Source organism: Nymphalis io, chromosome 25 (assembly GCF_905147045.1).
Source record: "Nymphalis io chromosome 25, ilAglIoxx1.1, whole genome shotgun sequence".
NCBI lineage: Eukaryota > Metazoa > Arthropoda > Insecta > Lepidoptera > Nymphalidae > Nymphalis > Nymphalis io.
The window spans coordinates 6,675,568-6,819,746 of NC_065912.1; the positions used below are offsets into that span (position 1 = coordinate 6,675,568).

At 32.4% G+C, this 144,179-nt stretch overlaps 5 protein-coding genes and 1 long non-coding RNA gene across 9 annotated transcripts in view; 4 read left to right on the forward strand and 2 right to left on the reverse strand.

The window, feature by feature from the left end:
* The first annotated feature begins 33,203 nt into the window (after window positions 1-33,203).
* On the forward strand, window positions 33,204-100,908 carry LOC126778166 (uncharacterized). The gene is made up of 9 exons (XM_050501610.1): window positions 33,204-33,454; window positions 88,563-89,268; window positions 89,759-89,878; window positions 90,326-90,524; window positions 93,386-93,476; window positions 94,509-94,608; window positions 95,449-95,614; window positions 96,965-97,176; window positions 100,848-100,908. The coding sequence occupies exons 2-8, from the start codon at window positions 88,647-88,649 to the stop codon at window positions 97,173-97,175; spliced, it is 1,509 nt and encodes a 502-aa protein (XP_050357567.1). The 5' UTR covers window positions 33,204-33,454; window positions 88,563-88,646; the 3' UTR covers window position 97,176; window positions 100,848-100,908.
* A 9,701-nt stretch (window positions 100,909-110,609) lies between these two features.
* Window positions 110,610-121,874, forward strand: LOC126778226 (uncharacterized). Of its 3 annotated transcripts, none has more exons than XM_050501705.1 (8): window positions 110,610-110,657; window positions 116,864-117,038; window positions 117,142-117,308; window positions 117,880-118,023; window positions 119,492-119,625; window positions 119,823-119,966; window positions 120,302-120,459; window positions 121,447-121,874. In XM_050501705.1, the coding sequence occupies exons 2-8, from the start codon at window positions 116,883-116,885 to the stop codon at window positions 121,582-121,584; spliced, it is 1,041 nt and encodes a 346-aa protein (XP_050357662.1). In that variant the 5' UTR covers window positions 110,610-110,657; window positions 116,864-116,882; the 3' UTR covers window positions 121,585-121,874. The 3 variants fall into 3 exon arrangements, with proteins under 3 accessions (XP_050357662.1, XP_050357663.1, XP_050357661.1); XM_050501706.1 differs by having other exon boundaries at window positions 110,619-110,641; XM_050501704.1 differs by lacking the exon at window positions 110,610-110,657 and adding an exon at window positions 116,282-116,396.
* A 110-nt stretch (window positions 121,875-121,984) lies between these two features.
* Window positions 121,985-124,342, reverse strand: LOC126778293 (uncharacterized). 2 transcript variants are annotated; one of them, XM_050501790.1, is made up of 3 exons: window positions 124,203-124,342; window positions 123,221-123,301; window positions 121,985-122,630 (listed from the first exon to the last, which is right to left on the reverse strand). In XM_050501790.1, the coding sequence occupies exons 1-3, from the start codon at window positions 124,254-124,256 to the stop codon at window positions 122,160-122,162; spliced, it is 606 nt and encodes a 201-aa protein (XP_050357747.1). In that variant the 5' UTR covers window positions 124,257-124,342; the 3' UTR covers window positions 121,985-122,159. The 2 variants fall into 2 exon arrangements, with proteins under 2 accessions (XP_050357747.1, XP_050357746.1); XM_050501789.1 differs by lacking the exon at window positions 124,203-124,342 and adding an exon at window positions 123,846-123,994 and having other exon boundaries at window positions 121,988-122,630.
* Window positions 124,343-126,217: 1,875 nt separating this feature from the next.
* On the forward strand, window positions 126,218-139,519 carry LOC126778125 (uncharacterized). Its single transcript, XM_050501524.1, has 11 exons — window positions 126,218-126,320; window positions 126,770-126,922; window positions 127,832-127,920; window positions 128,856-128,937; window positions 129,267-129,348; window positions 130,079-130,277; window positions 134,313-134,439; window positions 135,095-135,254; window positions 137,340-137,439; window positions 137,793-137,862; window positions 137,938-139,519. Exons 1-11 carry the CDS (start codon window positions 126,300-126,302, stop codon window positions 138,829-138,831), a joined length of 1,977 nt encoding a protein of 658 aa, XP_050357481.1. The 5' UTR covers window positions 126,218-126,299; the 3' UTR covers window positions 138,832-139,519.
* Window positions 139,520-140,448: 929 nt separating this feature from the next.
* Window positions 140,449-142,690, forward strand: LOC126778313 (uncharacterized). Its single transcript, XM_050501816.1, has 3 exons — window positions 140,449-140,523; window positions 140,887-140,958; window positions 141,408-142,690. Exons 1-3 carry the CDS (start codon window positions 140,455-140,457, stop codon window positions 141,702-141,704), a joined length of 438 nt encoding a protein of 145 aa, XP_050357773.1. The 5' UTR covers window positions 140,449-140,454; the 3' UTR covers window positions 141,705-142,690.
* Window positions 142,691-143,990: 1,300 nt separating this feature from the next.
* LOC126778342 (uncharacterized) overlaps window positions 143,991-144,179 on the reverse strand; it is a 2,491-nt gene continuing 2,302 nt past the window's right edge. Inside the window, exon 3 of the long non-coding RNA XR_007670135.1 lies at window positions 143,991-144,179. This exon is cut by the window's right edge and continues 182 nt beyond it. This is a non-coding gene — a long non-coding RNA (uncharacterized LOC126778342).

A 144,179-nucleotide genomic window follows, 5' to 3' on the forward strand; every position in this document is an offset into this window, starting at 1 on the left:
TGCTGTCTCTGGCAAATGCTGCGCCTGCGCCGGAACCTAAGTGGAAGTTTTGGAAGAAAATTGTAAGTTTTTTTAAGGTTCAATGTTTCCGTATATTTTTGTGGAACTTGTACTCATTTGAGAGATTTTTTTTTCTAGTTATAATTGTATATAGATTTTTACTATTTTTGTATAAGGATATGTTTACCGGAAGATTGCGGGTTCAAACACAAGTGAATTTTCATATGCAATAACTCACGAGGTCTATAATTATAAACTTGATGTAGCACGCGACGAAAATGCATGACGTGTCGGATAAAAATTTGTCTTACGTAGGGGAGATGGCTGGTCCATTAATCCTCGCTCCTCAATTTGTCGTCGTTCAAACTAACCCAATTTAAAAAAAAATAACTTGTTAGTAAAGTCTCTCTATGACATGCAGTAAGTATAAAATAAAATATAAAAATGAAGGAAACATATTTTCTCATTACAGGAACATGTCGGGCAAAATATCAGAGATGGTATCATCAAGGCTGGACCAGCGGTCGCGGTGGTGGGGTCTGCAGCGAATATTGGAAAATAATTAAAAATATAACTATAGTTCAAATAACTGTTTACATCAATAGCCGTAACTTTACAGTAAAATAAATATTTATTAAGCAATAAATTGTTTTCTCAATTTTCCACATTTCATTAAAGTAAGTTTGTTTGTTTGTAATTGTTTTATTTTCTCGTGAACATGAATACACTTATTGGTATGTCGTTATTTAATTTAAACGGTATAAATCCTTTGATTGTATATATTAAACGTAATTCAATAATTTTCATTATTTATATATACATATATTAAGCACATTGCGCGCAGGGACTTGAGTAAAGAGTGAGATTTGGCATGTTTAAAGTTTATATGGAGAAGTAGTGGAGAAAATGTATATATATTTGTGTTATAAATACATTATATTAAAAAAAATAAAACGTTCATACTGTCAATGTCAAAAGACATACCTATCGTACAGCCCATCGTTCGTTGTCAAACGTTTCTTTGACATTTCATTGGATTTTTAGTAATTTTTTTATTGCCATACTGAGCACTTTTCGAATATATATATATAAATATATATATATATATGAATATATATATATATATATATATATATATATATATATATATATATATATATATATATATATATATATATATAAATTCTCATCTAATTTTTATGAGAAATGAATTACTGTCGAATCGTAATCACTGCGGGACCTCTAGTACACTATATTAGAAAACTTTAAATATTATAATATTATATATGTTTGGATATAACTTCTTTCTTTATAAGTTGATAATGATCCTTATATTTGAGTTGCTTATCTTTAATTTATATTATATTAGTCGTTGTAAAGTTATTTTCGTTCTATTTATAAATACGTATTTTTATTTATTTTTAGGACAAAACAAATGTGGGATCACTTGTCGCACAATGATATTTGTACCATATTTGTATTGTCATTTTATTAATTTCCAACGAATTGATAAAGCAATATATTATATAAACATAACCGTATGTTTCAAAGCATTCATATATTCATTTATTTTATTAAGCAATTTCTTTTGTTTATTTTTAGATCTAGATAAAACATAAACGTAAACAAAATAATAAACTGTATGTGATACAAATAATTTAAATAACATTACATATCACATACCTCATATTTCAATAGGTGTGTTCATTTCAGATAAACGGCTTAAATATAATCATAGCTTAAGAAACTCGATTCCATTAAATGCTGAAGTTATACATACTTTTATATGAATCGCATCCACGTGACATTTTTAACCATCATCCTGATATTTCTTTAGGTTTTTAATGTGACATCTTGGCGATCGGTAAACGGTAGAGGCTAACGAGTAAGCGTAAGATTTCGAGCGTTAGGTGCTGTTAGCGTAAAACTTCGAGCGTCAGAAGACATCAGCGTAAGATTTGTTATTGTAAGTGAATTAATGTGTGCGTAAGACCGGTACACTGTAGGGGTTAACTGAGACTCCAAGCGTCAGATGACTTCAGAGTAAGATATTTTATTGGAAGTGCGTTAATGTGTGCATGAGTTCGGTACACGGTAGGAGTTAGTGCTAACTGAGACTGAGGGCTCACATGTTTACACAACAAATCTCATGAGTACCTTGGCCCTCTCATCATTTTTTTATTTACATATATAGATTGAGGTAACTTACTATCAAGATTACCAATTTACATTACAAATGTAAATTAACATGAGCTTAGTAAAAATAAACGAATTCTTCAACCAAAGCCGCAGACAGACGTTATTTAAATTCATAATAAACATTCATTTACATATTATAATTTCGTTGTCAGAATATTTACTGTAGCGAAAGTAATATCAGTGAGAGCTCAGCTTTAAGTTTTAAGGATTAATATTGGGATCGCTTATCTGAATTAGGCTTTACAATTTAATTAAGTTTTAAATGTATTGCTTTGTCTTATAAATGTTACGTTTTATTTCATCTTATGTTTAAAGTATGAAACATTATTTATACATAATTTCAGGAGTAGTGGCGTATTTAGCGTATGGTTAACGGGGTACTTGGCGACAGGTTGTGTAGTTTGGTGACCTAAGCGGTAGGCTACTTTTTGATTTGACTTTTCTGAAGTAACTACACGGACTTACTACCGGACGGATGGATACTCTTACTCTTTATTAACCAATAATTATTGAATAATTAACAATATAATACGTGTTTTCCTTAAATTCAAGTAGCGGACATTTTTTGTAGCCGGGTCGCCAAAGCTCGCCAAAGCCGAGGCAAGTACCACTGAATTTTCATGTACTTATTTTGTGTTTATCTTAATTCATCTCGTGCTTGACGGTGAAGAAAAACATCGCGAGGAAAACTGCATATGTCGAATTTCATTCGAATTCTGTATTTAGTGTATTCTACCAACCCGCATTGGAGCAGCGTGGTGGAATAAGCTCCAAACCTTCTCCTCAAAAAGGAGAGGAGGCCTTTACCCAGCAGTGGGACATTAACATGCTGTTACTGTACTGTACTGTACTGGATCGCCAAATCCAGTATCAGAAGTCAATCCAAGTCGAAGCTCAAGAACTTTAAAATCGACTTATTGTATTGTGTATCCTTTAAAACCACTTAGATTTAAATGAGTTAATATGGCTACTGTACATAAACAACAACAAAACTGCGTGGAACAATAGCAAGATGAATGAGTCCTCCTGATACCAGTGGGAGTAATATGATAAACTTTAATCCTTAAAACACTACTAGTGTTCGACCATAATCATTATTGAAATTTCTATGAAAACAGATATCACATCATATTTCAGTCATTTTTTTTCACTAAAGCTTATTAAAAGTTACCGAACAAAAAACTCAAAATCACTTCACAAACAGAGTAGAAAAATGCACTGAGCTGTTTTGTCTTTGTCTATTTATATACAGATAAAATTTTCGTATTCAATGTTGCATATTACCTTCTGACATTTCCCTATTGAATACAAAGCCGAGTTTCGAATTTGTTTCCAAAGAATAGCTCCGCAGACCATCATTTTAACGGGGAGAGAAAAAAGCCGACTAAATTCAGAAGAATCCAACTGATATTTATCTAAACAAACTTTGCATGTATACTTCACTGTCGAGATTATATAAGAAAAAAAGTAATGATACCGTTTCAATGTTTTAATTGATTGCGTGCGAAGATATCGTGAAGCTTATGAAAGCGATTGTTATCAATAACCACAAGGTTGAACGTTGAGGACTTAAATTTACGTAACGAATACGTGTTTTTTGTAGAAAATAATTGGTCAAAATGAAAGGGTTACGTTCGCGTGTGTTGATACGATTGACTTGAGTGCGATTAGCGGCTTAATCAGTGTATAATAGAGAACATATTCCTACTTAACAAGTAACCTTAGCAAATTATTTTTATTACATTTTCATTTTTCTAATGTCTGGTTGTTAAAGGTGGTAATAAAAGACTTAATCGTTTTTAGTAATTGTTACTTTAGTTAACGTTTTAATTTGGTGACGATCGGCGATGCTTCGTAGGTTTACGAGACGTGATGAGCCTTGCGTGTCCTATCTCAGTCAATGGCAACAATACTAGTGAAGTGTGTTAACCACTGAGGGTACAAGGTATGGAAGCAACTGGTGCATGTAATAAAACGACCTGTCAGCTTTTCCGATATCAAAGTCATCGCATGATTAGGGACGATTCAGGGATATGATGCCTAGATATAAAAAAATACTATATAAAAATCAAAGCAAATCTCACAAATTTTAATATTTTTCTTAGTTCTACTGAGTAGTAGGAGAGTAAATAAGTGATTTTTTTGTTGAAATCGGAATGTCAGCAAAATATTTCAAATACAGTCACCATGCTGCTCAAATGCGGAGTGGATGTCACACATGAGGCAGATTTTCATCCAACACATGATATTCAGGATGTTTTCTTTCACCGCCGTACACGATATGAATAAAATTATAACACATAAAAAATCAATGGTGACGGTTTGAACCCACCAGCTTCGGTTAAGAATCAGATATTCTAACCACTGGGATATATCGGCTAACATATAACATACGTTATACAAAATGAACTAGGTGAAAGCCGGCTACACTACAACTTACTATAATTTCATTATTTACATTAGAAAGCTGAATCACACATGTATGAACCTATCAATACGCCATAATTACAGCATCATAGGCAGCCTACCTTGACTGTATTAGACTGTCTATTTTCACGATAACATTAGCAGATGTTGCATCAAATATTTGTTTCGGTTTGTGAAAATACTTTTTTCCGTCAAACTCGCGGTTTTGCGTGCGAGGGAGGGGATGTGTTAGATGCCCAGAGTACTTTTCTGTCCCAATGACAATGTGTATACAAAATTTCATAATGATCGGTTGAGTAGTTAAGACTTAAAGCGTAACAAACATATAAACAAACGCACTTTCGTATTTATAATATTAATACAAGTATAATTTAGTTCATTCAATTATGATTATGACTTATTAAATCGAAGAGTTAGGGTAAAATGTATTTATTAGGCAAGTCCCATGATAAATTATAAGATCAGAATGACAGAATGTACTTTAATTCTATTGTTATAAATTATTTGGTGAATTATTATTATAAATTATTTGGTAACTTATTTATAGCATTCCAAGTAATAAGCAAAAGGAAAGTATTTTTATTTTTAATATTGTTATTTTATTCTAAGGTTTTTTTTAAAGATTTAAATTTTTTTTTAAATTAAGACAGCCCGTCTTATGGTAAGTGGTCACCACTGCCTATAAACATTGGCGCTATAAGAAATATTAACCATTTCTTATATCGTCAATGCGCCACCAACCATGGAAACTAAGACTTTGTCACCTGTGCCTGTAGTCACACTAGCTAACTCACCCTTTAAACCGGAACACAACAATACTAGGAATTGTTGTTTGAATATCTAATAAGTGGTACCCAGACGGATTGCCAATTTGTATGATGTATGGAGTATGACGTTAGTCCAATCGGTATTTAGCCTATTTTCTCATCGCTAAGCGTATACCATAATTTTAAAACTATTGAGAATTCAATGTATACCGGTCGTTATTTAAAAATACCTCATTATTCAACATTTTTTCTGATAAAGTATTAAAATAAAATAATTTTCTTAATTACAAGCAATTCTGCAGTTCAATTATTATCAGTACTCTCACGATCACAAAAAAGTTGTTCAAATTAAAAGGAATTTTAAAGTTGCAGTCGCGCTTGAATTGAAATCGATCAAAAAGGACAATCATGCGAGAAGACAGGATTAATTAAATTGTGTGCAAATAACTGAATGTAAAGGGATTTAACTATAGCGTTTTATAATTAAGACTTGACTACGCACACTTTCGATAAAATTTACACACACATATAATAAAATTTATTTAAAGAAGACTGTTTCTTTGTGTGAGTAAACGGTAAATATGTATAAAGTTGTAGGCACGCGGGAAATGAAATAATAACAAACTATAAGGATAAAAAATAAAAGGGTCGTAAATACGTGGGTTGAATTAAGTTACGGGTTTACTTGGCGCAAAGGTTATCTATTGGCGTACAGCGTGGAAACATGGCCTGTGCTATGGGCAGCTTTGCGTCGGCTAGTGGTCATGGGGGACTTTTTTAAATTTGACTATATTTGTTCTAAATTATTGAATAAAATTAAGGATGTTATACGTCACTGCTATATACCATTACTGACTGCCTCGTTGGTCTAGTGGCGTGATGTAAGGCCGCAGACCCGGAGGTCCTGGTTTCAATTCCTAGGTCGGGCCATTAAAGTTATTGGGTTTTTCTGTCCGGTGTCTGGAAGTTAGAAGTGTGTGCACTCCCGTACCTCGGAAAGCACGTAAAGCCGTTGGTCCTGCACCTGAACTCTTTCCGGTCGTGTCAGATAGCCGTCCCATCGGATTATGAAAGTTAGGGAATAGAGAGTGCACCTGTGTTTGAGCACACACTTGTGCACTATAATATCTTCTGCGTAGTTGGCTAATCTCTCTTCAGATTGGCCGTCATGGCCGAAATCGGTCTGGAGGACATTATACCATTACTATGATAAAATGTATTAAATAAAAATAATAAACAGCGCTTATTATTAAAATAATATATATCATCTATATATTACGACACGTACATACAATACAACAGAGAGCGGTAGCGGAGAGAGCGCATGCTTGCTGTCACGGCATACGAGTCGGTGCTTACCGAAAGCGAACATGAAAAACGTATTATTTCAAATATCAAAAACATTTTCATTTCGAAATTCGTTTGAAGTATAAAGAAAAGCTCGATTTCACCCTAGAAGCTGAATCAGTTGTATAATTCTTACTACAATAGATAAGCCGTTTGTATTCACTTATAAAATCCAAGATTGTTAGCATATTAGCGTTAATCTTTCGCACACCGTCAACGTCTGTGAGCAGTAGGGGCGACTTACCATTAGGTAGAAGATTTTTCAGGACGCCTACCAAATTAATATAAATATATATTATTCCTTTACGGTGAAGGAAAACATCGTGAGGAAACCTGCATGTGTCTAATTTCACTGAAATTCTGCCACATGTGAATTCTACCAACCCGCATTGGAGCAGCGTGGTGGAATAAGCTCCAAACCTTCTCCTCAAAAAGAGGAGAGGAGGCCTTTAGCCCAGCAGTGGGACATTCACAGGCTGTTACGGATATATTATAAAACGATAAATTTAAAAAAAAATGAAATTCTGCCACATGTGTATTCCACCAACCCGCATTGGAGCAGCGTGGTGGAATAAGCTCCAAACCTTCTCCTCAAAAAGGGAGAGGAGGCCTTAGCCCAGCAGTGGGAAATTCACAGGCTGTTACTGTAAATAAAAATTAATTATATATATAAACCGTTAACCGTTATAAACCGTTAAGAAGCCGAGATGGCCCTGTGGTAAGAACGCGTGAATCTTAACCGATGATCGTGAGTTCAAACCCGGGCAAGCACCACTGAATTTTCATGTGCTTAATTTGTGTTTATAATTCATCTCGTGCTTTACGGTGAAGGAAAACATCGTGAGGAAACCTGCATGTGTCTAATTTCACTGAAATTCTGCCACATGTGAAGTCTACCAACCCGCATTGGAGCAGCGTGGTGGAATAAGCTCCAAACCTTCTCCTCAAAAAGAGGAGAGGAGGCCTTTAGCCCAGCAGTGGGACATTCACAGGCTGTTACGGAATAAACCGTTAAACCTTTGCTGGATTTTAACCTTGTCTGAGTACCAAATATCCCACTCACCACAATTATGTATTTTTCACTACACAATCTTTATCCAGCGTTTAGAATCGTGTAATTTCGTTTTCTTTTTTAAAAAACGAAATAAATGTTCTTGAAAATAAAACGGTTTAAATCTTGATTTTAATAAAATTTTGCGTGACTTTAAAATAAGTTAATTTTTAAAAGCTTACATTAATTATTTTTTTTCGCTTTTGATAAAGCTGGTCGCCATTTTGCTTAACGGCTCGACGGTTTATCACACGTCACGCAATGTTTCGTAGTAAGGCTTTAAAGTCGTATCAGAAAATATTTATGTAATTTCATACGTTTAGTGTGAATTTTATACCAATTATTTTTCTTAGTCATTTTCTACTAACGATAAATAAAAAAAAATATTTATTATAGCCGAGACGGACCAGTGGATACAATACCTGGATCTTAGCCGAAGGTTTTGAATTGTCTTGTTCTCAAGTTCTGTTCATATTTCATCTCGTACTTGGTGGTGAAGGATTGTGAGAAAACCTACATATGTTAGGTGAAAATCTGCCACATGGGTATCCACCATCCGCATTAAAGCAGTGTGGTAGTATTAGCTTCTAATCTTCTTAAACGGGGAAGCCTTAGCCCAGCAGTAGGACCGTTACAGGACGTTACTTTACGTTTCATTATAGTTATTGCTTCTCTAGGAATACAATACGTTACAAACAAAGATTGTTGTACCGAATGATATATTGAATATAAAATTTATTTGATAGATATTAAAATGACTTTTTAACTGGTTAGAAAATGGCGTAAGATTATTTTTCAATATGTCGTTGCATGATTTCAAAATAACCTTTGACACTTTGTGTACCGCATGTATACCGCACTATCGCTATTTATGTTTCATACTACGAAAATATTACAGTACAGTAACAGTAACAGCCTGTAAATGTCCCACTGCTGGGCTAAGGCCTCCTCTCCCTTTTTGAGGAGAAGGTTTGGAGCTTATTCCACCACGCTGCTCCAGTGCGGGTTGGTGGAATACACATGTGGCAGGATTTCGATGAAATTAGACACATGCAGGTTTCCTCACGATGTTTTCCTTCACCGAAAAGCACGAGATGCATTATAAACAGAAATTAAGCACATGTAAATTCAGAGGTGCTTGCCAGGGTTTGAACCCACGTTCATCGGTTAAGATTCACGCGTTCTAGCCACTGGGCCATCTCGACTTTATCGACGAAATATTGCATAAATTAAATTGGAACGGAAATGGTTTTATTGAAAATCATAAAATAAAACCGATATCATAATCAAAATGAAACAGTTTTGGTAGTAAGTACCTATAACGTTTATTATTCGATAATTAAATAGAGATAGACAGATAAACATATTTGATGGTATAGCACATATTCTACCGCCAAACAGCAATAGTTATTACTGTTTTTGTTTGAAGGGCAAGTGAGACAGCAAGCTTGTGGTCTCTCGTAAACGCAATTGGCCACTTACAATGTCACCGCGTTAACCGCGTCACGATTAAACTATTGAAATGTACTGTTGTGGTCTCTTTAAGACCCTGATGTCGGTATATTGACGTCTTAGTTAGCTATAAACGTTTTGGGTCGCGTCTCTAGTAATTACGAAATGTCACAGTGTAAGTCGTATCTACCGTCAGTACAAAATGTAAAAATTAACGCTACACGCAACTGTTTAGCGACTATCGATCGAAAATTTGCGCTGTTAGCCATAGCCTAAAACAACAGGCACAAGGGACATAACACCATAGTTCCTAAGTTTGGTGTCGCATTGACGATGAAAGAGATAGTAAATATTGCAATGCCAATGAGCAGTGGTGATCATCATGTGTACTTTAAGTTGATCACCTACCAATTTTAAAATTTAAAAAAAATAATAGTGATCATTTCCAGTTAATTCCACTGTCAGTCATTAAAATTAAAAAAAAAATGTTCAATATACCATACCTTTGATTCAACTTTGATTATTTTTTAAATTACGAAAACAACGTTCTTGCTTCCTTGACTATGTGTGTGTTTGTCATAATAGAGTAATATAGTAATTGTTATAAATACGATTAATTAATAATGAGCTTATAATTAATGTCCTAAAAACAACTAAAACAAACAGAAGGTCCTCTAAGCTATGGCAATATTACAATTAATAAGAAAACTAATTACTGTTGATGTAATTATTGATGTTGATGTAATTATAAATAACAGTCGCTTCCCTGTTTAAATGTTTTGTGAAACAACTCACACAAGCAAAAGATCACTAACACAGAGGAATTTTAGCTAATATCTGTAATATATACATACTGTATATTATTTTATATCGCCAAAAAAAAATTCTTACTAGTGTCAGCCTGCAGCTTCACTTGCATCTGAGGTAGGTGTTATATACTCTATGTCCTTTTATTAACTTACATGTATGCAAAATTTTATAATGATCGTTTGAATAGTTAAGCCGTGAAACATTAACAAACAAACTCACTTTCGCGTTTATAATATGAGTAAGGATGACAAAATGAGATTCCTATGAGTGACAGGATCATTAATTCGATTAAGGTTCCAGGCAAAACATTAGCGAACGTGCGTGTCATGTTCCAGATTATTCTCTAATCACTACAATGACTATTATTTTTGCTTAACAAATCTCCTCTCTAAGAGTTTGCCCAGCAATAGCAGTATTACCTTACTTTTTTCGACATCTTCTTGTAGAATTAATATAATCATTATTAAAAAGTGGTGCGGTTTGATTTGTCATTTACTTATTTGTCGTTAGATCTTCCATTACTAATTTTTATTCCTCACACGATCATGCCATCGTTGTCAGTTTTCCCACAATCACATTTGTTCTTAGGACACTTGTACCGACGTCCTCCTAACCCAGTTAACTCCTTACCATGCTGAGTGTCCTCAACGGAAACTTATTATTTAAAAAAAATAATGTAGCTTTCACGGGATGCCCCATAGATGTGAAATATGATGTTTATTCAAATGAGTTATATACATAAATATTAACAGAATTTCAGAATTTAGGTACCGAGATGGCCTAGTGGTTAAAGCGCGTGAATCTTAACCGATGATCGTGAGTTCAAACCCAGACAAGCACCACTGAATTTTCATGGGCTTATTTGTGTTTATAATTCATCTCGTGCTTGACGATGAAGGAAAACATCGTGAGGAAACCTGCATGTGTCTAATTTCATTGAAATTCTGCCACATGTGTATTCCACCAACCCGCATTGGAGCAGCGTGGTGGAATAAGCTCCAAACTTTCACCTCAAAAGGGAGAACAGGCCTTAGCCCAGCAGTGGGACATTTACAGGCTGTTACTGGAAACAAAATTTCGTTAATAAATTTAATATATATTTCTCATTATTATAATAAAATATAGCAACAAAGGACATAGTATACGCACCACGCACACACAAGAGAGAAGAGAGTGGCATGAGTCCACAAAAGAGTGTCATGCCGTTTGTCGTCATGTCACAAACGATTCATGCCAACAGATGTTTCAAATCAAAAATATATATTTAATCTGTATAACTTTGATTTTATCATAGAATATTCTATTGTTCTAGAAATATCCAATATATTTTCACATCAATGTTTACCTCGTACATATGTACATATTATATATACTTCCTGCGCGGAAGAGCTAAGAGCATCGGAACTGTTTATTTGTTAGAAAATTAAGCTTATTTTCCTATTCTCTTTACTATTTTATATTTATTTAAAAACCAAGGGACTTTTAAATATGTGTAGCTGATGGCAAGTCGTAGCTACCCAGACTTGGTAATGCAATAAGCCATTCTACACACTTAATGGTCAACCATTGGCGCTAAAATTTTATGCCACCTGTGTTTATAATACTAGGTCACTATCCCTTCAAACTGAAACACATTAATACAAGATGTTGTTACACATTTGACTGGGCGGTACCAACCCAGACGGGCCACAACCTACCACCAAGCTCAGCTATTCTACCCTCAAATATAAGTACACTGTATTGCTGTAGCTCAATTGTACTTAGCTGGATTGGGACTTATTTTGTGTCCTCTAATACACCGTCAGTGCTATACAATAATTGTACAAATTGAATGTTAGGCTCTAATAATTTTGTAATGATAATGACAGACAAATAACATAGAAAGTAAATCCATCATATCATTTTGTCGATTTGACAACCATCATGTACGTTTCTATAGGAATGTGGAAGTCATTTGGTACATAAAATATTGTTGACAAGAACTAGTGATGTCAATAATTATTGTAACGATAATCGATATAATTAATCTAGATATAAAATTTATTAAATAAAAATATTTTTACAATTTAGTTTTTAATTAAATTAATATAATACAAGTTCACAATAATCTTAGGGATCTATATAAGCTGTCACTCCGGTTTGTTTTAACAAAGTATACCAGTCGATATTCCTTAAAAAATTATTCTAATTCTGATACAATCTGAATTTATTTAATAAAATCAAATGTTTTTTTTAAATATCCTGCTCCACTGAATTAACATTTTTTTGTTATTTTGAATGCATTTGAAGTTTTACATATTACAACACTAAAGATGAACACAACAATACTCAGTGGCATTATATTAGTATTTTCTTCCTTTATTTATAATCTGTATATAATATATAAAATGACGTAAGGTAAATATTTTATCAAATTTTAATTAATTAAGCGGTTATGCCATGAAAACAGAACATTGAGTTAATTTATATGAATTTTATCGAATATCGATAATTATTATCCCAGCTATAGAGCCTCGCTCTAACTAATGATTAGTGTGACAGTTACCGCAATTCCATAAAAGATTCGTCGGACCATATCGATTTCATATTTATATTACTATTTCAAAAATAGAACGACTACGTTGAGTGTATGGTTTACAAAAAAAGTGTTTTTTTTTCACAACATAACAACACATATATACATATTTATATATATATATTTGAGATATAGATTATTATTTCTATATATTCGATCATCATTGTGTAAATAACAGTTATACATACAGTACAGTAACAGCCTGTGAATGTCCCACTGCTTGGCTAAGGCCTCCTCTCCCTTTTTGAGAAGGTTTGGAGCTTATTCAACCACGCTACTTCAATGCGGGTTGATGACATACACATGTGACAGAATTTCAGTGAAATTAGACACATGCAGGTTTACTCACGATGTTTTTCTTCACCATCAAACACGAGATGAATTATAATCAAATTAACATGAAAATTCAATGGCGCTTGCCCGGGTTTGAACCCATGATCGGTTAAGATTCTCGCGTTCTAACCACTAGGCCATCTCGGCTTCTTATATTCGGCAGTTATACATAAAATCATAAATCGAATTTGTTGTTATTGCATGTTTTACACACAAACTTACCTTCAAATAGTCTAATAAATAGAGTTAAGTTTTATTTGTTTTCTGTATATTGCAATATCATATCTTACGCGGGGTGAACGACTTATTGAATATGATGCTGTTGCAACATTGAATCCTTTTCACTGAATATGAAACTCTGAAGTGATATTGCAATTTGAGTTACTCTGATATACGTATAAAAATATTGAGATTTGTATTAAAATTTTATGTAAAAAGTGAGACATTTTAAAATGAAATTATAGTCTACTAGCTAGTCCTACCGACTTATCATAGACATACAATAAGAAAAACGTATTTTGGATAAGATTTGCGTAAAATTTGTTCTCAGTGAGCGTCAACATCGGGGAAACAGTGACTGACAAATTTCAAATCAATCGGGCGTATACTTTAGGAATCTCGCGGCGAGTGATATTTCGCTTATATATAAAAATAAATAAAAATATCATTCTTGTTTACTATCGTATGGAAATTCTTATGAAGGTATATAAGTAGTATGTAATAAGTTTAACTAGGATAAAAACGTTATAGGCGCGCGTAACCAATCGTTTTCCGATTTTTTGTAACAAAGTGTAATCTTAATAAAGACGAAAGAGGAATCAACTATGTAAACGAAACGTTCGTGTAATGTCAGAATGCGATATGCGACATTGGCCATAATAATTATAACAATTCAAGAATATAAACATCAAAATGGCATATCACTGTAAGTCGACATATTTCACGGGTTAGTAATGTGTGAGTATATGTGAGTATCTATGATATCGGTTAGTTCATGTGCAATTTTAAACTTAAAAAATGATTAAGCCACTTTCAACCACACACACAGCATCTTACAAAAGTGCTTGTGTGAGCCTAATTAAATTATTTTAGCCTTGTTAAGTAATTTTGACTTACACTTTGTAAAGTTATGTCTATTTGATCATAATCTCATCGTATTTCTACAAGACTACCCAATAAGAAATTTGTGGGATATAAATACGGACTCTTTCCTTTAGTTTTTAATACATAATACATACATATATATATATATATATATATATATATATATATATATATATATATATATATATATATAAAGACCTACATAGGCACTTAATCTTACTTGACATACTAGGTATTCTTCCAAAATTACGGAAAAAGGTACCTCAATAAAATAGCAATAAAACTTGATAGGTCAACCATTTCTGTCCTTAATAAATAATTTTAATTACGTTTTGAACAAGGGCGCAGAATATTTCACTTTTAGACTGGTGTTCCGTGTATTCTATAAATGAGCTTCCCGCTTCAATTGGGTCAATTAAAACTCCCTAAAATAGCCCATGGGCCAGTCTTCAGAACTCGAAAAAATGTTTGCTAATTTAGCACCTCTGAATTTACATATGCTTTATTAGAATTTTAATTGCAATTCATTTCGTGCTCGGCGATGTAGTAAAGCACCGTGAGGAAATCTGCAAATGATGAAATTCTGCTATTTATTTGAGAAGAAGATTTCTGCTGCTGCTCAAACGTGAGTTGTTGGGAATAATTCTCACAGACTATATACAGGCAAATGTTATTTTATTAGTGTTTTAATCTTATGTTATATAAATTGGTAATCTCACTAAATATACAAATAAACTACAAACAAATATACAAATAAAAAGGAAAACATACTGAGTCGAAGCCAAATAATTGGAGTAAGGGCACACTAATGATGATAAATTTAATAGTAAGTTTTTTAAGAAAGATTCAGAAGACTATCAGATCCAGAGATACATTAAAAAGGTATGGAATAAATAAAGACTTAGTTTTACCTAAAATCTTAAATTAAATAAAACAAAAATTCAAAATTTTCAACACCTTGCTTATTCTACCAAAAAATTCAACTGTTATAAAACTAGCCACTTCACACGGTTTCACTCGTAAACGTCACTGCTTCACACCTGTTGGCTGAAGTGTGATATTAAATTGTTTACGATTTTCCTCAAGGAATGGGCTATAAAATGAAAAAGAAAAATCTAACCCGACTGTAATTCCCAGAGATTAGCACATAAAAACAAAAAACACAAAACCTTCCGCTTTATTATATAAGTGTATTATAAAAAAATGAATAGATTTGAAGTTTTATTACAATAGAGCGTGGATGAAGTTTTAAATGCAAAACATTCTCAACTTTTAATAGCTGCAGGCAATTGAAAAACCTGACGCCAATTTCTGTGGTTTCATTCTACTCTGTTTCATTTATACGGATATGATCTCAGTGACCTGAATTGACCTTCGCTGTGGAATTAACTTTGGTATAGTCCTTCAAATTAATTTAGCAAATAATAAGTAAAACTAGTCTTTTTTCAAATAGTATAGGATCTAAATTCTAGGATCCAATAAAGGAAATGTAGAAATTTTACACAAATATAATCATAACTTTTTTTTTTAAACTTGCAGCGTTTTTGATATACCTTATCAATTAGTTATTGGTAGTATTTTTTTTCTACAGTTAAAATGTAAATGTTTTTTTAAAATCTAAGGTATGACAACAGTTTACAATACACACAGATATATTTTTAATTAGTCTTTTGTGTGTACGTTATTCCGTTATTCTTAATTTCTCCATATTACTGTAACTTATGTTTGTTGTGGAGTTAAGGATTTAGGATTATTCATCAGCACTTTACAAATATATAATCAATCAAAATTAACATTTTAAATAAGAAAGTAACTGTTGGGATACACAACCATTTGTAAGTTTGACAATGTACTTAAAACCTAGAAAGAAAACCAAAGTAACAATACGACCTAGATTAAAATACATTTAGATTCCTTGATAACATTTATAACTTTTCCAGATATTATAGGCCAAGGTATCAAATGCAAATCTGTGTGGTTAAGATTCAAACATGAACCAAACAAAATTGTAGTCATCTTTGTTGGGAAACTTAATGAAGTAGAAACGATTCATGGACATGACATGACATTGTATGTCAATATGTTGTTGTTCTAACATGAAACGACGTGATGGAATAAATATATTATCTATAAATAAATAGTTGTAGCACGTGAATCTAAATAAAACATTGCGAGTTATAAATAAGGCAAGCACTTCATTATCAAATGATTAATTTGTATTTCGTGCCCTGGGGGATCTGAGTCTTACAATGGGACTATTGACTGTTACTTTTCTTTTTTTTACTTATCCCTATCAGAGAAAGCCTTTTCTCAACTTCTCATATTCAATTTTTATAATTCCGGTCAACAAAACTAATAAAGTATGAAAATAATAGGAAAAATATTATTATCATGATGTCTGTTTCAATTTGAATAGTCGCATATTTGGTTTAAGAATGCGGTAATATAGTATGCATAATTTTATAAGGAAACCGTTGATGAACGCTTGGCCTAACTCGTGACAGGAATATTGAGTGAAATATTTTCAGCTTGTGCTATACACGTTTTTTCCGTTCTCGAAGCAATATTTAATAGAAATGTGCTTATTTATTCATCTTATTATTTTTTTATATTATTTATTAAATACAAAGTTTCTACAGCTAAGTAATCCAAAGAAATGCCTGTCACCACAACCAATAACTAATATATACATTAAAAGAAGAATAAATAGCGAAGGTGTCGCATAAACTTTAAAACGCAAAAAGGTTACTGGTGGTAGAGCTTTGTGCAAGCTCGTCTGGGTAGGTACCGCCCACTCATCAGATATTCTACCGTAAAAAAGCAGTACTTGGTATTGTTGTGTTCCGGTTTGAAGGGTGAGTGAGCCAGTGTAATTATAGGCACAAGGGACATAACATCTTAGTTCCCAAGGTTGTTGGCGTATTGGTGATGTAAGCGATGGTTAACATTTCTTACAATTCCAATGTCTAAGGGCGTTTGGTGACCACTTACCATCAGGTGGCCCATATGCTCGTCCGCCTTCCTATTCTATAAAAAAAATAAAAAATAAAATTGGTAACATAACAAGAAATTATATCAATCGTTCAATATCTATTAACGAATGCTCATCAGGAATTTTAGACAACATTATAGTAATTTCAATTTTATTGCACTCGCATTTATAACTATCATTACATATTTAAGAATGAAATAAAATAAACATATTTTAATTGTTTGAATCTTTCCAATTCGGTATCGTTTTTGGTTAGTTGGACTAATATTATAAATGCGAAAGAAACCTGTCGGTTATCTCATCATGACTAAGCCACTGAACCAATCGTAAATATTCTGACGTAAATTATTCTGTTACCTGGGTAAATATCTCCTGTAATTCATAAGATATATAAATATCGGGACTTATGACAAAATAAATGTGAATCAGATGTGGCGAGGAATATCTAGTGTGAAATGTTTGTGCAAGCCGTTTTATATAATTCTCTTGTCAGTAGTTTTACTAGACATTTTTTCGAAATTAATTTCTTGTATTGATATGAGGTAGATAGGTATATATTTGAATATATTCCTAATTTCACTATATTACACAAAATAACTGGTTCAGAAAGGCTTTATAGCATACTACATAAACATTATACGAGAAATAAAAATGGACTTAATATTCCTGTCGAGTCCACAGTTGAGCCGACCGCAAACATAATTTATGTTGGCGCATTTACAAAATCCTTATTAAATATAAAATTCATCTTTGTAAGGTTTGGTCTAACCCAGTTACGGCTTAGGTTCAGTGCTTCCACTTAAGAACCCTGATCGGTAAATAAATTGGATCCTTTAAAATTAAGTTAGAAATCGAAAAAAACTTATACGTTTACATGGTATTTTGCTTTTAAAATTGAGATAAGAACTTCTATATACAAAATAATTAAATGTTTTCGTCTTTCTCCTCCCTGTCTATTATTTTTCTTCTTTAAAACATTAAATGTTATAACATTCGTTGCCCAATGATATAGTCAATATATAATGGTATAGCTCAAGGACGAATAGTTTAATAATAAATCCTAAGTTCCCCGTTTGAGCCATAAAAAGCATTAAAATAATATACATTGTTTTTCTACAAATAATATGTTTAAATTTGAAACTAGGGCACATTTTTCATATTGTTATTCTAGACCGGATAATTTACTGTTCGTATTATAATGAACTTTACCTTTAATTAACAAGATTCTTACATATGTATATGTTAGAGGAAATTACTCTGAGGGTCAGTATTATAATTTTGTTCTAAAATAATATGAGGTGAAATTCTCGGTAGGTAGAATCTAAAATGAGAAACTTGTTAAAATGTACACTATTTCTTATTTAACAAGTGCTACAGTAAGTTCAAAAGGTCGTATATAAATATTAGTTTCCAATTTAAATATGCAAAAGGTCTTATGTGACTATATTTTATATTAATGAGATGTTATTTCCAGTTGAAACCCTTGGACAAACGAGTAATAGTGCAAAAGCATTTATAAAATATAATACAACAGCCCTTATTATTCCCATTAGTGACAGAATGGCTGGTATTTCTCTACTTGGTGGTGCTTTGTGTCGGCCCGTCAAGGTATGTACCATCCACTTATCACATATTCTACCTTCAAATTTAAATGAATTAATGCTTAGTATTGTGTGTTCCGATTGAGAGGCGAGTGAGCCAGTGTAACTACATGCATAACATCTGAGTTCCTAAGGTTGGTAGCGCATTAGAATGGTTAATATTTCTCACAGTGCCAATTTTATGAGACGATGGTGACATTTTCTTTACCAAATGGCCCAAATGGACCAAAATAGGCAGCTGGGCGCGGCCCGTTTGCATATTTTATAAAAAATAACAATAATATATAAATACTTTATCTGCATATTGTACTTTTTACAATTTCTTTTTCAATTCAATCAATCAATCAACAGCCAATCGTTGTCCACTGCTGAACATAGGCCTCTCCCAAGGTGCGCCAAAGCTCCCTGTCCTCCGCCTTCCGCATCCAGTTGATGCCCGCCACCTTCTTAAGGTCGTCTGTCCACCTGGCTGGATTCGCGGTCTCCACTCTAGGACTCGTCTGCTCCAACGGCCATCGGTCCTACGACATACGTGACCAGCCCACTGCCACTTCAGCCTGCTAATTTTGCAAGCTATGTCGGTGACTCCGGTTCTTTTCCGGATAATTTCATTTTCATTGCTTATATGTGATACAGTCTTACACACCTCGTTTTTGGACAGTTCCTAGAAAAAGACATCGATTCTACTCTTTAGGGCTATTGACAAGAACTTCTCTTCTTTTATCACGGCGGTCTTGATCTTCCAGATTGACCTTTAACATTTTTTACTCTACTTTTCGTACGATTGCAAATTTAATTTTCCTTGTGACCTTGTTTTCGAGTAAAAGTAAAATTATCAGGCTGGAAATATCTTACAACTGGCCTAGGACCTCTATCCCTTCTGAGGCATATTCCACCATACTGTTACAATTTACATGTCATACATGTCATACATGCAGGTTTCCATTAAAATTCAGTGGTTCTGTGGCCACACTCGCTTTCTTCTGTTAAGATTCATGTGTTCTAGTCACTGGGTTATCTCCGCTCAACCGTAACTAATCGGTGAAAATATGACACGATGTGACATTGTGGCGTGCACATCGTAGGCACCAACGACACGATACCGCATCGCGATACAACGATGCAAGTCATATCCTGTGTTTTGACCTTTGAAAATAAAAAAGTTAATTTTTTTTTATGCAATCCACTTTCACATTATACATTATTAAAGTTCAAAACAAATTCAATACATCATAAAACTTAATTTTATTACGAAAGCGAACATAAACATTTATTTTCATTACACATAACACTATGCGTGATGCGTTTACTAATAAAACTGCCTTTGTTAAATCATTTTACTTTCTAGTAAAAATCGAATATATTAACAATAATTGTTGTGTTAAGCAAAATCGATCTTTACTACGATGTATATAAGGTCTATTTTATCGAATAATGTTATATAAAATTCAAAATGTTATCATACTCTTCGTTACCATTCTATTTGTTAAACTGGATCATAGACCATCAAAACAAACCCTTTTATTTACTACTAGCGTTATCCATCACAGCCCCCGCCCCCCTTGGAAAGTAAAAATATTTATATATTTTTAGTAGTATATATACTAAAACATTAATAGGTATATTGTGTGTATCGGTGGATAAGAAGTTGCATTGATATAGAAATATATCCTTTTAATTTATAGAATAAAAATAAATTTTATTTCAAAAGAACGATTAGTCTTTGTGTGTTACATACATCTCCATAAATAAGAAAATGATGTTCCTTTGTTTGTGTCGTATCTAAATCAAAATAGTAAAAATGAATGGTAGGCTACCATTAGTTCGGTATGTAGATTCTACGAGAATAATCGGCAAATAACTTTTTCTCAATTAACATACTTAAAGGTATAACTAGTTTATGCCCCCGGCTTCGCCCGCGTGATAAGGTAAGGGAAGCTATGCCCTTGGGATTCATACATAGTTATTTTCACATTTTTAATATCAATATCGATAACAATCAATTTTCACGGTGGTTTTTCAGATTATAACAATGATCTGAAAATCCACTATCCATAATATCCACTAATTAATGTTTTTCTTTAACATATTTTAAAAGTAATAAAGTTCGGTTTAAATTTAATAAAATGCCAAGATGCGAATATCAATAATGGCTTTTTTATATAGTACAAGTGATCACCAACGCCCATAGACATTGACATTGTAAGAAATGTTAACCATTGCTTATATCGCCAATACCCCACCAGCCTTGAAAACTAAGATGTTATGTCCCTTATGCCTGTAACTACACTGGCTCACTCACCCTTTAAACCGGAATACTAGAAGACCAAGTACTGCTGTTTTTCTGTATAATATCCGATAAGCGGGTGGTACCTACCCAGACGGGCTTGCACAAAGCCCTACCACCAATGGCTAAGACTTAATGTATGTTTTAGTTGCCTATTCCTTATAAGGAAAACCCTAATTATCACCTAATTGTGAATCTTGCAACAAAACGAAAAACTATTTAACATCCTAACGAGAACCAAATAGAGAAAGTGGCCTCAATTTTCAAATGAAATGTTAATTTATTAGGTAAACATTTTTTTTAAATTATTTATCTTTGTGTTTTTAATAAACGACATCATTGTTTAAAAAGTTTTCATATTAATATCCTCTAAATATAGATACCTAAGTAATGTGCACATTTATTCTTGTATAATTTTATTGTAGATATTCTAATATAAATAAATTGTATGAGAAAAGGATTATCACTGGAATTGACATATATATATATATATATATATATATATATATATATATATATATATATATATATATATATATTTTCTCAATTAAAAAAAATCTCTTAATCAAATCCTAAACTAAACTAATATTATAAAAGCGAAAAAGAGGTTGTTTGTTACGCTTTCACGGCATAATTATTCAACCGATCATCATGAAATGCAAAATTTCTAATATACTTGTCCTCGACGAAAAAGGACATAGGACCTATACCAGGACAGAGCCGTGGCTTAAAGTAGTATGTAAATTAACTAAAACTGTTTTGGTTACATTTTTATTAACACGTATTTTTAAATTAAGAACACGATTTTAAAAATACATAATACGTAGAGACGGAATATATGCATTAATATTATTATAATTTATATGCTTTGTGTATATTTTAAAAACTTCTTCATTAAACAGAAGCATTTCTACCTGACCTTAACACCAAAACATCTGGTGAAAGTCGTTTGGTCGCTAATTTACAATATCACCGGCTCTATACTCACGTGAAAGTGAAATGACAGTTTAAGCATTTTTCAATAACGAGGTATGTCATTGTTTTGTTTTAGAGAATGTCTTGAATTTTTTTGTCTGTGTGTAATTGAATATTTTTTCTTGTTATATTTTCATCAAACATGATGATGATTATAAACTAACCAACTATGCAGAACATATTATAGAAGGTGAACTCTCTATTCTTTCACTAAACAAACAAATAAAGCGTTTACACTACTGTGTGTTATATAAAGATCGATGAGGTAATATTGATTAGTCAGAGGAATTCAGTATGCTTAATCTGTATGTGTAGTATTATTTTATATTCTGTGGAACTTCACTAACGACAAAGACCGGTTGAGTTTCAACCCTCTGTTCTTGTCTTTAACAGAAGTTCTCCTAACAACCTCCACCTAAAAGCAATGAATAGAATAATTGATACATACACAAAAGGTTCCTTTTTTATTTCTACGTACAAAAATAATTACTTCTCAATAGCCTCAAGTACAATTATGGCGACCTTATTGCTACATAGCGATCTCCTCCAGGCAACCAACGGTGCAAGTCATAACTGATAGGATATGAGGTAGGTGGTGGTATAAATAAAATTAAAACAAACCAATAAAAATGTAAATATAAAATACATATATTATATATCAATAAATAAATTATATTATCAGTACATACAAAATTACAAGTATATAATATAAATACATACTATATACAGCAACTACGAATAAAACGATAAGTCTTCAAAGTTACCAGGAAAAAAAAAGAAAAAAAGGGTAGTACACAAAATATAGTGATCTTTTACAAGTTTTTAAAAAATATCTATGGATTTGGCCTCCCAAATATTTAAAGAAAGGTCGTTCCAGAGTTTAATAGCCTGAATTGTAAAAGAATTATCATAAAAAGATGACTTATGTTCGGACACCCTTAAAATCCATCTCTTCACAAAACGAAGTACTTCTCCAGGATTCCCTAAAAATAAAAATTTCTCCTTCAAGTAAGACTCCCCCTTAACAGGGTGAAACAACATGCAGTACAGAATAGATAGGATGTGCATATTCCGGCGAAGTCGAATAGGTACCAATTAAGACGAGAACGAAATTGTGAAATGTGGTCATATTTGCGTTATGCAAATCTCAAGCTTATTTAATTGGTCTTCGGTTAAGTCAACAAAGCTTACGTCAGCATAATCAAGAATAGGAAGGAGTAGAGTCTGTGTGAGTATAATTTTTGCAAGCAAAGAAAATGTCGAAGACGACGCAAAGACCTCAGCGCAACAAACACCTTCCTGTTGATTTCATTTACGTGGCAAGTCCAGCTAAGAGTATCATCAAGAAAAACTCCCAAATTTTTTAACACAATCGCAATAAGAGATGACAATATTGTCAAACAGCAAGGAAGACCAGTCGACTTTTGATTGAATTGTTTCCGGCTGCCAATAATTATGGCTTGAGATTTGCTAGGGTTAAGGTTAAATATTGCAATTTCACTGACGGCAACTTTAAAAATATTTTCGTACTTTTGACCTTGTTTTACTTCAATGCAAATAATTTACACTATAAGGAAGTGTAGACAATAGACAAGGCGTTAAATAAAACAGTAATTATATAAAATAACTTAATAACATAACTTCGAGTTAGTTTTTTGATCTATGATATAAATAGGTTAGTTGAATAGTAAACTTCAAATGAGAATATCGCATTAATAATATAAAGAAAAAAAATACATGTTACTAAAAAGGATAGTTGTAAATATGAATGAGCGAATGTACGCCATCATTATACACCATCGAATATGTCTTACTGCTATTTTGTCCATCGTACTGAATAGTATGAAATCTGTCAAAACGCTTCCAACAATTCGAAACGTTTATTGGACGCGTTTTCAAACGACCAGTCATAACTGATTCGTCACACGTGATAACATTGCGAGTGGTTTCTCTATCTTCAAGGAATGTTCAATAAAACATGTGACCGATATTATCGATAACACGATAATATTTTTTATTTAGACTTATAACATTAATTTTGGCAGATGCGAATCATAGAAATTGTTATTGAAAGAATTTAACGAAGGAAACCAATTAACAAATATGAAGTGTAATAAATAGAAGTAGTATTTCGTTAGTAAAATAGCTTACTACTGTAATAATATATAGTAACGAAGTATATAATATACGAGCCAGGCACACAAGAGAGATACTGACGGCATAAGAGAACGTCACGTTGTACGACCGACTCTTATTACGACACGCCAATAGACTTTTCACATAAAAAATTTACCTCCTAAGTTTCAGCTTCAGTTTTTTTTATTCTCTTCGCTAGAATTTACATTCCTTCTTCTTAAAATCTTGTAAAATGAATCATGACAAGAAGAATAATGTTGTTGTTTGAAATTGTTATTATTGAGTAATATTCGAATGTGTGACCGCCTCATTGGTCTAGTAGCTTGATGTAAGGCCGCAGACCCGTAAGTCCCGGGTTCAATTTACAGGTCGGGCCAATAAAAAGTTATTGAGTTTTTCTGTCAGCAAATTCTCAGTAGCAGTCCGGAGTCTGGAAGTTGGAAGTGTGTATACTCTCGTGCCTCGGAAAGCACGTAAAGTCGTTGGTCCTGCGACTGAACTCCAGTCGTGAAGGATTGCCGTCCCATAATATTATGAGAGTTAGGGAATAGAGAGTGCAGCTGTGTTTGCGCACACACTTGTGCACTATAATATCACCTGTATGGTTGGCTAATCTCTCTTGAGATTGACCGCCGTGGCCGAAATCGGTATGGAGGACATTATTATATTCGAATGTCTGATCTAAAGTCTATAATAATATACATAAAGAACTTACTTATTGATGAAAATTCTCTCGGAACTTTCAACTCTAACAGGTACTTAAAGTTTCCTTTAAAGCGTGAATTTTACCGTGCAATTACTCTAATAGTGAGTGTATTAAGTATAATTAGAACACAAAAAGTTTTTAATAACTTTTAGAAAGAAAATAATTACGAAACGTATACATTAGAACCTGTACAAAAACATTTGGGAAGAATAATATACTTTTTGAGGGAGTTCAGTGTATATCTTATGCAATAATCATCATCTATATGTTAAAAATTAATTGTAATATCTATGGTTGTACTGATTTTTAAATTGAGCTTGTGTATTGTACTGATGGTAGAGCTTTGTGCAAGCTCATCTGGGTAGGTACCACCCACTCATCAGATTATTCTACCGCTAATCAGCAGTACTTGGTATTGTTGTGTTCAGGTTTGAAAGATGAGTGAGCCAGTGTAATTATAGGCACAAGGGACATAACATCCCAGTTCCCAAGTGGCGCATTGGCGATGTAAGCGATGGTTAACATTTCTTACAATGGCAATGTCTATACCATGTCTTAACATATGCTCTTCCGCCTACATAGACTATAAAAAAAACTAATGTCATATAACTACATATTTTTTGTTGCTAGGGATGCACGCTTTTAAATCTTCATTAACATTTACATTTGCAGGTTTCCTTACGATGATGACATCGTTTATTATTCATGTCATTGATAGCTAAGGTCATCCTTATGAATAATAAACGCCAAGAAATGAAATACCAGTCAAGATTTGACCCTAAAGATTCACATGTTCTAACCACTGAGTTATAGAAACATGTAATTAATATATCTTTGTGGCTTTATGTAAACATGTAATTAATATATCTATACCTATTTATCAAGAGATAATATTAGGTCCTTATATATGAAATTAGCATTTTGTCGTACTGACCACTTTGATCTGATATATCTTGTCTTTGGTTAAGAATTCCAAATTTAAATTTATAAATTCATTTAGCTGGTACATTTGAGTTTTGGAAACAGTCATTCATTTGTTTTTTCCTTATTATTTTTTTCTTTGGCGTCGCTTATTACCGCACAATGGAAAACATGAAATATCGGTATATTTACGAGTACGAGTTCTACCGTGGCACCAGTGTTGCAGAAACAGCTCGAAGGATTAATGATGTGTACGGCGAGTGATGTCGCAAAAGAAAGCACGGTATGTTTTTGGTTTCAACGTTTTCGTTCTGGAAATTTCGACCTTCAGAACCAACCCCGTGGACGGCCGGAGACCAAAGTGGGAAATGAAGAATTAAAGGCTATTGTGGAAGTGGATCCATCACAAAGCACTTCAGAGATAGCTGCAGGCTTCGGGGTAAGTGATAAAACTGTATTAATCCACTTGAAGCAAATCGGGAAAGTAAAAAAATTGAACGATGGGTACCTCATGAATTGAGTGAATCGAACTTGCAAACACCCGTCGACTGCTGTATTACTTTGCTCAACCAACACAATAATGAAGGGATTTTAAATTGAATCATTACTTGTGATGAAAAGTGGATACTGTACGATAATCGGAAGTGCTCGTCGAAATGGCTGAACCCTGGAAACCCAGCCAAATCCTGCTCTAAACAAAAAATTGACTCAGAAAAAGTTACTTTTGAGTGTTTGGTGGACCAGCGCCAAACTACAAAAAAAAAATTCAACTCCGATGCGGCAGTCCAAACCGCCTTCAAAGAGTTTATTGATTCTCGCCTCTATGGTTTTTTTTAGCAAAGGGATCAATGAACTACCTATGAGATGGCCAAAGTGCATAGATAACAACGGTGTATACTATGATTAATTAAATATATTTTACAAAAAAAAAATGACTTTATATTCCTCCCATAAAAAACGCCAATTTCATATGTAAGGACCTAATATTTGATTTTTTGTATGTTTGTTTCTAATGGATAAACTTAAAACTACTAAACCGATTTTAAAAATTATTTCACCTACTGAAAGCTTTATTATCAGCAAGTAATATAGGCTATAGGTATTTTATATTCAAAATTGCGATGTAACCCAAGGTATGAAATTTTTCCTATAAAATATCTATTGAGATAGATAATTGTTTAATCCGGATGAAGTCGGGGCGTCCGCTCATCTATAATATATTAATAAGTGATTAGAGATCCTATTACGAATAATCGAAAGCCATGCGATTAGATGACGTGATGAATCATTAGGGGAATAATTTACTTGATAACCTGTAATAAATGAAAATTACTTTCGCTGTTATTTCTTATTAAATCAATCTATATTAAGTCATATTTTCAAAAAGTTACTTGAAAACAAAAGTAGTTTTATTTGGGTTAGGTTCCACTCATCATATACTTTACCGCCAAGAAGCAACCCTTACTGTTATCGTGGAAGGGTTTGTAGGGTGAGTGAGCCAATGTAACTACAGGCAGAAGGAACATAGTATCTTAGTTCCCAACGTCGGTGTCGCATTGAACTGGCACGTGTATCCAGCAACCCGTATTGGAGCAGCGTGAAGGAGTCAGCTTCAAAACTTCTCTTTAAAATATAAGAGGGGGCCTAAGCACAGCAATGGGATGTTTATAGGCTTATTACGTCTTGTGTTAAACAATTTTTTAATTCTAATATACTTCCGAGAGAGATCCCTAGAGAGATAAGACAACTGACAAGGCATATTATAATATATATATATATATATATATATATATATATATATATATATATATATATATATATCATACAAGTGTGCAAACACAGATAGCTCTGTCTATTCTCTTACTCATATAATCCGATGTGACAGCAATCCGACTCGACACGAAAGAGATCCGCGCAGGACCAACAGATTCACGTGCTCTCCGGGCACGGAATTCCAAACACTTCCAACTTCCAGACTCTCTCAAAATTAAATTAAGCAAATAAAATATTAGGATATGTAATATTAGGCTTGTTTTAAAATACTGATCCTTTTCACACAAACACTTTGCTCACAACGGTTTTTACCCTCGAAAAGACCTTTGGAGTTACGCTATTGCGGATTCCGTCCTTCAATTCTATATAATAATATAAGTAATACCATATATAAATATTACCTACAATTTAAGCTACCAATTTAATTATAATATCCATCGTTATATAAATATTGATATAGTTAATCTCTATTCGGAATAAATAGACTATTTACTATACTATTTATCTTAGATTCAGTTACATAAAGGCACTATAAAGCATAAAAATAAATACCTATTTTGATAACTCAAATGGATGGATTATTCATTTTGACTCTTTTAAAACTGAATTCTCAAAACCCGTTTAGTTTCCGAAACATTTGCACGACTTGACGCATTCGTTATTGTTTTGATAAACAGCGCTACAGGTGGCAGATAATAGAACTATTTATTACAATTTGCCGCGGCGTTTCGGCGGCGACGTTTGAATCGTCTTCTGGATTAAATGGATTTAAGATACGTGTCACGTTGTTATCAAAATAATAATAAGTCGTGAAAATATTTTGGAAAATAAAGTTGTACACAAACGCTTAACTTTTTATTTTATAGAATAGGAAGGCGGACGAGCATATGGGCCACCTGATGGTAAGTGGTCACCAACGCCCATAGACAATAACATTGTAAGAAATGTTAACCATCGCTTACATCACCAATGCGCCACCAACCTTGGGAACTAAGATGTTATGTCCCTTGTGCCTGTAATTACACTGGCTCACTCACCCATCAAACCAGAACACAACAATTACTGCTGTTTTGCGGTAGAACATCTGATGAGTGGGTGGTACCTGCCCAGATGAGCATGCACAAAGGTCTAAAACCAGTAAAAAACTTATTCTAAACATAAACTAAAATCTTTAGATTAGAATACAAGAATATACAATACAAATTAATTGTATATATGTAGTATAATAGTACTACTCGTTATTCCGCACCGGTAGTAACTTTACATTCAATTTGATCCTGTAATATGACAATTTCATGCTCATAGGAGTCGACTCAAAAATATATTTAAAAAATCAATTTTAATAAAGACTTAAGAGAATCACATGTTTGAGCTGTCTTCTCTATTTATGTTTTGTGATAATCAGAATCATTTCAAACCAAAAACATATAAAATATAAAAAGCAATGCACTTGCTAATTGATTATTAAAAAATATTTACTAATGGTTCGAATGAATTACCTCATACCTGTTTGGAAATTAAGTAAGAATATATATTTTATATTATTGTGTACATGAATATTTTATTGTTTGAAACGGCTAGTTAACGGTTAGGAAACGTTTCATTTTCAAAGTCAATTATATATGAAGTCGTTAGCCTTCTTAACTCATAATTTATTTTAAAGTTTATTGCTTGAGTAATAAAAATGGCTTCCCACGGTGCGTCATATTACGGATGGTCGCTGACCGGGCTGTACCGAAGAGTCTATCGTCTGTGGAATCGCAGAGATGTTATCTTCATAGCTATCGGTATCTTCAAAGGTGCGGTGCGAGAACCGTAGCGGCCGCGATACGTTCTCTTTCAGTTTGCATTACGTTATGACAAAATGGCTTCAAATCTTAAGATCGACACAGACTGACGCGTACCATTGCAAGATTCTCGAAACGGTGCGTGGCTGTCCGTGACCATTGGCCGTGTGTCAATAATCGGCAGACAACGCACCGTGGGAAGTCACCTTTATACTTTTGACAATGTTTGTATTTTTAAAATTATCGTCAAAACATATTATATAACAATTTTCCGCGTGCAAAATATATTTTATTACAGATGACGGATTGCAAGCGCTGATATAATAATATGTATGTGTACCTATGCTGATATTGGATTTTTAAAGTACTATCAAGTTTTCCTCTACCTATTTTTTTTGTAATCAGCGATGCAGTTAACGTTTCCCTTCAAGTCAATGAACAATGCTTAAATTATATGCATATGAACGCTTTGTAATGACTGCTTCATATAAGCAGTTTGTTTTTAAACACACTACAGATGCATTTTAATTTTTTAAAAGCGTCTTTGCGTGCGACATTATTTAATTTGTAATGTTACACTGATTGCAACGAATCTATGTGTAACGATTATGATGTATGCAAATTTAATTAAGTCTGTGTTGTCTGTGCATCATTTTCTGTTGGCTAATTCAGCCATGTATTACGTAAAGTCAACACAAAATGATGCATTATCATCATCATATATATCTGAACAAATCAAATCAGGATTATTTAAATATCTTTCTGTTGTGATAAAAAAGGTAATAAGCTATATAAATAATGTCCTTTCAAATCACCTTTTGTGATTTGAAAGGACATTATTTATATACGCAAAAAGGTCGCAAATTATTCGACTTATTACATCCTTCCACTCAAATAAACCGGCTGAATAAAAAGGAACTTGTCAAATTGATAAAGGACCACCGAGAAGTTCTTTTTTATATGTCATGATAATAATCTTTTCAGTGATTTCCATTGCCTTTTTGTCTCAATGGATTTGAGCATACGGTCATTTATAAACCATTCTTTTCTTATAAAATTCGGTGATTTCTTTTGTTTATTCTTAATATGTTGAAATTAATAAGTGTTAGCAGGCGCGGTACAATCTGAAAGTCTAAAGTGAAATGTAGTAAGTACTGTGTTACAGTCCTGCCCGGCCGCGGGAAACTCACAGAATGAATATTCAATGAATACAAATGAAGTTATTCGTTATATGAGTTTAAATATTTTTTGGTTTTTAAATTTTTTTTAAAGAAGCAATTTCCACATTACTTGAGGCCTTGGACCGGTTGCAGCGACGTGCCGTACGCATTATTGGCGACGTAAAGGTCACAAACACCCTTGAACCTTTACAATTGCGTCGTGAGATAGCAGCACTGAGCGCTTTCTATCGACTGTATCACGGCGAGTGCTCTGAGGAATTATTCTCACTAATTCTTCCTTCCCCCTTCCTTCTTATGTCCACGCGAGCTGGTTCTCGTTGTCACCGCCTAACTGTGACATCAATTCCATCGCGAACAAAGAAATTTGGCAACTCCTTTCTTTGTCGCACTTCCAAAAAATGGAATTCCTTACCAGCTCACGTGTTTCCCTCCTCTTACAACCCGGGTTCCTTCAAACGAGGCGTGAAGAGGCATCTTGCGGGCCGGCAAGGCGAAGGCGGCTAGTGCAGAAAGTTTTTCCCGTCTGTACTGGCCGTCGTCGCGTTTGGACTCTACTACCACTTACCATCAGGTGGAGTAGTCATTTGCCCTTCCGGCTAATATAAAAAAAAAAAAATTACACCGTGTCCACTATTTCTTCCAAGTTTAATATCTTGAACAACAAAACTACTCTCTACTCTAGTGACTCTTTTTCATCATTTTTATTACAAAGTCAATTAAATGCTTGGAAAATAACAAATATTAGCTCCATTCTTTTTTCCACTTGTAACATTATTATTATTAATTTTAAACTTGATTTTACGTAATCAATTACTACAAAATTAAACAAAAATAAAAGTGAAAATATAAAATGTACATAAATTGCTCACTCGTGTTTTTATCCTGATAATTGTTTATTTTAATTAATTATGTTTTCGCAGAAGATTTTCGTTACCATATTTTTAATTTTCGTTTACAAAATTAAACATATTCGATTAAAAATTAATTAATTACTTGTTAAAATAATTAATCGTTTACAACACAACATTTATTGTTACTGAGTACTTTTTTATAACGCTTATTAATTTCTTTTGAAAAATAATTATCACATGGAAAATATGTTTGCAGTGTTGCCACCCACACGGTATTTATATACCGTTAAACAGCAATCTTAGTATAATTTGTTTTTCGATTTAAAGGGTGTATAATCCAGTGTAATTAAGGTATAAACAAATACAAACAAACAGTAAATAGTTTGTCTACTCTCCAATAGTCTCGTTAATGCACAATTTTCTTCGCGCGTGGCAAAACTACGGTCAAGTGCATTCACCTTGAACTCGACATCGAGAGAACTCGTTACCATTGAAACTCGATACGTTTACGCTTTTGTGGTATGAAAAATGCACTGAACTTGAAAATATTACGTGAATAAAATTTCGGGAATTAAAAGACTAAACAAAAGAATCTTTGATATTTTTTTTTGTTTTTAAACATATTTATCATGATAAAACTTATTAGTAACTTTGAGCAACTTGTTAGAGGCATTATATTTTTAGAGTATACTGCAAGAGTTTTACTGATATCCTTATAAAAGTGAACATAGTAGGTTTACCCATCCAATTTTCCATTATAGAGCGAGCGATGAATTCCGAGACACAAACATACAAACGAGATAAAAACATGTAATAACTTAGTCGCTAGCCTTAGTTGGAGGTGAATGACCTCTGGTTAATATCCATGTGTTTTATATTCTAGGCTAATTTGGTTCTTAAGAAGCATTTTACTACTTAATAAAAATGCCAAGATCAATTCATATTTTACATTCGACTTCTAAAAGATCATATAGTTTAATGTAAAATTTATTATTGTATGATTTCGACAGTATGGCTTCGTGCAAGTGTATGTGGGCTTTCACATACCAGTTATTGTTCAGCTACACAATAATACTTTGAATCGCTGTGATTCGGTTTAAATAGTAAGCCAATAACAACAACAACAAAAAGATATATATATTTGAGTAAGTAGTAACTTATATATGTTACTAGATTTTATTAGGAGGGGGAAAGATATTAGGTACAAAAATGTATACTATAGTACCATACGTTCTTCTTGGGGTTCAAGCTTGCTTCATACCAAATGTCATCAAAATCGGTTCTGTGATTCAGCCGCGAAATCTTAACATACAGAAAGACAGACATCGTTACTTTCTCATTTATAATATTAGTATGGTTGGCGTATATGAACAAAGGGGAATTCGACGCCCTTCAAAAAGTGCATCCGTTTATCAGGTTCCTTAAAATAAGGAATTAGTAGTTCGTAAGAACGTGAACCGGTATTTTTTTTTATTTAACACAAAATTACCAGTTTGGAGGTAAAAATTTCTCTGCCTACCAAAATTCTAATAGCATAGTTTGTCGCCATAAATAACTATTAGAAAGTGAATGAAGTAGGACAAATGACTCTTCGATATATTCGTCGCTTATTATTGCGTCAAATGTGTCGCAACCGAATAAGTAACTTTCACTCTTATTAAATCATTCAATTCCACGACAATGGTAGCGCACGCGCATGATACAACGAAATAGATGAAATTTATTAAATTATAAAAATTGTTTCATTATCGAAGTTGGAACATTATAACACTTGAATTTTTAGTATATAATATGTATATATATATATGTGTGTTATCGTCATGAAATTTCGCACCGATGTGACCTAGACGCACGACTTTTACAAGGTGAACATTGGTGGGAGAAACGAGAAACACCAACGGCTGTGACAGTGGCCAAGCAACTTCTGCACAGTGTGATCCTCTTAACATTCGCGGACGAAAATCTTTCACATTTGACGTTTTATATTTGTTATTTTTTGTTTTGTTTTTGTTTTCATTGCATTGTTAAGTGGTTGTCATTTTTGTATGAAAGTAAGTGTTAACTACGTCACGTGTTGGGTGCGTTGACCTGTGTTAAAATCTAGGTTTGCAGTTTTCTCTTCCTCAATTGGATTTTTGGTGAGAGTGCCCGATATGGATTCGATGGGTGTCATATTCGTGTAAGTATTATCATTTATAACAAATATAATTTTTTTTCTACCCTTAAGCAATTTTAATCGCTTATTTTATTTTTAAAAATAGAACAATAATATGCGTGACACATTTTAATTAGTTTTTTTAATATATTGTATATCCCTATATATTCCTAATGAGGTTATTAATGTCACAGTATTTTTTTTTGGGTTAATATTTTTCTGACTTTCACCTTTTTATTTCGAATAAGCACTGGATCACATACATTGAATGGTTAAACCGGTAATGATTTGCAAATGTTAAATGTCAACAAAATTTCTCCTTAACACACTTTTCGTGTTTGTTTTCTCTTCCGCATAGTATGCATATGTAATTATTATTGTGTTAATTAAACTGCATTATCTATTAAATGTATTTCGAAGTAGTTCTTAGGTAAAATACTTTGTCTAATATCCACGATCACATGTTCAAATATGCGTTAGCAAACCTAAATTATTTATAAGATAACTTCATTCAATTAATCTCTTTTGATGAACAATAACAGAAAAAATTACGTACGGTAAAGTAAACTTATAGTAAAAAAGTCGAGATGTTTCAGTGGTAAGAATTCAAGAATCTTAACCGATGAATGTGGGTTCAAACCCGGACAAAGCACCTCTGAATACGCTTAATTTTTTTTTATAATTCATCTCATGTTTTCGATGAAGGAAAACATCGTGTGAAAACTTGCATGTGTCTAATTTCATCGAAATTCTGCCACATGTGTATTCCACCAACCCGCATTGGAGCAGCGTGGTGGAATAAGCTCCAAACCTTTTCCTCAAAAAGGGAGAGGAGGCCTACTTAGCCTAGCAGTGGGACATTTACAAGCTGTTACTGTAAAGTAACCTTAAAATGTCGCACTGCTGGACTAAGACACAGCGACTAAAGGTTCTTATGTTTTAGAAGGCTTACAAATGACGAGCTGTTTGGTGTGGTTGATAGATACTCGCCTTTCACGCCGAAGGTTCGATTGTGTTGTGGGTTCGATTACCACCCAGGACAGACATATGTGTGCATGAACATGTCTGTTTGTCCTGAGTCTGGGTATATAAGTATATATTTACAAAAGAAAAGTAGTGTATTAGTATATCAGTTGTCTGGTTCCATAGCACAAGCTTAATTTAGGATCAGATGGCCATGTGTGGGAAATTTCCTAGGATATTATTATAATTAACTTATTCTACCCAGCTGCTCCAATGCGGGCTGGAATTCATTGAGAATGTTTCAAACCTTTACTGGTGGTAGGGCTTTGTTCAAACTTGTCTGGGTAGGTACCACCCACTCATCAGATATTCTACCGCAAAACAGCAGTACTTGGTATTATAGTGTTCCTGTTTGAAGGGTGAGCGAGCCAGTGTAATGACAGGTACAAGGGACATAACACCTTAGTACCGAAGGTTGGTAGCGCATTGGCGATGTAAGCGATGGTTAATATTTCTTATAATGCCAATGTCTATGGGCGTGACTATCATCATATCAATATCAGGTATGGTGGTCCATATGCTCGTCCATCTACCTATCATATAAAAAAAACCTTCGATTAAAAGTATGTTATTGTAGATATGTTTGTAGTTTTTTTTAAAGAAGTATCCCACCATGTATTCAATAGACCCGTCTGGTTTCGATACCAGGCATCAATTAATTGTTAGTCCCTTTTATATATAATATGTAGATATTTGCTGTACAATTTCTAGAATCACACACAATTTATATTATAAACAAAATAATCATACATATAAATCATTGTTTGTGAATTCCTATTGGCATAATAACATACCGTTATTTGTAAAATCAAAGTAGAACTGTGATACGCGATAATGACTATAATAATTATAATATTTAAAGGGTACATGTATCAAAATAGCGTATACCCGTCAGCCGACTATCTATATTTTACGAGTAATATACGAAGTGAGTTATTATACAATAGTAGTAAGTAAGTAGTGTAAGATTTCACTAGTGAAATATTGACAACCGACTTAGAATGGTATACTATTTTGATGCTGTTTGATATGTTATAATTATTATGGCCAATATCGTATATCACTTTCTGACTTTTACGGACGTTTTCTGCACTAAATTTATTAGTTTATTCTTAAAGAAAAGCCCTAAAGCAGGTCCCTGTTTTTATAACATTGCGTTCTTGCTGACTATGGAGATAAAATCCACGATACATGAAAACATTTTGCAAGATATCAGCTGTAAACAGATAGAAGGTACCACTTGCAGTTTATATCTTATGTTATATGAAATCATTTTAAAATTATATATTCACAATAAACAAGTCAAGTTAACGGGCTGTAAATGTCCCACTGCTGGGTTAAGATCTAATCTTCTTGCCGAGCATCATCGGAGTTCGGAAGCGAGGAGTGCTGGTCGGAAACGGTTTTCTTCTGTGAAAGTGTGATGTCTCAGAAGGAGGCTACGGAGTGGGAGCGGGAAGAGGACGCCGCTGCAAACCTGCTCCACCGAAGAAGACCGGGGAGAAGAATGAGGCGCTATGCGCACCTTCTCCCTCCGCCGCAATAGGCGTCGCCGGGACTAGGGGGGTTCTCAGTACCCTGGTAATCCCTCCTAGTGAATGGAGGCCTAAATAGGCACCCCGTCCGTCAGAGCGTCACGGTAGCATGCGCAAGCGATCACGTAGCTCTCTTCGTTAAGACGGAAAGGGTACCGCTGGTTTTTTAGTGGGTATTCCGAGGTTCGGGGCGCACTCGGCTCCTCGGACACCGGCGAGCACCACATAACCCCGCCCCCACTGTTCCGTGGGGGAAATGCGTAATACGTTTTTCCAGCGTGAAAAACAAGGATTCTATTCCACCACACAACCCCAACGCGTATTGATACGCATAAGCCAGATTCTATCACAAAATTGTTATATATAAACGCAAATTAGACCATAAAATATAGTTGTGGTTATCATGGTTTGAACCTCCTATATATATTAAAGATTCACTTTTTCTAACGCGGCTATCTCTTCATAAAATACATATGTATGTATAATTCACGTAGATATTTACTTTATTTTCGTTAAAAATTGTTACCCGACCGACTTATCCACATTAGCGTACTCAAGTTAAAGTGTGCACAGTCTGTGAAGACTTTACCGTAAATGTTAGAAACAAAATAGTTTTAGCCTTACTTAAAAACTTTGCTTAGCGGCTATATAGTAAAACACTGATTTTGCTCCCTCTGTCATTATTGATTTGACATTCGAAAGAAGAAGACAGCGTCACAGTAACAGTGTTGTTTGTGTTGTGACATCTGGTCACAATGTTTATAAGGCATTAAATTTTTAATCTCTCATTTGAAGCTACGAATTAATTAAAACAACAAAAATTCAATGTTAAAATGTTGGAAAGAAGAAAAACAATAAACTACAAAGCATGCAAACTCCGTCTTCACTTACATTGACTTCTAAAAGGCAACCTCAATTAAAAAAATAAATCATTATAATTATTTATAATATGTGAATTAATATAAAACATATGTACCTCATAAGATATTTTACATTAATTCGTCATAAATATTCAGACATTCTGGTCCATAAATTTGTAATGTCAAAGAATAATGTTACGAATAGATTATATTTTAAAATTTTAATATTATTTATTAAATTCAAACTTTGATTATTAGCAAAAGTCATTTTCAGTCATAGTACAGAAGACAAAACTTTCGCGGTAGCATTCTAACATACATTACCCTTATTATATACATTCAAATATACGATAGACATATTAGGGATTTAACCGCAAGCATATATTTCATCTATCGTGGTCGAGCTCGAGCTGACAGACCCTTTTTTTCAGGCAGTGGAAACCTTCAGAAAGGTACCCGGCTCCTTTAGGTGAGAACCGGGTCATGTGGGATTCTTATCCACTAAAACCACTGCGGGTGCCATCATCGGCACGGACACACGAGGCTTTTTAAGCCCCGGGCGTCGGGGCTGACACGGCCCAACGTAACTCAAACCCTGAATACAGTATATAAGAGAATAAACATATACTTAATTATACATCATTTAATAGAAAAAACACATTAAGACCCATTGGAATATCAATTTCTGACATATTTCATTCGACTGTATAATATATTGAAAATGAAAAGTTACTTACTTAATACTCAAGAAAATTATAAATATGAAAGTGTTAGAAACAAATTAATAAGGCGTCTTTATACAATAAAGGATTATATAGATAAAAAGTGTTGAGTTAGTATTCGTTGATTTCTATGCACGACAAATAATATTTCAATTTTGTTTATTTTTTCTATGTAACGATTGTTGAAAAAGAGTTATTGCTGAGTTTATTGCTCTCCGAACTATTGTAACTTCAATAATTTAATTTAATCTTGTACAAATACTATTTAGAAGTGCTCGCAAGAGCCTACTTGAAATAAGTAGTATATTTTGAATTTATTTGATTTGATAAGTGTATGTGTGTGTGTAAAAATCCGAGATGGCCCAGTGGTAAGAACGCGTGAATCTTAACCGATGATCGTGGGTTCAAACCCGGGCAAGCACCACTGAATTTTCATGTGCTTAATTTGTGATTAAATTCATTTCGTACTTTACGGTGAAGGAAAACATCGTGAGGAAACCTGCATGTGTCTAATTTCACTGAAATTCTGCCACATGTGTATTCCACCAATCCGCGTTGGAGCAGCTGGAATAAGCTCCAAACCTTCTGCTCAAAAAGGGAGAGGAGGCCTTTAGCCCAGCAGTGGGACATTCACAGGCTGTTACGGTTACGGTTACATGAAATATTACATATAGGTTATCAGAGGTACATAACGAGACAGAATTACTTACTTCCCAACACCGAGACGAATCCGGTGGCCAAAATTTGTTAAATATAAAAGTCATGGATTTTATATGAGTTCTAACGTCCTATCAAGTTCAATGAAAAGATCTCCTCAATTTCCTATGCTTTTCGCTCGGGAAAAAGTAGCATTTCACCTCGTGCACTTTTAACGAATTAATATTAATATGAAATATGAAAGTGACTCTGTATGTCCGTCACGCTCTCATGGCTAAAACAATGAAACAATTTTGATGAAATTTCTTATAAAGCAATGTCCTTCCCTCCTCCTTGAACTGCAACGCAGGCCACTTTTTTATACCTAGCATCTGTAGACACACCCCACCCTAACGTGCGGGCGAATCCGCGAGCGAAATCTAGTTTAATATACTCTTTAACCGCACGCTATATCGGTATTCGAAATGGCTTTTATTCAAATATCTTATAACATCCATATTTTCTTTATAAGAGGAACATAAATTCCAAAGCGGACTTTCCTAAAGACATTTATAATACATTCGATTCAGTATTATATAAATTTGATCGAAAAGTAATGAGTTAAAGGTTTCTTTTAAGAAATCGAATACAATTCATATAATTTATTCTAAATATTAAATAATAACGAATAATTTTTTACTAAGATATTTCTGGAAATTTGAGATAAAAATAGTAAAAATAAAATCGCATTTGAATTCTATAGATAATTTAGACGATTATAGCGAACAGATGTGAGCAAAAACTGACTTGGTTTCATACTATTTATTTATGATTATCATGTAAAATATAATTATATAATCAAATATTATATGTATATATATAAGTAACACGAATCTATTGTGTAAGTGCATTTTGGCAGTGTACCAAAACGGTATTATGTGCAAGACGACGATAAAATGATGTCGCCGCGCCAAGTACAACCATTATCCTGTCTTAGGGGATATTTCACAGGAGATTACTTCCTGGTAATATTTATTTTGTATAATTTATATAAATTTTATGTTCCGATAAAAATATGTTATTTATAAGCTGATTTTCTAAGCAATATCATAAATTATCGTGGAATTCTGTGTAGGTAAGTAAGTCTAATCTATTTTTCCTGTGAAGCAGGATTTATTAATAACAAGTTTTCGCCCACGTAATTCCCCCGTTTAAATCCCTTGAAAACGTGTACGCAAAATTTTATGAAGATTGAGTAGTTAAAACGTGGAAACGTAACAAACAATCAAACTCACCTTTTCATTTATAACATTATTCAGGATTTCAAGAGATAAAAATAACTCAAATCATTATCCGACTTGCTGAAGTAATAACTCAAAAATAAACTTCATATAAGAAATAGGATGAATTCAAAACAAAAAATATATCAGAGTTTTAGACACTTTAACAAATTCCAAGCTTTATAAATAGCTATGTAATTTATTTAGAGAGAAACTCGAAACGAAATGAAATTAAGGTAAAGTAATTTAATAACGAAAGACACCATAAAATACGTATTTAAATTAAATTATATAATTTTATTGATACTTCAAAGCGGTTTAAAAGAAACAGGAGTAGGTAAGTTTAATAAATAACAATAATTAACCTACATAAGTATCCCGTTAATCGAGCCAAATAATTGTTTCTCTATTTTGATTTATTATCATTTCCACAGATCAGTCCAATTGGATACATCAAATAATACCGTCGTCGACAACTTTAAATTAAAACGAACAATATGAACACAATGAAATAGTGTTTTTAAATCTAATCGTATCATCTTAATAACTAATAAACTACTACTACATAAAAATAGTAAGATAAATGCTTAGAAGCATTATTTAGTAGAACGGGCTGGTTTTATAGCTGACTAAGTTTTCTTCCGCGGCTTCGGTCGCGTGTTAGTGCCTCATGTGCTTAGTATAAAAATATCCTATATACTTCCTTTGAGTTTAAATTTCATCGAAATCGATTCATTGGTTTAGCAGCGGAAGCGAAACAGACAGAATTACTTTCGCATTTATAATATTACTTAGTATGAGCCATATAGATGAGCCATTTCTACCAGATAATTCAAACAAATCAGAGACCTTAAGGGAGAGGTAGGTGGTGTAGTAATACACATACATACAAATATTTACAAACGAATATAATGTAAAACACAAAAGAACTATAATTCTTTACTTTTTAATTTATTTTCATATTATATAAAAAACTTTTTAAGTTAAGTCTCTGCCTAAAACTTTTTGTTAATCCGTACTTGTTAACTACACTACTTAAATGTGGCGATAAGTCTATCTTACTCAGCTTAATGCCTAAACCATAATAAAATTTTATACGGAATAAGCGAAACAAGGTTTGTCTATCATAACAGATAAACAATAAGAACGAAACTTATGTTAATACTAGCCGTCCGTTCCAACTTCATAAAATTGAAATAATATTGCTATTATTATTATTTAAAAAAAAACAACGCCGAATCTATTGCCGTGTCACCTATTCATACATCCACGGTTCCTAAACACAAAAACAGCAAAATCGTTTCAGCCGTTTCGAATAAGTTCAATGAAATATTAACGCGCAGAAGGATTATATAATAATTATATATTATTATGATAAGATTTTAGCGTCAGATAGCTTATTTGGTAGAAAATATAACGGCTGTAAATTTATGTTAAATTAATCACTATTAATATACGTCAACCTACCCATCGAATTTTTACTTAGTTAATTAAAAACCAACCGCTCCGGTAGAATAAACATGCCGAATCGGTCGTAACTTTAAAATAAAATTTTATTGAATCTTGGGAATCGATTCAAAAGTGCTAAGTGCTTGTTTGTTTGTGTTTGAATATAATTGATTTAATTGAGACGTGATAGGTTTTAATTTGCAAATTAAAGCCAAATAGCTGAACTGAGTAGTTATGTGTTTCGCTTTGTTAAGTCTGTTTAACACGAGCACAAGGAACATAACATCTTCGTTACCAAGGTTGGTGGGACGCTGTGATGAGAGGAATCGTAAATACTTCTTACCGTGCCAATGTCTACTGGGCGGTGGTGACAAATTATCGTTAGATCCATTTGCCAAAATGGCATAACAGTAACAGCCTGTTAATGTCCCACTGCTGGGCTAAGGCCTCCTCTCCCTTTTGAGGAGAAGGTTTGGAGCTTATTCTACCACGCTGCTCCAATGCGGGTTGGTAGAATACACATGTGGCAGGATTTCAATGAAATTAGACACATGCAGGTTTCCTCACGATGTTTTCCTTCACCGTCAAGCACGAGATGAATTATAAACACAAATTAAGCACATGAAAATTCAGTGGTGCTTGCCCGGGTTTGAACCCACGATCATCGGTTAAGATTCACGCGTTCGAACCACTGGGCCATCTCGGCTTTTTAAAAAAATGGCATACTATATAAAAAAAAGAAAATGTAAGAAAATTATCTTTTTAGTATAATCTAACGTAACAATTTTTTTTTTCAGGAGAGTCTAAACTATTATTAAATTGTATGTCATACTTTGGTATACTAATGAATGTTATTATTAAATTTTTTTTTTGTCAAATGATATTTCACGATAACATTGTTATATTTAATTATATAGTTTGTCTGTTAATTATTATTATTAACAGAATTAATTGTTTTATAAAGATAAAAATAAGATTTATAATATTTCCAAGTTGTTTCTCAGATGAAAACTTTTAATATTATTTTATTAATTACTAGCTGACCCGTGCCCACTACGTTGGGCGGTAAACATTTTTACTTGTGATTAAATTATGATTTTGGATCGGTTGGTACTGAGTGCTATGATTTATTTCCTGATTCCGAAACTCGCGTTGGCCGAACGTTAATAAAATTGTCTCACGTATTTGATATTTTAAATTATATCTTAATCTATGCTACCAAAAAACATACTGTAAAAAATAATTTTTTTTCTAAATAAAATTTTCTTATTGATAAAGAAATTTCTTTTTAAATAGATTGACGTGTTGTAAAAACCGTGTGTTTCAACGTGTGTTGAAAAAAACCGTCTAATAGAAATATCATTCAATAGATTACGACACGGTCGCGGTTCCATGCCTATGTCGTATTATCTTTTTAACCATTCGTCCTAATTATATGCAGTAAAGTCTTATATTTTAAAAAGTTGAGACGATATGCTTACTTATTTTGAAAAAAAAAAAAATTAAATTATCTGTTTGTTCTAAATAACCTGTAAAACTTAATTGTGATTAAAATTTATTTTCCTCAAGTATTCAATGTTTTTTTGGAATAAATGTTTGTTCTCAACCGCAATCCAAGCTGTTATATCAATATATCTCTCATGGAATCAACAAATTTATGAAACGCTGATGTGCTTGAAAATTATTAGAAAATATATATTAAATCTCACCTTAGAAAAGCTATAAGAAAGATGACATATATTGAACATATAATAATGACGTCACTGTAGATCGTGACAGCTCATATATAAAAGGGATTATATCTCGGTATATCGCATAACCTAAACATTAATCAAAAATAAAATAAATGAACGAAGTCGAGCTGCCTTACCCCCATAGGGGAAGATTAATGACACGTTATATTTCGTAAAAAATACATTAATCCAGAAAAATATTCGATAATCTTAAACCGACAGACTCAATAAACAACATAAACCATATATACTATACGGGGGAAGTCCCCGTTTTTTGTTAATAAAACAATTATTATGATAATTATTTATATTGTAACAAAGTGTCAATTTTCGTTTGATTCAATCTGATCCAATGGTGAATAAAATATATAAACATTCGAATACTAAATCCAAAAATTTGATATAAGTTAGATCTATAAAACAAAATTAATCATGAAAAAAGTAAGTTATTCTGTAGGTTCATGAAAACATATTTAGGAATTTAAAGTTGATTTACTATTTCATTCAAGAAAATGATTAACCATTAAGTTTGTTACCTGTTTCTCGGTAGAGTTTACCTTTAGAACCGGTGATAACTTTACATTCCACCTACACTGTAACATGACAATTCAAAAGATTATAAGAACCTACTTGAACCAAGGATATTTTGATTTTAATAGTGCAATTAATAACACGTAAAATAAATATCCAGCTGCTGGGCTAAAGCCTCAGGTATACAATATGTAGACGTGGGCTGACCACTCGGTCACCTGTTCAAACAAAGACAGACAGTAAACAGAGGAGTTGCTTTTACGATATTAAATTTCTGGTAGTGTCGTGCACTTCAAAACACTTAGCATAATTCTTTAAAACATATAAACGTACATTTGTAAAACTATAAAACATGTGTCATAATGGCTTGAAAAGCTCAGACTCTAGAATGTATTTGGAAAAAAAATCAGTAAATATATAATCATTTGTATGTAATTAAAAAAACAAATAATATTAAAAAATTTAATGTTCAAATAGAATAGGAAGAATAAATATAAATTAATATTTAGAAAGCAGCTTAGTTTCTCAACGAGTTTTGTTCAAACATAACGTTTCTAATTCTCATAAGCTTTAATAGCATTGTTGTATTCAAGTTCTATCACTTTTGCAGATCTTCAAATCTTAGCAACAAACATCAGAATTCTAGCCTAATTTTGTAATCCATTTGACCCAAGTATTAGAAATCTAAGAGGTAATGCTTTGTGTAAGTCCATCTGATTAGGTACCACCCACTCATCAGATATTCTACATAAGCAATACTTAATATTATTGCGTTCTAGCTTGAAGGGCAAGTGAGCCAGTAACTACAATCACAAGGAACATAACATCTTAGTTTCCAAGGTGGGTAGCACATTGGCGATATAAGGAGTTGTTATTTACATCGCTAATCTATGCGCAGTGGTGACAAACTGATATCGTTCAATTCCACCACGCAAATCTAATGCGTGTTGGTGGAATACTACATGTGGCAGAATTTCAGTGAAATTAAACATATGCAGGTTTCCTCACGACGTGTTCCTTCACCGTCAAGCACGAGATGAATTATAATCACAAAATAAGCATATGATCTTACTGGTGGTAGGGCTTTGTGCAAGCTCGTCTGGGTAGGTACCACCCACTCATCAGATATTCTACCGCAAAACAGCAATACTTGATATTGTTGTGTTCCGGTTTGAAGGGTGAGTGAGCCAGTGTAATTACAGGCACAAGGGACATAAAATCTTAGTTCCCAAGGTTGGTGGCGCATTGGATATGTAAGCGATGGTTGACATTTCTTACAATGCTAATGTCTAAGAGCGTTGGTGACCACTTACCATCAGGTGGCCCATATGCTCGTCCGCCTTCCTATTCTATAAAAAAAAAAAAAAAATGAAAATTCAGTGGTGCTTGCACGGGTTTGAACCCACGATCATCGCTTAAGATTCACGCATTCTTATTATATTCAATTTGAAAGTAATACTAATGTCCTCCAGACTGATTTCGGCCACGGTGGCCAATCTCAAGAGAGATTAGCCAACTACGCAGGATATATTATAGTGCACAAGTGTGTGCGCAAACACAGGTGCACTCTGTATTCCCTAACTCTTATAATCCGATAAGACGGCAATCCGACACGACCGGAACGAGGCAGAGGAGTCTGGAAGTTGGAAGTGTATACACTCCCGGTGTATACACTTCCAACTTCCAGACTCCAGGCTGCTACTGAGAATTTTCTGACAGAAAAACCCAATAACTTTTTATTGGCCTGACCTGGGAATTGAACCCAGGATCTCTGGGTCTGCGGCCTTACATCAAGCCATTAGACCAACGAGGCAGTCAAGTTAGAAGTATATATATTTTTAAATTATGATATAAGCGCGAGTTTCCAGTATTTCAGCAACATGAATAAAAAAAAAAACGTTTCATTTCACATACCAAGGTCAACGCTGTCGTCCCACTTGACACCGGTTTCCATAGAATTAACATTTTTTCCTCATTTCGAACGACAGCACGTAACTGTGTGTTCCTCGAAACTTTCTACGAATATCGTGGGATATGAAAATTTTATCCTAATTATGCCGACAGATGTTCACAGCTTTACACTTTAAAAAAAGATTTATTTTCCTATACCAAATTCGCAAAGTGGAATTAATGATTCGTAAAATTGCAACTTAATTTATTTGGATGATTCCAGAAGAAGAAACTTTAAATTAATTACTAATCGTTTTATTAAAACTTTTTATTTAATCGTTTTATTAATTCCTTTTTTTAACGAAAAAAAATTATAACTTGTTTTAAATAAAAAATCATTAGTATCGTTATAATACCAGTTGCAATGTACATTTTTTTAATTGTTCGATTAATACCCATATTTATTTATTACCATATAATATATTTTTATTTATTAAAATATTTTTTTAAATAAAAAACAAATAAGAATACAATTACGCGTAATTATTTTTTTCTAATTTAATTATAAATAAATAAATTTTCTTATGTTTTGTAAAAATTAAAGGGAATTCTATATTAAATCTTCAATTAATCTAAACATCAATTTGAATTCGTTTTAAGAATTCCAACAATCGTAGCGGTAAAAGCCCTTCTTAAGTTTTCACTAATTTAGATCTCTTATAGAACTATACGACACTAATTTAGCAATAGACAATCGTGTTTATCGAGAATATAAGCTATTATTTATAATTATCGTGATGTCTTTTCTCGGAGCACGCTAATATTGATACTACATTAGATTATGACATTAATTAAATAAAAAAAAATGTTTGAAAATCGAGATGGTAAATGTGACCCTGGGAACTGAGATGTTATGTGTCTTGTGACTCTATTTACACTGGATTACTCACTCTTCAAATATGGACAGGATGGCCGAACACTAAACAGACTCTCACTCTTTGACCCGAAACGCCTTTGTGCTCATTGCTTTATCACAGGTTATCTCTAGAAATTGTTGTTGTACGAAAATACCAACTTCTAAGGAGTGAAACTATTTCTATAGGACAAATACAATTTTATAACTTTGGATACATATATTGTAAAAAAACTAAAAAAAGATTATTTATATTTACGTCATCACAACAGAGCATTTTGCTTGCAACGATATCAGCTTCTTTCAATTAATCTGAAATCAACGTGCGATTGTTTCTCTTTTGGTTCGGACACACTTTTAAGCCCGGAACTATATTTGTTACGAGGTCAGTGAAACCTCAATGCGACGTCAATCTGCTCTCTCCAGTTATATCCTTTGTATCTGTTGCACTAATATTATATCTTAATCTATTAATAGGAAGTTTAATATAAACAATCAATATGTCGCCACTGAAGGTCAAAGGCCTCTACTCTTGAGGAGAACTTTTAGATATTCCACAAGGCTGTTATGCAGGTTGTTGGATCGATAAATATTATATATATACTGGAATGAAGTGTTTAGTTCTAAGTAATAGAATGATTCAGTCAGATTGTTCTATGCATTTTTACTGCAAATAAAATATCGATACCAACCATTATAAAATATGATGTCTATAGATTTGGAGTAGTGATTTCAATGGTTTTAAAAAAATTTAATTTTTTGAGACATAAAGAGACCGCAGAGAATTTTTAAAGACGACATATTGATCGTCATCGCTCGTATTTTGTTTACTTTACTTCAAAACGTTTGACAAAATATATCGTTAGATTTGAAGAATCATCCCAAGAATCTTCAGCTTTAATGTATTTTAAGATTGTAAGAAGCCTAGAGAAGCAAAAAGGCCAGTGGGCAGACCACCCGCCCGATGGTCAGACGATTTTAGGAAAATGGCGGGTGCTCAATGGATGCGACTAGCACAGGACCGGGAGAACTGGCGCGCCTGTGAAGAGGCCTATGTCCAGCAGTGGATTAATGTGAGCTGAATATGATGATGATGAAGATTGTAAGAAACGGCATACGATATATATATTTGCATCATTGTTACGTTTTCAAAAACGAATGTTAATCAGATTTTTATGAAAAAAGAAATATCAGTCACAAGACATTTTTAAACGTCAGTTATATTTTCATCTAACAAGTATATCGTATCTATTAAACCTGTTCGGACAGGAATGTGGAACAAGAAGAACTGCATCTGTTGCACTAAATACAACAAGTCACGTTTTTATATTGAATTCATTGAACTCAAATATAAATACAAATAAATTAAACTAAGTGTATGCTTGTTTTGTCAAAATAACTGCTTTAAAAGTTAATATGACTGTTTACGAGTTAGAAAAACCAGAAACAAACATACATATTATTATTTTTGTCAGTCTGATTGTCAGGAGTTATCTTTACGACGAACTGGTTGGCGTGGTTGGTGGATGCTTGCCTTTCACGCCGAAGGTTGTGGGTTCGATTCCCACCCAGGACAGATATTTGTGTGCATGAACATGTCTGTTTGTCCTGAGTCTGGGTGTATAAGTATGTATTTACAAAAGAAAAGTAGTATATGTAGATATCAGTTGCCTGGTTTCCATAGTACAAACTCTGTACAAGCTTAATTTAGGATCAGATGGCCGTGTGTGAAAAATGTCCCAGGATATTATTATTATTATTAAAACGTACAATATCAATGATAACAAACGAATGTACACAGTAAAATACGATAGTAAACAAATGTTTTAATATTAGGGAATATTCTAGTCTTTATTACATTACAATCGGCTTAGTCTATCGAATTTTATAACAACTTAAATTATAGGTACATATTTATTGCATGTGCAATACAAATTCAACACAGATAAAATCACAAATGCTAGTTAGTAATGATAAAAATTTTATTGTATACCACAAACATATAACACATACAATGCTTAGGAATAAAAAAAACTCTAAAGCTATTATAATCAATAACTACTTACCTGGAAATATAGAAAAATAAATTGTATGTTTCATCATCAAATGACTTCAGCCATCGTGTTCATCATTGTCCCCCGTTTCAGTGATAGGAAATATAATTATACATCATTATTAGTTTAAAAGATGACATGGGATTAAGTGGATCTCAACAAAATATTAACGAGTGAGTGACCATTGGGGCTTGAGAAACGAAATAAACACTGAGCGTTTTGTTAGTAAACATTGTATAAACAATTTGCTCGTCTTAAAAGTCATAATTTCAAGACAAATAAATTAGCCGAAAGTGAAAGACACGTGGACAATCAATAAACTAGTCAAGTGCTTAAGTACTTAGAGTTTATTTTGCAAAATTCGTGAGGAAATCCACACAAATCATATTGGGTGATTTTATGAATTTTGAATAATTCTCTTCAAGAGATAATGAGGCATCTTTACAGCAGTGATATTCTGTAAGAACCCATTTTTTAAAGAACTTTCTGTCATTTTACGACTGCTTTCATAAGTGAGATTCGACTTTGTTCTTGCAGAATAGCCATATAGTTATATATGTATAGTATAGCATAGCTGAGATTTATTTAAAATTTATCCTATTAACATGGAAGTGGTAATAAGTTCTATTCACTTGGCCGATTAGTACCGATACACTCCTGAAATGAACGTATTATAATAAAAACTCAAATAAAACTTTGCTTACTCTACGCGACATCTGGTAATGGAAACTTGAAAAAGCGCTTAATTAAAATTAAAATTCATTATTACATCTCACGTACTTTCATTATTAGTCTTGTCTGTCTTAAGTGCTAGTTTTATTTTAACTAGAACTAAACCTGTCGAGTTGTTATTTCTACTTTTTTAAATTTAAAACACTGAATGTCTTGGCGTGTATAGATTGTAACTTTTGAGGCCCAAATTAGGAAATTATTATATGTATATATTGTTATATATTATTATTGTAATATAGTACGTGGCATACCAAATGAAAGAGGTCGCTGTAATAAATTCTAATTTAAGTATTTTTTTCATTTGTCAATTTAAAATTATCATCTTAGTTTTCCGACATACTCAATTTTCGACGTATTAAATTTTCATAGAATTGAAACTTTATAGATTTGATTTTGTGCTTTCATTTACTTGAGTATGTTTGTCATTTACTTGTAATGCCAACGCACTTACTCCGAAAACAAATTATTTCAAAGTTATGCTGCCATCCTCGTAGACTTAACCATTGCCAACTGGTATCGATCACTAAATTCTTTTTCTAATCTAATCCCCGATTACAATAATTTTATATCGTAATAGAAACCTCTCTTCATGCTACTCTTGGTATTTTTATCAATTATAAAAAGTGGCAATTTAAATAAAGAACAAATTTCTTAAATAACTATTCTAGACAAAATGCGGTATAGTAATGTTTACTAGATGAATGACTCGGTATAATAGCCCGCTCTAGGGAACAGAAATTGAAGTCCCAGGTGGTAGAGAATCAGCAACGTGGGCACGTTTTATGAAATTGCCATTTGTAATTTTTACGGCAAGAGGTGACAATTTATTAGGTTACATTTATCTATAATAAAAAGAAATAGAAAGTCGATATACCATCAAAAATCAAAGTGTATGTGGTATTAAAATACTTCAAAAGTACTTTCAAAGAACGTAGCACACACGTTCTTTTTATTCTTTTATTTTTAATTATTAACATGTGGTTAATATGAAACTAATGAATTTATAGATGAAACAACTTGGGAGGGAAACGATATCGTTCCTGTCCTTTAAGAAAATATATCATTATTATTATTGTAAACATTATTCTGTCAATTCGATAAAAACAACCCGCTGAGTTTCTTTCGTCAATTGTTTTCAGATCTGAGGTATTTCTTTCCGAACAGATTCCTTTAAAGAAAAATATCACGAAGTAATGTAATGTAAAAGTATGTGTTCGAAAAAAATATGACCTAACTGCATTGGATCAGTATGGTGTAATTCTTAAAATGTAAGAAGAAAGGATTTCCTTGAAAATTTACGTTGCTCAGACAAGTCCATATGATATTCAAACTTATAATTCCTATCATGACTAACTACAGATTTTTATAATACACCTTACACGTGTATTAACCGAGACCTTACATTTACATGGGGTGTAATTATTGACCCGTGACTAAAGGAGATGAATCTTTGTCGGGGAAAATAATATCAATGTAAAAAAATAATTATCTTTAACTAAACATTCATACATAGTAAATAAAATATATCCTCGACTGCACCTCAGTCGGAAAGTTCCGTTTTAATAAATTAAAGCTGTGCGCGACTGGAAATGACGTTACGTAGCCAAGTTAATGGAGCGTAAAAAGGCCTATGGGTCTAACAACATTGGTTATACAAATAATGGTGGATATTAAGCAAAATGAAGGTTGTGGTAACATTACTATTTATAGTTACCGCCCTGTTAGCTTGTTGGTGAACCGCATTTATTTTATTTATATATTTTATTTTTTCAAATAGGAAGCCAACATTATATATTAAAAAAAAATATTATTTTATTGCATGTATAAAAATATTGTAACAATATAAATAACTGAATTTTGATATAAATATAAACTAGTGAATAATATTATAATGTAAATTTGAATCTATAGATTTAAAGTTAAAAAATATATATATTAACCTTGTGATCATTTTAGTTTTTGCTCCAAAAATATTTTTAAAAGCGTCGATTTGTTATTAATATATATTAATATAATTGCAGCATGCGGTAGATCAAGTTCAATTATCGAAGTGGATGCAATATAATTTGTTTTGGCCATATTATCCATTTCATATCTATTGATACTTAAGCGAAAACCCAAAGAGATTTGATAAATAAATTAACTTAATTAAAGGTTCGTGATAAAATTATAAGCTTGAGAAATCTACGCTTTTAATATAGTCTATGATAATTCTCCTTAAAAATATCTGATGCGAGAGACTTTCACTAAAACACACCCAAAAAACAAATCCTTTTTTTGGCTCTTCGTCCAATATTCATTCTATGTGTCATTTGAGTAATAATTTGTAAGTAAAAGTAATTATGAAACCAATGCACAAGACAAGCCTGAAAGATATTTTAGCTTAACCAAACGTATATATACACTATATATAAATAAACGTATATAAAATCAACCAAGTAGAGTTGCATCATCAAAATCATAATATTATTTACTCAGGTTGACTCATAAAGGCACTATTCAATCGTAATTGGCAATTCGGAATGTAGTTCGTCAACAGCCACTCTTTTCTATCTATTAGCAATTTATTCTGGATTAAAATCAACCAATAGAGCACTTACTCCAATTATATAATCTTCGGTAATCTTTTACTGAGTAATAAGCTTTATTTATTAATGGTTTTTCTGCAATCTGTTAATGTTATATTGGATACAGTGTATTTTATCGATAATTTTACAAGTTATTGATTGAAAAGTAATAAGTAAGTAGCTATCACGAGTACAGCATACAAATTTTAAACGAAGAATATAGTGAAAAAAACTCAACAGATACCCTTTTTATATTCCATTATTTATAATTGCACTTGATTGCTTCCTCCTGACCGCTTTTGAACATGGCGGCCATTATCAAGGGAGACTAATTAACTGCGTTGGTTAATATTATAGGGCACAATTGGACTGTGTTGGGCAGAAATCATCCACTAGAAACACAGTGTCAGTATATATATATATTATATATAATAGGTACCCGTAACACAACGATACCAAGTACTGCTGTTTTGCGGTAGAATAACTGATGGATGGGTGTACCTACCCAGCCGAGCTTGCTCAAAGTGTATCTTTGACATAATGTTATGAAATGTCTATAAAATGAAACACATTTAATTATATAACAGGATAACTATCACCATAAAAATGCACTCTCTTATTCTTATCTTAAAATGGCCCAATCTGCGATAGATAGGGCCTATTACCTCGGTATTGTCAACCGTTTAAGCCATTCACTACACCAACAAGTGTAGTCGAATGAAGAATGTTAAAACACTATTCATGTTCTGAAAAATATTTGAAATAGCTATGTGAGAATATGTTGGGTCTAACAACTTCGACTTCTCTCCTCGTTCAGTCAGTATAAAATATAGTAAAACTGAAACTGTGAACTAGTTTTATGGACGCTGCCAATCAGATGGATGGCTGTAAAATTTCAATTTTATTGCTTGGTCTCTTTGACGTGTCCCATCTTTATATCGAAAGCATCAATGCCGCGTGTTTTCAGTTCATTAACTATTTCAAACAGGATTCATTGGTTTATGTTATTTTTTATATGTTAGTTTACTTACTGCATTTATACGACGGGACGGTTGGCGTGGTCGGTAGATACTTGCCTTCCACGCCGAAGCTTGTGGGTTCCATTCCCACCCAGGACAGACATTTATGTGCATGAACATGTCTATTTGTCCTGAGTCTGGGTGTAATTATCTATACATAAAGTATGTATTTACAAAAGGAAAATAGTATATGTAGTATATCAGTTGTATTGTTTCCATAGTACAAGCACTGTACAAGATTAATTTGGGATCAGATGGACGTGTGTGAAAAATGTCCCCGGATATTATTATTATTATAATACATGAAAATATTTCCTTAAATAAACCATTAATAAATATTTCGACAGTGACAACGACGTGATTGCGATACTGGATGAAGACAAAAACTGGTCTCCCTTAATCAATATATATAAGCGGACATAGTTTGTATTTTTATATATTTTATTAAAGCAGCCTTTGACCATCAGCCTATCTGCCTAGAAATATACAGCACATATTACGTCATCAATGCGCAGCAAGCCACTGGATCTAAAATGTGATATCGCTTGTGCCTGTAAATCGCTCAATCGCTCACAATTAAAATCTATTTTATATCTAATTATGTAGTATATCAGTTGTCTGGTTTCCATAGTACAAGCTGTGTTAGTTAGTTAGTTTAGAAACAGATGGCCATGTGTGAATATCCCAGGATATTATTATATATTTATTTGATTTCATTGTCCACAAATATCTTCTTAGTTTGTATTTTTCATATGGTGGACTTAATGTCTACGAACAGGGTCTGCATTACAACTACAGGCCAGCTGCAAAATTCAGTCAGGTCTGCGTCGGGTTCTAACGACTGCACACCGACTAAAACTGCTTTAAAATTGCAATTTTGCAGCTGGCGTGCAGTTGTGATGCAAGTCGCTTGTGTGGGTACTTAGTGCTATCTAAACAGTTACTTTAAGCTAAGCAGCATTTTTTATAACAGTAAATTCTTAAAAATAAATTAACAAGAACTTAACCATAATATTAACAAAATTATTGAAGAATAAAAAATTACAAGTTTTAAAAAATAGGATTACACATTCTCTTTTTTTCTTTCAATATCGGCACCACCTTTTTCATCAAATCGAAACTATGGAAATTCAAGTTCGAACACTTCGTTTGTTGTCGTAGTCCACGTACAACTCAAATAAAAGATTATAACAAATTACAAATATTAAAAACCTCATTTCCATTTTTTTCTTCTATCGGTACCTCTTTTTTGTCCCGCAAAAGGGCAGGTAATTAAGACCAATATTGTTTACTTCATTATCAATTTTTATTATTACGTCACGACACAATTTAATTAACGATGCAAAAGTGCTTGTCAACAATAAATTGAATGTGGCATATTTTGAATTTAGTGGACATAATAAATTTTAACGTAACATAATAAAAACAATTTCATTTTATATATAATTTAATTTATGAAAACAGATAACGAAAAGGACTGTACATATATATAAAACATATGAATACTAAAACGCTGTTTTAAACATTAAAATCTTTTAAATTAAATGAATTAAAAATTCATAAAAACCATAAAAAATGCAGTTTGTGATACAAAAGCTGGCAATGTAACTAGGTCGGAACGATTTAACAAGACAAATTTCTATCTCTTTAGCAATACTAGTAATATTTATTGTGTCCAATATACCGAGATAGTTTCAAAGTTTACGGGAAAATTTTCTTTCTTAAACGCAGAGTTTATTGAACGCTTTTATGAAAATACTATGTAGTGTTAGGACGTAAAAAAGAAATTGACAATTAGAAATTACCTTTTATTTCCATCTGACAGCAGACAAGAAAAAATAATGAGCCAAAGAAGGTTTACTTAATGTAATACATCATATAATGATATTTATAATATCGGTTTATCATTTATAACGTCAGTCGCAGTGCAAATGTCGCCACTAGAGTCACTCAACTATTTTAAGGAAAGTAAATTACAATACAAAAATATCGGTGAGTTTACGACCTATCTGCAAGATTATGGTTACCCACGCGGCTGTAAAAAATAATTGCATTTAGTGTCAAGCAAAGCGAGTCAGTGCGATTTTTTTTATAGAATAGGAAGAGCATCAGCACTTACCATCAGGTACATACCTGATGGTAAGTGGTCACCAATGCCCATAGACATTGGCATTGTAAGAAAAGTTACCCATCGCTTACATCACCAATGCGCCACCAACCTTGGGAACTAAGATGTTATATTCCTGGTGCCTGTAATTACACTGGCTCACTCACCCTTTAAACCGGAACACAGCAATACCAAGTACTGCTGTTTCGCGGTAAAGTATCTGATGAGTGGGTGGTACCTACCCAGCCGAGCTTGCACAAAGTTCTACCACCAGAGTACCAACACGAACAACAAAGGTAATCCTACCAAAAATTAGTAGTAGTATTACTTACTGAATGTAAAAGCGAATATTGAGTCGTGTATTCTTACAGAAAAATCTCTATTGTGAAAATGTCATTTTCTCGACATACTTTTAGCTCATAATATATCGGTATTGACAGTTCTTACAAACGGTTCTGGACAATATTTATAAAATACCTTTTTAAATTACTATGCCATCTGCAATATTACTTTATATTGATGAGTGTTTGGAATAATTTATTATCACAACATTCATGACATACAGATTTTATTATTTTTAGAGTTGTTCGATGGAAACAGATAAACATAATAAAATGTGAGTCAATAGTGTCGTAGTAATATCACCAACATTGGTTCTCAAGAGCATGAGAGAATGATCCGGCGAAAACTGGTTTGTCTTTGTCACTATCGGATCCATTACCTAGTAATCAAATATATATAGCCGAGTCAACTTGACTCGATGATCTAGTGGCTAGATCATGAGTCGCTTTCAAACCCCTGGTGGACTAATAAAAATTTAGTGAGTTTTTCTGACGATAAATTTTCAGTATCAGCCCGGAGTCTGGAAGTTGGGAGTGTTTGCACTTCCTTGCCTTGAAAAGCACGTAAAGCCATTGATCTTGCACCTGTACTCATATTTATGTCGCCACGACAAATGAGGATTTCTTAAAAAGTTTTACTAAATATAAAAACATGAAGGACGAATTTAAACACTTTTTATGGTAAAAATTAAATTATTTTTATGCTTAATAAGAATAGCAAAGTTCATTTTAAGATAAGTGTGTTTTTTCTTTCTTAAATAACTCTAATAAATTTTAATGTCGTGTAACATAAAAATATCTTGCGCGTTTATCATGTTTTGCAAATTTCAGGTCTTATGTAACTTTATACAAATTTTACGATATGTAGGCAAACGAAGTTGTACCCAATTGAACTTTTGAACGTCTTCATTTTAATTGTGACGTACAAGCAATGTTCTATTTTTTAAACACTGAGATTTTAAAGAATTCTCGGTGTTTGTCGAAAATGTATATTCCATTCAAAATCTGTTTGAATCTTATAGTTACAAACTCACTTATGGCTTTAGTAGACAAATACGAGCTGAGCTATTTTCTTTAAAAATAAGGTGTGTAACTATTTGTAACTTTTGAGCTAAAGTGCTTAAGAGCATACTCTTTGTGCTTCTTAATAAAGTTTACATTAAATTTACCATTGTAAAGTTACGATTCAAAAGTACATAATTATAATAGTCTACTTGAATAAAGTAGATGCGGTAGTGGGACTGATGGGGTTCCTGCCCCATGAAATAATTGAATACTGAACGCTTTTACGAAAAGGTCACCCGGGCGCTTCAAGATGGGCAAAAATAAAATAAGGTGAAGAGAAAACAGCGCATCCGGCTTAGTATAGCGATATAAGAAGTAAGTCGCGATAAAAAAGTAAAAGTCATGGCACCCTTAGCACTTAAAATTTATACATAAGAAATATAGATACAAGGATGTTATAAATATGATCTAGTTTCAAAGGAAAGTGTATCGGTCTAGTATAAAGTATAATTAGAAATATTATAAATATTTCAATGTTTCTATAATGGACTCTATAATAAAGGGCTAGGACTCGAATTTGTCCGTCAACAAAGCAGCCGTGAGGAAAGAAGATATTATAAGCCGTGATCACGACTTCGTTCGTGGAAATCCGATATGGAGTTGTAAGTGTGTGCGCGTTTACGTTCAAATGTGTTTTATGTGTGTGAATATATGTAGGTGTTTGTACGAATGTATGTGGATGCTTGTGGGTCGTTCAAAAGTCAATTAATAAACTGTTAGAATTAATAACAAAGTACAATATGTAATGAACATCTTTTTAAAGATCCTTAAAACAAATAATTAAATAATAAATCAAGGATTGTTTATTCATTAATTCTTGTATTTATTTATTGCAATTGCTATATTGCTTGATATTCATTCTCTCATTGGAAAGAGTTACCCGTTTGTATCACTGTTTCAACAATAAACTCCAATCACAAACTACGAAACTCAATTTCGAATTCGAACAAAAAATACAATCGTTGCGATTCGGTTTGGACTGTCAACTTCCTATTTAACTATTTGAACAGATTATCCAATTACAATTATTCGCGCTTTTTAAAAAATAAAACAAAATATATTGCAAAATGATGAACATTTTATATATAATATTAATGATGACGAATTAAGAGAAATGCAGACGTTTCATTTTTTTATTTATTATCAATATAATACATGAAACTCATGTAAAAAAATATATTGAAAATTATTTTAGGGAACTGATATGAGAGACAATTGAAGATCGTAAAATAATCGTATTGTCTAGCTAAATAAAAATCGTATTAAATATCGGGGGTTGCGGTAAATATTATTAAATTTTCTGATATCGACGCCACAAAAATAATGTCCTTGTAAAGTAAAGATGATATTATTTATAACTTATGTATCAAACAAATAACTTTAGACGAAGCTCTCTTTGTTCATGATAGTTTCTAATAAAACTAATATTATATATTTATTTATTTATATAGGTACACAAACATAATACAATCAGGACATACATTAAAATTACAAACTTGTGTACACTTGTGTGTCAGTTTTTAATATTAATATATTTTTTTTAAATATTCGCATGCAAAGATTTACTAGTATTATTCTCATTTTCTTTATTTAACTCATAGTTTCTTTGGATTAGTATGTAAATGTAGTTTTATAATTTGTTTTCTCTTCTATGTTATTGTATTGTATTTTAATGTAGTGTTGTCTTTTTATTTTATAGAACACTGTTAAACAAATTGTGGTTTTTGTTGCACTCATTATTTATCTACTCTTATAACAATATTGCCAGTACAGTACAGTAACAGCCTGTTAATGTCCCACTGTTGGGCTAAGGCCTCCTCTCCCTTTTGAGGAGAAGGTTTGGAGCTTATTCCACCACGCTGCTCCAATGCGGGTTGGTAGAATACACATGTGGCATAATTTCAATGAAATTAGACACATGCAGGTTTCCTCACGGTGTTTTCCTTCACCGTCAAGCACGAGATGAATTATAATGACAATTTAAGCACATGAAAATTCAGTGGTGCTTGCCCGGGTTTGAACCCACGATCGTCAGTTAAGATTCACGCGTTCTAACCACTAGGCCATCTCGGTTTTTTTACAATATTGCCAATGAGAAAATAAATATTATATGTTTTTTTTTTGTAATATAACTGTTTTTTTTTCAAGGAAATGTCATATTCTATTCTTATAATTTCAAGAAAGAGTTCTTGGTAAGCTTACATTTTAATTCTACAATTCTCGTAACTGAAAATCTGAAAATGTTCTGTTTATTATTCTTAAACGTTAAGCTTTATTTCTTAAGCGTAATACTTGTTCAATGGACATGGTATACTTGCTCGATCCCCCCTCTCATCGCTAATGAGTACGGCACCGTGAAGCTATTCGAGCTGCCATCCTTCTCAAGGCAATAGCTGGCATATCTCAACTCGCTCGAAGTTATAAAAACAAAGATTTTTTTTGTGTTCAGCTCATCGTTCAATACTATCGGTACTTAGACGTTTCAAGTGTGCAGCAGCTCCAGCACACATGTGCAGCATACAACTGCAAAAATGTGTCAAATGATTTTCTTTACCGATCTCTAATAAGTCGAATAAGGGCAAGCGAAGATTGCAAATATGATAATATTCACAGTTTTATACGTATATGTGTATATATAATATAACTAGAATACATACACATTTTATTCCCATTGATAGCGATCGTCATTTATTTTTAACAATGATTTACTAATGTTTTCTTATTTTGGTAATTAATTCATATTTAACTTCTTTCTTAATAATTTTAGCCGGTTGGCGTGGTTGTTCGGTGGCCTTTCACGCCGAAGGTTGTGGGTTTGATTCCCACCCAGGACAGATATTTGTGTGCATGAACACGTCAGGATGTGTTGTCCTGAGTCTGGGTGTAATTATCTATATAAGTATGTATTTACAAAAGAAAATTAGTATTTGTAGTATATCAGCTGTCTGGTTTCTATAGTACAAGCTCTGTACAAGCTTAATTTGGGATCAGATGGCTGGATCAGATGGGATGTGTGTAAAATGTCCTAGGACATTATTATTGTGTTAGTAATAATATTATTAATGTGAAAGTGAGTTTGTTTGTTTGTTACGCTTTAATATCCTAACTACTCAACCTATCATTATGAAATAACGCATACATGTTTTCAGGAATACAAAAACGACAAAGGCTAATAAGACTTCTTCCCACACGTGGGCGAAGTCGTAAGGCGGAAACTAGCATTATAAAAAAACATTTATCAAAAATGTACTTAATTCCTTTTAAATTGTTTAAACGTTTAGAATATTTTCCCACAGTCAAGCCCACGCTGTCATAAAGAACAATAAACCTCTTTTACTTCGTGTAATCTCCTTAAAGTCTTTAGATTTAATCGTAACACTTTAATATAACAAAACCTTTCATGTAAAACAATGTAACTTGATGAAAAATCGCGATAATCTTTTGTTTTCTGGCATCCGTTACTAAAATCAGGGCTGCCGAACATCTAAATTCATGTATTACAATTAATGTTTATTCAAATGAATTGTTGTTTTAAGATAAAGTATATTGTGTCGTACAAAATTAATATAAATAAAAGCTCATTAAGGGCCGAAATTTCTCATTAGAGAAGAAAAACCAGTACTAAACTGGAGTACACAGGTTAAAAATAAAAGCGAATAAAACGTGGCTTATATTATGAAGAAAAATGCATTTGTTGAATGGAATTCTGTCATCCATTAGCCCGTAATGGAACAGTGTTGTGAATTAATATCTCTTATCATTAACAGTCTCTCTCTCTGCTCGTAGTGGAATATTTTGTAGCTTGAACCGAAAATTAATATAATATATTAAGTAGCTTTTGCTTACAACACAATACTACTATAATACACTTGCTTATTGATTGAACTGATGATAAAAATAGTAGAATGGTACTCATAATTAAATCTACTGGTGGTAGAGCTTTGTGCAAGCTCGTCTGGGTAGTTACCACCCACTCATCAGATATTTTACCGCAAAATAGCAGTACTTGGTATTGTTGTGTTCCAATTTAAAGGGTGAGTGAACCAGTGTAATTACAGGCACAAGGGACATAACATCTTAGTTCCCAAGGAGGAAGGCGCATTGGTGATGTAAGCGATGGTTAACATTTCTTACATTGTCAATGTCTATGGGCGTTGGTGACCATTTACTATCAGCTGACCCATATGCTCGTCCGCCTTCCTATTCTATAAATAAAAATATTTATCATGCACCTGAATCATTTGGTTTTTTTTTTTCGTTGATTATATATTGCTTTTTATGACTAAAAATCATAAGCGTGCCGTACTATTTGTTTTCTTTAGACATAATTACACCTGCGTGTTATTTCTGCCTTGGACGGTGGAATATAAAAAAACAGCGAATAATTCAGTAGGAAAATCTAGTTGTAGGAGTTATATTTTTATTTATTTTTTAGATGTAATATCGTAATTATGTCTGTGAATGTAATATATAACTATACCTTCAATAATATAAGTCATAATTATTTAAAAATCACTGATTCATAGATATAGGTAATAAACAATAGGGCAAATTTTGTCAAGAAAATGAGTTTCTAACTTTGATCACATGCGTATCTAGAACTAAAGCGCTCGGCTTCATGATGTCATTGCATCCATAATGGTAGTCCGAAATATTTTTGAAACATCGAGTACAGAGAGAACAGACAATCTCTGAGTTTTTTTGTCGAGGCAAAAAAAGAGGTAAAAAAAGAGAAAATGAAATGAAATCCTGAAATATATCGAGTACTTCTCGACAAAATCTTGAAGGTAGATTGTAATCTTCCTTCTCTTAAATATATCGAGTAATCAACAAAAGAATCTTTAAAGATATTTTATACGAAATGGCTCATAAAGTAATTCAAACTTTTACATAAGCCCTAATATTACAACCCTATGTAAAACTCGAGTTCCTTAAAATGGCTTTGTAAGCAGTTTAAATTACTCAAGCACCAATTTAACAATCCTCTTAACCTCTTAAATAATCATCAAATTCTTAAATATTTCCATTCGTATAACTTTACCTAAGTTTATGGTCTGGAGTTATATAACAATTTGCTATATTGGAAGTTTTTGCACCGTTTTTTATTTTTTTATTTTAATTTATGCAGATTGGCAAAAGTCTCACTTGATGGTAAGTGGCCATCACCGCCACTAGATATTGGCACTGTAAGAAATATTAACCGTTCTTTACATCGCCAGTTCACTGCCGACTAATAACTACATAACCTTGTCCCTTCAATTAATACTAACTAAAACAAACTATATTCAAACTAAAACACAAAAATACTAAGCGTTGTTGCTTACCGGTATAATATGTTATAAATAGTTGGTACCTACCCAGTAGGGCTTGAACAAAGCCCTATCACTAAGTAAGTAGAACATTTGAGTTACTTTAATAGACAACATTGAACTTCAACATTTAAAACTTTTTTGACACTTACAAAAATCTCAGGCAATGATCAAAATAAAGTAAACATATTATTTATATAAATGTCATAATACCCATTTGTAAGTTTAAAAGGAAGTGATCCTTAATAACCTATAGCTTTCGTTCCATTTTTAATTGTACCGTTTTAATCCTCATCAGAAAAGCGACTCGTTTTAGTAAAGTTACCATTTATCAGTCAACAGACATACCTTAAATTTAAATTGCTTGTTCAGCTTATATTAACAAGTTTGAGAGAAACCAAAATAAAAAGGCGTGACTGATATGGCGATGTTGGCATTGTACTGTTATTTACTCATAGCATGGAATGAACCGCTAATAATAATCTCTAATAAGGCTCTCCTCAAATTTCAATTCACCAATCCAAATTGGTACTTGAAACTGCAATGCCTGATGTGCCTGCTCAAAGTGTGACCACAAAAGTAATAGACTTTTGTTATGACCTTATAATGTTAAAAAAATCTGCGATTACTTTAATTTTGCTCATGGGAATCAGGTGACCAATAATATAAATACGCGAACGAGTCTTTAAAATATAATTTATACAAACGGAACCGCTTCAGTCATAACGTATTCAGTGAAAGGTGATTCCGTCGAATGAACACACAATATTGGAATGTAGATGAAAGTGGAAAGAGAAAAAATATCTCATTGACTATAGACGAAATATCGTGATGGAATGAACACTTATCATTTCTCAGCGCAATTTGATATGAGAGCGTAATTTTGATTTAAGTGACGGTTCATATTCGGAAGTCAGAATCTACTTTTATATATAAGCTTTCATTCGCTTGAGATTATTATTACTACAGTCTTGGATTGGGAATAAAAAGTCTCTAAGTAAGAGTATACGGCCTTATTTATAAACGTTGTTTAGCTAGTAATTAGCTAGATAATGCTGTCTTCTTCTTTCTAATGTCAATCCAATATTGTCAGAAAGAGCAAAATCAGTGTTTACCTAGATCTGTGGAGTTAAGAAACCATTCAATGATTTTAAAGTGAATATAAAATGTTGTATGTAGGTTGTTTGTATACATGCCGTTGAGCTTGCATTTGTGTGGGTATGTGTGTTTATTTATTTATTTATTTATTTGGATCTCCATCAGTTGTACATAATACACATTCAAAACACTTTTTTATTAACTTAAAACTAACTATGCACAACCAATTACTTTTAATTATTAAAAATATAATAAAACCATAAACAAAAGGTATTAACTAATTAAATTTTATACTAAAGTTTATACTAAAAGAAACATCACATTTTTTCATAAACGATGAGAGCCCGTCACAACCAATGTCCAGTGTTACTGTGTTTTTTACACAATAATTACATCGCGTGTTGGTGTGGGAGTGTGACAAAGATTAGTCCGTGATTATTGTGCTTGAAAATATCACATTTTTGTGGTACAGTAATCGAATAAAATTAAATATATACGCTTTACAGGCATTTTGGAATCATCATTTATATATATCCGGCCTGATTGTCAACAAGTACTAGCACCACGCTTATTTATATACATATGCCCAATCTTGTGTTGAGTACAGTACTGTAACAGCCTGTGAATGTCCCACTACTGGGCTACGACCTCATCTCCCTTTTTGAGGAGAAAGTTTTGGAGCTTATTCCACCACGCTGCTCCAATGCGGGTCGGTGGAATACACATGTGGCAGAATTTTAGTCAAATTTGATGCATGCATGCAGGTTTCCTCACGATATTTTCCTTTACCGTCAAGCACGAGATGAATTATAATCACAAATGAAGAACATGAAAATTCAGTGGTGCTTGCCCGGGCTTGAACCCACGATCATCGGTTAAAATTCATGCGTTCTTACCACTGGGCCATCTCGCACTTGTGGTGAGTAATATGCCTTATTTATTAAAGTTTTTTAATAAGCAATATATATTAGCAAAGTAAAAATATATATCTGGGTAATTCTGACCCATGGAAGGATTTATTGATTTCACGGAGTCGGAAACATGACTTACTAATATTAATGTATGACCCATAATCAAAAGTTACACAAAATTGAATTCACATACAAAAAGCGATTGTATAAATTATACAATTGTGCGTTGTGTGTGTATAAATTCTAACTTCTAAAGAGGCTATTTGCCTTATAGGTTACTACATCAAAAGTCGTATAAAGTCTTATTATATTTCTTTTTAACAAATTCAACTTTATACCAATGTCATAAAGTTTATATTGGATCATAGATTATACGTGAACTTGGCACACATAATGCTTCTAAGTAAGCCTAAAAGCGTTGCACTAAAATGTACCGTGAAGTTTTGTATATTATAGCGTCATAATTAACAAAGTGTACATTCGGGGCTTAATCGCTACTAATTATAAAACAAAGTGCCCCCGCCGCGTCTTTCTACCAGTTTGTCTAAGCCCGATAAACTCAAAACTTGTTTTAATAAAAAAAAGAGTATATAAGAGCAATCTCTATCACCAGTCAGGCCAAAATTAAAACATTTAAAGGACATACATTTTATTTATTTTATATATATATATATATATAAATAAAATATATATATATATATATATATATATATATATATGATAACAATTACTAAGTACTCTTTGTAAACAATAAATGTCTATTCAATGATTTTAATTGTGTATGAGGCTCACTCTCATTTTCTGATGGAACGGCAATCCGACATCACCGGTAAGAGTTCGGGTTAAGGCCTTATGCAATTTCCTGACAAAGACAAAATTCTCCAAACGTGCAAGTTATGAGTTAGTAACGACTAAAGAGGCACTCAAATATTGTAAATATGAGCCGGGTCACTGCATCCGCTTTGAGACCGTAGTCGGCAAAAAGTGATAAATATGAGAGCTTCGCATTGGAAAGTAGAAGTCAACAGGTTGTTAAGTCCTTTATTAAATGTCATTGAACTCGATATCGAATTATTATCAACAGGCGCGTGTTTGTACGCAATTGCGTTGAGATACAATTAGTTTGAGAAGCAAACTCCCAATACTAGAATGTATATAACCTTGAAAATCTCTCAGCATTAAACTAAATATTTCTAACACGTAAATACAAAATGTAAGTTAATATTAGTGTTATTTCATTTTTTATGATTGTTATTCAATAAAACAAAAACCGTGTCAACAGTCCGTAACAAAACATAATATTATTTAATATTTTATTAACAGCCAGTCTTGTAATAACAGTTAAAAAATCAACGAATCAAGTTATTACATTCTTTGCATAAATTTCCAACAAATAATTATTCTATATTGGCAATTTGAAATACATCATTCTTATAGTAGTGCGGATAAAATTTGAATAAATATTGCAGGGCTTTAATATTTACAATTTAAGCATTATTGTTATATCAGGTTTTATATAGTATATATAGTATTCCTAATGGGCTCCGGAACGATTTCGGTCACGTTCTGAACAAAAAGTTGCCGCAGGAGATATAATAGTGTTCAAGTGTGATTTGGGTCAAAAGAGATCGCGAGAGAAATCACGGACTTTGCAAACTTCCAAACTTTAAGCTAGCAACTAAAAAAAGAAGTAAATAGTACTAGCTTAATCTACAAACATTATTTAGTAATGCTAGATTGTGTCATAAAATAAAAGATTTTTAAATGACAGCTGTTCTCATGCCATCTCACTCACACAATTTGTAACTCCGTTACACACTGTACGGTTATAAAAAAAATACGAACATAAACCCTTTTTAATTTTTTTATGTGATAAACATGACATTAAATTATTATTAATTGATTTTATTTACATGAATACTGTAATTAAACAAACGCCAAACAAGCAGAAACTAATCTCATTACTAACATAATAAATACATATGTATGTATGTAGTTTAATTTTATTCAACATAATTTTAATATTGAGTTCATATGTACTTAATTTAGCAATTTTTTTTTCATTCATTCAAGAAATTTATAAAAAAATTTGATCATTCTTAAATAACAACTTAAGATGAAGTTTGGATCTAATGAAATAATTAATTTAATGAAAAAGTACAAGGCACTCAGATACATTTTCCTTAGAGTAAATACTATATACTATAAATACGGAATACTGTATTACAAAAATGTTATTAAGATAATTATGAAATAATTCTAGCCATGCAATTTTATATATTTATTAATAATAAAATTGTAATTTGGCCAAAAAAGACCAATATTTAATACTAAAAGGAAACTTAATAAAGGGACGTCAAAATCTGTGTAAAATGAAATATATTCATAAAAAAAATGTAACCGCCAGGAGATGGAAAAGATCGAAAATTATGATAATAATATGAATAATCCTGGAACATTTTTCACACACGGCCATTTGATTCCAAATTAAGCTTGTACAAAGCTTGTGCTATGGAAACCAGACAACTGATATACATTCATACATGATATACTACATATATTACTTTTCTTTTGTAAATACATACTTATATAGATAATTACACCCAGACTCAGGACAAACAGACATGTTCATGCACACAAATGTCTGTCATGGGTGGGAATCGAACCCACAACCTTCGGCGTGAAAAGGCAAGCATCTACCAACCACGCCAACCGGCTCGTCAAAATATGAAACTTAAACAAAGTATTAAGAGGATGGTTATCATTTGAAGAGATATCTTGAAGTGGTTAACTTTGACGAGCTTTAAATTTTTAAGAAGTTGCAATCGATCGATACCAAAGACGATTCCAAGCATTATGTCATCGAGTACAAACATCACACTTGGCTGGTTTATTTTGCTCTTAACATAGTCTTTTTTTTGTTGGAGAAAATATGTTAGTTTTCTCGTCACCATTTCACGTGGTCGTGAACTAGATGTATCTAGAAACGAATTAAGTATTTTAATTAAATAGTACTATTTTTAAATATTAATAAAAAGGTTATATTAGTAAATAGGTTGCAGCTTATAAGAATTATTTCTTTACTGGTACGATAAAGGTTTCAAGAATTCCACATTATTATGATATTCCCAAACTCTCAACTGAGAATAGGATATACTTTATTGTGGGTTTGTGAATATAAATTGTATAATAAGCACTATTCTTATCTTCCCCATACAGATAATCGAAGTCATTGTATTGAAATCTATCGTCTATTGAAATCCTTGGTCCATCTTCACTTTTTAAGAATTCGTAAAAAAAGGTTGAGTAACAATCCGTCAATGTCATTCTGGTGAATAAAAGAGCTTCTTTCGTTAAGAAAAAAGACTGATGGAATAAGTTCAAAGAGTTCCACTGTTCGTAAGTGAATTTGTTTACACATGGCTGAATCAAGTATTCCCACGATGTAGAAAAATAATATTGATAAAAGAATTATTTTTGGATTATATTGATAAAAGAATCATTATTGTTGGTGCAAAATAAAGCAATAATTTGAGCAAAACGTTATTTGCGAGTGTTTAAATTTAAACTGAATCAGCATTCAGGACACGACTAAACTAAATCGTTTTTTTTAAATCGAAAGTGGAAGTTACATGGCAGTATTACTAATTTATTGAGGGTCCCGAATAAAACATATATTATGTTAGACATCGATTCCCTCTTTCTCCGCATCGAGTATTGTTCCGCAGCCATTGAATTTTATTTCCACTACAAAACCGCACTGACCTGAAAACATTACCTCTTATTATTCCTTCTTTTTATAAATAAAAACAGGAACGATATTACATTATTAAGGCATTTTATACAATATCTTGTATCACAGTAACTTTACATTATAATATAATTAAAAAAATGTTTTTGATCTTAGATTATATTCTAAATTTTAATATATTTTTTATTTTATTGGTTAGGTCTAGTTACCCGTCCTGTCTAAGCACGAGTAGATTAAAAATCTACATTTAACATATATATATCGTAATACATATAATTGTATTTATTTACGAGGCGCATACCAGTCAGCATGTCTTTTTTCAAAAGATATTTTAAGGAATTCGCACAAACCCTTAATGATTATACACCTAAAACTTCATCATGAATCACTTTGTTAATTGGTGAAAACCGTATGAAAAACCGTTCGATAATTTTTGCGTTTATCACGTTCAGACAGACAGACGCGGCAGGGGACTTTTTTATAATACGTAGAAACAGAGGTACCATATTATTATGTTATATATATATATATATATAATATTTGACTTAAAAAAAGGTTTTAATATTATAATCCTGAACAAAACGCATGTCTATTCAAATTAGTCATATTGTGTTTACATGTATAAAGTAAAGCATGTTGAATGTATAAAAAAGATAATGGACTTAGGCCTCTTGGATAAAACCACAAAGTTTAGTAAGTGTTATAAGTATAGCTTATAAAAATATATTTTTTTTACTATTTTAAACAAAATAAAATATAAAGTTTAGGAAACGTAAATTTTTTGATGGAATTTTGGTAGAAAATCAAAGAAATTATCTAAAGCAAAACTGTTGTATATTTCTTGTATCCTATAATTAAAAACGGCAAGACATTTTACAAAGTTCAAAATATTTGAAAATTGAGCAATCGTCCAAGTACTAAAGTATTTATCGCCTTGGATTCTGCATTTTTCCACATCGTAAGAGAATTTGTGGGAAGATGGTCGTAGACACGAAATAGTTTTGACACGATATAGGTCACAGAATTAAAAATTACAATTAATAATATAACCTATAATGATGATACTTATGGAGGAGAATTCCTGCCACATGGAATTTAAAAAAAAAAAATACAGTTTGAGCAATAGACCAGATTATGCGCTCGTGTCGAATGAATAGGATTGGCTATCCAATCCATGCGAAAAAACAATAATATTACTACATACAATCAAGGATATGGATGGCACCCTAAGCTAGAAAGTCTTAAAAAATCTTAAAGCCAGTGCCATCCCATACAGTGGTTACATTGTACATAAAGTTACTGTGTATACGTGTAGAATTATTAATTTTGCTACCAAACAGATATATAAAAATTGAAAAGAATAAAAAAGAAAAATAAAGAAAGAACAAATGAAATATTATATAATAGTAAGTTGCTTATTAACTCGATTGAACAATAAAGTTCTCTGGGGTGTACTCCCTGCGTCTATATTAAAATACTTTGCTTCATTAATGACGAAATTTTAACAGTTGTGAACTTTTACTGTTTTTGTCTTTCTTCTGTCTCATCTGAAAATAAAATATTAGAATCAACTTAAGAAAACGTTCAAGTATTCTTTTTAGTCGCTCAGAATCAGAGCATGAAATATGATATATATAGAGTTAAAATAGAAACAATTTGTATGGAGTCAAGTGTGAAGTGATTACCCATTTATTAAAATTCACGGTCACTGCTGACTATCTAGGTGACTTGGCTGACCGTTTCAGTGATTAAACTTGCAACCCGTAGTATGTGCCAACGTGCCGTGAAGTTATGCTTCGTGATAATTATATATTTTAATTTTTGGTATGTAGTTTCTTATTTTAAAAGATTACTAGAGAAATTAGGAATAGTTCTTACGTCTGAGTACAAACATATCAATTGAACATGTTACCAAAATGTTACCTGCCTAGGTTTGGTAAAGATTTTACCAAACCCATTTTGCCACTTTTATTCACCATAACATACTGGTGGTAGGGCTTTGTGAAGGCTCGTCTGGGTAGGTACCACCCACTCATCAGATATTCTACCGCAAAACAGCAATACTTAATATTGTTGTGTTCCGGTTTGAAGGGTGAGTGAGCCAGTGTAATTACAGGCACAAGGGACATAAAATCTTAGTTCCCAAGGTTGGTGGCGCATTGGCTATAAGCGATGGTTGACATTTCTTAGAATGCCAATGTCTAAGGGCGTTTGGTGACCACTTACCATCAGGTTGCCCATATGCTCGTCCACCTTCCTATTCTATAAAAAAAAAAAAAAATACAAATTGCAACGAAGTCGCCGAAAACAGCAAGTGTCTATACCATTTTAATACAGAACCAGCTGTTAAGTTGTAAGCTACCATTAACGTTATTACGCGTGAATGAAGCAGATTACTTAAGAAAACTTTACAAGTTACTCAATCTTGTAGGGAGAGAAACTGTTTCAAACAAGAACAGTGATAACGACATTACATTTCTAAGCACATTTACTTGTTTTAACACAAGGCGATTGTTAACTTAATATATCTTTTAGGGAAGTTCGTGTATTGTTCTGATTGTAATACAATTATTGGCATAATTAAGCTTACTTATGCTCTCTTGCTGTATTAAAAAAATATATCGTTGATAATGAAAAGTAGGGCTAGTATATGAAGAAAGCTAATGGAGCTTAACAAAATGATAAACACATGATGATTGACATCATGAAATGAAATGTAAAACGCATACATATTAGGGATACAAAAAAGCATATAGAGTAATAACTAACATCTATCGTTAAAAACTAGAATTTAAAAAAAATCATTAGGAACACAATTGCATCATAAAGATAATATATGCAAATATATAAGGCTACTAGCAAATACATGAATTGTGGTTTGTTTCTCTATTTGTGCACATATGATCATATTTACTTCAGACTTTGCACTACACACATCTACGCCAGTTTGCTTGGTGATTTATATGTGTGTGTAGAATAACTGTGCCACATTGTTATTGTACAGAATGTTATTATGCAACTTATTACAATTAATAGTGCGTACAAAATTACACGATTTAGGCTTCATGAACGTAGTAATAGCGGCTAACATTACGCTTAATATATTGGCACATTGCCAAATTGATCGTAGTTTACGGCTTCAGAAAATTATTTCTATAAAGCCATAAAAATAGAGTAATGTGATTTTGCTTTGTACAAATGAAAATATTTTTTTACGTAAAATATTGCTATGGATGGAACATATTATTAATTATTCGTTATTTATTATAAAACTTAGTGCGTTGTTTTACTTACATTAAATTATATACCTAGTTATATTATATTGATCTGTAGGACTGATGTAAAGTAAAGAACTCGAAACTCACTTCAGAAAACGGTCGTGAAATGTCACAAGTCAGTTTCCAATATTTCATTTTATTTATGATAAAATTATTTACAATCGAAACTATAAGGACATAAGTTCGTTCAAGATTGGCAGAATTTTAAAACCAGGTGCAATGAACTCCGATACTCCAATAAGTCCAATGTTCGATATAAATAAAAAGTAATATTGTATTTCGCTTCGGTAGCCATTCACCGCGTCATGTACACAGATGGTTTACGTGAAACAATACTTTCACTGGCTGAAATCGTATTCAGATAGAACTCAACGCTTGGTTTACTCAGTTAATAAAATGAAAACGATATTGTAAACTGCGTTTTTTTCCGAGTAATTGAGGAATTTCGTTTTAAACATAACTACATTTTACGTATGCTCAACTTATTCTTTTAAATTATTATTATATAATTTCCGATTAGAGATTATAAACAAATTTAATTTTAACAAAAATTAATAATTGACTCCGAAAAAACTTCCTATAGATACGCCTAAAAATGTGTTTATATATTTAAAAATTACCCTCGCCTAATACATTACATATCAAAGTGTGATAGGTATCTTTTATAATTTCACGGTACTCAAAATCTCATCTAATTTTGCCGTCCAGTTTTTATGTCAGTGGCGCGCCAAGCTACAAATACTGCAGTACTGTTTTAATTGCCGCTAATGTTAAGTTGACATACGTCGTTTTTTAAATATATTCGATGCTGAGTTGTGAACAACGGCAACAACACTTTCATCCAAAGCCGCTGGCGAATTTTTCAGCAATGATTGACAGATAGCAGCCGCGGCTTGCTCACGGTCAGTGACGTCACCCTTTGGGCATGAATGGATGTGTCATAAGAGTTGCCTTATACCAAGAAGTTCGAATCGATAGCCTAGATAAATTACCTATACACAAATATATATATATATATATAGTTTATTTATCCAAAAAATAACGACGTTGCTCCATCGCAACTTGTGATAAAAAAATAAACCAATATAAAGACACTTTTTTATGTCAATTTAAATTATATTTTATTTTATTTTACATAGAACAAATGATAAATAAATGTGTTGTCGATTCGAGGGCGTTAGTAGCTACGACACAGCTTAATGCTATTGTAGTTACTATCGTATATATAGTTATCATATATTATGATATGTATTAATTGTCCAAAATAAATAAATACAGAAACTTTCCCATTTACGACATTATACGATGTTCGATCCTCTAAGCAAAAATCAAATAGTAAAACATTGGATTTAAAAATTCTTTCCACGATCTAAGTACGTAGATCCGGAAATGTAAAATTGAAAATTCCTTACGTTACTCTTTTTCACAAAAATTCAAATTCAAAAAAGTTACCTGTTCGAAAGCATTGTTTGAATATTTTCTATTTAAAATTCAATCGTAGATTTCAAAGATATTTTGTGTGCTATCGCTATCGGAATTAGAACAAAAATTATAATTTATTTGAATCCTTCTTCCATTTGTCCTTATAAGGAGTATAGTAACTATATATTTTTTTTAATTGGTATTCTTCCCCACTGAGCTTAGAGCCAGAAGATCGCGCCAAGCTAAACCTACTCACCGTGGGTACATTTAGTAGATCTCCAGTTATAGTTCTTGTTTTGACTAAAAATACCAAAGCCTACCCTATAAATAAAAATAAATTACATTTTGTGTCGGATTTACCGTTATATTATAAGAGTTAGGGAATAAAAATGCACTTGTGTTTGCGTACACACGTGTACGTTTTATGACCTGCATAGTTGGCTACTCTCCCTTGAGAATGGCTGCCGTGACTGATCAGTCAGGAGGACATTATCATGCAGATTATATTACCCAAACTTATAAAATACGTCATCAATAAGAGGTTTTATTATATTATATTATTACATAAGAAACTGCGCTTAGCAGTTGCACTCGCTTTAAATTTAGACGATTGACAAGCGTGGATTTTATGTTCTTTTAGAATAATAATATCAGTTATGTATTTTATATTAACATCCATGTAAAGGTGAAAGCATGTGTCATTTGAACCTTTAGTTAAATGAGATGGTGAAAGTTCACAGTTATAATTACAATAGATTGTCTCAACCGCTTGAAACTTATTGAAACATATTAGCTACTTATTAAATTCTGACATTGGAAACGACTTATGTCGGTGATGATCTCTTCAAATAGCCAACCTGCTCAAGCGTGTTAATGCATATACTAATGCTAATGTGATTTTGTCTGTATTTCAATAATTAATCATTCGGGTGTTATATTTTCGCACACTACGCCCAATTAATGTTTCCGGCTAAAAAACAAAAATATGTTTCTTTTTATAGAGGTTGCCTGGAAGAGACCACTGTAAGGCCGCTTTCGCATACTTTATGTACTACTTGTTCTTTTATATGTTTGTAAATAGTGCAATAAAGAATCAATAAATAAATATAAGCCGAGTGGCCCAGTGGTAAGAACATGTGAATCTTAACCGATGATCGTGGGCTCAAACCCGGGCAAGCACCACTGAATTTTCATGTGCTTAATTTGTGATTATAATTCATCTCGTGCTTTACGGTGAAGGAAAACATCGTGAGGAAACCTGCATGTGTCTAATTTCACTGAAATTCTGCCACATGTGTATTCCACCAACCCGCATTGGAGCAGCGTGGTGGAATAAGCTCCAAACCTTCTCCTCAAAAAGAGGAGAGGAGGCCTTTAGCCCAGCAGTGGGACATTCACAGGCTGTTACGGTACGGTACGGTAAATAAATATATTTTATATGGCGTATCATAGAGCATGCTCTGGCGAATATAGGACCTTATGTTTTTGAACATTGAAACATTGATTTAGTTCTATCTATCATTATCGATTTGACATTCGAAAGAACAACATTTTTTTACTCATCCCATTAAACTACGTTTATAAATAAGGCCGCTATATATTACATATAGGTGTTATGCAAGTAACTCGTGGTAGCTATTGCACAACCCATTTATCATTTCTTCTAACGTTTATCAATAATTCTCTTGTATTTCTGTATTGTACTTCGATAGATGATTGATAGTGTAATTATATAAGCAATTACGTTCTTTTCGAGTTACGGGAGTGTAATCACAGCCAACTCTGAAATTTCAAGCTATCGAGTATTACTTGGCAGAAAACCCATATTGATTTTAGAGTTAGGGTTTTAACACAGGACTTCGCTATATACAGCCTTAAAAGGTTGCCACTCGATCAAAGACAACTACCCATTTATTACTGAAATGACAACGATAACCAAAATACAACTAATATAGGAAACTTAACTGCAATTTCATTGTTAATTGTATTATTATTTGTTAATTGAGCGAGATTTATCATTAATACGACTAACAAAATCATTTAAGAAGCCTTTAAGTAAAAAAACCACACAGCGTTAAAATTTAATTAAAATTCATACTAAAATATTACACTGGCATTGTCTTTCTTTCGTAAATCGATAAATTTATACGAACGCTAATATATCTGCTACATATATACTATATATACTTTCTCACAAATCATACTCATAGTTCATAGTAATGAAGCTAACAACTTCGAAATACATTATTAATAGATAAAAGAACTACAAATACAGCCGACGAGCCGGTTTGCGTGGTTGGTGGATGCTTGCCTTTCACGCCGAAGGTTGTGGGTTCGATTCCCACCCAGGACAGATATTTTTGTGCATGAACATATCTGATTGTCCTGAGTCTGGGTGTAATTATCTATATAAGTATGTATTTACAAAAGAAAAATAGTACATGTAGTATATCAGTTGTATGGTTTCCATAGCTCAAGCTCACAAGCTCTGTACAAGCTTAATTTGGGATCAGATGGCCGTGTGTGATAAATGTCCCAGGATATTATTATTATTGTAATACATAAAAATATTTCCTTAAATGAACCATAAATAAATATTTCGACAGCGACAACGACGTGATTGCAATGCTGGATGAAGACAAAAACTGGTCTCCCTTAATCAATATATATAAGCGGACATAGTTTATATATTTTATTAAAGCAGCCTTTGACCATCAGCCTATCTGCCTAGAAATATACAGCACATATTACGTCATCAATGCGCAGCAAGCCACTGGATCTAAAATGTTATATCGCTTGTGCCTGTAAATCGCTCAATCGCTCACAATTAAAATCTATTTTATATCTAATTATGTTAACTGTAGCTCGCTGGCTTTATGCAAGCCCGGTGGATATCATTCTCCAATTATTCTACAGTCAAATCTCAGTGCTTTTTAAAGCTGTATTCTGGTTTGACTGGTAGGTATGCCAGTGTACCGCTTGCATATGCAATGTGATATTATTTAGATCATATTAAAATAAATAAATAAATATTAGTTTGCCAGCGCATTAACTGTATATAAAGTTGTTTTTCCTCTTGGAGTGCCTGAGTCTATTTACTCATTTGCCTTTCTAAAATAAATAATAATTTAGATAAAAGTTGTTTACACTTAGAGAGGAAAATACGATCGTTTAAAAAAATAATAATAAAATAAACTAACAAGGGTCACTGCAAGAATTTTTCTTAAAGCAAAAATCTCTATTATCAAGAATAATTCAACTATTTCAACTCTTATTATTATATTAAAATAAAGAAATGAAATCTTGTAAAGTTCCAAGCATTAGTGTCCACGTGTTAAGTATAATGTCCCTATGCTAATACGATAGAAGTTTATTTAAAGAGCGCTAGAAAGCTACGAACATCATTTGCATTAGTGCTGTACCCTTCTTTATACAATCTATTGAGACCTAGGCTAAAGCGCTAGCGGTTTATAATTTATTTTTAAAATCTTTGTATGACTTTCATTTGTGTCAAGTTAAAACTAGTTTTTCCCCACAGTGCTGTGAAATATATCAACCGTTCTTTATACCAATATTGCCCCACCAATCTTGGCAACTAAGAAGCTATGTTCCTTGTGCCTGTGATCACGGCTATATCAACCCACCTACGACGCAATAAAACTAAGTAGTGTCGATTAAAACTTAATAAATGTTTATAATAAACTTTAACATAATTAAAATTCTGACTCTCAATATGTGCTTTGGATTGTATATGTTACATCCCCAACACGTTATCCACAGCAATGTGAGACCAGTTCAATGGAAGCTTTTGTTGCAATTTATTCTAGCTATTCTGGTTGCTGAATTCTTTATAATTCATTTTAAAATTAAACGTTATTATTAAAATAAATTCAGATACAAAACTGTTAATTTGTAAGTACTATTTTTTTATTATGTTTTACATTAAAGCGAAGTTGATGTACCATTAATGCCGCGTCTTTCGTTTTACACTACACAACATTTCGCCTTTGGAGAAAGTATCGTCCAAGTGGGTCGTTTCGAAATCCTTTCTTAAACAATTTTATAAATATAAGAAACAAGTTTTTAATAATGAAAGTTTTAAGCCGTAAAATTACTGAGGTTGGGCTCTTTGAATTATACCTTTGATAAAAAAAAATTATAACATTCCTGTGTAATGGCTGCATGTTGTTCGAAGTTAAGTTCAGATATATTTCTGGTGCATTCATCAGTTATTTAATTGCTAATATCATGAGTTTAGAGATCCCCTCATAATCTTGGTTAGTTTCAACCAAGCTTATGAGGGGATTTAACCTCTGTTCTGTATTTATAATTCATCTCATGCGCCGCGGTGAAAGAGGACGTCGTGAGAAAACTTTAATATCGTTACGAGTATTTTTGTTCATCGACCCGCAGTCTACCAACATACTGGAACAATTTCTACATCCTTCTAAATAGGAAGAGAAAAGAATGCCGTATATGTTTTATATATATTTGTATACGTCGTCAGAAAACTTACATAAAAACAAGTTTTTATATTACAAACTTCGTTTCTATACTCTTGATCGTTGAGGATGTACTTTGTATAGAGGCAGTCGTGGGTGTAAGATGAGTTCATGCTTACTATAAAACAGCTTTGTCATCGGAATTAGAGCAACATGAAAAATTTCAACTCTGTAGGTTAAGAAGCGGTTCCGGATCGGCGAAATTTTTTCCTGCAACGTCATGTTAGTCGACGAAAATCTTTATATTTATCAGTTCGTTAATAATGCTGATAGATTAATACATTATTTTCTACAGGGATTATAATATTTTCGGACATAAATGGAATGTTCTCATTTTGAATTATTATTCGAAAATGATGATGAAGTTTTTTCGTATCCTACGTAATCGATTTATTTGATGCTAGTGTGTGTGCGTTTGATCCATTTCATGGAACGTTCTTACAATTTTTACAAACGGAATATATTTTAAAAATGATTACTCACTTTCATATTATCGTTTCAATGGAAATATATGAAATAAATATGATTTTTTTATACATATATCCCCGGATAGCTGTAAAGACCGTTATTAATTTTATGAAGAGCCCATATTATGTTTAATATAATTTTCCAATTTCAGTTTCATTATAGAAAGATAAAATATACGTTTCACTCATAGGTCACTTGGATGAGGAGTAGGGTTACGCTTAAATAATATATATATATGTATATATTATATTCATCAGATATGCTGTTTGAAGTACATAATAAACGGTAGTTAAGCAGATTATACCCTCGTATAATATTGATTTTTTACTTCATTGATGTCAAGGGAACCTCTTCACCTTCAAATTCAATGAACTTCGGAAAAGTAGATAAAATTTCATCTTCACTGATAATACTTACAAACTTTAAATTTGGTACGCTCCTAAGGCTAGTGTTCGTTATAATAAAGTTGTATAGTTAACATATTCTTTGAAATTATAAGACTTATAAACTCGAAGTCACGAAGCTTTTATGAAAATGAAAACCCAAAGTCGACATAACATGTTAACGGCACATTCAAAAATTGGCTTATTTTAAAACGTTTATTATAAGCTAGTTGTCGCTTGCTTTTTCCATTCGAAGAGAAATGCTCCTAAAATTCATGACTCCTTTCCACACAATCATGATCTGAACAGTTGCTATTTTTAATATTGACTTATATATACTTAAGGCCTTGTTATGCTATGATATTAATTCTCATGTAAATAAATGTTCATTCATTATATAACAGCATATATTTTTTTTATAGAATAGGAAGGCGGACAAGCATATGGGCCACCTGATGGTAAGTGGTCACCAAACGCCCTTAGACATTGGCATTCTAAGAAATGTTAACCATCGCTTACATCACCAATGCGCCACCAACCTTGGGAACTAAGATGTTATGTCCCTTGTGCCTGTAATTACACTGGCTCATCCACCCTTCAAACCGGAACACAACAATACCAAGTACTGCTGTTTTGCGGTAGAATATCTGATGAATGGGTGATACCTACCCAGACGAGCTTGCACAAAGCTCTACCACCAGTACTACTGTTTTTAAAAAAAGTCCTTAACCGAAAGCTTGAGACAAATTCAATAAATATTATATTCATGAATAAGTTGAAACCAAGTAGGGAAGTTTGCTATTTTCTATTATAAAATATTATAATCATAAAAAAAGCCCAGAAAGCACTTTTTAATCGTCATCTTACCATACCAAGACAAAAAAATTCTAACACTTCTGAATATGGTTTATTCTAAGGAATACCAACAGATAATCTTTTATATATATGATATATAAATAAGAGAAGATGATTATATATTTTTTTACCTTACTCCACCCGATGGTAAGTGGTAGTAGAGTCCAAACGCAACTAGGGCCAGTACAGTAGGGAAGAATGTTTTGCACTAGCCGCTCCCGCCTTGCCGGCCTGCAAGATGCCTCATAATACGCCACTCACGCCATTCACGCCTAGTAATAAATATAATAATATTAATTATTACTAATTTATATTAAATTTTATATTATTATATTAATATACCTTATATTATTATTTAGCTGTTTAACCCGAACTAAATTTGCACCTATAGACACACCTTTTGCACGATGGACTTCCATCCTCAGCCAGAGGTCACCCTGAAGCTGGGTATGGTATCTTTTGTGTGTTCCACTCCTCAGGATACTCTTAATCATGACACGCACTTTTCTCTGTCATCTACCCATGGTCCAGACAGATCTCATAGAAGATGGGTACTTGGACTTAGTTGGATGGACTTGCATTTAGTTAATATAATATGATTACAGCACCACCTACCTCATATCCTATGAATAATTCCTTACACCGTTGGTTGGCTGGAAGGCTATGTCTATGAGCGATAAGGTCGCCAAAGTTGTATGCTAATTTTATTTAGTCTGTATTCGTGTTTTGTAATTTATTTATTTCTTCATTGCCTCGACAGATCAAAAATGTTGTGTAGGAATGCTCTAAATTGTTCAAGTTGTTCAGAAATTTCACCATATTATATACAAGGAGATATTTCGCTTGAAAATAAACGATTCTCCTAAACTATTTCTGCATCTTTGTATATAATCTTCTTTTTTAAACGTAAGCTTTAAGCGCTAAATGTAAATACTAGTTGTGTAAATACAGCGCTTTAATAAATGAAGATAGTTCAAAGCCATTAAAGCAAAATATTATACGGTAGCTGGATTCGCTCATTGTGAATGTAAAGCGCTTTTAATGCTACATTTAAGTTCTATTCTTCAGTCTGAAATTTAAATCAGTCAAGTGCAAGTTTGGTTACAAGCTGAATAGTTCGGTAATGAAGCCTCAAATTTTGAAATTTGAGAGGAACTTCACCTACGAAAATCGATGTTGTGAGGTAATGCAGCTTGGATAATTTTAATGCTGTCTTCTTCTTTTGAATATCAAATCAATGATGACAGAAAGAAAGAAATCAGTATTTAACCAAAAAGCCATTAACGTTTATAAGTATAGCCGTATTTTTTTATGAACAAAATTTTTAAATATATTAAAACTACTATTGAATGTTTATTTGGGTGAGTGAGTCAGTGTAATTACAGGCACAAGGGACATAACATCTTAGTTCCCAAGGTTAGTGGCGCATTGGCGATGTAAGCGATGGTTAACATTTCTTATGCCAATGCCAATGTCTATGGGCGTTGGTGACCACTTACCATCAGGTGCGCGTCCTCCTACCAATATTATAAAAAAATGCATCTTGAACGTAATGTGCTTAATTAACTAAAACTAACATATTATTTGCTGTTCTTAAATGATAATTCCTTAAGTTATCGTTGTTTTTTTATAAGAGTGTATAAGAGTATTGAAATTGCCATATTATTTATAATCAACATCTATAAAACATATCGAAATAACGGATTTAATATAATAATGGTCATACAGAGCTGATTAGGTGAACAAAAGTGCAAATTAGTAGCGAAATATTTATGGAATCGGTGCGGAGACAAAACTTCAAAAATAGGTATGAATTATGTTTAGTTTTTTGTGGCTCTATAATAATAAGAAATAGTTTTATTAATTTGTTATATATAATATGTTATATATAATACTTAGGTATTACTTTATTAAAGAACATAAATATCAAGCTTGTCAATTTTCAAATTCAATCTTACAAGAGGAATCGATCTCCATACATGAACCATCTGGTTATGAAGCGCGATGGGACAGTGGTTAGTGATAAGGCCGCAGATCCAGAGGTCTTGGCTTCAAGCCCCAGGTTGGGCTTATTTAAAAGTTATTGGTTTCTTCTGTCGACAAATTCTCAACACGAAGTCTGAAAATTGGTTGACACTCCTGAGCCTCGGAAAGCACGTAAAGTCGTTGATCATGCGCCCAAAATCATTCCGATCGTGTCAAATTTACCTTTATGACAGTGAGGGAATGAAGAGTGCAGTAATCTCAGTAAGTCTCAGTCACGAGGACATGATCATCGTAATCATAAAGAATTTACATTTCTTTATTTACAATCATGAATATAACTATGAAATCCAATATTGATATCATATAAGAAATCATATAAGCGATTAATGATTGAATATCAATCCGATATATAATGAGTTTCCCAAGAAATGGTTATCCACGTAATCAAAATATTAAGGCATTGTTGTCGGATTAAACATATTACATAACTTTTACCCTCGACTTCCTTTTAATCTTATTTATTAAGGACTGAACATATTAAAATGTATCAGCAGCTATCATATCAATAGTACGATCGATGCTAGTAGTCTTTTTAATGTCTTTTTAATGATGCTAGTAACGATATAATGAATGGGTGGTACCTACCTTGCATATAGGCCTAACAACAAGTATCGATCCAATAGTCGATAAATTAGTCTAGTTGTTTAGATGATCGACCGATCATAAACTTTTAAATCGTGTTTAAATAAATAGTTTGCGAGATAAATGAGCTATATAATATCATCATATCTATATATATATATATATATATATACGTTATATATATACATATATATATATATATATATATATATATATATATATATATATTTATTTAGACCTTAAGAGTAATAATAATTTGTTTGTCTAAGGGCCTCTTGCTTTTAATGTATTTTTAGGCAAACTGAACATCTTAATTAGAAGACTAAATATGCATTACACAAGCTTTGCCTGCTTGCATCAGTTTTCAAACGAGAAAGAAGAAATCAAAATACTTTTTATTCGAATAGCCCCTCGTGCACCGAGAACTGACGAGAATATCAGTAGTTACTCGATTTATGAAATACAATACATACATAAGAAGTAACTGTATATTTACATTTATATATCATGTATTTAAATCGACGTGTACAAAAAAACGCTTTTTTATCATCAATTTTTTGAATTTTTTTAAATATTTATTAATTTTTTACTTTGCCGTCGTTAAAATTATCTGCGGTATCTAATTACCATGCCCAAGAAAGGTATAAGTGCCAAACCGGAAGCTTGATGTAATAAATAATATTAACCATTTCATACATTGCCAAAGTTCTAATAACCTCGAGTTAACTGCTAAACAGCTCTGTTGTGTTGTGTTCTGGTTTGAAGGTTGAGTGAACCAGTGTAATTACAGGCACAAGGGGCATAACATCTTAGTTCCCAAGGTTGGTGGCGCATTGATGTAAGCGATGGTTAACATTTCTTACAATGCCAATGTCTATGAGCATTGGTGACCACTTACCATCACCTGATGGTAAGTGGTCCATATGCTCGTCCGCCTTCCTATTAATAATATATTTAAAACATAATTTTTTTTTATATTTCTATAAAAAAAAATATGGTAGTAATAATAATATAACTCACCTCTCGTGTATATATAGCGTCGAGCGATTTCAAAGTTAATAAAAAACTCGGAGTCGCTTTATTAATATGTAGTCACCGTAGCCGGGATAACTTTATTTCTTCCCGGTAGTCTTATTTCTTATTTGTGTTAAATATTATATATCACAAATCTAAATAGTAGCAATAACGCTTGCAACGTTTTCTCTTTGAAAATCAATATACAATCCATTGAAGACAATAATATAATAAATATTTTTAATCTTTGCCGATTTTTAATGTTCAATTACAATAAGTCCATGTTAAAATCATACAAAGATATTTAGGGCTAAATACAACTAAATAAATATTTAGTATATAATTTCTGTTAATTCCGTTTAATTGATAAATTCAAGCAACAGAGAAATATATAAATTGTCATATTTAAGATATGCTTAAAGTCCTGCTAAATATTTGGTAGTATCAATGTTTTGTGTACAGAAATTCAAATTCCAACATTATAAATATTATTACCTCTAATTGACGGTTCGTGTGGTTTTGCTATTTTGATAGATAAATTTGATTTAAAACATATTTATTAAAGAGCAAATACACTGTATCATAATTGTTATGCCACGATAGAATAGTAATTCGTTTCTGTGCTCATTTACATAGTTTTCATTTAGCGTAGTATTTAATTATTTTATTTATTTTTATTCGAACCACAGACAAAATTATGATGTACAATGATGTACAATGCTTAGCTGTTAAGTGCCATTTAAAGGCAAGTATAATAATGCGGTTATAAAATATGACTAAAATATACAAATGCATAATTTTTTTTTGTCAAAACTTGGTTTTCAATGTACGAATATATGTCACCATATAATACATATAGAAAAAGGCCTTACTTCCAAATTTTGTCTCGTTTTTAAATATAGGTTTTTGGCAAAGGAAGGAATTAAAAAAGTAATATATTTTATAATAATTCTTTATCAAAATATAAAGATGATAAAACGTTGAATGTATAATTTAACACGAGTGTTGAAACTACAGATGATTTTGTTTCGTTTATCGAGAACAAATTAATACACAGCATTCAACAGTTCATTGAATTTCACATCTGCATTTCATGGAATTCAATATGAACCGGCTTATCCAGAATTGCATATATATTAAAATAAAAGCGAAACCCGGCAAAGGTTGACTTTGATATAAAATTTCTATATAATTTAGTCATATTATCAATTTGGGAATAAATAATATAGTCGTCATTTTTTTTTGGATCACTTTAACCTCTATAACTTTTATATGGAAAGCATTTATAAATCGACAGCGTTAGTAGGAAACCCATTCGCTCGACCGTTTTGTCGTCGATTTATATTGCAAAATTTGTCACCACCCTTTTATTATATCGGGATGATATATATTCTATGTCTATCTTGAACGTTCATCCTTTAAAATGTTTTTGAAACCAGATAAGTAATTTCGGAGATTACTTTCTATATACAAACTTACAAACTTTACCTCATTATAATTTAGAGGTTTGCCGTATTTCACTAATTCGATTTTTTATTTACTTGTAAGAAAATCACTGGACTAGAAGACATATATACTAATGGTCTATCACATGGTTAGTAATCCTCTGCTCAAACTCGACTGTGTTTCCTTATACCGTTAAAGCTCTGCTAACCAAGCGGTTCAACGGTTTTCTCTCATTTTAGCCCTGATATGTGAAATTCTGCCACACGTGTGTACGCAATATGGGCTGGAGCAGCGTGGCGAAATAAACCTAACCCACTTCAAAGACGAGAGGTTGTCAGGTTATCCTTGCCTAAAAGTCGAACATTTAAAGGCTTTTACGTTACTTTTACTTAAAATAAAAATAGTACGTCTATTTTATTTTTCATTTGCATAGTAATCGTTTTTGTTGTTAATATTTATTTTGATATAAACTATATTACTAAACCCGATAACTTACAGGGAATATGTGCGATCAAAACCGTCATCAGTTAATATATATGTACATAAATGTCAATGGAAAATTTACTCTTTTGTAAAATATAATAACGCTTAAAATTGCATAAAGGACCGGATACACACTATTTTTTTCAGTTTTCTTTCGGAAGTTGTCACTAATGTGAGTTTTTTAAAATGACCTTTTTTTCTTTTTTAAAATAAGTAAGCGGACTAGCAAGTTAATAAATAGTGACACTGTAAAAAATATTAACCATTTCATACATTGCCAAAGTTCTAATAACCTCGAGTTAACTGCTAAACAGCTCTGTTGTGTTGTGTTCTGGTTTGAAGGTTGAGTGAACCAGTGTAATTACAGGCACAAGGGGCATAACATCTTAGTTCCCAAGGTTGGTGGCGCATTGATGTAAGCGATGGTTAACATTTCTTACAATGCCAATGTCTATGAGCATTGGTGACCACTTACCATCACCTGATGGTAAGTGGTCCATATGCTCGTCCGCCTTCCTATTAATAATATATTTAAAACATAATTTTTTTTTATATTTCTATAAAAAAAATATGGTAGTAATAATAATATAACTCACCTCTCGTGTATATATAGCGTCGAGCGATTTCAAAGTTAATAAAAAACTCGGAGTCGCTTTATTAATATGTAGTCACCGTAGCCGGGATAACTTTATTTCTTCCCGGTAGTCTTATTTCTTATTTGTGTTAAATATTATATATCACAAATCTAAATAGTAGCAATAACGCTTGCAACGTTTTCTCTTTGAAAATCAATATACAATCCATTGAAGACAATAATATAATAAATATTTTTAATCTTTGCCGATTTTTAATGTTCAATTACAATAAGTCCATGTTAAAATCATACAAAGATATTTAGGGCTAAATACAACAAAATAAATATTTAGTATATAATTTCTGTTAATTCCGTTTAATTGATAAATTCAAGCAACAGAGAAATATATAAATTGTCATATTTAAGATATGCTTAAAGTCCTGCTAAATATTTGGTAGTATCAATGTTTTGTGTACAGAAATTCAAATTCCAACATTATAAATATTATTACCTCTAATTGACGGTTCGTGTGGTTTTGCTATTTTGATAGATAAATTTGATTTATAACATATTTATTAAAGAGCAAATACACGTGCAATTTACCCACACTCATTTGTACGAAATAGTTTGCGCAGTTAAGCGCTTGCGTATGTATAGTATCGTCGAAAAACGTTTAATTAACATAGTTTGATGAATCGGTCCTTTTCCTGAAAAATTAAATTGCTCGCAATTTTCTTGCTTTTATGCCATAATTAATTAAACGGATTAGAATGCAGATAACTTGTGACACAGTTAATTAAACATTAAAGATACGTGGTATCTTTAATCTCATAACTTATTCAATCGCTAAATAGATAAGTTGTGTTGTGATCTGGTTTGAAGGATGAGTGAACTAGTGTAATTATAGGTACAAGGGACATAACATCTCAATCCCCAAGATTGATAGAACATTGGCTATGTATGAAATGGTTAATATTTTTTACAGTGTCACTATTTATTAACTTGCTAGTCCGCTTACTTATTTTAAAAAAGAAAAAAAGGTCATTTTAAAAAACTCACATTAGTGACAACTTCCGAAAGAAAACTGAAAAAAATAGTGTGTATCCGGTCCTTTATGCAATTTTAAGCGTTATTATATTTTACAAAAGAGTAAATTTTCCATTGACATTTATGTACATATATATTAACTGATGACGGTTTTGATCGCACATATTCCCTGTAAGTTATCGGGTTTAGTAATATAGTTTATATCAAAATAAATATTAACAACAAAAACGATTACTATGCAAATGAAAAATAAAATAGACGTACTATTTGTATTTTAAGTAAAAGTAACGTAAAAGCCTTTAAATGTTCGACTTTTAGGCAAGGATAACCTGACAACCTCTCGTCTTTGAAGTGGGTTAGGTTTATTTCACCACGCTGCTCCAGCCCATATTGCGTACACACGTGTGGCAGAATTTCACATATCAGGGCTAAAATGAGAGAAAACCGTTGAACCGCTTGGTTAGCAGAGCTTTAACGGTATAAGGAAACACAGTCGAGTTTGAGCAGAGGATTACTAACCATGTGATAGACCATTAGTATATATGTCTTCTAGTCCAAAGTGATTTTCTTACAAGTAAATAAAAAATCGAATTAGTGAAATACGGCAAACATCTAAATTATAATGAGGTAAAGTTTGTAAGTTTGTATATAGAAAGTAATCTCCGAAATTACTTATCTGGTTTCAAAAACATTTTAAAGGATGAACGTTCAAGATAGACATAGAATATATATCATCCCGATATAATAAAAGGGTGGTGACAAATTTTTCAATATAAATCGACGACAAAACGGTCGAGCGAATCGGTTTCCTACTAACGCTGTCGATTTATAAATGCTTTCCATATAAAAGTTATAGAGGTTAAAGTGATCCAAAAAAAATTGACGACTATATTATTTATTCCCAAATTGATAATATGACTAAATTATATAGAAATTTTATATCAAAGTCAACCTTTGCCGGGTTTCGCTTTTATTTTAATATATATGCAATTCTGGATAAGCCGGTTCATATTGAATTCCATGAAATGCAGATGTGAAATTCAATGAACTGTTGAATGCTGTGTATTAATTTGTTCTCGATAAACGAAACAAAATCATCTGTAGTTTCAACACTCGTGTTAAATTATACATTCAACGTTTTATCATCTTTATATTTTGATAAAGAATTATTATAAAATATATTACTTTTTTAATTCCTTCCTTTGCCAAAAACCTATATTTAAAAACGAGACAAAATTTGGAAGTAAGGCATTTTTCTATATGTATTATATGGTGACATATATTCGTACATTGAAAACCAAGTTTTGACAAAAAAAAATTATGCATTTGTATATTTTAGTCATATTTTATAACCGCATTATTATACTTGCCTTTAAATGGCACTTAACAGCTAAGCATTGTACATCATTGTACATCATAATTTTGTCTGTGGTTCGAATAAAAATAAATAAAATAATTAAATACTACGCTAAATGAAAACTATGTAAATGAGCACAGAAACGAATTACTATTCTATCGTGGCATAACAATTATGATACAATAATTGCATTCATAAGAATCCCACACAATACCTTCCGCATCAAACGTCACCATGACAATAGTGTGAACACTTCTCTCTAACAGTAATGACAGAATCTTTTTTAGAAAGCACTATTTTTATTACAATTGTAATAAAGGATGCCATAGAAACCAATTAATAAACATAGGATACCAAAACAATTTAGTCCTTCGAGCCGGATTCTCAACTAAAACGTCATTAAGATTGTATGGCAGGTATACTCTTATATTCGTAATTTGTACTCTTATACCAGTAATTTTACATTTAAAAGAAGAAGACAAAGCATTATATAAATTAACAACCCATATACAAAATTTTTTAGTAGTGCGGTTATTGTAAGATGATTTAATTGGTAAAAAAACGCTTGGACTTTATTCTACCTCGATGGTGGTTTTGGTAGACTTTCATCCGACACATGCAAGATTTCTCACGATATTTTCCTTCACCGCCAAATACTAGCTGAATTATACACACAAATTAAGGACATGAAAACTCAATAGTTCTCTCTGAGACCACGAGATTGTTATCTTCGGTGATGGTTCACGTATTCTAACCACTAAGACTTCTCTTCTTTGTTGTTACTTATTATATTTTCTTTAATTTTTTTCTATAGCCCAACAAACATCATATTAATAAATGATTTCAATACTACTTTACTTTTACTGGTGGTAGGGTTGTGAAAGCTCGTCTGAGTAGGTACCACCCACTCATCAAATATTCTACCGCAAAATAGCAGTACTTCATATTGTTGTGTTCCGGCTTGAAGGGTGAGTGAGCCAGTGTAATTACAAGCACAAGGGACATAAAATCTTAGTTCCCAAGGTTGGTGGCGCATTGGCTATGTAAGCGATGGTTGACATTTCTTACAATGCCAATGCAAACTAAGGGTGTTGGTGACAACTTACCATCAGGTGGCCCATATGCTCGTCCGCCTTCCTATTCTATAACAAATTACTTTCCAACTTAGGTATTATATTGATAAATCGTTTTGGCATTGTGGTCATACAATATGTATTCTTGAAGTCTGTCTAATATGTTTAGCGAAGTTGTGTTTTGGTTTAATTTTTATTTCATTTCTCACACAGAAATTTTACCTCAAATACAAAATATTTTCAGTGAGAAATACTTGTTTTCCGACCGTACTTGTACATGAAAATACTTGGACCATAGATTAATAGTGCAAAAATATTTTTAAATATTTTATAACCTACCTTCTTATTGTCTTCACTGAATGAATAGCTGGTTCGTTTTTCGTCCAGTAAATCGGAATAGCGATTTAAAAGCTAAATGCTGCTAGCTTCAATATTTCACGCGACCGTGACTACTCTGCAAATAGCTATTTTTCATTTAAATTTGTATATGCTTTGATTTGTAATCATTCTGATTTAAATAAAGTTATAAACTGTTTTTGTATTGTTAAGTGTAGCCAACATTGAAGATTATACATTACTCATAGTAATTGTAGAATTCTTATATTATTAAAAATTTATTAGCGATTCAAATCTAATAGGCACACAACATTAATAGGAAAATATGCGTCGCGCCAGCCGGACGTCGACAGTTTTAATGATAATATATAATTTACGTTATTGCAGTTATCAACGCGTTCAGAATTTTTATAGCGGAAAGGATAGAGAAAATATCATTAGTATCGATTCAGGACATCCTAAGATATTGTAGCGATATTAAAAAATAAGCCTTAATATTCAACAGAGAAAATTAATATTTTGATATTAATTAAAGAGTATTTTTTTGAAACGGTTAAAACGTCTCAAAAATACAGCAAAACATATTATTCATTTATTTATTCATAAGTTTCAACTAATCCTGATATATATACTCTTTGAACTTGTCCTTATGTGGCGGTAATAAGCTTTGCATTATGGTAATGTGATTCTCGAAAATAATATATAAATAAATATTAATGTTAATATTTCTTTTGTTGCAGATTTTCTTTACGGTGAATAAGAAATACAAATCATACTCGTCAATATTAACATTCGGTGATGAAGTTTAAAAATTCGGAAACAATATGTATTCGATTAAGCCAAGTGAAAAAATGTTTAGAAGGAAAGAGTGGAGGTTCACAGACAATATCGTCGCAGCAACGTTATATATATTCATTATTATAGCTCTAGGCAATGGCCAGACTGTACACATAGATGAATCGACTGAAATCGATACTACGCAAACAGATTTAAGTAATTTAAATAGTAATATAGAATCTAATAATTGCCATAGCTGTCAAATTAGTAATAGTAATTTAAATAATAAAGTAATTAATGAAAATCAATATGATCCAAAGGATAATAATATATTTGCTGATATAATAGATACATTGAGCACGTTTACAGAAAAATATGTATTTGTAAATAATACGGAGAGACAGTTACAAAATATACTAGAGCAAGTGCTAGATGAATCACTTAAAAAAGATAAGTTTGAAATATTCGAAGGTGTTGAAATTAAAGCTATTAATACGATAAATAAAACAAATCAAGCAAAAGACGATTTAGCAACAAGACGACAAGGAAGAGCGTTATTTAGCACATATACATATGAATACAGATTGTTTAAAAAAATAAAGAACTTCGTCGATACCCATATATTATCTATTAACCTACCAAAAGCGGCGAAAATCGTAGGATTCAGGTGTAAGTAATCATTTTGATACTTTATTTTGAATAAATATATAGTTTTATGATTCCCTCTGTTTCCATTTTGTCCTATTCCCCTTATATGGCCTGCTTAACGCCAACCCACCTGGGCTGGATAACTATCATAATATTATGTATCATTGAGGTGCTCGATGAGTGCGCTTAAATAAATTCTTCTGTCCGCTCTTACGCATTACAATTAGAGAAGGGTAAATGTATTTGCTACAAAAATTCATTTTAATTTAACATAATTTTATATATTGAAGCTACAACTACATTAATATAATATATTACGGCTTTACGTTAATCGTTGTTTAGCGGATAATTAGCTAAACAATTCTGTGTCCTCTTCTTTCAAATGGCAAATCAATAATATTAGAATAAACTAAATAAGTATTTAATTAAAAAGTCTTTCAGCAATGTTTATAAGTAAGGTCCATATTTTCTACATAAAATTTTTATGTTTAACAAAACGTTTTATTTACAGCTTTCGGACTAAAGAAACTCTTTTTACCATTACTTATCGGTGTTCAAGTTTTCAAAAGCATACTACTGGCCATGTTCTTGCCAAGTATCTTAGGAAGTTTCGGCAAAATACTCGGCAAAGGTTAGTGGATCCTGGTAAAACTTTCCTAATTAAATCACCGCAAAGTCAAAACTCGGTAACAAACATCACATCTTAAGTTAAGGTGATAGACTCCCGAACTAAATATTGTCTGGAAAACTTACAAACTTTTAATTACTCTGTATCAATTAAGGTTACAAGAATCACTTGCAATGCTAACTTAGATACCTGTAAATATTATGCTAATTTTTCAAATTACGATTGATCATAGAAATATAAAAGATTATAACATAAACTAAAATATGTTTTAATAATGAAATACTTTAAAAACAATATGCGTAGCAGAATGTTCTTGGAAAAGTAAGTTAAAGGTTCATCAAATATTAGGTATAATTTCATCAGTGGGCAAATGCTTACGTCAAACAAAAATAAATATACCATCTGGTGCATTATATCAAATATATAAAAAAATTATATTAATATTTCCAGGTATATCCCACCTATCAGCAGCTTCCAGTCAAGCTAGCTATCCGCCAGCTAACGGTGACGACCAAACCGCATACAATAATGACAATAAAGACTTCATGGGCTATGAAACGAATCCAGCCGCAACATTCGCTTACACGCAGGATGAAATGTACGGAAATGAGAATGATGTTAATGATCTATCTAATGTTGACATGTCGAGGTAAGATAAAAACTAAATACGACATTTTAAATAGTATTATGATGAGTTGTAGCATTACAGATGGCGCTACTAGTCCATTGTATTGCCAATTATTAAGAATGAAATACGTGTAAAAAATATATTAAGTAATTATTTATTACTTGGACTGAAAAATTTACCAGTCTACGTATCTATTTTAAACAAAAAAAATATCTCAACGTAGTCTAGGCAACTGTACAAGAGATATCATAGTGTATGGATAAACATTGTTGCGATTTCTATTCGCCTCCCGTAATCCGATGTTACGGATATCCGATATTATGATGAGTTGTAGCATTACAGATGGCGCTTCTAGTCCATTGTATTGCCAATTATTAAGAATGAAATACGCGTAAAAAATATATTAAGTAATTATTTATTACTTGGACTGAAAAATTTACCAGTCTACGTATCTATTTTAAACAAAAAAAAATCTCAACGTAGTCTAGGCAACTGTACAAGAGATATCATAGTGTATGGATAAACATTGGTGCGATTTCTATTTGCCTCCCGTAATCCGATGTTACGGATATCCGACACGTCTGGATTGAGTTGCGGCGCAGGAACGTCGGCTTTACGTGTGTAAAGTTCATAGCAGCCATTTTACATATTACTCGAGATTTAACCGAGATCATACTCCGTTATTTTAACCTACGTTTGAAATAAAATTGCATCGGTTAACCTTCATCATACCATACTTAATTGTAAACGATAAAGAGCTTATCTATATTATTTACTATTAATTAATATAATAGAGAGCCAGCAGAGTACTCGACCCGATATTCGCTACATACGATTTCTATCAAGCCACGTCCCCATGGATTTCCGTATTTTTTCCCTCGTAACTTCCACAAAATGTAGGCCAAGATCATAAAACATAATAATCTTTTTCCCAAGTTTACTGCTTATGAAGTAATACACAAAAATATTGAACATCTTATATTTTGAAAGATTTATATTTCAAAAAATTCAATTGATTATGTAGTCTTATATATTTTAACAAAAGGATTTGATAAGATTCGTTTATATTCATGTACGATAAATAATAAATTTAATAGTATGTAATAAACATAGCTATGTAAATTTGTTGAAAAGACGTTCTTAGTTTCTTGCTGGTTCTTCTTTTTATATTTAATTAAATATTGTAACATGACGATTCAAAAATGTTTTTATTGGCCTACTTCAATAAAGAATATTTTGATTTAAAGAAAATAAATTAAGGAGTCTTTACCCCAGCAGTTACATTAACAAGCTATTACTGTATACTTTCGTCAGTGGTAAAATTCCATAGTTTAATAATTTAATCTGCCAATTAATTTCTAAAGAAAATACTCAGCCTATAGGCTCAGTATTTAAAGCACTTAATAAGTTAAAAAATAGAGATCGGCGATATCCCTATCCTTCGAAGATGTCAATCTTTATTTTCCAATAATGCAAATGTTTCAGATACAAATTGAATAGAATACACGCAAAAAAACCAGACACCATATGTATTTATCGCATTCGTAATAAAAAATGACGTCAATTTATTGGTGTCAAATTGGATTTAATGTTTCCTATTTCTAATTTACATAGGTTCCTCAGTCTACGAATACTATTAGGTAAATAAGGTAAGGTTATCGTATAATCTATTAAGTATTTTACATGACCGTTTTACCAATAAAAAAAATACTTTATTTTATTTACCATTAGCCAATAAAAAAAAACTTTATTTAATCCTCATATCAAAATCAAAAATATTAGCTTCGTTAATGTGATGAGGAGAAGGAACTATAAGCTGTCTGTGTTCAAAATTGCATCCAAATCGATACAGTTGTTTTTGCTTAATTGAGTAACACATAAACATTTAAAATATTTGTTGAATAAGGCTTAAAGTTACTGTACAGGATTATATAGATGATAAAAAAGCTTCTTGTAAATATCATTCGATTTTCATAAACGATAAATAAAAACGATTATTACAGCACTATTTTTTTATTTATAAAAAAGAGGAGGTGGTGAGTTTTTTTGTCTGTTCATCTCGGTACAAACTACCGACAGTAGCTTTACATTAAATTGACCTCGTAAAATGACGCTTCAACAGTGCGTGTAAAACTCGAGTAAAATTATACTTTAACTTCAAATAAAATATCGAATTGTCGTAATTAAATTCTTGTATATTTTTTATATGATAAACGGGATTCAATCTGAATGAGGTTGGAATTCTAAGAAACACATGTATTGGCTTCAGAAATATTTCTTAAGGTAATACCAATTTGCCGCTTAAACCAAGCGTTAATATTTTACTATATATACGTAGATACAATAACAGCCCCAAGGGTTAGTATCGAATTTATAACTTTTAGGCCGCTTGATGGACCCTCTAACGTAGAATTATTGAGGCTTAAATCTAATATGATGAGGCAGCCTCAGAAAAAAATATACATATAAAAGTAGCATATCAACGTTCAATTTTAATCGATATAAAAGTCTCTTAATTATTTTCATTATATACCTTTTCAACTAATCTTGTTTTCGGTAGTGAAATAAAACTATCTGTCAGATGAAACTCTGACCCAAATATATTTTCATCCAATATATATAAAAACTGAAAATAATGAATACTTGATTAATCTGGTTGCTAAGAAGAAGAATTTTCATTCGGAACCAATGGTATTATAAGATTATTATAATTTTCAAGATTTTTATAAGAATTAAACGTGCTTACGTAAATAATCTTGAAAATTTTAAATAAAGTTTGCGTAAGATTCTACTTAAAGTAAAATAAATTTAAATTTTATCTGTGAAATAAAGTAAACTTCTCCCATACCTTAAGTACCATTGATAAAACGATTTATTTCCAGATTTGGTGCCGGAGGTCAAAAGGTTTCTTATTTGCCAAGCAAGAATAGTTACTACAAAAACCAAATGACAACAACAACCAATAATTATAAGGTAATTTAAATATAAGGTCAGAAAAAGCTTAACTAATTAATTGTATATTCTTAGTGTGTATTTATAAGTTATTACGTGCCGGGAAATAAATTAATTAATCTGTTTGTGTGTAAATGTGTAATGCTGGTATGTGTCGTACATAATCATGTCCTGCATGGGAGCAACGTGTTGGAATTAGCTCCGAACCCGTCTCATCAAGAGGAGATTTTGATTATTTAAAATCTCCTGCATATAATTATCTTAAATTAAAATAGAAACGTCTTACGTTAAACAAAGTATTTTCAAAAAGCAAATTTTACAGGAGAGCGTTCTTAAAATTCAAAAAATTTCAAGTCATTATTACTTCGTCCCTTGAAGGTCCAAAACTTTGAAACTTCACAAAAGACTCTTATTTTATGTCTACATTATATAACTTTGTAAATTTTGTTTATAAGCTGATCGATTTTGGTTTTATAATACATAAATATACGTCATTATAATTTAATTTATTATTTATTGACTGATTTTTTATTATGGAACGCCGAGATGGCCCAGTGGTAAGAATACGAAAATCTTAACCAATGATCGTGGGTTCAAGCCCGGGCAAGCACCACTGAATTTTCATGTACTTAATTTATCTCGTTCTTGACGGTGAAGGATGTGAATTCCTTGTGAATTTCACTGAAATTATGATACATGTGTATTCCATCAACCCGTATTGGAGCAGCGTGGTGGAACAAACTCTAAACCTTCTCCTCAAAAAGGGAGAGGAAGTCTGAGCCCAGCAGTGGGACATTCACAGGCTGTATTATATTTATATAATAATATTATTAAAAAAAAATTAAGTATGTGTCCGATATATACTTATTCAAGGGAATTTAATATGCCTAAGATTATACATATAACTAATTAAATACATATTTATTCTTGGTTATTTCATTATTTCTATTTCAACTAGCAGCATATTTATAATAAAAGTATAATTCAGTAAATCAGAAAAAGTGTGTCCCAAAGATAATGCAGAAAGTATAATATGTTATTGATGTTTTCCAGATATTCCAGAAGATTCCGGCTTCCTCGATGATCCTGAGTAATTATGACCCGTTCTATTCGCCTTTGCTTTCACGTCTGGATGGCATCTTCGCTAGACTTGGTAAACTAATTATCTTAATTATAAGTTCCATTAAAATCTAATTAATTTGAATTACCGAAATCAAACTCAAATCCAAATTGAATATTGAAGCACGTATTGAGTTGGCGTCTGGAAAGAGAAAACACGACAATAGAAATTTAGAGGTTTTTTAAATGTGAAAATAAATCTCAAGGGAGAACAGATTTATTTCCAATAATTAATTAAATTTCTGATTTAAATTTAAAAGCTTGCACAAAATCTATTAATACAAACTGTAATCATAGAGAACCTTAATCTGACCGATTTAAAAAGTTATATTATTTAATTATCCTAAAATTTCTTGTTACGTGAAACTGCTTTGATCATTCTAATAAGGTCCCTCGTATCCCTTGGACAATTTAATTTGCAACCATTTTTGCGTAACATTTTCGCCGTTATCCATAAATAATAATGAAACTGTATGTGATTTACATGGAAGATAAATATAAAAATATAGTAGCATAGGTTTTATTTATCGTTATATTTTACTGTATTTGTATATTGTAAATGTACCCCACATTTGGACTGACAAATAGTACCTGATGGCAAATAATGTACCACCATATATAGACATTGGCGCTGTAAAACATAAAACATTCCTAAAATCGCCAATGTGCCAACTTTGGGAACAAATGCTATGTCCTTTCTGCCTGTAGTTTCACTTGAACTTCAAATCGGAACACGACAATTCTAATACTGTTTTTTGTTTGAATTTGTGATGAGTGGGTGATACCCACCCACACGGGTTTCCACAGACCCCTGCTAAGAAGTAAAAGTCGTCAAATTAAGTTTTTCTAACGAAATATCAACTCTTATCTACAGGACTAGCTCCAACAGAAACAACCACAGAGGACAATATGATAGTAGGGGGACAAAGCGTCAGCGATGTCAAACTTGAATCTTGCAGAGAACAGTTAATTTGTTTGATGTACGCCAGCCCGGCGAAGTACGCACCGTATAGCAACTTAGTATCCGCGCAGCTAAGCAGGTAATAACTTATCCTTATAATACCATATTACACTCAGAATTAAGTTACTTTATGCAATGACGGATGAATTAAAATAAATGTTTCGATGTGTTATTTTTGTTTATTTCGAAAATAATATTTACATTTTTAAATTGTTAGTGATTATTTTTTCATAATGAAATATATACGAACAGATGGTAAAACCTTCTTCTCAAAACGGGAGAGGAGGTCTTTAGCCAAGCAGTGGGACATTCACAGGTTCTTACTGTAGGTGGTAAAAATCAGGTGGAGCTTATGAACGCTGTCAATACCCAAAACTATGTAGAGGATATTTGTAGAACACAAAAAACTCTTCATTTGCTTTGTTATATCTTTATTTTGTGACGAACTATATATAATCTATTTGTGGCTAATAACAATTTTAATTAATTCACCACATAATATTTTTAGTACATTAAAACTTAGGTTTACCAGTTCAAAGTAGACAACAATCTCGCTTCATTTATTAAGAGTTCGCGTTTACGAAAAAATAAAGCATAAACTTCTCTATAAAAACATGGTCAAAATAATTCCTTAAACCCTTGTCTATGTCAAGCAAACATTTACCGAATATTCCCATACTAGGCTCGTATATTAGCGTTATATCTGCGTTTGATATGATAGCCAGCCGAATAGATACATCGCTTCAAAGAGGCCTGTCGTAAGCAGTAATACTGTTATGATAGGCAGAATAGGAATTGTATAACGTAATTGTGACGATATTCTAAAACTAGACGTTAATGTCAATCCACAAATTGTTCAAAGCAAACATTTCAATTTATGGATATACGTTGAAATATGAATTTCCTTGCGAACGTAATATACTGGAGGCGTTATTCTTACATTATTAAATATGGTAATTCAACAATATTTTTTTTTATTTGGAAAACTTTAATATAATATATTCATTAAAGAATTCCATTATCAAATTGAAGCTTCTTTGCAGAGGATGAAAGTAACATTTCGAGTTCGAATGGAGAATATAAAACACAAAAAAATAATTAATATCCGTCAATTTATTACGATAATTTACTAAATTATGATAATTAATAAAGTAATTATCAATTATCGTAATTTAGTCATTTTATTTATTATTATATAAAGAGCAACTGACTGTATTCATATCATATTAATGAGCATGTCTTGTACACACACATGTTTAGGAATGTATTCTAGCTTATAATTGTGCAGGTTTGTAATTTTAAAGTATGTCCTGATTTTATTTTTTTGTGTACCTAAATAAATAAAAAAACAAATTTCACCTATTAACCAGTGCCACAAGCTCGCTTTTTGTTACACATAAGCTTATAAACATTATAATATATTTTACAGAGAACTAAACGAGCTACGTCGTCCAGTTTCTGATAATCCGGAAATCTTGCGTTTCTTCCGTTACATGCGAGCAGCAAGACGTGGTCAGGAAGGAACTGACTGTATGGAAGCACATTCAACTTGTGCTGTTAACACCACGCCCTCGCACACGATGATAGCTGCATACCACGACATCAACAAGCTCGTCACAGCCAGAAAACTAAAACATTAAGGTGTACATTGACAACTAACTTTTTCTTTCTACTACTACAACTAACTAATCTTTTCTTTTTAAAGTCTCACCCACACAAACGCAAACACACACACACAATTACATATAAATAAATATATTTGTGGAGAAGGTTTTAGAGCTTATTCCACCACGCTGCTCCAATGCGGGTTGGTAGAATACACATGTGACATAATTTCAATGAAATTAGACACATGCAGGTTTCCTCACGATGTTTTCCTTCACCGTCAAGCACGAGATGAATTATAATCACAAATTAAGCACATGAAAATTCAGTGGTGCTTACCCGGGTTTGAACCCACGATCATCGGTTAAGATTCACGAGTTCTAACCACTAGGCCATCTCGGCTTCAATAAATAATATAATAAGCTCTAAAACCTTCTCCTCAAAAAAAAAGGGAGAGGAGGCCTTAGCCCAGCAGTGGGACATTAACAGGCTGTTCCTGTTCCTGTAAATATATTTGTCCGTAAAATTAAACTTTGTCTTAAATTTTGTTTAGCTTAAGTTACAAATTAATATAGATAGTCGAATTACATATAATTTTACATTGATTCCTACTTTAAATGCAATTGATATCCTAGGGTGCCCTATATTAGAAATAGTTTTCTAAATTTAGGTTAAAATTCATGTAAATGTTGTATTGTTCAATGATAAAGAATAACGACGAACTACTAATCCCAGCCTACTCCTACTCTATTGTTGACGACGTCCTTTTTTGAGATAAGCCCGTCTTTGTTTGTTTATGATCATTTTTCTCAATGCCACACATATTTCTTGTTTTGGAAAGTTAGAGGAGTAATTTATTTTATTCTCCACATATATCACACACCAAGCTCTGTCGCATCTCATGAGAAGTTTACTGACAACTTATAATCTATATATAAATATAATAATAACTAACTGACTGACTATCAACTCACAGCCAAACTACTAGCACTATAAAAATTTGCATACGGATTCCTTTTACACAGTAGGTAGGGTAGCATTGAGGAAGAAATTTTGAAAATGAAACCCCTAAGATAGTGTAGTAATTTTTGAAGAAAGAACTTTGGCAATTGGTTTCTAATGGATCATTTCTGACTCTGATCAATTATGACGCGAGTGAAACCGCGGGTGAAGCGCTAATCGTACAAGTAACACATGAGCATGAGAACACACTAATAAGCCATAATAATATCTCTTGTACAAAATAAATCAAAGTTATAAGTTTGTGTTAATCCACAAGTCTAAAGCCTTGTGCGAGAAACTGTGTTTCAATGATATATAAAATAAGCAATCTCAACGTGATAATATCAACATAGCGTTACATGAGTAATCTAGTTAGCCACGAAATTAGTTTGGGATTTCAAAATGAAGCCTTTAAGATGCTACCTTAGATAATTAACTATGAACTCTTTACTGTAGCAAATAGAGTAGATTTTGTTTTGTCAATGCAGTTAACTTTGCAGGTCACTGTTAAGTCCTTGAGTAGGTTAATTTGATTGTATATGTGGTCTGCCGACATGATATTACCAAAGCTTGTTATGAATAGGTATGAATAATTACTTATTACTGTTAACATTACGTAAAACAGATGCGTAAATGGGCCACCTGATGGTGTAGGAAGTAGACATTGGAACTGCAAGATTTAAAAACCATTCCTTTAGTAGGAGATTAGAGCAATTTAACGAGCCGGTTGGCGTGGTTGGTAGATACTTACCTTTCACGCCGAAGGTTGTGGGTTCGATTCCCACCCAGGACAGACATTTGTGTGCATGAACATGTCACGAAATGTCAGAAAGTGATATGCGACATTGAATATAATAATAATAACATTTCAAGAATACACGTATTAAAATAATTTATCAGCGACTTATGGTTGTCAACATATCACGGGTGAGTAATGAAGTGAGTTCTTACAGAACCTCACTGCTGGTACTTTAGTATCAACTGATTGACATAAATAATTGATATAAGATAGAAGATTAATAGATGTTGATCATTATTTAAAAAAGTAAGCTAGCTAGGGGATATGATATAATCTAAAGTGTCAAGCTGTAAGAATACAACAATAAGTCAGATAAATTTGTTCTAGACTATAATATAGGTAATTAAAAATTACATACAGTAACAGTAACAAACAGCCTGTTAATGTCCCACAGCTGGGCTAAGGCCTCCTCTCCCTTTTGAGGAGAAGGTTTGGAGCTTATTCCATCACGCTGCTCCAATGCGAGTTGGTAGAATACACATGTGGCATAATTTCAGTGAAATTAGATACATGCAGGCTTCCTCACGATGTTTTCCTTCACCGTCAAGCACGAGATGAATTATAAACACAAATTAAGCACTTGAAAATTCAGTGGTGCTTGCCCGGGTTTGAACCTACGTTCATCGGTTAAGACTCACGCGTTCTAACCACTAGGCCATCTCGGCTTCAATAAATAATATAATAAGCTCTAAAACCTTCTCCTCAAAAAAAAAGGGAGAGGAGGCCTTAGCCCAGCAGTGGGACATTAACAGGTTGTTCCTGTTCCTGTAAATATGTTTGTCCGTAAAATTAAACTTTGTCTTAAATTTTGTTTAGCTTAAGTTACAAATTAATATAGATAGTCGAATTACATATACATATAACCACTAGGCCATCTTGGATTTTTAAAACTAAAATTACATATTATAATTATAATTTTATTCTTCCTGTCCTCATCCCACTTCATGGGGCTGCCATAACATGTATTCTTCTTCCATTCCACTCTGTCACTCGTCATCGCGGGCCGGCAAGGCGGGGACGGCTAGTACAGAACATTCTTCCCGACTGTACTGGCCGTCGTCGCGTTTGGACTCTACTACCACTTACCATCAGGTGGAGTAGAGTCATTTGCCATCCCGGGGCATATAAAAAAAAAAATCGCAGTAATTACACCTGTCATACAGATATCCTTTCTTACCTAATCCATACACACTTTTTTCAGCCTCCGAAATCCGCTATATACATCAACATTCACACACATCACTCTTCTAGTAACGTGCCTTTCATCCCTTTTCGTCACATGCCTAAAAAACGCTTTTTTTTTAAGTGCCACTCAGACTAGCGAAGGTTGGCAGTCAGCTTTAAATACTCCTTCTTGTTCTTCGCGAGGTGAAAGAGTTCGGCAGCACTCGCGATTCCCGTCCATTCACGGATGTTGCACAACCAAGACTAAGGTTTCTTAGCTAATCACTCTTAAACTTTTCATTCATTGGTGCTACTTTACTTCTAACAAACTCGTTTCTTGTCTTGTCTATTCTATTAACACCGCACATACCTCTTATCACTCGCATCTCTGCCACATGTGCTGGTGGTAGAGCTTTGTGCTACTGGTGGTGGAGCTTTGTGCAAGCTCGTCTGGGTAGGTACCACCCACTCATCAGATATTCTACCACAAAACAGCAGTACTTGGTATTGTTGTGTTCCGGTTTGAAGGGTGAGTGAGCCAGTGTAACTACAGGCACAAGGGACATAACATCTTAGTTCCCAAGGTTGGTGAAGCATTGACGATGTAAGCGATGGTTAACATTTCTTACAATGCCAATGTCTATGGGCGTTGGTGACCACTTACCATCAGGTGGCCCACATGCTTGTCTGCCTACCTATACTATAAAAATATATATAATAAAACAATATTGTTTTGTTACAGGAGACCAAATTAATGCAGAAGAAGAATGAAGTATCATAATATTACTTTGTGTGCACTTGCAGTTACAAAGTTGCGAAGCAATGATAGCTTTTCTCGCAACACTAGAACTACAAAACTATCCTAATATTAATATTTAAGTAATCTAATTACCACCATATAATAATATTACTATTGAACAAATTATGTTATTTCACAAGTTGCCCTCTAGGACACTTAATTTATAGGTTTGAATCAAATATGATTTCGCTTCTAGCTCTATTCAATCTATTTTAGTGAAATATCTAGTGTTTATTTGAATTTATTTAATAATTATAATATTATTAAATGAAAAAAAGAAATTAAAATTGTCCTTTTATATTTTTTTAAATAAATATAAATAGAAGACACTACCCAGAAACCTGTAAATAATTAATTAAAGTTTAATGAAAAATACGTCTTTTAAGACTTATTATTATTTTCAGACGTATTTTAATACAAGCTTTTATTTAATCTATATACTTAACTATTTATAGTCAGCAAAATTAATATTTCAGTTCGGAAATCGATTGTGTGTGGAATTTAAAAATTAAATTGTGAGATTTTGTCTTAATATAGTAACAGGTGAATTTAAATAAAAGCATGTAAAAAAAGGAAATAGCATAATACTTTTATCAAATAATATATTAACCTTTATATATAAAAGAGGTTTTATAATTTTAGTTTTAATTAATTTATTAATAATTGAGTTGATTGTTATGCCTGTTATTTATTGTTTGTTAGTGTGAGCGATTGTTATTTATTTATTATTTAAATTAAGATTGTTCATTAAGCGTTTCGCTAAAGTTTAAGGTAAATTAATTTATTTTAATATGAAAACATAAATGAAACATATATTTGTCGCTAAATAAAAATAAATGATTTTTTACGTGTATACATTCATCTATTTTTTTATTTTGTATTACGTTAATAAAATAAATATGTAAACAATAAATTTTAAAATGTAAAATCTTCTAATAACGTGCCTATAAATTAACTTTTGTAATATATTCATGTCCATTTGTGGATTTTTTATTAATTATACATCTATTTATTATTAAAGTCATAGTTTTAAAAATAAATATTCAAATTAAATCAGATGAGTTTCTTTTAATTTTTTTTAAAGTTTTACACTTGTATTAACTTGATTTAACAATGAAACACGTGTATGTGTAATGTGTTGCATGTGTGCATAATAAATATACGTATGATTGTGTGCTTAAGCAAACGCAGGCTTTAACTGATAATCGTTTTAATATTTAAATCTCAAGAAGATATGAACTTTAATCGTATCATATATAAATAAATGCATTCACCGTCATACACGAGAGCATGAAAATTCACAGATAAGGATTCGTAAAAAAATATAACTGCTATTTTATATGATGGAATATTTATTTATCTATAATGTGAGCTGCTGATAATCATCACCAACTTGACAGTCTGCAATGGATTGACGTCATCTTTTTTTATAATATAGGTAGGCGGACGATCGTATGGGCAACCTGATGGTAAGTGGTCACCAACGCCCATAGACATTGAAATTGTAAGAAATGTTAACCATCGCTTACATCGCCAATATGCCACAAACCTTGTGAACTAAGATGTTACGTCCCTCGTGCATGTAATACACTGGCTCACTCTTCAAACCGGAAAACAGCAATACTGAGTACTTCTGTTTTGCGGTAGAATATCTGATGAGTGGGTGGTACCTACCCAGAGGAGCTTGTACAAAGCCCTACCACCAGTAAAACGTCAAAATGAAGTTTACTAATCATCTATTTGTGACATTACGTGATACGTGATGTTCAAGAGAGTATGTAAGATAATTCAGTGCTTTACATAATAACATTAAGCCAAGATTTCTATGTAAGACGTCAAGTCATCTATGAAACAAGATAACAGACGTTTCAATGAACTAATATACATATGTGTATCTTATTCATTAGTTATAATAATGTCATAATATTTTATAAAAACCACAAGCAGAATTGAAAATGGGTTTAATCTATTAATCATATTTTTAAGGTCAATGAACTGAATGATGAAAATGATGTTTTTAAAAAAGTCATATAGTATTCGTCGCTGTTAATTTATCCAAAATATCTATTCGGATTGATAATATGTACATACATTCATATAACCTGAAATTCACCCTTGTAACGTCAATACTTTAAATTTAAAGCGGGTGAAACTGCGAAGCGCATCTACTTATATAACAATATTTTCTTTACGTATATTTTTCACACGCTGCATCTTATGGTATAAGATTTATATATATATATATTTAAATTTACATTATTAATTTTTATTATTTTAGTCAAATTTTAAAATAGTCCCTCCCGATTCCAACCCGACGCAAAGCTGCCCATAATGCAGGCCGCATTTCCGCGCTGTGTGGCAATGGACAACCTTTGTGCCAAGTGTAACCCGGAGCGACTGACAAATCCCCTCTCTCTAAGGCCTTTATTTATATTGGTTTAATTTTTTATTGGTTTATTAATAAAGATGTTTTATGATAGAAGTGAAATATTTAATTGATATTTCAAACAAGGACATTTTATCAAGACACAACAACAAATAACAATTCGAATTAGTTACTCACGCGACAAAAATAATTTATAGATCACATTAATATCTCACACTGCCCTCTATAGTTACTTCGCTCAATAATAGTTGCCATAGCCACAGCTAATCAAAAAAAAAAATGTGCGTGACAGCTAAGATTTATATTAATACCAACTTGACAGTCTGTTCTGAATTAACGTCACAATGAGGTTTACTAATCATCTATTAATTAAATTTAAAATTAAGAAAAAAAAAATTATTCGCTGCAAGGTCTTTCTGCTAATAGCAGGGAGTCCCAGTAGGCTGTTATTAAATTAAAAACCATATTTTTATAAATATGTATTTATACACAATAATCCAATAAACAATAGATTGTAATATAATAGAATTTGCTTTATTGTACACCAAAAGAGTTACAGAAATATACAGTTTTAAACACAAACATAAAAAAACGAAAACCGTTAATGTACAAAAGGCGGTCTTATCGCTAAAAGAGCGATCCCTTCCAGACAACCTTTGGGTGAAGGACAAATAAATAAAGCGGTAAGTAGGTGTACAGATCAACTTAAAATTTACTTTATAAATATAATAGCAATGCAGTGTGGCTATATAACTATTTCGTATTTCCATTTAAGCCATTTGCAGGACAAGCTACAATAAGGCCATAACTTTACATCGACAATAGCCGCAATGCGATTTGCAATATACATTACCTGTGGTAAGACTTAATGCAGGCTATTGGGTATCCCACTCATTAGTTATTCTACTAACATAAATACTGCAGTGCTATTCTGTAAGAACTCACTTCAATACTCATGTGAAATATTGACTTATATACTATTTTGATGCGTGTATTCTGGATTTTTTAATGTCACATGTCACTTTCTTCACCGTTTTCTGCGGTGAGTTTTGAGTTCTTATAGAATAGCCCTGCTGTGTTCTAGGTGGAAGGATGAATGAGATAATGTTACTAAAAATAAAGTATCAAAACATACAATTTTGATACTATAGTTGTCATCGTTTTTATGGTGTAAGGAATAGCTTATATTGAACTTTTATACCTTATTTAGCTGGTCTGCTGTATATTTCTAAGCAAAGAAGAATTAACTAATTTATAACGGTACGTTCCCGATTCTATTCCCCTCATAAATAAACTTAAGCTGAATCGAAACTTGCTGCCAAATATAGCGGTTATGTTACGTTCCCAATCCTTTTCCATTCCAACTAGAATAGGAAAACGGCTAAACGGCAACGATTACGTTTCGATACGATTGCGATAAAATATTGTTTCCAAGAAAGATTCCCAAAAATAAAAATAAATAATGAATATTTCTTCAAAGATTAATAAATATTGTCTGCTTGAAGTTACCCTAAAAATAGTAGACGTATATTTTATTTTCATATATAATCCGCTCCAATTGATCAACGAATACCGTTTAATAATTATTTTAAAAAATGGCGATTATATACTTTTTTTATAACAAAAATAAAAGATATTGGTCCCTCGTTAATTGGTCATTTCCTTTAATGGATTGTGGCATATTAGAAAAATATGGTGTCATAACACTGTCAATGTTCCATTAAGCATGGTATCTGAGATAATGTGATAGATATGACCATTGACCATTGTGCTAGTGAATACACTGGTTCATTTTATAAACTTTTTATTTTCGCACTTTAAAAGCTTATATATAAATCGGTATATAAATGTATATTAACCGATTAAATATACACACTTAAGTACATCTATGAACTATCACATTCACACTAGTTAACGATCAAGAATAACAGTTGCTCTATAATAGGCGTGAGTGGGTGTGTGAGTAGATGTTTTTAATTCAAATCGATTCCACGTGTATAACTTTACTAAACTATTCATAAAAAAACATACAAATACAATGTATTGAACAATTTTTTTTTAAATGAAAATGCAAATAATCTCGTTAGAATATAAATCATAGTAGTTTCCGTATGTTTACCGTATGACCTTATCTGTATTAGTGTAGTGTAGTAGATAAGATTCAAAAGCGTAACAAACAAACAAACTCATATTCGCTTTCATTAAATTAGTTAATATTTTTAACAACTAGTCTACAAAACAAATCGTAAAAGTTCATTGTTTATTTTTAATTAAAACGTTAAATAACAATTGCTTAAATATTGAATCATTACTGCAAGTAAATGGCGTAAGATAGGATTAAAAACACTGAAAGATGTAATAAAGCCTATCGTTATTATGAGTATTATTTTTTAGTTGTTCAATATTAAAGACTCAAAAAGTCAAAAGTAATTTTGATACTTTAAAACGAAGTAGGATATTTATTGACATCTTCCATCCACGTGATTGCCGTGTAATTTCAGGGAGAGCAGAATAGAGCCGTCCCCTTCGCAACTTGTAGGTGTCGTAAGGTGTTTGATTATTTGTTAAGCACATCTATCGAGCAGCGTAAAGAAATCCACCAACCGCTTCACGGTCCATTCTGCACTCCATGAAACCCTACCCTCGCGACGAAAGTAAAAAACAGCCAATTTAAATTTATACAATATTGGTTTTTCGATATATTTTTTATAAAGTATCAAAATCTTCTAGTTAAAGTATAGTGAAGGTAGACGAAGATCCGGTTTGCCCCTACTCTTTCTACAGTAGAAAGCTAACCTTCCTTATAACACTTTTTATTACATTTTGAATTTTATAGTAGCCAACATAGCGTTCATTTTGCATTGATATCAGTCACTGACATGTAAATAAACAAAACATGTCAACAAAGTCAAAATGAACTTTATTTCTATAAGAAAAAGGCTTAATTTTAAAGAGCAGTATTTTTTTCCTTAATTTTAATCCACAGTGCATAATCTTGGGTAACACTTAGTATGTTTTTCGGTTAGTGGCTCAATCGTTTTGGGGTTTTTGATATGTTGAGTCATAAAATTATCAAGGTCAAGTTACGTGATACTAGTGTGATAACGCGACTTCGTATGTTTATTTAAAATATTTGATAATATATCAAAATTTTCATTTTAGGCATAAAAGATATTTTAAAACATTTTAGTATAGGCAACACTAAAAAAAAAAATATCGAAACAACCGGATTGTCTATTGAGTCAATGACCCTTGACGAAGAGAGAAAGACGAAATGACGTTAATGACGTCATCTTCACAATTTCTTCCAACCATAACGTAACAATGATGGCTCAGAGTCACGTAATTATATGATGACTCACAGTATAATGGAGATGTCATAACATATCATTTTCTTCGAACACTTTTCTTTAAATATATAAAATAGTTGGTACGCTGGTATTGAGCTTTAGCTAGAACTTGCTTTTATGCATACCCCGATCGCTAAGCGGAGGGATATGCGAGTATTCTATGTTAGTCACTAAATCATAGACTACACACTAAAATCATAAATCGTTGTCATTTTGGGACGTCACGTCGACCAGACGGCTGAAATACTTCTACAGGCTTCTGAACTAAATGTTCCTCAAGCAATAGCAAATACTAAAAAAAGTCGGTTGTTAATATGACACAGATACAATAGTAAACAAGATGAAAGAATGAATGAATTAATGAAATTTAAATGAAATGATATTTATTTCTCTCAACACGAGGAAATAAACTTACAGGTAAGTTAATTAATCAATATAATTGTTTTAAAGAGGTAAAAAAGTTCCCATTCCGTACTATTTTTCATATGTTATATTATTTCCATAATTATGTATTTTTTTATTTACATTAAAGCCTTAAATAAATACAAATGAAAATTAAATAGAGTTACTGTGCAAATCATGACCGCGTGAATATTTAGAGATAAACCACACATAAAAGCAGTGAAGAATGAAGTGCAATTCTTTTCCTAATGAGAAAGGATTATTTTTCCAACGGTAGACACGTAGGGCTATTCTATAAGAACAAACTCGAAACTCACCAAAAAAAAGAAAAGGGACGTTAAATGTCTGAAAGTCGTATTCGACATTGACAATTATCATTATTTAATTATTCATTATAACATTTCAAAAATACACGCATCAAAATAGTATATCACCATAAATCGGTTGGCATCATTTCACATTACAGAATAGCTTGCAGGCTTTACTACAAAATTATTAATTTCGGTAACAAAATAATAAAACAGACATAGAATCAGAGATTCCCGAAGAAGAAAAGCTGTCTAATGATTACCAATTTGCCACAAATATCAAATGGTAAAAAACCACACTCAAGCAACATGGTCTCAGTGACGTCATTATGAGTCACTTTTTATTCAATGTTGTGCTTCAAAGTGGGTCAATCGAGCTTGTATACATGAGCACATACTTAGCTTATATACTCGGTTATAGTTTTTTTTTTTAATTTTAATAGCTATATTTTTTATTATATAATAGCAGACTTCGACGGATAAAATTTTGTTTTTAACCTAAAACACTTTTCTTAGGTATTTAATCGAGATAGACCGCCTCGTTTGTCTAGTGGCAAGACATAAGGCCGCAATTCCCGAGGTCATGGGTTTAAATTCCAGGTCGGGCCCATAAGGTGCTTCGGTAAGTACCTGCACGGAATAATCAGGCGGAAGGTAACGCCCTCCTGCCACGAGTGTGGTGCGCCTACGGACACGGCATGCCACACTCTGATGGAGTGTGCCGCTTGGGGGCCTCAGCGCCTTTCGCTGGCGACTTTAATCGGCGGAGACTCTCCTCCTCGCCGTGAGTGTCGCCGGGGCTAGGGGGTCTACTACTACGGGGTATTGTCTGACAGATGCAGTTGTTTCGATCTATCTAATCTTATTCTTCCACACGTGTATCGACCAACCCGCATTGGAGCAGAATTTTGGAAAAAGCTCTAAGCTTTAGCTTAAAAGGCCTTAGAACTATTTGTACTAATAACTATTTTATGAAAGTCCTTACTGGTTATATATCTGTTGAATTGACTGCGATGAAGTTTTATATCACGAAGATTGATTAAAACCTAACTTTTTTTAAATCAAAAACAATTTAAAAGCAATTTTCCTTTATATAGCTGTAGTAAAATATAATTTACCAAGATTCAAATATACATTTCACGTATATAATAATGTTAGAAAATAATTAATATGTTTTTTTTTAAATATAAAATATATTAAAAGTAATTAAAAACACGCATCGGAAGTAAGACCGACTCGTGTGCCGTAACTGCAAACGGTATTGTCTTCTTACTCCATCATGCATCATCATCATGCCCCCTTTCTGCCGCCGCACCCTTCTGACCCTTGTGTGTGTGCGTAACGCGTAAAATATACTCTTCGTTGCTGTATATTATTATATTAAAATATATTTATTAATTTCAACAAAACTACATTTTTATTTATTTAACTACAAATTTATTTATTGTTTGTCTTTAATTATAATTTATTTGCGTAATCAATTTCTTAATTGTTTTGTATCGGCAGTGATACCCTCGTTTTCAAAAATTCTTGAAAATAAAAATTGCTTTTGTTTCCAATATTATTATGGATACACTTGAACAGTCCCATAAAACCACATAAAGATATTCGACTAGTCGTTTTAAACATAATAAAAACTTATAAACCACGTTAACATAAAATTCCTCAACCACTTCTCGATTCAGAACTCAATAAAGGAAGTCCGAAACATTTTTAAAATGGTCGAAACTTTAGCATTGTGTTCGACAAAAGCGTATTTTCAAACAATTTGAATATAAAAAAAGTATGAAATTTACATGTGTTTGATGTCTCATGGGACATATTTTGAAACATGAATCCGAAAAGTTAAAGTACGGCTTCCATGAACCGAATTATGAAAACCAGGATACAAAAGGCTTACTCACATTGCAGCTGCTTTTTATTAAATCTTGGTATTACAAATTTTATATGGGGTTAACAATTATTTATCTTAATTGTTTAATCCATTTATTAATAAAACTTAAATTAATTGTAATTACTGTCATTATCAAAGGCCTCGTTGTTTAATTATTAATAATAATATATAAAAATATTTCAATTTGGTAAATTGGCTTTAATATATTAGAATAAAAAAATTAATAAAAATATATGAACAAAGATGGTATATATAATAGCTATGACCTGTTCCAATCACTAGAGGAATTAAGATAAAAGCCGAAATGGCCTAGTGGTTAGAACGCGTGAATCTTAACCGATGATATTGGATTCAAACCCGGGAAGCACTACTGAATTTTCATGTGCTTAATTTGTGTTTATAATTCATCTCCTGCTTGACGGTGAAGTAAAACATCGCGAGGAAACCTGCATGTAACTGATTTCATTGAAATTCTGCCACATGTGTATTCTATCAACCCGCATTGTAGCAGCGTGGAGGAATAAGCTCCAAATCTTCTCCTCAAAAGGGAGAAGAGGCCTTAGCCACTACTGCTGAGCTAAGGCTACATTAACAGGCTGTTACTGTAAACAACTTTGACATTAAATATCATTCGAGGTCAAAGTCTTATAAACTATTGTATTCATTGTAAATTCGCGAAGAAATGGCGATATGAACGTCGGCGAGGTTGTTATCGGAATTTTGAAAGTTAAATTAAAGTTGATATAATTAGTTAAGTGGAATAGTTTTTAATAAATAAACACTGTGATAACACTTGTAAAACAAAATCGTAATAAGAATATGATATTTGTTATATGCTTGATTGTCAAAAATTATGTCGTATAATAAAATTGGTGTTTTAAAATAAAACAAATGCATTACATATTTATTAGGAATACTTCATTCGTATTTTTCAAGAGTCCGTCTCCATACTTGCGTATCGTTCAAACAACAACTGGGATATCCCAAAGTTGCGCTAACTTCATTCAAACGTTCACGTCACTATAAGTATCCATTCAGAATTCGACCACAATGTATACACATCAAAGAACAATTTTCTTTAACTGAATATTATTTCCACTGGCAATGTAGATGCAAGAAAGGGAAGCTGTATTTGAAAAAGAACTCAATATGTATCACACATTAAAGTTGAATTTCGATTGCATTTAAGCAATTTGGGTTGTGTATAAGGTAATCTATGAATTTAAAACGTGTTGCATTGATTTAAGGTTGCAATTGCGTTGTCAGAATGGGTTTATACAATACGGATCCAAGAAGTTTATGCAATTCTTATATTGTTATTATATAAGGTAGTTTGCCGATCCGTGGGTCATTCTCGTTTGCAACTCCCAGTACATTGAACGTGATCTAGATATTAGGTAATAACAGTTAAAGGTAAGATTTTAATTTATTTTTATTTATAAATAATAACATAAATAATAAACATTTATGACTAAAATATGAGCCGAGATGACATAACTGAATTTTCATGTGTATTATTTTCGAATATTCATTCATACTCGACGGTGAAGGAAAACATCTTGAAGAAACCTGCATGTGTCGAAAATCCATAATATGTGTTTCCACCAAACTGCATTGAAGCAGCGTGGTGGATTAAGTCCTAGGTCTTATCTTCGATGGGAGAAAAGGCTTATACCTAGCTATCATGATACATTGTAGTCTATCCTTTAGTCTATCCTTTTATTGCAAAGCTATTTTTGTATTTAAGTCATGAATACTTGAGCATAAAACAATAATATGAGGTTCTTTATTAAATATGATGTCATTTAAATATTAACATACAATGATTACAAAACCGACTACTAAATACTTTTTCAATTAATAATAAAAAACGTGACACCGCAGCATGTTAAATATAAAAAATATGGAGTAAAATGAATAAAAACATTGTTTCGATAAAAAAAAAAAAAAAAACTTTTTATATAATATATAACCACGATATTTATAGTATAATACGCGTCGTATACTGTGACAGTTTTACCCCCAACGTGCACTAATAACTATTTCACATCAATAATAAGATTAGTGGCAATTACCTCGTTTGTTTTTCTAAAATTAATTAAAATTACATTTCGTTTTCGAGGTAGCATGAAGAGGTAGTAATGCAATAGAATATTATCACAAACTTTAATGGAATCTCAGCTCATCTCTCCTATCCAGGAGAGAAAGCGTTATACTTGACTTCTAACATGGTTTCAAAATGTTGATTTCAACCGAAGGAATTTGAAGTAGCTTGAGTATTTTATTCTTATTTAGACATTTTGATTAAATTTATAGATATAATATAATTATTTTTTTTTATTTTTGTAACTCAATTTGTCAACCGATTTTTTTTTAATAAGCTCTATTGCATCAATAAATAAATATTAGAAATAATATTCGAAAAAAAATAGCAATATGCAATGTCATATATATTTTCGTTAAATTGTCAATAATGATATTTGTAGATTTACTTGGTGATGGCTGTGGCTTTGAACGGCACACTTGCCCATTCACACGTATATGTTATATAAAATAAAGTAGTCGTATTTCGACCACTGCGGATATGTCTGTGTCCTTATGTAAGACAAACCAATTGTTGTATTTAAGAGTAGGTTTCGTCTCGTAACAATGGACATTTAAGATACTACACTCACTTTCAGAATGTCATGAATTACTAACGAAATTAAAAATAAAACCATATGTAGTTTAGTTTTTTTGTATTATTGCTTACTTGATTTGCCCGCAAGGTGTTCGGTATAAAAAGAAGCCTAGCCCCTTTCTTGTGATTCAAGCTTACTTCATACGAAATTTCATCAAATTTGGTAGAGTGGTTTAGCCATGAAAGCGTAACAGATAGACAGAGTCACAGGGATAATGTTTTCTATCCGCCGCCATTTCTCCATCTGCTATATTTGTTTTTTTTACTCATCTCAATAAGTAAAATTCGTACGTACATGTCGTAACAATTTGTTTAATTAAACAAAATTTTAGAAATATAAACAAAAGAAAAGTCGACTAAGCTTATACAAAATACTAAATGTAAATTTTGGCAAGTATCCCGAATATTTTATTAGTGCAAATGCGAGTTTGTTTATTCGATTGCTTGTTACGCTATCACGTCGTAACTACTCAACTGTCAGAGGAACGAAAAAGGACATATATTTGCTACCTCATACACTCTTCTCCTCACACGCAGATGTATTCGCGAGCAGATTGTTATCTAGTATTATATCATGTAGAAAACCAATACATTGTCTTTGGAAAGTTGGAACAGGTTATACATAGAGAAATCGTCATCCTGTTTGTTCTATGCTCCAGTATACGTAACATTTACGTAACATTTTGTCCTCAAATGACCTAGAATCATTTATAGAATATGTTATATAACGAAACGTTATTTAAGTAACTCGCTACTCATACTGTCATATTATCCAATACAGTTTTATACGTCAATACATAATATAGAAGCTGTTACTTAAGAAAACATAGACATCAACAATACTTTAAAAAAATGTATTTACATATTTACCGTTAATACTATGATAATATGATATTTATTGGTATTATTTTTTTTAATTATAGAAAATAGAAAAGTGGACGAACATATGGGCCACCTGATGGTAAGTGGTCACCAACGCCCATAGACATTGGCATTGTAAAAAATGTTTACCATCGCTTACATGTCCCTTGTGCCTGTAGTTACACTGGCTCACTCACCCTTCAAACCGGACCACAACAATACCAAGTACTGCTGTTTTGCGGTAGAATATCTGATGAGTGGGTGGTACCTACCCAGACGAGCTTGCACAAAGCTCTACCACCAGTGTATATTATACATATTGTATAGTATTGCCGTTTTGTACAGAATATATTATGAGTGGGTGATAGCCAGCCAGACGTTTTTGCACAAAACCCTAACCACCAAAAAAAAAAAGTGAAACTAATAATTAAAAATGCTAAATGGAAGAAAAAAACACGAACCTCATTTTCTATGCTAGTCATAAATTTCAATAAACAATAGCTTTTGAAATGTCGGCCGAACTATTCATATACACTAATAAACATATTTACGAACATGTATGAATAAGCCTGCTCATTCAACATATTAATATATATATAAGCCTCTGCATCTTTGACAGATGATTTAAGCGGCATCGCGAAGGCACTTGCGTTCATGACTGAAAAGACCAATGCGAGAGAGGATCCTTTGGCCGCACTTCCGACAAGTGTATGCGCCCCCAGATGGGCGGGGGTTTGAAGCCCGCTCATGACGCCTAGTGCGTTTTTCTTTTAGTAGTTTAAACCAGTCATTGTCATGCTTTGATTGACCTTCGTGAATAAGGCGTCTCCACTTGGCACGGTCCTCTGCCAGTTCCTCCCATCGATGTTAAACGCAACCATATACGAATAAATAACTCGACTCCATACAAAAAAAACAATGATGAGAAAAATTACTTCATTTTAAAGCATTTTTTTAAAACATTTATATAATAAAAATACTTACACTTTTTTTAATCAATTCGGTTATAAGATTAACAGATTAAACAAAACAAATAAAACATACAATTTATATACACATCCGACAACATCGAATTGATTTAAAAATACATCACGCGAAAATAGTTACTGACATAATATAATAAGGCATACTATCGTATGTAGAATTAGGTTTTTTATTTAAGTAATAATTATTTATAAAGGACCATCTTTGATAGGCTAATCCTTTAAGTTACAAACTATTGCTTATCTTGGAATAGTAGATCAAATTTTATTCAAACGAGATTTTTCCTAATTTAGACGAGACTACAACTAGGTCTTTATACTAGACATTTTTAAATTAACAATGCTCACAGTACAGTAAAAAAAAGACAAATGTGCGGCTAGGGAAATTTTGACAAATCACTATTCATATTTCAACAATGTATTAAAGTCAGTTCTCGTATTGGATTAATTAATTTTGGATGTATTTATTCTTTATTGAATACTAGAACTAAAATTAATGTGTACATAAGGATTTACAAAAGTTGCATAAGGTGCAACAGTCATCCTTTCGCTAAAGCAACGCAAAATATCTCTTCCAGGCAACCTTTGGACAGAGTGCAGATTATAAAATATCTGAGGCGTTCAATAATTTTTAAATTTAAATTTAAATATTTAGGCTTCTACACATACCTATATAAAAGTAACGAAATTCACCCATAATTACATAAACAAATACATATATAATAATAATGTCCTCTAGACCGATTTCGGCCACGGCGGCCAATCTCAAGAGAGATTAGCGAACTGCGCAGGAGATATAATAGTGCAAAAGTGTGTGCGCAAACACAGATGCACTCTCTACTCTCTAGCTCTCATAATTCGATTGGACGGCAATTCGACACGACTGGAAAGAGTTCAGGCGCAGGGCCAACGGCTTTACGTGCTTTCCGAGACAAGGGAGTATACACACTTCCAGATTCCAGACTCCGTGCTGCTACTGAGAATTTTCTGATAGAAAAATCCAATTACATTTTATTGGCCCGACCTGGGAACAAGCATATAGTACACCACACATTCAGAAAGCAGTAGAGAGGAATAAGAGAGTGTCATGCTGCTCGGCGTCGTACCATACGAGTCGGTCTATCCCTTAAGACGTAATGGACGTTTCAGAGAACAAAATTACATTATATTCAAGCTTAATTACGAAGATTATGTATATTCTTGTGGGCCGTCGTTTCGACTGTATTGCACCTGGTGTGGGTATGATGACCTGACAAGTAATTACATCGCGGTAAAAACCCGAATACAATATATGCAATTTATTACATACATCGCGAAATTTAATATTAACAAAACACATTAATTATTTTATTATTAATTAAATAAAAAATTATGGATATATTTAAAAATTAGAAATGCAAAAAATAGTTAGTGAGTAATTTATGTTTACGGACATATGTTATGAGGTAATAAGAGTTCTAAGTTCCTGTTATTTCCACAGGATTATTAAAAATTACTTTATTTATTACAGAGCCAAAATGGTTCACTAACAGAAACTTTACCGACGATTACGTGTTCGAACTCAGTATTAAGCAACCCGCCTTCGATCAGCGTGGTGAAATGAACTCCAAACCTTTTCTTCAATAGGAGAGAAGTCCTGAGCCGTGAGTCCAGAACAGTGGATCATTTACCGGCGGGTGATAACTTATTTTATCAGTATATTAATGTCAAACATTAACGCTCGTAAAGGATCTACTGTTAGAAGACGATATTGTTGCAAAAGCATCTTCTACTAATTCCTTAACCTCAGCCGCTAACATGCGGGCGAAACTGTAGACGAAAACTAGTACAATATAAATCTACATTGATTTAAATTCTTGCACATTTTCAGTGTCAGTAAAATCAATTGAAGTTATAAAAACAAAGAAGGGAGGAGGCCTTTAGCCCAGCAGTGGGACATTCACAGGCTATTACGGTTACGGTTATAAAAACAATAATATTTTTTTTTATAATTTATAAATGGAATAAGTATGCCTCGAGCGTTTCTTTTTTGAGGAAATTCCAATGAAAAATTAAGGACTACGCAATTTATTAAAAGCAATGTCCTAAAAATTGTGCCAAGCTTTGTATTCAACGCATAAACCGACTCAATTCCACTTCCGCTACGTTGAGCAAAGATTAATAAACAGATATGACAAATCCAATAAAAATACAAAAACCAGCTTGAAAAATATATTATTATATTTTATTAAATGCAAGTACAGAATATTAACAGGATTATATTAAAGATCTTCCATCTTCTCAACGTTTGAAAAATAAATGTAATCAACGAATAAACGCTTTTGTATAATATAATTTAATTATACAATCAATACAGTACATTTTTTATTTGTAATTGATTTATATGAAATTATATTTAACGTATCTACATATGTTATTCTACGATATTTTATTGTCAACTCACGCGCAGTTTGTGACCGCATTTCGTGCCTCTCACTCGCACGTAGACCGCTGTTCAGTGATGCGTTCTCGGACAAGCACCGTACTACACTGCTTCGTTGATGTGTTTTTGTAAATAGTTTTCTGTTAAAATTCATTTGTATAATGTGAAATTGAGGCAGAATTGGAGTAATTCTATATATTTAAATGGTATGTTCATTTTTATTGGGCTCATTTTTTTCAAATGAAAGAAAAACCTCTTCGAACAGTTTTATTGTGAATATTTAGTAAATGATTCGTAACACTTTACTTCTCATTGCATTGAATAACATAAACAAAAAATTTAAAAATATAACATTTTTAAAGTATTCGAAACTTAATTTCAATAGAAAAAGGTTTAAAATCAATTGCGTAACGCATTCGAACCAAAACAAGTAAGTTAGACGGTTAAACGCGCGAAAGTGCTCAAGTAAAAGTAGGAAACTCCAGTATTGAATATCTATTTGTATGATACGTCTATTGCGTGAAATAGTTCATTAAAATGTCTTATGTCTGTGTTCTTATAAATCTCTAACATAATTGAAGTACTTTGATCGAAATATTAGCATTTTTTCAATTTATTTAGCAATATAATTAAATTAAACAAAATCACGACTTATGTTTTGTTTTGTTACCAGGATATCATAAGAAACGAGGATGTTTAATCGGGCTCGATGGCTGATGGTCGCTATAGCAGCAGTATTGGCGCTGCAATCGCGAGGTGATGGCGGATTCAGGCTCCCTGATCAGCCGCCGAAAGAAGAATCGGATGGAAGATCATTGAACTTTGGTGGCGATGACAATGGAAGATCGGTAAGATTTTAAATTTTCAAACAATATTTGAAATTAGAACACAATTATTTTTATTAAGCATATTAAGGATTATTTTTCTTATTAATTTTATTTCTTTCTTCAGCCACATGCGCAAGGTCGTGGTCTGCTAGACTGGATAGGTCTAGGAGAAGACCAGGATCCTTACATCCAACAATCGACTCAACAATGTATTAATGGGGATCTCGCTGATTGCTTTAAGGCTCAAGCCTTAAGATCGTTTGATGACTTTTTCGACAAACAGGCTTACCAGTGAGTTGAATGATTTATTACACAATATGTCTTGACCTTCTTAAAATTTGAAAATCGATTAACACAGCACCGTTTTGACTCGTTCCTAAGGGGTAAATAGCGATAGATGTATTTAAGGAATTGCTAAAGAATTTTTTGCCCAAAATTTTAAACTTTTTTAAGCTTGCCACTAAACGAACAAGAAGGAAATAGGCAGTGTAAGAAGCTTTTGCTAAAGAAATTAATTGAAGTATATATTTTCTTTAAAAGCCAATATAAGTTTTGATACAATTTAATTTAATTACAGCAATATTGCACGTATCAACTAACTTATAAAAGTGGAACACATAAAATGTTAGCAAAATCCTTTAATAATAGCTTTTTATAAAATAATTAAGCTATTCGCCCGCTTCGCTAAGCGTAAATTCGAATACAATTTTTTTAATTAAAAAAGGTATCCTAATATATACGACATAATCAACTTCTGCACCAAATTTTTTCAGAACCAGTCTGGTAATCCCAGGGTGATTAAGTTAACAAAAATTCATAATTTTAATAAGCTCCTTTACTAATAACAATGACATTATTTCAGATTATCAGATAATGCAGTTTTGGTTAAAGTAGAATCTCAAGCTAGAGCTCTAGCTAGGGAACCCCCGCAGTTAAGTTCACAACCACGAAGCGAGGACTCTGATTGGGATGGTCTGGTCAAATATGGAATGAGAAAAGTTGAAAGGTGAGCGAAAATTAAAGTTATATAATTACTGTTGAAGTACGGGTTAACTAAACACTGAAATATGAATATTCAGGTAATATAATAATAATAAAGCTTTTTATACGTCCAGAAATCTTAAAACTTAATAATTTACAATAAAAATGAAATCTTATCTTATAATGTCTTATTATCAGTATAGTAAAAAAATTAATGAACAAATATTATTTTATTTTTTCTAATTTTATTCTTATGAAATTTAATCATGTTAAAGAAGAAAATTCATTTCTTTAATTAAATGTCACAATTGAAGGTAGATTGAAAAGAAATACATTCCTAAGATACTTATTATGATTTTGGTAGTATAAGAGTTGTGGATCTATTAAAACTCGACGTTTCTTATAATTTAGAATGTAATACAAGACATATTAATCGCCTTAAAAAAATATAATATCAAGTATCAAAATATCACATCACAGTAAGACGGTTTTCATTTAACGACCAATTCAAGCATCAAATATCAAAGTTTCTTACACGATAACTTTGTTATATTGTACGGTACGGTGTGAGTAATAATAAATAACACAGTAATTGACTTTTTGACCATCATGACCTCCCATTCGTCATTTACTCGTTACTGGTGGTAGGGCTTTGTGCAAGCTCATCTGGATAGGTACCACCCACTCAACAGATATTCTACCGCCAAATAGCAGTACTTGGTATTATTATGTTCCGGTTTGAAGGGTGAGTGAGCCAGTTTAATTACAGGAACAAGGGACATAATATCGTAGTTCCCAAGGTTGGTGGCGCATTAACGATATAAGCGATAATTAACATTTCTTACAATGTCAATGTCTATGGGCGTTGGTGACCACTAACTATCAGGTGGCGCATATGCTCGTCCGCCTACTTATACTATAAAAAATAACATTCGTCAAGAGTTTGTATTAGGCACAAAGAATTTTATCCCAGCGTATTTTGGATGTGCAAATAGAAGTAAAAAAAGAAATATAGACGTTTCTAAAATATTAAGACAAATGAATAAAAAGGTTATATAGCAAAAAGGTAGATTTAAAAAAAAAACAGTGTTCATTCAGATAATATAATGTAGAATAAATGCATCAATTTTGTACCATTGATGTTAAACATAAATTTATTAGTAATACGTGTAAGGATCTTCACCTTCCAACCGATATTCATTCGTTAAGTTCATATTCGCCTATTTATAATGTAAAGGATCTCTCGCTCGTAAATTCTCATACCCTACTTAATTATTCTCATTTGCTGTAGTATTGGATATGAGTATAAAACCATAAATAGTGCTTCATATTTCTTCATATAATTTTCAATGGGCTATATAAATAAATATGCGGCGCTATATTAATCATTTTAGTTCAATTAAATTCGACTAAGATACACGTGTTCTGTCCACATGGTCATCATTTATCTGATAGCTTATGTATTATATTCTTAATTCAAAATCCTTCTAAAGGTTTCTAAGATCGACTGCCCTGGAGTTTCAACTGGATGATGACGTCACATCTAACGGTGTTATAGCTCCAAGGTTCCTCGACGAAATTGCCGATGAAGTTGACATAATTGAAGACAAGAAAGCACCCCCATTCCGTTAGTATAACATATATGAGTCATAGCATTTAAATATCTGTTATTTTAAAATTCAAGAAATGCTTAACAGTTATTGTTAAAAGATTTTTCTTAAGAATTACATAAAAAATACACACTTTATAGAAATTTTACTTTATGGAAAAATTCATGTATTATCAATCGAAGATGATTTAACGTATGTTTTTCTTATTTTTCAGGACGTCATAAGCTGAAGAAACTAATCATTCCAATGTTGCTAATCCTTAAGCTGTTCAAGCTTAAATTACTCTTGTTCCTCCCTCTCATCCTTGGCCTCGCAAGTTTCAAGAAATTCCTAGGATTTATGGCTCTTATAATTCCAGGTAACTATTTCGGTCTTAAACTTCTTTCAGATTCTTGAAAATAATTTTATGGAATTTATTAAATTATCTCTTATAAAATATTTTTTTTCTATTATATTTTTATAAAAAAAATTTTGAACCGTATTAAAAGTGGATTTTTCTTGGCTGTTTCAAGAAATTGAAGCCAATCCTATAAAATTTGCTGTTCCAACAAAAAACCTGAATATGTTTTACTAACTTAAAGACAAGGAAACAGATATTTATTATTAAGTTATTTATATTATCCAGGACATAAGAATTATTGAATAGGTATTACAATATTAAGTTATTCATTAAAAAAAATTTTTTTTTAATAGGTGTCATTGGCTACTTCAAATTCTGCAAGCCCAACCTTTCGTCTCCATTCTCGTCAAGTCATTACAATGGTCCTCAATATTCTCCAGCTGGTATTGGCTTGAGCCCTTACAGAGAAGGTCATGGACCTTCAAATTACGGACATTATGAGAATTATGCTGTAAGTTATAATTTTTTTTTTTGGTAGCAGAATTTTAAATTGTATTATAACCTGTTACAAAAACAAGGTGTTCTCGGGAAAAGTTTTTAATACAAAATAGATCAATAATGCAAACCCGTGCATGAGAAATTACCTTTATTAAGCAACCGTTGTCGTTTTTAAGCATTTTACTTTTATTGTATATTTAGTTACATATGCTTCGTTGGTCTAGTGGCTTGATATTAGGCCGCAGACCCGGAGGTCCTGGGTTCGATTCCCAGGTCGGGCCAATAAAAAGTTATTGAGTTTTTCTGTCAGAACAATTCTCAGTAGCAGCCCGGAGTCTGGAAGTTGGAAATGTGTACACTCCCGTGCCTCGGAAAGCACGTAAAGCCGTTGGTCCTGCGCCTGAACTCTTTCCGGTCGTGTCAGATTGCCGTCCCATCGGATTATGAGAGCTAGGGAATAGAGAGTGCACCTGTGTTTGCGCACACACTTGTGCACTATAATATCTCCTGCGCAGTTGGCTAATCTCTCTTGAGATTGGCCGCCGTGGCCGAAATCGGTGTGGAGGACATTATTATTATATATGTATTTGTTTATGTAATTATGGGTGTATTTCGTTACTTTTATATAGGTATGTGTAGAAGCCTAAATATTTAAATTTAAATTTAAAAATTATTGAACGCCTCAGATATTTTATAATCTGCACTCTGTCCAAAGGTTGCCTGGAAGAGATATTTTGCGTTGCTTTAGCGAAAGGATGACTGTTGCACCTCATGCAACTTTTGTAAATCCTTATGTACACATTAATTTTAGTTCTAGTATTCAATAAAGAATAAATACATCCAAAATTAATTAATCCAATACGAGAACTGACTTTAATACATTGTTGAAATATGAATGGTGATTTGTCAAAATTTCCCTAGCAGCACATTTGTCTGTTACCAAAAAAATATTACATCACTATTGATTTAATTATAAGTATTAACCAAACCCATGTTTCAGGGTAACCATTACAACAAATACGGTACAAACGGTGTAGCGTTTAGGGAACATGATCAGAGTCCTCAAGATCTCGTATATCAAGGCTGGGATTTCAGAAACAAGAAAGGTGCTGAAGACATCAAGGCTGAAGAAGCTTAAGATTGGTTTACTGTTACCAATTAATGTCAATGAAACGTTAAATAAAAACAGGAACAAATGATAAACGGTTCGCTGTATAAATACGAACATTTCAATACTAATACAGTGGCCATGTAAAAATAATTCCATGAATATTAATTAGATACTATTGTTGCACAAATAAACATTACAATAATTAATATTATTTTTATATTTGAATTAATTTAAATATACCATCGAATGAAGTAAGTTTCGATTCAATATTTTATTGTAAATAGAAATATTTAGAACTAATTTAAAGTCATTGCTTTTAAGTGTAGTTAAAATTCGTCCCGTACGCTAGGGACGGATACACGTAAACTTTATAAGTGTCATGTAAATAGATTTTCTATTGTATTTAAAATTTTTGTATTGTTATTTGTTTTAATTAGTTCGTAATTAGCTACTAAGATTATTCTTAATTTTCGATTCTATTATATCGTTGTACATAAATGAATAAACAATGTTTACTTTTTTAGTAATACTTTTAATTAATTTCCCTTTTCACCGTATTTAGTATCTCGTTACTTTTAATTGTAAAATCTAACCTTACTATTCTACCAATATTTCTTTACGTGTGCCTCAACTACATCATAATCTTTACCTTTCTTTACAAATTCAATTTCATCTAGATCTTTTAGTATAAAAACATCATCTCTGTCGACTTGTCTTCTATTTCGATAGTGCGCTGCCAGATCTTTTCTTTGTTGAAGTTTGTGAAACGGCATTGGATATCTAGCTACTCTTGAACTCTTTCTGGATTTCTTCCGAGTGGTGCTCGTCGTTATATCTTCATAATGCGTGTAACCGCTGTCCATTATTTCAAAATTCTCCGCTGTGACTGTTGGTTGTCTTGTTATCGGATTTACGTATATTTTCCTACTTCGATTCTTACCTTTCTTAATAATCCTTTGGATCGTTCGCTTTGGTGATTTCTTTATCTTCTTCTTTTTGTGTTCTTCATAGATTTTTGTCGGTATCCTAACTTGATTTTCGTCTTTTTCAAAATAACTTAAATTTGATGGTGCCTATAAAAATATTTCTTATCAAAACCTTACACAAATTTATAATAAAGATATTTATAAACATTAAATATATTACATTTATTATATACCCATAATAATCTAAATCTAAACAGTTTACATAGGTTCAAACGTTTGCTCATTACCCTGTACAAAATGTTCATTTCATGAGTTACTACACTTTGCCTTTTGTGCTTTGACTATACATCAGTGAATATAAATTCAATTATGCGCATCTATGGATTCGTATACAACTCCGTATTTGATGCAAAAGGGTCTAATTAAACCTTTACAATGATTGTTCTTAGCCTGATTTATGTACATATTTAAAGTAATAATGCTTAAAATGATTTGATTATAGTAATAATAAACCCCTGTATAAAGTGAAACTACAAGGAATATGAAAAAAATATCAAAACTCATTATGAGGTATGATATTAATGAATAATTTAATTTGAGTATTTTTGCCGTGCTGCAAATGCACACTTGAAATAATATTTTTGTAGTTGTATAATCGATTATTTATTTGAATGATTTTTTTTTAAATATATTTATGGTTGTTGGTTAAGTTAATCTGTAATATATTATTCACTTACCTTATTATTACTTAATGATGCGTAAAAACCTAGGGCCCCTTGAGATTTAATTCTGTTTTCGACGTTGTACGGTGATGTATCCTGAAAATTTATTTACCTGTCTAAGATACACTATGCAAATTAAATGTTTATTAACTGTTAAATTATTTATTATTTAATATGCATATCTTAACATATTAAGTTTTACGTTAATCAATACATATCTGAACCGCGCTAATATTTTGTATCCGCGAAATTTATGTTCGCTGGACATGTCAAATTCAGAATTGTAATTTTTGGAATACTACGTTTTCTTACCATAAACACAATAGTCGTAATATGTATTGTTGTAGATATATTTACTGATACTTTTGTGATAAATAGATTTATTTTCACAGTGACTAGATCAATGAAAACTGAAGTTATTTAAAAATAAATTTGAATTTAGAAGGTTATGTAACCTAAAAAATCATAGGCTGAGGACGGTGATGGAAGAAACGCTGCAGACGAGCAGATTATGTCTTTTGTTCTGTCCTAACACTTAGTTTCTATGAATCAAAAGTTATAGATGACCATTAAAAATAATTGCCTGCTTATCGTTTATAAATATGTCTGTTTTTTACTATAATAACGCAAATTTACATACTTGATTGGATTCAGACGCAACAGAGAAATCCGTGAATACATAAATAACAAATATTAAACGGAACATAGCGAACGATACTGTTGATAAACTTCGTTTTAATGAACTTTATTTCAGTTAACTCAACATAGATTAGAAATATGTAACTCTAAACACTATTATTCAAAACAAAAAACCTCTGATAAAGTGAGTTCTTTCACACTATTTGTAATTTTGTATACTATTGTTCCGAACTTTATGTAAGCTGTTTAAAATCTCAATAGAAACAGATTTTTCAATTTGTATTGATCATCATTATTTATCCCTTTTCTTTATGCCATTTTTATGGGAAGTGCAGTCTGGTAAACCATTATTGCCTACCTGATATCCTCTACGGGAATTATTTTGCTGATGGAATTGGTTTCCCACCTTCATATACTATTTATGAGCTAAAATCTAACTTTGAACGCTTAACACAAAATTCCTATTTAGTCCTCATCATGTTAAGCCATAGATGTCGTACCCATAGGTTGACATGCAGAGACTCTATTCAACTCAACTGGAATCCACTGCAGATAACCCGACTTTGCGAATACATTTTCTCGCCTCCTAACTAATTGTTGAGGCGGTAAGTGCTGGCACTGATCGCTTAACACTAAATAATCCCTTAGTCGGCTGCTAGACAGCTATAGTCAACTTTATTCCACTCTGCTATATGACACATTGCAATTTTATATTGTCATGTTAGGATTTTTAATTCTTCAATGTCAAAAATACTAAAAAGTTAATCGTGTCTGCTTTGTTTGAAAAATTGCAAAGATTTCTGAAAGAAAAAATAAAACGTTTTAAAAAAATATATAGTTATAACGTCATGTGGATGTTTTATTCTAAGATTTTTTTGGTCAAATGTATTGAAAAATCAAACTATAAATCTCGTTAAAAAATATGAAAGGTTAACAAATTTATTTCGAAAATTCTGATTGCAAAATGTTGGAGAATTTGTAATTAACTAGTTTTTGGAGACGCAAAGCAACTCTAAATGTTACCTCCGACATAAATCAAAGCCAAGTTGATTATTTCATCGTACATGATCATAATTATACAATTTGTTGAAAAACATATAATTAGTACATAATTGGAATATGCTTGGAAGTGAACAATTTTCAAGATGGCGATTCAAATTCCCTCGAGACTGCTACTTGGCTATACTTAGGATTAAGCTATTTCCTAACATATTCGATTAGTAGACATGAATATGCTAACATATGGTAAATTAGTATCTTCACATAGATAAAAGTATAAGAAATATGAGCAAATATTTTCACTGTCATTGAACGGCCTTACTTATAATATTGTTGCTTAACACGTAATTAATTAAAAAATGTGTGTGCTTCTTCTTTCGGATGTCAAATGAATAACGACAGAAAGAGCGAATTAAGTTTTTAACCAAACAACCTTTTAGCAAATTTGATTAGTACAGCAGTTAATTGTTATCATATGCTGTAATTAAAGTGGTTCAACCAACCTTCGAATTCGAACACAGTCCTTTAAAGTATTGATAATAATAATAATAATATCTTGGAACATTTTTCACACACTGCCATCTGATCCCAAATTAAGCTTGTACAGAGCTTGTACTATGGAAACCAGACAACTGATATACTAGATATACTATTTTTCTTTTTGTAAATACATACTTATATAGATAATTACACCCAGACTCAGGACGAACTGACATGTTCATGCACACAAATATCTGTCCTGGGTGTCAATCGAACCCACAACCTTCGGCGTGAAAGGCAAGCATCCACCAACCACGCCAACCGGCTCGTCGATTGATGTTTGACAAATGAGTAATTGAGTAACTGGCAATTGATAAATTGATCGAACCTATTATATGGACAATTTTGCTAAAAACCCACCAGTACTAGATCACACTAATATCTATCATTTACATATATTTACCCCACTATCCGTTATTCGTAGCCTACTAATCCGTAAGTAGCACGCCATTGTTATGGTTCTGAATGACGCCTCGTAAACAAGTTTATACTGTAAGCAAAACGAATTAATTCTTTAATATAGAAACATAAAAGATATTTCAAATATCTAATTCTGTCTGTAGGTTCTTTAAAGGTGAAAATTCCATATGATACAGTCTTAATATTAAAATGAAAAAATAAATTATAACAATTGACATTCATTGTGAAAGTTCATATCAAAGGCAAAACAAAAATTAAGTATCTTTTTAATCACATCTAAACTGTAAACACTATTGTTTTATACAGCTATTGTTCTTCACAATGCTAAAATTTAGTTTTATAAAAAAATATTCATTATATGATCATTTAAAATTGGAACAATGTAGAATTTTTATTTCAAGACGAGAATATCATTTATAATGTCTTCTGTCATTTATATTCATGGAATCGTATAATTTAATGAGATTAAAATGTTTGACAGTGCTATGAAAATAAAATGCTAGCTAACAGTACTAAGGTAACATTAATCATATATTATTAATCTTACCACGACCTCTAAACTACTCCATAAGAATTGTTGTCTTCTTTACGTCACGGTTAAGCCCTTACGCGAGAAAGAGTTGGCAATATTTTTAGACCTGTCAAATTATTTTGGAGATTATAATAATAGTATCCAAAGTCCCCTTATTTGGAAATAATAATTAAAATTTTATACTAATTTATTTAAGGACAGCAAATATTAAACCGTTAAAAAAATCATTGATAAAATTTATTTCGACAATAAAAATGTTGTTTAGGTACTTTTAAACATCGATTTTCATTCCGACCATATTTATTTAACCGTAAGTATGAAAATACTGTAACTGTAATTATTGATTTTGCCTTTGTAAATGAGTTTTATTTAATGAAACTGATATGTAAGATGTGACGTTTATTTTTATCATTCGTTGTGTATTCTTCATTTAGAAGAAAGCCCTGATACTAACGCTAATATTACTACACGCAAGGTGTTCACGAGTGATCGATAAACATCAAGAAGCCATTTACATGTCTGATTATTGCCCTAAAATTGGAGAGTGCGTTGAAGGATCTCATGTCATGTGCACGCATTACAATCCAGTAAGTTTTATAGATATAAAGTTTTCGTGATATGTTTTGGAAGCCTGTGAAGTTATCAATACTTAGCAATAAGATCGTTTCTTTGGTATTCTTATTATATAGGTACCACCTCGGTGGCCAATTGGAAAACGTATAAGGCCGAAGATACCGAGGTCCAGAATTCAAAGTCCGGGTCGCACCAAGAAAAAGTTATTCGGTGTTGTTGTGTGCATTTATCATTATTATTATACAAGTCATATGTCATTGAGCAAGAATAACACTTAAAAAACATTACCGTTGTATCGATAAAGCAGGCTTAGCATTTTCGTTGTACAGAATTCATTAGTCGACTAACAAAGTGCGTCAAATAATGTGTCTGTTTATTTTAAAATGTCGTACGTTACATTATCTATTAAAGCAAACTGATTGAATATTACAGACGGTAAATCGGATTACGTGCCGTACGAGTTACGTGCGTACATTGCACGTAAATCTTTATCAAAAAAAGGAATTTTTAATTGTTTCAAACTTTGAAGTAAACAAAACAACTTATATAATTATATAATTGGTAAAATTGGTAGATGGGTGGGGTAAAGGGCCAAGTGATGGTGAAACCACTGATTATAAACATTGGCGTTGTGAGAAATATTAACCATTGCATCACCAATGCGCCACCAACCTTGGGAACTAAGATGTGTCCCTCGTGCCTGTAGGTACACTTGCTCTCTCTTTAAGCTGGAACACAATAATACTAAGTACAGCTGTTCATTTAAGTGGTACCTAATTTGACGAGCTTGCAAAAAGCCCTACCACCAAGTCAAAAATGAATCTTTGTAATAAATAAATACATATGTAACATTAGCATAAAATGGTATAATAGATTCATTTTTACGGATTACAAAAAAACATCATTATACTAATTAATTTCAGAAAAGCGAAATGGGACCTCTCTGTGTTGGCACAGAAAAGGTTTCTATAACTGACGAATATGCTGAGATATTACTTGACTTAATGAATAGGTAAGTAGTTCATTAAATACTCCTCCACCCCGAAGGTCATGTGACTAGCTTAGGTGAGTGAAAAACAACTTTTTACACCAAGATAGTCTCAGTAGCAGTCAAGAGTTTCAAATTACTTGCTTTGGGTAGTTTTTAAACCATCAATCTAACATCCAGCTAGTCTCCGATAATAAATACATTATCAGTATCGATATCAATTTCTTTGGAAAAATGAGGAAATTTTTGATAACGATTCAATTTATAAATATATAAAAAAAAGAAAAAAAATATTTTACAGTAAAATATAAGCAAAAATATTATACACTTGAAACAATAGTGATACGGTTGTTTATTGAAACGATATCATAATTGTATTTCCAGTGGCATCCACACTAAGCAAGCTTGTGTCGTGGATACCTTGCTACGATTTACAGACAGAAAACCTACGATTAATGGCGTGTTCTTTAAACATTTTTGTAAACTTTATAAAAAGAAAAAAAAAAGTTAAATTTAAGTAGACTGCGAGAATAATAATAAATATATGAGTAATATTAAAAACTGTATAAAATAATCTATACAAATAAATATAATTAAAGTGTATTTCTGTGATTTCAAAATAACTGCCTCTTTTAAAGTTAATATGGCTATTTGCGAGTTACCAAAAAAACTTTTCTTTTTGTCTGTCAGTCTGTTTGTCCGGGCTAATCTTGTGCGAAAAGCCGCAAGCCAAGCAGTATATGATGAATGGATGAATAAACCGACAACGTAATGATATGGAACACCTTTAGACCTTTATTTGAACACAAAATAAGATTAAATAAGCCCTCAAAAGTACCCGATCCCATCTTATGTATGTTATGTCACTCCTGTTATGTCATGTCATACTCAATTTAAATGCAATAAAGGTATTTTGATACCCGTTATATAAAAGAAAATTGTTTTCTGCTTTTATTTAGCATTAGAAGCAAAGCAGCCAATGGACTGGTCATTGGATATGAAAGACAAAAACTTCCAAGGGGATACGGGATTTTTAGACTGGTTCGTATCGTTTTACACTAATTTATAAAATTGTATTTTTAGTTCTTATTAAATTATTACTTTTTCTGCATTAAAAAATAAACTAAAAATACGTTCAAATAAAATGTTTTCTCGATTTATTCTCAATTTCATTGATTCGGCTTAAGGAAAATTTATGCAGGATCTCTTGATACTCAGGGTTTTTTTGCACACGCCCCGATTAAAATTATCACTCATTATCATAATCTTGTAATTGAAAACTGAGCTGCTTTTTATTTATATTTACAAAAAAATATAATTAAAAAATAAAACAATGAAATATATTTAAAATATTAATGTTTATTTCACAGCAATGGGACCCAGAATTAGCTACATTTGCGCAGCTTTGGGCAAATCAATGTATTATAGACAATGATATCTGCCGAGCTACAAGTAAGTACAATTACCAACGATTTTATAAAGTATAGATATGTTATAGCCTAATAAAACAAATGGAAAAACATTCCACGACAGCATATATGTATATTGCTTTACATGAAATGTTAATAATATTACACTACATGTGTCGTGTGAAAGAGATGGCGTATTTAAGCTAGTACGAAAGAAAAAAGATAGCTGTTTACGGAGAAATGTGTCACAGATCCGTTCAGCAGAACGTCTCGTCATGCACTGATTTATAAGCGACACGCGTTTTGCGTGCAACAATTACGTACAAAAAATTGTTAAAAAATATAATGAAAGATATATTGCAAAAATAAGTCAAAGGTCTCCTTGGTTTTGTATTAGTCAATATGGAGATGTCCATAAATAAATCTTGTGATAGATGGCTTAGCAGCAAAAACATAACGTATCACTTATGTATGGAATTGCGATAATAAATATAAATTAACACGTATTTATTTTAAATAGTTTTTGGTAAAAATTACGTAGAATAAAGAATTTGATGCACCTCTTTGAGACTCCATATTTTCACTTAACTAAAATTTACCTTTAGATCATGATGTTATGCTCATAATGATATATATGAGCTTAAAAAAATTAATCTAATATTATCAAGATTATATATTCGATGGGGAAAATAAGTCCTTATAGAATCAGTCAGTACATCTTTTCCTTAAATTGTTTGTGCTTTTAAATACTAAACAATACATATTTTTTTTAGAAAAATTTGCGGATCCAGGACAATTGCTCGTTCTTACAATGTTTAGTGAACCTGACTGGTTGTTGATAGGCAAAAGAACCTACTTCAACGAGACTGGCTTCAATATGAAGAAACTGAGATACTGTCTGTTTGGTTCAATAAGATCTTGGTATACAACTAAGAAGCAGATCGATGCTGATATTATATTAGGACGAAAATGGTATATAATTTGTTTTGCTTAAGATTTTATTTTCTAAAACGTTATAAATTGCATTTTCCTTATATTTTATATCCTAGGCTACAATGCATAAAAAAACTGATATTGTATCGATCGAACCTCGTCTTGTGTACTGTATTGAATATCTGAAATATTGGTCTCGCAAAGCGGCCAAGCCCAAAACTTGGTACAGCTCAACCGCAGTCAAACAGCCAACCATATCTTACTTAATAATAAAGTTATCAACTTTCATTCATAAGTTTAAATAATATATTATATTATTAAAATGAAAATATACAAGTTTTTTTTATATTTGCTGGGAGGGCTAATGACTCTACTCCATCTTTTTTTTTTTTTTTATAGAATAGGAAGGTGGACGAGCATATGGGCCACCTGATGGTAAGTGGTTACCAAACGCCCTTAGACATTGGCATTCTAAGAAATGTCAACCATCGCTTATAGCCAATGCGCCACCAACCTTGGGAACTAAGATTTTATGTCCCTTGTGCCTGTAATTACACTGGCTCACTCACCCTTCAAACCGGAACACAACAATATCAAGTATTGCTGTTTTGCGGTAGAATATCTGATGAGTGGGTGGTACCTACCCAGACGAGCTTGCACAAAGCCCTACCACCAGTAGGTATCTGATGGTAAGTGCTAGTAGAGTAAGGAATTCCATTTTTTGGAAGTGCGACAAAGAAAGGAGTTGCCAAATTTCTTTGTGCACGATGGAATTGATGTCACAGTTAGGCAGTGACATCGATAGTCAGCTCGCGTAGACTTATGAAGGAAAGGGGAAGTAGGAATTAGAGAGAATAATTCCTCAGAGCACTTGCCGTGAACATTCGATAGAAAGCACTCAGCGCTGCTATCTCTCGACGGAATGGTAAAGGTTCGAGGGTGTTTGTGACTTTTACTTCGCCAATAATTCGTACCACACGTCGCTGCAACCGATCCAAGGCCTCCAGTAGGTACCTAGCGGAGCCATCCCAAAGGTGCGAGCAATATTCCACGCAAGACCGTACCTATATTTTGTACAGCAGGCACAGTTGTTGTGGCGTAAAAAAACGCCGCACCTTGTTCAGAACTCCGAGTTTCCGTGAAGCTGTTTTTATAACAGCCTCGATGTAATCCCTTGGACTAAGGTCGCAGCGAACGTCAATCCCCAGCATGGCGATTTTGCTTTGTATTATTAGCGGAGTACCACAGAGGGAGGGAAGAGGGGAAGATGTTGACTTTTTCGCTGTGAGAGCGCATACTTGTGTTTTCTTGGCATTAAACTCAACAAGATTATCAGAGCCCCATTTGGCGATGAGCTCTAATGTCCTATCGAGTTCGATGACAAGATCCTTCCGCCTCTCCTCAATTTCCGCTCGCCTAGCCACTGCGCGTCCGTGGTATACACCATGCACTGTACTATCGTCTGCATAGCACTGTATGTTCCCAAGAGAGAGCATATCATTGACATGCAAAAGAAAGATTGGGAGATAGCACAGATCCCTGGGAGACCCCAGCATTCACTACATAGAATTTTGAAGCACAACCATCAACTAAAACACGAAGGCTACGCTTGTGTAGGAAACTGGCAATCCGGGTGCAAAGCTGAGCAGGCAGACATATGGTCTGCCCGGCAGGCCTGGCCGGTAGCTTGGAGAGGAGACTTCTGGCCAGACCCTGTCAAAAGCCTTGGAGATATCGATTCTGACAGCCAACGATTCCCCATGCTTGTCGATAGCTTCACCCCAGAGGTGTGTTACGTACGCTAGAAGATCACCTGTAGACCGTTTTGGTCGAAAACCGTACTGACGATCATTAATGAGACAGTGATCTTCTAGGTAATGGATCAGTTGGTTGTTTAGAATCCGTTCCATCACCATACAAAGTACTGAGGTGATAGCTATTGGCCGATAATTTGCTGGGTCAGACCGATCCCATTTTTGGGAACCGCTTGCACATTAGCTCTCCTCCAAGATTCCGGCACACATCCCGAAGAACAGGCGCGTTAACACAGGAGACAGCTCCGCCGCGCACTTCTTCAGCACTATAGCTGGTATTCCATCGGGACCGCTAGCTTTCCGTAAATCAAGTGATTGCAGCTCCGCACGCACATCACGTTGCCTGATTTTGATGTCAGGCATCGTATGGCCATGAAGGTATTGTTGATGGCAGCGCACTACAATCATCGATGACGGAGTTATCGGCAAAGAGTTTAGCCAGGAGGTCGGCTTTCTCTTGCGTACTGTACCTAGCGATCCGTCCGGATTTCTGAGCGGTGTCAGCGAAGATTGGCAGAATTTTTTTTACACAAACTTGATCAGACGCCAGAAGCTACGGGAGGCCCTAGGATGCGAAACAAGGTCATGCATTTTTTGATCATGATCATAATTGCAACCATGATTCATGGTGAGCATTAAAATCCACCAAAAACACCAATTCCGCGTTAGGAAACTACGCTTGCGCAGCATCTGCCACCCGACTAAGATGGTCATATAATCGGCTTGTCTCCAAGTCACCATTGTATCTGTAGAGGCACACATAGACTCGACTCTGATGAACCAGGTCCACACGTACCACCAACATGGAGAAGGAGAGGCCCTCCAAGCAGCGCAGTCGGTGACAGCAAACATCCGTCCTGACGAACAAGCATACTCCGGCTTTCGCTTTGAAGGATTCTTCAAGTATGTAGCCGGGATAATTAAGGTAGCTGGTATCGGCAGGACGGAGTATTTGTGTCTCCTTGAGAAACAACATTGCTGGCCGTACTCTCTCAAGATGGTGGTGGACAGCGTTGAGGTTAGCGTGGAGTCCACAGATGTTAGAGAACTCGACCTTAAACGGCGTGGGTATGGTGGGGATGTGCACCGCTGTACGACCGTTATTTCTGTTTTGTTGCGCTACCATTTGGGAAAAAAATGGAAAAGAGACGTGAAACGAGCGACATATTGCCACGATAGAGATACACAAAGTGTGGAGGCGAGTCTCCCCAAGTGGTTGCCAAAAGGGAAAACACACTGACCTGTCGGACGGAAGGGCCCCCAAACCCCCACTGAATTGGCCGCCGGGGCCCCACCTTTTGGTCACCAACCGGCACAATGGTCCACCCCGAGATTAGGGGTGGCCTGGTGGGACAGCCTCACGAGCTGGTTAGGCACGTTCGGCCCCCTGTACTATGCCACGGGCGGCCAGCGGAACAGCCGTTTTTTTGGGTCTCCCTGTCCGGCAGGTCAATACAGTTTCCCCCAGCATTGGTTCAACAGCCGTCTCCACTGGACCAACACCCATCACGGTAATGCTCGCTCGGGCACTGGCTGTACGCTGGCTGACCTCGAAACGCGGCTGCAAGCCACTTCACGAGTTTTTCACCATGCGTACGGTGGTAACAAACCAGGCGGATGTTTAACATCCTACCACCAGATGAGCAGATGGTCGCTCAGATATCCCTTAGTCGCCTCTTACGACACCCATGGGAAAGAGAGGGGCAGTGAAATGTATTCTTTCTCCGTCACTGCACAGATAAAAGTAATTATAATAGGCCACTCAGTACTAATCTAAGACAGTGAAGATGGACTCTTGTTTAGGTTTTTTCTGGGCCATAATTTACTAACATTCGTAATTTTTTTATCAATAATCAAGAACTAAAATTAACTACAAATATGTTCTCAATTCTTATTTGTCAGCTAGAACTGTTTCAATATCCTGAACAATATATTATTGTGTCCTTACCGATTATTACTCGAATGTGAGATTAATGAAATATGATTCACCGAAAGATTGTTGTCACCGATCATTTAAGACAAAATAAACTTGACAATATCCTGCCTTACAGATAAGCAATCAGGTATAGGAACAAATTATATTAAAAACCAGTAAAACTAAATTAAAAAAAAAACACTTCTAAAATAAAACATGCGTACTGCATGATTTTTGTAATCGAAAATATGTTTGTCAAAGCCCCGGAAGCAGTCACACTTCAAAACTTTTACATAACCTTATCATAGATTCTTCTCACTCAGACAAATCATGTTTATTTTACAGGAGTACAAATTTACTCAAGAACCCATATCTACAACTCGTTCAGGGCTCGGCAACTCATGTCGGATGTGGAATTTCCGTATTCAAATCTTTTTTTTACTCCTCAGAAGACAATGATTTGTTATTCAATGTAATTATTATTAATATATTCAATTTTTATATGTTTCCTAAAAAAGTAAGTAGATATTTTGTAAAGGATATTTAAAACAAGCCTTTATTGCATATTAATACTGATAAAAGTTATTAAATTAATTTGAATGGTCACAAGTTTGGTGCTGGTGCCAAATTACAGCTCATTTGGTTAATTGACCCAAAAATAATAAAAGGTAAAATTAATAATTTTTTCTTTATATAGAAGACGTATTAGACAGGTTTTTTCAATAACGTTTTTTACTTTAGCCAGGTGAAACAAATTTTAATAGAACTGCCTTATTTATTCTTTGATGCGTTGTCTTTAAAATAATTATAATACTATTTAAAAATGAGAGTTCAATCAACCTTTAAGACTTTAAACGCTTTCTATTCAATCGCGCCGTAAGGGCCAAATTTGTATAAAATACTTACTATTACTTAAATCATCGCATTAAATCTGCTTTTAAACGTTAATTTAATGTCAACTTATAAACGTTACGTACGTAATTTGTCTCTTTCTATCATTATTGTTATGACCTTCGAATGAAGAAGACGTAGCATTGCTTATCTCCTACATATCATTAAAATCTGCAAATGATAAGGCAAATGAAATCCCATACAAATGCTTGTAAGGTGACACAATTTTATTTCAGTTGGTTCGCCTCGTTTGCAACTTCTCGACCCGTATTCGTGAAGGTCAGATTTATAGCACAGACCCACCCACAGAGGTCGGGTACACAGTAAAGTGCGGCTGTCCTCTGGGTTACGATGAAGACGCTGACTGCTTGTGCTACGAGAGTGGAAGAGGATTACGTATGTACAATTAATGTATTACTTGAAGGGCTTTTTAAAAGTCCATCTAGATGGGTCTACCTACCTACCTACCAATCACCACATATTCTACCACCAAATAGTAATACTTTGTATTGTTGTTGTTATAGGCGTAGGGGACAAACTATATTGGTTCGGGTGGTTGCGCATTCGCGATGTAAGGGATGGTTAATATTTCTTACAGTGTAAATAAGCTTATTTAGTTTTTCTTTGATTATTCATTTCGTGCTCAGCGGTGATGGAAAATATGATGAAATGAATGAAACATGGGTCGGAACTCAACATTTCCAAGTCCGCCAACCCGCAACAACCTAGCTATGGGACATTTTCAGGCTATAAACATATATATTTATAAGTCTTTATTATCTATCTATCTTTATCATCTAAATGCAAAATGAAGAGAATTAGCTAGTTATTCCGATTTTGTTAAGAATTACTTTTAACTATCTGATTCAGTGATTTTCCACAAGAATTCAGAACTTTGGAACACTTATAACGTTTCGCTGATAGCTTTTAATTACGTAATTGAAACTTTACGTACCGTAACCGCGTGGAAAACTCGGTGAAACTCCTAACATTTCAGTGTTCCTTAATACCAAATGACACGCTTTAATTAAAACTTGTGTATTAGCGTTTGAACGTACAATATTGAGATTATAAAGATAAACACACACCTGATAAATTACAAATATAATATGGTATCTGTCTGTATATATTAGTCATAACTAATCAAATTCATTAATTTGGTACAAGGGCTTTTTGCCAGCCCTTCTGAGGTAACACAGACTCTTCATAATATATTCTGTCAATAAACAGGGCGAGTGAGCCAGTGTAACTACAGGCATACATGACGCCATGATCCCAGGGTAGTGCATTGGTTATGTAAGCTACGGTTAATATTTCTTGCGCGGTCAGTGTCTATGGGTGGTAGTGACCATTTACGAGCAAATCGTCCATTTGCCCGTCCGAAAATCAGTACTTACTTTTATCAATTTTGAAGACAGATTTTCAATACAAAACATATTAAACTATAAATAATAAAATGATCAAATAACAATATCAAGAAACATCAAAATATAATCTTCTTCTTCTTTGTCCAAACCCTTTGAGATTTAAATCTCAATAATATCAATTCCATAATTGAATTTACATATTCATTTTACTATATGTGTCTATGATACATTTACATGAAATCAACGTAATAACCAAACAAACTACTACAATTTCAAAAACAAAACAAACATACGGATGAAATTTAGACACACTGTGACCTCAAAACTTTGAGTAAACATTGAACACAACGATTCTGATATTTGTGTACCCCTGAGAATTTGTTAATTTCTCGACCGATTGCCGCCGCGGTCGCGGCGTTCAATATATATATATTTATATTAATATTTAAAATAGGTAGAAAGACTGACTAATATCACTACCATCTATAAACATTGCTGCTGTAAGAAATATTAACCGTCCCTTACTTCGTTAATGCGCCAACAACCTTGGAAACTGAGACGTTAAGTCTTTCGTGCTTGTAGTTACACTGACTCACTCACCCTTCCAACTAGTACTAACCTAACCAGGCTTGGACAAAGCCCTACCCACCAAGTGAAATCAATCCCGGATCATAACAATTTGTATTATATCAATATATATATGTTTATAATATATAAAAAAGTGAATAAGTGTTCATATGTGCTTGGAATAAAAAAACTATTCTATAAATGTTATGACATATAAATCACCATGATACTGTATTTCTAGAAAAACCACTGGCATTTCATACGACTACTCATGCCATATACAAATAATCATTTAAAGACTGCTTTTATTTCACATATTTTTTCTAAAACATAACAATTACACTCCCTCTTATTGCCTCCTCTAAAAACATGTTCAGTTTTTGCCCAAAGTTATTTTTAGTTCTGTTTTTTATATACCTATTTTGATACTCAATGTTGATAATTCTGTATAAAATTTAATGCCTATTTACTTAATTATGTTATGCATATTATATATATATATATATTTGTATACAAACAGTTGTCCTAATTTTTTTATTATTTTCAGCCTTTTCGTGCAAATATGGTCAATGCAAGCCTCATGTAGTTGTCCTGCCAATCATAACCGTAGAGGACGCTCCGCCCCATACACTTCTTGATCATTCAAGGTGGTTTTCCATATCTCCAAATTTTTTTCCTCTTGATTTCTGTATGTTTTTTAAACTTCAGCCTTATCCTAATTCTTGTATATTATTAAAGCACAATACTGTGCTTGGAGAATAATATGCATTGCTTTTCTTGTAGTAACATGGATATAAGTTTCAAATGAAATGTAACAATATTACGATTACCATTAATTGTTATTACATGAAAACTATTTTTTCTTCTCAAATTTATTTAATAAGAAATAATATTTCAATTATTTTCAATAAATAACTTGATAGTCTAAAATTCACCTGCAAAAGTTTTTCAAAAATGTTACTGTTCATATTTAATGATTGAAGACTATTTATGTTCCAAGTCGACAAGAATCAAATACGGAATTGACGAAGCGAAATAAATTTGATCGTAATAACGGCACATATTCGAAAGTACGTACTTTTTTACAGTCATTCGCTTAAAATCCCTATTCTTAATTTCAATAACTATCGATATGTTTCTTACAGAGGCACGTCAGGCCAAGTTTGTTTTCAAAATCATCCATATTTAAATTACCAACGAGAAAATTTATTAAAAGTCCAGAATTCATGGACAAAGAAGATATTTTACCTTTTAAAAATTTAACCAATGTGATTCAAGATAGAAGGTTCTATAATCAACAAAATTACAACACTGGTAATAAAAGAACCAATTTTTACAGACAAAGATTCAGAGAATCTTTACAAAATTATAAAGATAAAAATATTCATGATGCAGAGAATTTTAATTGGCTTACTCGAAGAAATAACACTTATTCTTCTATAATAAATTTGCCTGTTAAATATTTAGACGGAAAATCAAATAAAAAACGGGATGATAAAGTAATGGATCTCTTAAACAAGTTAGAGCAAGAAGCTAAGCATATACAAATAGATGAAACGAAGAAAGATATTTTCAATCAGAAACTTCAAAATATATACAAAACATTTCAAGAAAAAATAAAGTTTTCACAAAACAAAATGGTAAATCGAAATATAAACATACATGATCATGAAACAGATAACTTAAATGAATATGAAGACCAGATCAAAAGTATCAAAGGAAACGATAATATTATTGAACCAACGATAATTGACAATGACATGAACTATAACCTTGGAAGCGAAGATATAATATCAAGATCGAACAAAGTGAATGATAATAATTCGATAGGTATAAGAAATACATTTAACATAAAAGAGATAACAAGAAATAATGATCTAGATAATATAATGGAAAGTTACTCAATAGACGAAGTTTTATTAAATTTGGATAGAAGAAAATACTATCAAAACAAATTAAATAATTTAGAAAGAAAAATTCATAATTTACGAAATCTTAACAATCGAAGAGTTTATCCTTATAATAATTATTATAATTAATTGGATATGACAATTGTCTTAAAAAATGTATATGAGAATCTAATAAGCTTTATTATTTGTAACCCAAATATTTTGTATTTGTAACTCATAAGCCTTCCTATGTTACGTTTCAACTACGTTTCCTTTCAATTATCAATTTTTCTTTAAAACAATGTGTTCGTTTTTTAAATAATGATTTTCTCTTGTTTATAATTTCTTTTTATATATTCTTAAATCGCTTTACTTTATTCATAAATAAAACATTTAAAATGTTATTCAGAAATCATAATCAAATTCATAAGTATTGTATTTGAGTTTTTTTCTTTTATATAATAATTTTATATCCAATATATTTAGTGTATAATATATATAACTCAGTAAGTTTTACCAAGAAACTGTTTTGTTCTGGAATAAAGGGTGAGTCAGCCAGTGTAACTACACTCACAAGAGATATTACATCTTAGTTCCCAAGGTTGGTGGCGCATTGACGATGTAAGGAATAGATAATTACAGCGCCAATGTACAGCCCACCTATTTAAAATAATAATAATAATATAATAACAAAGTTGCTCTCTGTGCCATATGCTCTTACCGCTCATCATAAGCACATTATTTGATTTATAATGTTATGTTATGTCAATTCAATTTATTTACATACAACTCATTGTGCGTAACAAATTACTTTATTAATAAGTCTTGTACTATTACCGGTGGCGATTGTTTACGTAAAGAATAAAAAACATTTTTAATTATTATACAATAACATTTAATAACCTGTGGAATATTCTAAGAACAAACTCGAGACACTACAGAAATCGGTAGTAAAATGTCAGAAAGTGATACGCGACATTGACCATAATAATTATAATATTTCAAGAATACAAGCATCAAAATCGTATATCACCATAAGTCGGTTGTCAATATTTCATGTGTGAGTAATGAACTGCTATATAATAACTTTTATTTACATTTCCCGTAGTGAATATTAATATTACTAAAATAATATAAAGAATTCTATACATCGCCTACATATATATGAAATTCAAAGCAATTGTTAATTTTTTTATGTCGGTTAAAAACAAGCGAGATGGCCCAGTGGTAAGAACGCGTAAATCTTAACCTATGATCGTGGGTTCAAAACCGGGCAAGCACGACTGAATTTTCATGTGCTTAATTTGTTATTATAATTCATCTCGTGCTTGACGGTGAAGAAAAATATCGTGAGGAAACCTGCATGTGTCTAATTTCACTGAAATTCTACCACATGTGTATTCCACCAAGCCGCATTGGAATAGGGTGGCGGAATAAGCTCCAATTCTTTTCCTCAAAAAGAGGAGAGGAGGCCTTTAGCGCAGCAGGAGGACATTGACAGGCTGTTACAGTACGGTTACGGTAAAACGAGAATGAATCGAAAAGAAAATTGCGAGATAAACACAACTCCGATTAAGTTTGAACATTGCTTAAATAATCATAAAATTGAAGTTGATGTTGAGTTGGATGTTATTGCAAAAAACTTTCAAACAACTTATTTATCTTAATTTTACGACTTCATAAGTTGATCTCGTAAACAAACTACACGAATGTTTGGTAAACAAAGTTGAAATCAATTGTAACAGCAAACCTTACTTTACACCAGAAACTGATATGAACAACTTATACATTGTTCTTAGTAACTTATTTTTCTTTATTCTTCATTGCCTTAATTATAATGTTGTGAGTATTTTATTTTTATATTATAACAGAGATTTTTTTTATTATAAATATTTAAGTAGACTGCTATATGGGCCGCCTGATGGTAAGTGGTCACCACCACCCATAGACATTATAACAGCCTTTGGATATCAGATGAGTGGATAGTATCTAAACCCAGACGAACTTACAAAAAGCCTTGCCACCAAGAAATGTACTACGCCATGTAATCATACTCCCTTATACGTAAAAAACGTAAGAAATAAGTAAAATACTTGAAGCATTAATAACATTTAATAATTTGAATTCAAATATTATAGCAATGGAAACAATAATTGCAAAACTGACATTTTTAAAATTCAATGTGTTAATTTTCTTTTATTACAGGTAGAAGCCAGAAGAGGTGACGTTATACCGCTAGGATCTATTATTGGAAGCTCAGAAATGAGACACCTCAAGGTATTTTAATACACATGTTAATTAGTAAAAGTGTTTTTTGGTAACCTTGTCAAATGCATATGATGCATATTCATTTACTTATAAGATCTTAAAGTAACTTATTCTACAATAAGTACACAGTACAGTACAGTGACAGCATGAATTACAATACGCTGCTCCAATGCAAGTTGGTGGAATACACATGTGGCAGAATTTCAGTGAAATTAGACACATGCAGGTTTCCTCGCGATGTTTTCCTTCACTGTCAAGCAGAAGATCAATTATAAACATAAATTAAGCACATAAAAATTCAGTGGTGCTTGCCCGGGGTTGAACCCACGATCATCGGTTAAGATTCACACGTTCTTACCACTGGGCCATCTCAGCTTATTACTTAACTAATTATGATTTCCTAAACTAAAGATAATTTAAATCCGCCTTCAAATAACATTAAATAACTTTTTAAATAGGACTCTCAAACGAATCAACACAGAGTTAGTTATGAAGACAACAAAGCGGAATTCCCTCAATTTAGAAAGCGAAAAACAAAGAAAAAACATAAAGCAGTTAAAAACAAGAATTCGCTATTGCAACATTCTGAAGCTGAAGAGAAACAAAGATTCAAACACAAAGGGAAGAAAAGAAACAGCAAGAGATTTATCAAGACAACTTTTAAAAATATTGATAAAGATTCCAATTTATCCGATTCAGATGATAAAAATAAAAATCCAGTAGATATTATTGTACATATAAAAATGAAGGAATAAATGCACATACACACATATTATATACATAGGTATTTCTATTAGATCCAGAATACTGTCGTGTGTGTGCACTCGCTCCTACACCTACATACGCATACGAAACTATAAAACGGATGGATGTGTCAAAGTAACCTAATATTAACATTTAATAAATAATCAATAATTTCATTTGTCAAAACATTATCTATACTAATATTATAAAGAATTAAAGTTTATGAGGTTGTAGGCGGTAATCTCTAGATCAACTGAACCGATTTTGTTTTTTGGATTTTGTATACATTAACCCGAAAAAACCTGTTTAACCTGAAAATTAAAAGACTTTTTAGTTGTAGTCGGATGTCGTGGCCAACGCGACTTTTGACAGTCAGGAAATAAATCATAGCACTCAGTACTAACCGAACCACAATCATCATTTCATCACATGTAAAAATGTTTACCGCCCAACGAAGTGGCCACGGGTCAGCTAGTCTTGTAATAAAATCAAAAGTTTAAAGTGGCTCTTAATGAAACCTCAGTCTCGTTTCAGAATTTTCTAAATGTTTTAATTCAGTATTTAATTGGTTGTTAATATTTACAGCTTTTTAATTTTCATTTAGTCGACTCAAATATTATAACTAGATTCATTGTACTGTTGTTTTTGCAACATTGTATTTAATAATAGAATTAATAATGATCAACTGCATCGATAAAAATAGTTAATATAACGATAAACTACGGAACAACACGGGCTTCCCATTCGGGAAAGAACTAGTAACTTTTTATGTACTAACCTTGGAAATCAGGTAACCTGGCATGTATATGATATTCTACGTCATTTAGATCAACATGCAGTGGAGCTCCTTAAGATATATCTGTTAAACTCTGAGACATTTACATGCTTTTGCTTTATGTTATTAATAAGTATAGCGACAATGATTTAGCAAGCATTCGAGAATGTGTGCTTTAAAAATAAATTTACCTTATGCAAAATTTTGTATGTAGAGTTTTTTAGTCCCTTTATACCGATAATACCTAGTCAATTCGTTTTAATGCAAAATATTATACACTATCTGCCCTCCCGACTTCAAACGGGTATAATAAACGTATAGCACGTTTATTTATCTTTTTACTCAATGAGATGTATAAAAATGTATTCACTCGTACAGTGAGTAGAACAGATCGCTCAACACGCCCTCCGTATTTTATCATGCGTTTATTTATATATTATTTTCTAAAATTTCTGGTTAAAAAAATAATACTTTTTGACAATTAACCTTTTTACATTCTGATTTTTTTAACATACTTTCTTTTTACAATTCAGTTATACAGTATTTTCAAGCAACTTTAAGTTTCACGCATCCCATGCCATGGAAACTTTCAAGATGTACGATTTTTTTTCCAATTTAGTTTACGAATATCATCTTGAAATCGTTATATACATAATATATAGCCTATTTCCATCTGGAATAATAGATGCCATGCCAAAGTCACAAAGTTCGCGCTGTTTCTTTATAATATAATTTTAGATTATAACAAAATAAAACAAAAAATAATTGAATGATAATTGGACCTTAACCATTTAATTAGTGATTTGCTAAATTGTTTAAAACATTCAATCTCAAGAATAACTTCTGAGTAAATAATTTACAGGACACTCGCAAATAGCGGATGTCATATTATATCAACATCAACCCGGAGTACGCTTTTGTCGTGGACTAATCTCAAAATCCATCTCATTAACAATGAAGAGAATATCTTAGCCCAGCAGTAGTAAGAGGGGGGCCCCAATATTTGGATTTACTCAATCGCCACAAATTAACATAAGGAAGGATACTCACGCCACCCGCTCCACTTACTGGTTATTTGTCATATCACTTTTTTTTTCTTTCAGCCGTTTAGTTTTTTAAATCAAATAGGTCCCTACGAAGCTCAAGTAAATCATTTATCATAAGTCATATACAAGCTAATTTACACTCCTGTAACAGACCTTATAAATGTTTTTTTTTTTATAGAATATGTAGGCGGACAAACATATAGACCACCTGATGTGAAGTGGTCAACAACGCCCATAGACATTGGCATTGTAAGAAATGTTAAACATCGCTTACATCGCCAATGCGCCACCAACCTTGGGAACTAAGATGTTATGTCCCTTGTACCTGTAATTACACAGGCTCACTCACCCTTCAAACAGCACAATACTATGTACTGCTGTGTTGCGGTAGAATATCTGATAAGTGATTTGTAATACCCAAACGAGCTTGCACAAAGCGAATCTAGGGCTACACGTTTTCCTACACCTATTCGTTCTTCTACATTTTATCTGACTGTATTGAGCCGACTCACTGACTATGATTTTTATTAACGACAACTAATAATCAAATACAATATAAAAGGTACAGAAAACTGAAACGACATTGTTAACAAAGTTAAAATATTCTTTTGTATGTATATCAATCGTCAATTATTCTTCTGAACTGAAAAGGTTAATTCCTCATA

Coding starts and splice junctions, on each gene's coding strand:
- LOC126778313 (XM_050501816.1), top strand. CDS start 140,455: ATGAACAACTTATACATTGTTCTTAGTAACTTATTTTTCTTTATTCTT. Junction 140,524..140,886: donor ATTGCCTTAATTATAATGTT/GTGAGTATTTTA, acceptor CTTTTATTACAG/GTAGAAGCCAGAAGAGGTGA. Junction 140,959..141,407: donor CAGAAATGAGACACCTCAAG/GTATTTTAATAC, acceptor CTTTTTAAATAG/GACTCTCAAACGAATCAACA.
- LOC126778125 (XM_050501524.1), top strand. CDS start 126,300: ATGCTAGCTAACAGTACTAAG. Junction 128,938..129,266: donor GATACGGGATTTTTAGACTG/GTTCGTATCGTT, acceptor TTTATTTCACAG/CAATGGGACCCAGAATTAGC. Junction 135,255..137,339: donor CGAGAGTGGAAGAGGATTAC/GTATGTACAATT, acceptor TATTATTTTCAG/CCTTTTCGTGCAAATATGGT.
- LOC126778293 (XM_050501789.1), bottom strand. CDS start 123,911: ATGTTCCGTTTAATATTTGTTATTTATGTATTCACGGATTTCTCTGTT. Junction 123,302..123,845: donor TTGCGTCTGAATCCAATCAA/GTATGTAAATTT, acceptor ATAAATTTTCAG/GATACATCACCGTACAACGT. Junction 122,631..123,220: donor CATCATTAAGTAATAATAAG/GTAAGTGAATAA, acceptor ATATTTTTATAG/GCACCATCAAATTTAAGTTA.
- LOC126778166 (XM_050501610.1), top strand. CDS start 88,647: ATGTATTCGATTAAGCCAAGTGAAAAAATGTTTAGAAGGAAAGAGTGG. Junction 89,879..90,325: donor CGGCAAAATACTCGGCAAAG/GTTAGTGGATCC, acceptor TAATATTTCCAG/GTATATCCCACCTATCAGCA. Junction 94,609..95,448: donor TGGCATCTTCGCTAGACTTG/GTAAACTAATTA, acceptor TCTTATCTACAG/GACTAGCTCCAACAGAAACA.
- LOC126778226 (XM_050501705.1), top strand. CDS start 116,883: ATGTTTAATCGGGCTCGATGGCTGATGGTCGCTATAGCAGCAGTATTG. Junction 118,024..119,491: donor GGAATGAGAAAAGTTGAAAG/GTGAGCGAAAAT, acceptor ATCCTTCTAAAG/GTTTCTAAGATCGACTGCCC. Junction 119,967..120,301: donor TATGGCTCTTATAATTCCAG/GTAACTATTTCG, acceptor TTTTTTTAATAG/GTGTCATTGGCTACTTCAAA.